Below are 144,179 nucleotides of genomic sequence, written 5' to 3' on the forward strand. Positions count from 1 at the left end.
GATTCAGTGGGATAGTTCGGTTCCATGGTTGTTCAAATGGATTCGATGGGGTGACTTGGTTCCATGGCTATTTTAGTGGATTCAGTGGGATAGTTTGGTTCCATGGTCGTTCGGATGAATTCGATGGGGTGACTTGGTTCCATGGTTATTTTAGTGGATTCAGTGGGATAGTGTGGTTCCATAGTTGTTCCAATGGATTCGATGAGGTGACTTGGTCCCATGGCTATTTTAGTGGATTCAGTGGGATAGTGCGGTTCCATGGTTGTTCCGATGAATTCGATGGGGTGACTTGGTTCCATGGCTATTTTAGTGGATTCAGTGGGATAGTGTGATCCCATGGTTGTTCCAATGGATTCGATGGGGTGACCTGGTACCATGACTATTTTAGTGAATTTAGTGGGATAGGTCGGTTTCATCGTTGTTCCATTAAATTCGAAAGGAAATGGTTCCATAGCTGCTCCACCGGATTTGTTGGGGCGACTAGGTTCCATGGTTGCTGTACTGAATTCATTAGGGTTGTTTGTTTACACAGTTGTTTCAATATATTCACTGGGATGGCTAGATTTCATGGTTGTTTCAATGGATTCACTAGGGCACTTTGGTTCATTAGTTCCATTGAATGCACTGAGGTGACTTGAATCTATAATTGTTCCAATAGATACACTTAGATTTCAAATATATTTGCTTGAGAATGGCTTTGCGCTTCTTCCGAAAATTCACTGAGCCTGCTTGGTTCCATGGTTCTTCCAATGGGTTCAATAGGATAACTTGGTTCCCTGGCTATTTTAGTGAATCCAGTGGGTTAGTGGGACTCCATCGTTGTTCCACTGAATTTGAAAGGAAATGGTTCCATGGTTGCTGCATTGAATTCGTTGGAGATGCTTGATTACACAGTTGTTTCAATAGATTTACTGGGCAGGTTTCGTGGTTGTTTCAATGGATTTGCTGGTACGGCTCGATTCCATGGTTGTTTTAGAGGATTCGCTAGAGCAATTTGGTTCATTGGTTCCATTGAATGCATTAAAACAGCTTGGATCTATAATTGTTCCAATGAATACACTTAGATTTCAACTATATTTGCTTGAGAATGGCTTTGGGTTTCTATCAGAAATTCGCTGGATACTTCGGTTCCATGGTTGTTCCAATGGATTCCATGGGATGGCTTGCTTATATGGCAGATCTCATGGATTCAGAGGGGTAGTTGGGTTCTATGGTGTCATGGTTCCATAATTGCTGTAAAGGATTTGCTGAGGTTGCTGAGTTCTGTGGTTGCTTCAATAGATTCGTCAGAGTGGCTTGATTACACAGTTGTTCCAATAGATTCATTGAGATGACCAGGTTCCATGGTTATTTCAATAGGTTCACTGAAGCGTCTTTGTATCATAGTTGCTTCAATTGATGCACCAGGCGACTTGGTTCAGTGATTGTTCTATTGGATTGAATGGGACGTCTTGGATCTATAGTTGTTCCAATGGATCAATTGGCTTGGTTCCACGACTGTTTCAGTGGATTTGGTCGAATTCTGATGTATCATTAACGTATGCGCAATATCAATGTTTAGAACTACTTGTTGTGCCCTTCCATCGCAATTATTGAATTTTTCGACAATTCAATAATTACTATGCGAAGTCTTGGCACCGCAAACTTTGATCCCATAGCTTTCCCTCTTTAAATCGAATCACTTTAGCCCCCGAAGATCTATCCAAAGACGGCTCGCGGTTTTACGATAGGTACGTGCCAGATCAGGCCAGATAGGCATATCAATTATCGCGGTAACTTGAGAATTGTCGGAGTTTGCGGCGTGCTCATTGCGTGACACTGCCCGGAGTAGATCGAGTATTAAATAGCTCGGTTAAGGCAGCTAATTCAGGTGGAACTTGCACGCAAGGATTTACCGACGGATTAAAGGTCATGACTTCGTTATCCGCGAAGCAGTTTGGATGTCGTGAACTAAACTGACCGGACGATTTACGGGTTTATCTAAAGGACAGGAACCCTGGTGTTGGTCTTTCGTCGCGACACGCAATGAAATTACTCTGTTATCATTGGGGTAGAAACTGTGGAATTGTTTGGGGTAGGCATGTCATAGACACGCATTACACCCTGACCATAGATGGGGAAGGGGTGCCTAAACGTTTGCTAGATTTAATTTGAACATACATAATGAACGTAGTTTGTACGTCATGCTGGATGCTCCATTTGTTAATTACTTTTTGTTTAAAGCGTCACTATATGTGATCATGTTTATGTACTAAATTGACTGCTTGTCAAAACATTCCAATACCTGAAAATCGAAGTCATGCCGATAGCAACTTGTATCTCTTAGAATAATGGAAGGAAACTATGACAGTAGCTCGGTAATTACAGGTATTCTTTTTACCGAATTTGAATCAATACTTCTTTATATCATCCTAAACCACATATGTTACATTTGGATTTGGGTGATCTTTATTTTCAGTTCTTGCGATTAAATAAGGGAATAAATAATAAAGAACGGGGACATTGAAAGTACCTTTCTTTATTTGGGTAATTAGTAAACCTAATGTTATTAAATAAGACACGTATTCTTTGATAACGTTGATGATGCTTTTTCTCATATATCATATCATGACTTTATGACACCGATTATCCTCATTCTCCTTAATCAATTTTTCTGAAATCAAAACGCAGGTAAAGTTTGTCCAGCCTGTCGATAGAATAGGGTGAAAAGGAGCGAAAAGGGGTGAAGAAGTCCAGTATGGGGTATGATCCTTTTTCCCTCTCCCCTTCTCCTCTTTTCTCTTCCTCCCATTTCTCTCGCCCTTCTCCCCTCGTCCACTCGCACACACAATCTCTCTCCATGCCCTCCTCCCTCTTCCTCCTTTTTTCTCTCACTCTTTGCGTATTCTATTCAGCGAAACTAGGCTAAAGTGCTGCGGTATTTTAAGGGCCCTTACTTTTAACGACTTCCTCCTGCCGACCGACAGGTGTATTAAATTTCTCGTTGCCACCATAAAAAAGGGTGGAAGAGAAAGAGAGGAAAGGCTGGGAAATAAATGAAGTAGGAGCGAGCAAGTGTAAGGGTGGCGGAAAGAGTGCGAGGGAAATGTCGATAAATTCAGGTTTCTCTCTCTCTCTCTCTTTTTCTGTCTTTCTCTCCCTCTCTAGGTGACAATGTGCGATTCGCATCGTCCACGCAATCCCGCTTACGTAGATCGTTCGGACGTGCTCGATGCACTTAGGGAAATGAACGAGCTCTTTTACCGGTGTCGGCTCCGCATTACCTCGCTCTTCTCCTCGTTTCTTCACGAGCGAAGTGAAGCGAGAAATGATCTCAAGTTAGGAAGCCGATGCTAATTCTCAGCCATCCTCTTACCCTCAAAATGACGCTTCGTTTGCCCGTTCCCGTGAAAGCGTCATTCGCTTCCTCACGATATATCGCTATATCAGTTGAAATTGCTTTGATAGGCTCCGCATTACCTTGCCCTTCTCCGCGTTTCTTCACGACCGAAGTAAAGCGAGAAATGATCTCAAGTTAGGAAGCTGATGCTAATTTTCTGCCATCCTCTTAACCTCAAAATGACGCTTCGTTTGCCTGTTTCCTTGAAAGCGTTATTCGCTGCCCCACGATATATCGCTATATTAGTTGAAATTGCCTAGATAATGTCCGCATTACTTCTTCACGACCGAAGTAAGGTGAAAAATGATCTCAAGTTAGGAAGCCGATGCTAATTCTCAGTCATACTCTTACCATCAAAATGACGCTTCGTTTGCCCGTTCCCGTGAAAGCGTTATTCGCTTCCCCACGATATATCGCTATATCAGTTGAAATTGCTTTGATAGGCTTCACATTACCCTCAAGGTGAAGACCTTGTTCCTTCACGGCCGAAGTAAAGTGAGAAATTATCTTAAGCTAGGAAACCGATGCTAATTCTCAGCCATCCTCTTACCCTCAAAATGACGCTTCGTTTGCCTGTTTCCATGAAAGTGTCATTCGCTTCCCCACGATATATCGTTATATCAGTTGACATTGCCTTGATAAGCTCCACATTACCCCCAAGGTGAAGACCTTTTGTTTCTTCACAGCCGAAGTAAAGCGAGAAATGATCTTAAATTAAGAAGCCGATGCTAATTCTCAGCCATCCTCTTACCTTCAAAATGACGCTTCGTTTGCTTCCCCACGATATATCGCTATGTCAGTTGAAATTGCCTTGATAGGGTGAGGCTTTAAGGTCTCTATAATAATATTCTGAAATGGAGAAAATAAAAATGAAAAAGATTATAATCCATTGTCCATTGACGAACATGAATGCTTTTCCACTATACTAGGGCAGCGCCATATCTGCAGGAGGGCATTCATATTCCATGGATAACAAGTTATTCAGAGCGATCAAACCTAAACAGCAGCGATCGAGTCATGGGGAGAAAGGTTCGAAGATATGCAAAATTATGCAAAATGAGAGTAGCACACGCTAGCCACGTATCTTTATTAACTTCCTGCGAAAGTAAGATCGCAACATGGCTGGACCTCGACTCGCTCTACCATAAAACATGAAAATTTCTCTAACGGACATAAAGTATTATCTGAGCAAATTTATTATCAGGAAAACGACCGATGAAATCCTTGATCTTGAACTATTGCATAGGACAATATATGTATAATTGAATGCAGGTCAGTGTTTACTACTTCAATTGATGTCAAAGGGGTTTCGTTTATGAAACTTTTGATCGAATTAAGTGTACCAAATCATTTCAAACTTTACAGTATGAATATGGAGGCTAGAAGGAAAGTATTGAGATCCATGAGATTTCAACTAAAAAAAAAAAACATTATAGGTATTTCAAAAATTGTTTGTAAGAAATGAAATTTCATGGGTGTCAGAACCTTGCTTATAGTCTTCATGATCACGTTGTAAAGTTTGATACGATTCGGTACGCCCAGTTCGGAAAAATGTTTCATAAACGATTGATTATTCAGATGCCACTTTTACATCCCGGAACGTCTTCTTTATTGAATAACCGATTATGTATTATTAGTGATAGAAAGTTGTTCAGATCAATAGGTGAAAACCAATGATCTATTAACAAATCAAATCGAGTCACAGAACGGTCCAGCCGAACCGTCGGACACCCTGGCGCCTGCCCGTCCGGTGAGGGTAAGAGGCGACCCTCGAACCCCCGGGGCAGGGCATTCTTTCCCAGCGGTCTGGGTGTTCCTCTCTTTCGACTCCGCTTCTGTTTTCTGTCAACTCCGCACATGTCTCGCGTTATACCGAGACTCTCGTCCTTTTCTTCTTGTCTCGTAAATTTACCTCTTGAACTCATTTGTGAAGTCTTAAACTCCAAAACATCGAATCGTACCATCGAGTACTTCTCTGTCACCGCGGTCCTTTAGCCCTTGAAATTGTTTCTTTCCAAAAACTCCTCGTCCTGTAGCCCACTTTGCCTTCCCCACCTACGACTCAAAAGTGCATAACTTTTCCCCTTCTCACTATCCTGCAGCCAATCCTCGCTCCCTGTAAATGCATCCAAAAATTTGTCTTGACCTATCCTCGACGAAGTTCCTAAAAATCTCCTCCCACGATTCCAGCATCCTGAAGCTCCTCTGTACCATTTTCCTCCGAGGAAGACCAGATTTTTCTCACGCTTCAAACTACGAACATTTCCGCGAGAACAAATACGTTTCTCACCGCTCCACCGCGCATTACAAACGTGGTCAATCCTTGTTAACGTACAAGGGATTATACCGTTTCGGTTTTAGTCTAGATTTGATTGTTATCCTCTGTTATACATTTCGGTTGTTAATAAATTATTGTCTGTGTAAAATCAGTTCGCACCCGGCACCTCGCTCTCCTTCGTTGGCTTTCGCGTTCGTACGAACATTGCCGACACCTCCTCTAAACGTTAACTTCAATTTACTGGGTCTCCTCCATGCCGTTTAATCTTCGGATACCTTGACTTAAAAGCAGGACTTCTAACGCGGTATGTAAAATCATGCAAAATGGAAGGTCGACGGAGTGACGAATGTCGGCACACTCGGGGGGACACGAAGAAGCGCAACGCGTGCTCCAGCTCCGGCTATTATCGTCGAGATTCGGTCTCCCGATCGGACTCGGTCGGGGGTGATTAAGGAATTCTCTCTGGAGACCGCGGCGGTAAGCCCGGTGATTGGAGAAGGCCGACATCCAGAGGCGCATCGACGTCGATCGGGTCCCGGGTAAAAGAAGCTGCCACGAACGATTCGTCCAAGGACGCGAACGTACGATTACCTCGAAAAGAAACCGCTCCTTACCTCGCTTTAACGCGCGTCCACCGGCGCAGGAGGAGAGACACGCGGAGGGCCCGCCAACGGGAGGTTGCAAGCCGCGAAAAAGCGCGACACGATTAAAGTCTCCTCGGAGGATCGCGTACGTGAAGTGCTCTTTGCCTAGATCCCCAATTTCACGGGCGCACCTTCGGCGTCCTCGAGCCCGAGCGTGACGTGTCGGATTTTCATGAGGGGTTTTCTTGCCGCTGCGGCGTCGGTGGCGGCAACTCGTAAAATTGGAACAAAATCGAGCGCAACAGAATGCGACGACAGGCGAACGACAAGACCTCGTCGCGGAGGACTCTGACGGAAAGCCCGTCGACGGAACCCCAGGGCTGTCGGCGGGCGCCAAACGAGACGCTCCTTCCCCGGGCATTTCTCTTCCCTTTTCAACGCCTCGTTGCGAATGACAGCGGACTCTGTCTAAGAAAATGCATTAAGGTTCAATCCGAGCCTCTCTGTCATACCCGAGTACGGAGATCGCTCGTCTTCTCGGTCTCGGTGACAGCGTACCGGATCACGACAAGATTGATTGGACTCCTTCAAAAAAATCCGCAGGGTTGAATCTTCGACCGACCCGGGAAATTTATGCGGAATATGTCGATGGAACGCTTTAACGTTTTTAAATGCCTGTTTATTTTATAGATCGGTTATAGAATTTGAGGAGATTTTTTGGGGAATCGGTTTGTGTAAGTGCTTTGAAAAGGATATTCGTTTTGAATGACCGATTAATAACGTTAAGAGATATGAATTGTCTCCGAAATTAATCACGTGGAAAATCGTGGTAAATTTGAGAGAGAATGCCTTCTTGTCAGGTGTCAACATTTTTCGAATTTTATTCTTGTACCGTGAGCGAACAGTTTTGCTCTTTCGGCTCGTGCATCTTTTATTGTTTTACCGTAGTTAGACAAGTAACAATCGTGTTTTCGTTACGCCGCCGAGCGCGGAGCAGTTTTCGTATACACTTTCGACAAAGACGTATTCTGCGTAAAAAGTCGAGGGACCTTGTATGACAAAATGGGAGTAATTACATGTAAAGATATGCCTTTGGGGCTGGATTTCCTAAATTTGGGATTCACTTAAAATACCGTCATCCAAGATAGACGCGAGTTCACCAACAATTTCCTAGCTTGTAAATTTCAGTTCACGGTTAATTAACCCTTTGCCCTCGAAGTCATTTCGACCAGATATACCTCCGGGTATTACCGTGCCTCGGGGGCACCACTTGAGGGCGAAAGGGTTAACAACCGAGGCAAACAAATGGATTTGAGGCACTTCACCAACTGGTTTAAATTAGGGGAAAAATACGTAACGAGACATGCACGTTAAAAAGGAGATTACGCAGAAAAACCCGAAGCGTGATCCGGCAACCGAAAATTAAATTCCGGAGAACGCTACGCGATCCGCAAACTGGAATTTTATCCATCGTGTGTGCGTATTAAAATTTGCCCGTTTAAATCCGTTTATTATGACCGACTCTCTGGGGTCAGCTCCTAACTCGACGGTTCCCCTGCTAAGCAGGCTCGACGCCGGGACTGACCGAAATCCGCGGTCCCTTCGGATCATAAAAGTTAGAAGAGCTGGAAAACGCAGCGTTTCAACTCTTGGGTTAGTTATACTCGGGCGAGGGCGAGGTCAGAACGAGGGCAGAGCATCGTACCGAGTAGTTTGCCAACTCGTTCAGAGAGGCTTGAACTGGATAGTAGCTCCGCCCGGCTTCGACCGTTCCCCGGCAGGCTCTCGTTCGTTCTCCCGCCGAACAAAATCGCGCTTGTTTTTGCACTTTTACATCAAACGACGACCCTGTTGGTTACGGAGGGCTGGCCGAGCCTCGGCTAGGCCGAGCTCGACGGCCTCGGAGCGAACCCGAACGAGTCGAAGAGGCATTCGATGCTGAACCGGGGCGTCGAACCCGGCAGTGTAACAGCAATCATGGGATTGTTACACATTCACCCACCATGGCTCCCCCGGTTTCGGACTCGCCGTCTGCGCCGTGGACTTCGGCTGCAGCTGGCTCGGCATTATCAGAACTACCCAGCCACTCTTGAACGTGCCACCTCTGTGAATATCTGCCGGGAAAACGGTACGTTTACCGCTAGCGAGCGCAGTTCCCGTCCAGCTGATCCCAATTCGGCTCCAGAGTTCCTTGGAATTGGGATTTAGACAGGAGGCAATTGACCAAAATCGCTTAGCTGGAGAACCTAACCGTGATTGACTCAACGAAGATCGAGGAAGAGTAAATTCCCATTTCCTGATGATTTGGCGTTATCCGTATCTTGTCCGTTTACAAGGTTGCTGGTCGTATTGGCGGAGTATGTCCTGGGGAGGTGCAGGAACGATTAAAGGTTAAGTCCTAGTACTTTAAGGACCTGTTCCATTTTACCCATCTGGAGGGTTTGTGTTGAAAATCTAAAAAATGAGCTTCGTCCCCCCAGCAGTTTGGATTGACCTCCCAGCTTCAAATATGTATACAAGCAAAATGTCGGTAGGTGTAGGATCAAACCACTGGATGTACTTCGCTGTCATCTTCATGTCTCACTTTTTTATATAAAGAATAGATCACTCATATTGGTGTAATATCAGTAGTTGATAAATTGTTGAATTGACGTTAGGGGAGCAGCTCCAGTTTCGTTTCATGTTTCATAGGGTTTGCTGACTCCTTCACGGTCTTCCCAGTTGATTTCGTGACCGCTATCTATTCATATCCTCGATGGCCGAAAAGTAACTGGCTTGGCAATACTTCCCTCCGAATTTCCGGTGTCTTTGGGTTACTCCGATGCCGAATGTCGACGGCGTCACTCTCGCGTGCCTAATATCGTCACTCGTACGGAGCACAATCGTAACGAGAGGATTCCTTTGTCACCGGACGAAGGATCGGAGTCAGCAGGGGCGGAAAGGTAGGATCAAACGAAGCGACGTCACCGTTTCCGTTCCCGATATTCCTGAGCATCGTCGCTGGCGCGACTTCCTCTCCCCAGCTTCATCGCTCCCCATCCAATGGGAAATCGAGTTTCTGTAAAATCGAGATCCAGTCTTATCGAGTCCACGAGTCACTTTGTCGGCGCTTATAAAGGGCTCGGGATTGAGTCGAGACGAAGTTCCATTCGATTTTGCGAATCCTGTTAGGCCTTCTTAGGCCTCCTGGTGTTCCAAGTTATCAGAAACGTCGTTGCTGCAAGGTGGCCCAACTTCTTTTATATACATGGCCACAAAGAACAGACTTTGCGTATGCACTTAATCGGTAGTTTTCCCATTACTCGTCATGATTGATGCCGATTTTGCCAACGATTGGTATAAAAAGGTTGGTATACTTCAAGTAATAGGTTGTTCAGGACTTTGGTGCGATTTTTGCTGTTTAAGATGTGACGCTTTGTTGTCAGATAAAGTTCTTCTCCCTTTGCGTCCGTGTTGCATACAATTTCAAAGCGTACATTATTCTCTACATTCTGATAACAATAATTGTTTCAAATATTAATTTTCTCTTTCATTGCGCCAATGGCCGTACATCGTTCAGAATGCTCTCAAACTTCAAGGCTCTTTTTTTCCATCATGGAATTTTTTACACCATCATTCCCCTGGGCGTTTGTCAGCGGTTTCTGAACTAAATGCATCATTGTTATTGCAAGCCTTCCGGCCCACTTCAAACTCGTACAAGGAAATCGCCCATATTTGCTTCCTGCTCCATCTTTAATTTAGTCTAAATAAACCCGAAATTAATATTTAAGACACAAACATTGTTATCGAAATCATAGTCTGCGAAGTGAAATGGCAAGAAACGCGGACGTCAAGGAAGAAGTACTCTATTTCAAAACGAAGCATCGGATCCCAAAGAGCAAGAACCGAGATTTCTAGACAACCTAATACCAAGGCTTTGCCTTAACCCGACGTCGTCGTTGTATCTCGTCCTCCATTATCGACAGCCCGGCTCCAAGTTCGGGTTCATTGGCTAGCGAGGCGACATCTCTCGACCATAGTTAGGCCGATCTTATGGGGTGACCTTCGAGTATCGGAAGGCCGAAGCTGATCCTCGGAGCGGATGCTGGCCGCGACGGTGGCGGTGCTTTATTAGGTATGCGCTGGAGGTGGATAGAACTCGCGATCCGTGCAGCGTTATTAACGTCCATCGCTAGAGGCGAGCTCGATCACATCGCGTTCCTGATAAATCGCTTCGATGGCTTCTCCTGCCTCCTGCCCTATCCACCATTACGTCTCGTACGTTTCATTAGAAATTTACTTTAGGGTCGTTACCCCGTCGCGGGGCATTCATCGTAGGCGATGTCGCTGGCAAAACTGAGCGCGCTCTCGGCGGAGGGTATCAATTCTTCTTTCTCATATACCCGGACCCGGGCCACGTAAGACCGCGTTTGCGGAATAAACCGCGAGCAGATGCTCCCGGCCTAGTAAACAATGAACGCTGTCGCGTCGAATCGCGAGGCGTACGCGCTCGCTTCGTCCCGTATTAACGTCCCCGGCGAGGCCACGTCCTTCCCTGCAAACAAGACCAAGAAGGTCGCCGAGGACGAGCCACTTCGGGTATCGGTCTCGTGTCTCCGCGAGCTCGGAGTCCATCGATATCGGCCAACAATTGGAAAGAGGGCCCGGTGTTTACGATATGTCTTGACAGGGCCGCCCCCCGCGATATTCACGTCGTGCATGGCTAATCAGCCACGAGGCCGCGTTGAATCCTCGTACTCTTCCACGTTGTCTCCGTTCCCCTCTGACTGCCTCCTTGCTCTCGGGCGTCCATCCGAGCGCGGCGACGAGTTACCGTCTTTCCTGGCACTAGTTTCTGGACCAGCAGCTCCGCTCCTCGCCGCGCGATACGCAATGGTCTAAGGTTGTCGAAGAGGGATAAACCTGGGGACGGCTGGAAAAATAACCCTCTCTTTGAGGAGTACCTGTAACGCCCGTAAACCAGGTAGATAAATCAATATTTTTCCTTGGGATTTCTTGTGCTGTGAGCAGTCGAATAACGTTTTTCTTTTTCATTCTTATTTTGGTTTGACACGTGGAGGCTCTGTAGGTTACGTAGGCTTCTTCGGCCCTGCACCCGGCACGTTGGTGTCCGGAGTTACTAAGTTCTTACCTAGACCCTTGTATTAATTTTACATTTACAACACGCCTAAATTCTCAGACAAGACATCGCGCCCTAAATTCCCTCGAGCCTCCGAGACTTCGGTTTCATTACACTAAAATCCGTCTCCAGCAATTTGCATTTCAAGAACTGTCCAAGTTCAACGAAGAGTTCCTGGTCCCCGTCCTGCCAAGGAGATCCATTCAAACTCTTAAGATGTTTATCCTTAAAAGTCCCGACTCGACTCAAGTTTCTCGCGCGCCCAATGGGTCAATTGGGACAAGGTCTCCAGCATTTACGAGCACCCTCGGAGGGACCCTCGGCGATATCCGCCTGCTGCATTGCTAAACACCGAGAGGCCCCTTCCATCGGACTCATACTTTTCACGGGGCCCGTGACTGTGCTCTGGCCAGCTCTTTAGCTAAGCTCGTCGAGCGTCCATCCGAGGCGCAAACGTCGACGAGCTCCCGTCTTTGCGTCGGGGCCTCGTGTTGCGAGCTATCGGGTACAGCGTCCGCTCGTTGCACGAGCGAGTAGATTCACCCGTTAGCCGCAAGCGCATACCCTTTGGGCTTGTCACGAGGCCTATCGGCCAGCTCCGATCGAGAGCTATCCAATGCCACCTTGTTCTCCGGTACATCCGATCGGACAGGCATGTGCACGCCGTTACACGCCGTTACGACGCCGCGAGACGATGCCCCAACGATCGGATGTTTTAGGCTACGTGGGTGGTGGTGGTTATCCGACGTTCGAGGAAGCCCTGAAAGCTGCGCCTGATGGGGCTCATCGACGACAAGTCCTGGACGAGGCATCTCAACCGTCCGCGGAACGTTAGGGCACGTCTCTTCCACCAAGAAATTCATGATTAATTAATCACGGAGTTTGATTGCGCCCTGCCGGATCCCTACGTGACCACTTTCTACGTAAATTTGTATGCTATAAACTGGGCAGGAGACTAGGCGATGAAATCAACGTTGAGGTGAAGTGAAACGAGTCTTAAATCAGTCAATTAGAATATGGTACTTTTTTGTCAGGGATACTACCCCGGATTGTCTGAAACTTTGGTACATGAATCGTGAACTCTTGAGGAACGTTTTGACACTTTTAACATTTGGATTTTCAACAATATGTTTTCATTTGGCGGAAACCAGAATCGAAATGACATGGTACTTATGTATTGCAATCGTTATACAATTCTTGGAGGCCCTGATGTGATGTAAGAGTGTTAGAGCTGGTTCATGACAGTTAAAAACACTTTAGTAATTGAGAAACACGCATTTGAACGCGATAAAGGAAAATACTGTGCCTTGGGAACTTCTGTGGTAGATTAAGGTAACGCGGGCAGTGCTCGAGCTCTGGAACACGAAATTTAGTTGGCAGTAAATGCAACGGATGGCCCTACAGTTGATTAGTTTTTCAAAATTCAGATGGCATATCAGTTAAAACAATTTTTTCCTTAAAGACAATGAATGCTTTTTGACGAGTTCACGTCATCTTAGTCCGTTGTTCCGTTGTTGTCCGAGTTTTGCGAATGCAATGTACCGACACACCAGAATTGGTGAAGTTTCCATTGTTTCTGTATTACTTAGTTCTTTTTAGAAAGAATTCGATATTTTATTGCGGATATTGACCATGTTTTCGGGATATTATTATAACAAATGGAACTTAACTCGAGTTTTCCGGGATTTAAACTTAATCATGACCGAAGGTCCAGCGCATCCAAGTGTCCTGGTGAAAATGTAGGAGTAACGTGTTCATCGGTGTCCGGAAATTTGGGAGTTCGATCGCGCACCGAGGTCTACCTCGCGGCGTTAAGCCGGATTACTGTTACCGAGCGTGAGAAATACCGCATAACGGCTTGCTTTCAGGTGTTCGCACTGTGCATCCTGTGTTTGGCTGCGTTTGGTGCTGACACCTGTACAATTTACCGACACCCGACTACCCGAATAAAAATTAACTCCGGGGAACACGAAAACTCAGCCACTTGCCACGGAATAGTCCTCTTCCACTCCGACTAACTCGAACGCCAGAATTTTAGACGTGCTTCCTCGGCATCATTTACATCCAAAACTCGTATCCTTTTCATATCTCCGTAATAGTACATAAACCGAAGTAAACAATCATCCTAAACAGATTTACCCGAGTGCTAAAAGTATTCTTCTCCACATTATCCCCATACTTCCCTGTACCGTTGCTGTCTGACCATTCGTTCACTCATTTGTTGTGTGTATGTAGTAAAATGATTGAGGCATTTACTGGATTTCCGATAGCGCTGACTTCGAATTTACAATCAGTTTAATCTGTCTTCTGATGCACCATCACCCTCTACCAACGAATTAATCTCACGCAACAGCATGCGCTCTTCTAGTGAGTACATCAATTTCAAGATACGCCTGAATCCTCTGAGACCACCCTTGAGACCGATGTCTCTTGCCTCAGTATTATTTCGCGGAGATGAGACATCTTCGAGATTCGATGGCCTCATCTGGCTCGCATTTAGCCAGGTTACCGTTTCCGCCAGCGGAAACTCGAAAGCACGGCTTGATGTGCTTTCGGGCACTCACTTTACATCCCGTGCTTACGGTCGTGTTCAACACCGCCTGGCACCTGTTCCGGTGCAACCTGGGCACGTACCTGGGATAGGTACCTATCTCGGAGCGCTCCTTTACGTGGCACGTTAGGTGGTGCGGAATGACAACGGGTAACGGTGTCGCCCGTCGAGAGTGTAAGCTCTCTGCCTCTCGACCGACATTGCGCTTGAATATTTGTTCGTCCGTGTGTTCCGTGCGGGCTAATTGCCGGGAGCGTCGTTACTCTCCCGTAGGATTATGCGAGCGGCCGCGGCGCCCCGTCAGTTTCCGAGCGGTTTTCGCAAAGCACTTCTGCATGTACCCGTGCACTTAAACGGGACTCATGTGAACACGTAGGGCCACGGTGGAGGTAACAGAGCCGTTTCTTAAGAAGAGGGCGTCGAATTTAGAACCGGGAGTCGAGGAAATTTTGGGCTCAACCCTTGCCGTGTCTTTATTAACAATTCGATTGCTGTATATGCTTATCAATCGATTGCTGAACGGGGTAAAAGGGTCCATGGTCCGTACTCATACCTCACTTTTAGCGTTAGTAGCTAAGTAGACGTCGTTTAGCCATTTAAAGACTGTATATGAAAGCATCTTACGACGCTAAAAGTCAGGCATAAGCACGGACAGCTGTAAGTGATACGTAATAGATGCCATTAACGTGTGGATGTGTACGGTGGCATGTTCCATGTAGTTGTTAAGAATTAAGCGGATACTAATTAAGGAAGATAATGCCATAAGCAAGTATGAAAAGAGTCTATTAAGAAAATGAAGAGGTATTAACGGGTTTTGAGTCCATACTTATGAGTTAACGTAGGTATCAACGCGACTGAAGTGAATTAAGAATCTATTTAATTCAGTGTATTGCTTAGCTATTATTATCGGAAATACTTGTGTTAGTTAGTGGTTCATTTAATGAATTTTGTTCCTATTAATGTGCAATTTTAATCTCCGCAATATTGGATAAAGTACGTGTATCGGTTGTTCGAGATTCACCGCTTCAATTAGTTTCATCGCTCCTTTGGCAGTTCTCTCGTCATGAGAAAGATGTATTGCTCAATAAACGTCACACATAAATCCTGCTTTATCGCGTCATCTCGGAAAAAGTTCGTCGCCCACTGTCTCCGACGACCCCTCAGCAGACGATACTTCATTAGAAACAGTTGGTTCGGCAGGGTAGAAACGTTTATTCTACCCGAGTTAGCTCAAACGTCTCCCATAATCCGGTCTGATACCCCGATAATCGATACTGCTGCACACTTTGAGCCGCAAATTGACCGTTTTCGCTTTCTCTTCTCCGCTGTCTTACCGCCCCAATAATCTATCACCTCCAACCGGCAAAATAATTCCTATATCGTATCCATGTAATTATCTTAACTAATGACATGCAAATTCAATCTTGGCCTTACTGACCAAAATCAATACTCGATTGAGCAAGATCAAGATTCGAGTATATTAGAGACCAACACCAAGACAGGAAGACCAGGATCGATTTTGCTTATCGCTATCCGAAGCATCAAAATCAAAAAAGCCGGTAGAGTTGCGTGCCAAATACGTACTTATATACGTACGCTTATACACATATAAGTGCGAAGCTTTATGAGCGCAGGATAGACGCGAAATACGTACCTAGTCCCGTCTAGAAAGTTTAGCCTGGCAAATTAGACGAGACAGAAAATTGATAGCGATCCGACAAAATCACCAGGAAAAGAATCTCCACTTATTTCCAAAATCACCCAGTTTTTTTTGTGGCCTGACCGCTGGAGTACCAATTAGTCACTTTTCAGGTTTACGCAGAGAAAGCAATGTCCAACTGTTTGCTCGCCAACGTATCCCTCTTTAATTTCAAGCAGATTCAGACGCTCGGAGATTTACGCAGAGATGACACGAAGATGAGTTCCTTGGAAAGGGCGAAGTTGTCGCGCACGCGTGCACGATTAAGGCTGAACCCGTGAGATAAATCGCAGAAATCAGTCACGTAGTTCCATCGACCTTCGAATCACCGTTAAGCCCTTGGTCGCAATTTAACCCCGGGGCGAGTAATACCGGATCGTAACGTCCAGACGATTACCTAACCGAGCGATCCGCAACAGGAAGCCTGGTTAACATATAACTATCGTGGCGAGGTGTGTGTGTGTGTGTGGACACGAATGATGTGTCGAAAATATCCACTTCATGTAAGTCTTCTGAACGCACGCGAGAATTTAGCGAACAATACCAGACTTCAACCCTTTTCTAACTTGTCTGTGTGGCAGTAAGCTTCATCTCATTGCGTACCCACTTTGCAGATCGACGTCGTTTTGTATCGAATACAGAATGAAAAAAATTAGTACAGACACTTGAATTTGGTGCAAAATACCGAGTGTCAATTAAAGGCGACGTTGCCCTAGTAGCATGGAATAATTTCTAAATATTTCTTTGTAATCTTTGCTAAGTATCTCGAGCGACAGATTTTTTAAGATTTCTTGTAAATTTCATTCGAAGATATTTGAAATATTGAAATATTGAAAATCTCAATGATANTTTGGCAAATATTTCAAATGTCTGCTAAATATTTACAAAATGTACGATATTTTTTAAATATATAGAAAATATAGGACAAATATTTTGTGCTACTACGGCATTGGCATTGCATTAAGATTGGAAGACGTTAATGAAATCGGTCTCATTCGAAGCGCAAATTTACATTTTCGTCCGCTTCCGTAGAGTTGATCGAAGCGTTAGATCGAAACTCGGTTAAACTTCGAAACCTCAATTTTTAAGTAGTCAATTAAGCCTTACTTCATCCCCGACCCTGGCAACAGAACTTTGTATAACTTATTTCCATAAAGTATCATACTGATTTTGATATGTTTGAGATTCTTCTGTCTGTCATTGAGACGGTGCAATCAACTCATGTTCCTAATGCATCTTCCAATTAGTTTTATTCTTTCTTCGACAACTACCAGTTTGAAGATTATTAGGTCTGTAAAATGGAACGACCGTTCTATTTTGAGGTTTCTCGTGTTTCATTTCAATCGAAACGTTCCGAGGACTTCGGAGTTCTAACGAGGAGAAGGGATTCCGAGTTTCTCGGCGAATTGGATTGAAATTTCCGTCGGCAAACTGACTGATCAAAAGAAGAGAGGATTTAGAGGTTCGACCGAGATCGATAATTTCGACTCGGGATGCGCTTGTCCAGCTCCCGCCTCGTCTTCGGCGTCCTGCGCTTATCCGGCGAGGCGATATCACCGGGGAGGGATTCCCTCTTGCGGTTTCTTAGTAATGGCCGTCCGAGGATGCCGGGCTCTCCTTCGATTTGCGAGATCTTCGCCGAAGACGCGCCGACGTTCGCCCAGAAGAGACCCTGAGGAACGCCGAGAGACGCCGAGATCCACGAGGGATAGTCCTCGAGAGACGGACGGAGAAGGAGCCAGCCAGGAGAAGAAACGGAGATAATGGCGGAGATTACGGAACCTAGATCAAGGGGAGAATGGCGACGCGGTGCGATGAAACGGCCAAAAATAACCACATCATTCCTGTACACACATGCACCAGGGCTAACCTCCAAAATCATTGACATCGAATCTTAACGTGGACTCAAATCATACTTTTCAAAAAAATGAACTATCGATAATACTATTTTAAGTTAATCTGAGGCCGGTTGCATCAACTATGAATAACATGAAATTCCTCAACTATGATCCATTGATCTCGGCTCCGAGAAATTCGCTTTATATTGACAAAAATTAGGCTAACTAAGGATTAAAACCGGAAATTGGTCGATTAACTCTAATTACACGATCCCTGATTAAGGGTTTTAACTCGAATGTTGGGGGAACCTTAAACTGCCTAGTCGGAACCGTGACAATGATCGAGGATTAATTTAGGGGATACAATAATATGAATTATGGGCTAATTGCTGGTAATTCCATCCCGCGAGTTAGGGACTTTTTCTGCTTCTTCTTAGTCGTGATATCAGAGAGCTACAGCGAGTTCTGCAAATTTGTGTACTTGAAGCTGGCAGGAAACGAAACGTGTAATCATTTCCTCCGTATCGAGATAAATTAGCGATCATATGATCGAACTATTTCTCGAGGTGAGCGTAATTAGAGGTTGTGAGTAACGTGGAAGTCAACCGGCGTCTTGGGTGACCGTTTTCCTGGATGCATTTCAACGCTCTGCCCCAAAGGTCGAAAAGCAGTTATGATCAACGCGGTTGTAGATAACCTCGGAAGGGTGCGGAAGGCCGAGGTCGTTTTGCATGACGAGCTTGCATTAACGCGAGTGCATTTAATTAGACAGGTTAGCGGCTTACGGCCGCCGCTTATGCAATGAATCGTCACACATCGGGTGGGAAGACATTACGTGGTTTAATACCTTGAATTGCACATGCATTACACACAGATTATCCGATCATAATCAGTCCTACACGAATCAAGAACATCGTCCCGAGTTCATGGGTCATTTATCAGGTCGAGTAACTAATAACGCGTCACTACTTTCGTATATTTTAATTTACCTCCTATCTTCTCAGATGCATAAAATTTTACTCCTGCTATTTGAAATTTACTAATCCTAATGGCACTTTACGTCCTCAGATTATATTTCGATAACTCGGTGTTCATTTTTATACATATATTAAAAGTCCTCGCGAAGTATAGTTCTTAATTGACTTTCAGAGGTGTCGCAAAATTATACACCAGGTGCGAGGTTTAAGGTGACATGAAAGAGGCACGTTTATGAAAAATTTCTCCGAACTGGGTGTATCGAATCATCTACAACGTTTCATCGTAAGTATGGATGCCCTGAAGAAGGCACTGACAGCCATACAACTCAATGTTTTCCTTGTTTTGATAAATAATGAATTAATTTTTATATAAAAAGTAAAATTTCGTGAGGGTCGGAATCTGTCTCGGGGCCTTGATATTCACGTGTTAAAATTTTAAACAATTCGGTACATCCAGTTTGGAGAAAAGCTTTATAAACTATTAATCCCCTCAAATGCCCATTTTATATCGCATTAATTTTCCGAAGATCGAGGCAAGTCCTTCGGTATTCTGAATTTCTGTTCGATGTGTCTCTACCGAGTTTCCGAATAGCGTCGAGCATTCGCTGGACGTTTGTTCGTCCCATCGAGTATTTCCTCATATCACCGCAAAAGTACTCCATGTCGGTGGTCCAGCCATCGCGCGACTTATTGCCTGGATTAAGCAACTTTGCCAAGTGATCAATGACTCCGAGTAGAGCCGTCGCAAAAATTATTTCCCGGACGCGGCTCATACGGTGTGCCCATTCCGTAGCCGCTTCTCCTATTTCCTCTCGGTGTACCGTTGAGCTTCCTCGGGAACTGGCACGGGGCTACCACGCGTAATAAGTTTAAAGGGTTCCGAGTACTTCGTCCGAGTCCACGTCGAGAGTGGTAGCCGTTTTGCATTCGGTCGCAGACCTCCCACGTTCCTGGGAAAGCTTCCGGAAGCGCCAAAGGACTTTCGAAGCTCGCACCGATAAGCTCGCTAATGTTAATCGGAGAGACATATGAAAATCAGACCTGTGTCACTTCTCCCGAGTTCGCCTGCGTTGTCTCATTTCTCTACGAAGGAAACTGCAATCATTAAAACTGGACGGCCACGTCTCTGGAAACGAATCATCAGGGGGAGAAGAGTCCCAAAGATTAACGAAATTTAGCTAGCAACGTGGTTCTCCATGTGTGAACCCGAGTCAAAGAAGTTGACTTCGGGTATGCCCCGTGAACCCACGTGACGGCTTTCAGTACAATACGAGAATTTAACATGTCAAGGGGCAGGGGAACTTCGGGCGATAATTGCTCGAACAGGCTAGCTATGCACCGTTGCGCGTTATGACTGCTGTTAATCGTGGCTCAAAACCTGGCACCTAGGGCTGCCCCGGATGGGGCTCGTTTGCGGCGACATCCGGCGGGCGCGATTTCAATCGTGCGAATCCCGCGGTCACGCGGCCTCACGCGGAAGTGGGAAACTAACGGAAGAGAGTCGAAGCCGAGCTCGAGACGAAGTCGGCTCGTCCCACGCGACTCGAGACGCCGAGGCCGATCACCTGAATAATTCATTTCGTAAGGAAAAACGAGTACCCGCACGCTCGGTACGACACGCCCTTACCGCGCGACATCGCCAAGCGTATACGGGAACACGGCTCGAAGGAAGATCTCAAAGACATTCGTCATCCCAGGGCGACGTGGCTGGATCGGGTCCACGCCTTGCGCGGCGGAAGTCACCTGCCCGAACGCCGACTTCCAGAGCGCCGAGGACGATCGGATCGCCGCCCTTAGAGCTAGCTTCCACTTTTTACCCCTTTTGGGCTCGACTGTTACGACACGTACCAGTTACCGTGTACGGGCTCCGACTGCCGGCATTATGTCCGTAAGGACGTCGTCAAGGCTGTAATGCGTTTCCACCGAGTCCGCACCGTTAGGGGCGCGATCCGATTGGTCGTTCACCGAACGAGAGCAGTCGGGCCGATTAAGTAAATTCGGGACACATCCGATGTCCTGTGGTGAGCAGCATCGGTCCTACTCTTCCAGTCTTGGCCTTGTGCTTTTTCCAAGACCTTATCGTAATTTCAAGACTACGTGCAAGACCAAGCCACCACTTAAGTGTTGGTCTCGTTTCTGTATTTCCTCGTTACTATTATCCATGGGGAAGTAACTTGCGATATTTTTAGCTAGAGTAGCTTTAATTTTGCGAGTACACTCCCGATAAATTTTCCCAATAAAACGTATAACCACCGACAAGAACTCTCTGAGAGCAGCTCTCCCAAGTTTTACTTGCTCGTGGATCCGAGCATTAATGATTGACTTATATCCCGCGTAGATATATTTTGTAGAAGTGGCCGAAAGCTGAGAAGATCGTCTAAACATAAATCGAGCTCTGAATATCCGATCCGATCCCGCAACGATCACAAACGTGACCGCTTTTGATAGCCTAGGTCTTCGGACTGGATCAGCCAATCTGATTCTGTCAAGTGCCGTTTGTTTATCACGAGAATTGTTAAGAGGTAATGAACCATTTTCTCAAGTCTATTCCTATTCCCATCAGTCAATGAACGTCTTAGAAGAATTTTATACATCGGGTCTCATATATTTGGTATCTCGTCAGGCATCTAGATTAGATGGACCTGATTGTGCCTTCCTAGTTCTTGTACTGTCCCAAGACTGCCTCAACATTTTCCCACCTAGGACCGTCTCGGCATCGGGTCGATTGATTTTCAGGGACAATTGATCTATTCTTTGACTTTTCAAGGAGGTGGGACGTAAAGAACGTTTATCAGAATTTAATGGGATTTGTCATTTCTTGGGTTATATCCCCCCGGAGCCTTTATACTGCTGCAGGGAGCAGAAGAAAAACATGTGACCGGCATATTCAACGAAGTCGTCCTAGAGTAATCATACTTGCCCTTCCCTCTAGCCCCTCTCTAACTCTCCCTCCTGCAGAATATACATAAGAGTTAGACCGTAATGCATGTCATCAGAAAAGTTATACATCCCTGTTCTGTATGCAGTTACAGAATTCCCCAAACGCGCTTCTTTCTTCCCTTACATTTTCCCATCACGTATTTCTTCCGGAGTAATGTATCAATCTCGTCTCGACAATTGCCTCGGGTGTGCTTTGCATCAAAACGATCGAATTTCGAAACGTAAACATGGTACAGTAGGTATTCATTTTATTTCCCGATAATTAATTCTCGTCGTACAAATGGTTATCTACCGCGTGGTTAGCTTAAGGCTAACATGGGAAGTTATTTGTCACATTTCGTAACTGCACGGACAAAAAAAGAATGGTCAGGAAATTACAATTGGGACAACCTTCCCAGGAGGTTGTGGCACCCAGGGTAAAGCCTAGTTCAGCCTGATCTAGGCTTATCTTATTAAGAGATCAAAGTATATAAAAGGGTTATGATAAGCACGGTAAAACAACTCGTTTTTTGCAGTTACCTCGATTAAATGATATTACGCTGGTTACTGCCACCCCTTACCCAGGTTGTCCCAAAGTCGTTAGGATTACCATAATTGTGGCTCTTCTGACCATTTCTTTTTTTTTTCCGTGTGGAAGGTAATCGATGATAACGTGGCTATTGCTTAACAGGAAATTGTAGGCACAATTTATGGCGTTCTCAATATTTGCTTCCAAGATTTCTGTCATGTACGGTTAGACATATCGTATGTCTTCGCCGAAACCGCATACATATGTGCGGTGGGGTCCAGACTCTCAAGTTCCTCTTGGACCTTCCAGGGAGGTAAGAGATTTTGGCGCCTGTGGCGCGCCTCCGAAGTAATTCCATGCTCTCGGAATCGCCGGAGTTGGCAGTTGTTCAAGCTCGAGGCGTCGCGACGCCGTCGGGCCGTCGAGGAGGGAAGCTTTAGGGATCGGGACAGCGAATTTCGCACTTATAATTGGATGTGCCGTTGCCCACGGTCACTCCGCCTAATGGTCTTAAGTACCGGAAAACTGACCTACCTTCTCCGCGTTGGCGCGAATTTTCACACATGGACGGGACATGGCCATGGACACATGGACGCATTAACCCTCCGATTCCCGTACAACTTTGCACATGGTGGAAGGGAATTGTACAGTCTAGTTAACTTGAAATAACGCTTATATTCATAAATAATAAACAAAGTAACGGTTAAGTTGCTGGGAAAGTAGTGGTCACAGGACCGATTTCCTACATAACCTTAAATGTAAAAAGTGAGATTTTCAAATCCAAAAGACGTGATTCACATTACGACAATGCGAACAATCCCTAAAACACGTATCTGCCATTATCAGAATTAATTTATATTGAAACATTTCAGCCGATAACAAACCCTGCTCGTAGATCTTCCGTCACTTGTACGATGAAAGACTCGGGTCTTAAACTGAAATTTCTCAGCAAATTAAACCTGAATGTCATCGAGAAAATACCTCATTTTTTAACCCTCTACAATTCGGCTATTCTTTCATACTCAGAGAAAATAAATGCCACGAGTAATTTGTAAAATTACCCCTTCTGATATTTACTGACGATTAATTACCAATGTGTAAACGAACACTTTGGTTATAAAACCGAGATACAGCATCAAGGTGCTGTATAAAGTTCTGCCGGAGAAATGAAATAAGATAAAAAAAAAAGAAATAGATGTACACGTGCCTGACGAAGTGACGTGGCTTTACGGAGGGTTAATAACCATCATTGTGGAGCACTCGTGGGGGACGAGAATCACTTTTTCCCGAACAAGTCCGCGCAATAGCAAGGACGTGGGCGCAATGGCGTGTGAACTCGAGTAGACTGCCACTTCCAGATAATGCTCGCGAAGTAGTCACCCCTGTGAATAGGAGTCAATTTGAGTTGACACGTCAAAGTTGCCAGTACGGAATGTCCCAATTATTCCCCTAACAAAACGTCGCCTCTCGCGCCCCTCGTCGGGGTCGGCAATGGGAGGTCTCGGCGCGATATCACCCGGAAAATGGCACGTGCTGTGCCCCTCCCTCCATGGATATCGGAGAAATATATCTCTTTTTTATACGCCAGTCGAGAGAGATTCGTCTCCCTCTTCAACGAGTTCTCGCGGATAAGCCGTGAGCGATTTCCCGTGCTCGACTGCGGCGACGTAGCGTGAGTTCTCGTTTCGGGACCACCCTTCGAGGGTCACGCGCAATTCGTCGCTTCTCCTTTTGCACTGCCGATACCACGCGTGCACGCGTGTAAATCTCCCTCCAAGCGAACCACCTCCAAAGCAGCGAAGAGGAATAAATTCGATCCGTCCTCGAAGGGATGATTGATTTTTCGCTGTTATTACAGTTTTACGGAGTCGGTGAATCGAGTCTCGGTGGAGATATTCAGGACATGAAATATAAGAACTCGTGTCGATAGTAGCCTACACCGATGAAGCGATATTTGGACTTGATACCCACGGACGGAAATTCGGTCCATTGAACAATATCATCCAATTGATTGCATTTGGTTAATTTAAAAAAAGTAAAACGTTTAGGTCGAGCGAACTGAATTTCAGTACCGTTGACCACCCCCGTTTGTTGCAATCAACTGAAGTGTTTTGGTTAAATCGTTTCGTTAATTTTAGATAACGTTTTGATTAACGAACCGAATATATTGGTTAAATGTACGAAAGTACTTTACCACGTGGGGTGATTTGTCACAATGTCTCGCGAATAAAAGTTTCTAACCATGGATCATCTTACCGCGTCAATCACATATTTGCTTGCCTGTATGTAATAACCGCATTTTATGGTGGAAGCAAAAATTGTAACCACTCGAACGGATACTTTTTAGCGCGTTGTTACGAATTTCCTGGTCCCATACACCTGTGTGGCTCTCGGGATTCTCGCACGCAGGTGTAGAACGCCCTTCCCTCGACTTATCAACCTCCTCATTAGAGGGATCTCATATTTTGCGTCTCTCCCGGGACCTCGGCGCGGTTATATTACGTTGTTGTAATTGATTGGCGCACATGCGATTCGGGGGCGACTCTGGCACAATAAACTCATTACGAGCCGACAAGAAACTATGCGCTGCCGACCGTAATGGCCGCGCAATAAGGACAGAGGGAACTCGAGCTCTCGGTCCCGGAGCCGAGCCGAAGACCGATTTCGCGATCGATCGATTCCGACCAAAACTCGGCGTAAGCTCGAGAGCCTTCGATGCATTACGTATTCGAGATAGTTTCCATTTAGTACTCGCAACGAATCGTCGTCGCTGCCGGGGACGACGGGCTGACTCCGGCCCTTTCAATTGCCGGCTCGCAGGTGAGTTATACCGAGGGCGGCGATACCCGACAGCCCGGAGAATAGCTCTTTATGTAATGCGTATTTCCGGATCGCGAACCTACGGTTCAATCCACTTTTTCAACTAACGACGCGAGACATCCTTCAGGTGTTTCCGCCCCCTAGAATTGTATGTTTCCTTGAGGTGATACGAAAGTGGCATCTGTGGGGTCAGTCGTTCATAAAAACTGTTTTCCGCCCTGAGTGTAGCGAATCGTTTGAAATTTTGTCACATTAATATGCGGCCCTAAGAAAAGTCATGGCACCTATGAATTTCTTTTTTAATTTCGAATGAAAAATGAAATTGGTGCGAAACTCTATCGAGTTTCCTGGTCAGGTGTTTCCGTCCCCTAGAATTGTATGTTTCCTTGGGATGATACGAAAGTGGCATCTGTGGGGTCAGTCGTTCATAAAAACTGTTTTCCGACTTGAGTGTTGCGAATAGTTTGAAATTTTGTCACATTAATGTGGAGCGCTAAGAAAAGTCCTGCCACCTATGAATTTCTTTTCTTTTTTAATTTCGAATGAAAAATGAAATTGGTGCGAAACTCTATCGAGTTTCCTGATCAGGTGTTTCCGCCCCCTAGAATTGCATGTTTCCTTGGGGTGATACGAAAGTAGCATCTGTGGGATCAGTCGTTTATAAAAACTGTTTTCCGACCTGAGTGTTGCGAATAGTTTGAAATTTTGTCTTTTTTTAGTTTCGAATGAAAAATGAAACTTCACGGAGGTGAAGACCTTCCTTAGTTCTGTTATATTCGCGTGATAAAACTTCGAACGGTTCGCTACACCCATTTGGGAGAACAATTTCATAAACGAGTGGCCTCTGAGATGTCACATTCGTGTCACTTTAATTACGGGTCGCGGACTTTAAGTATTCCTCTCTCTTCTATAAATCCCGAATGACTTATCTTAGGTTTCGACATATACCAATTTATAAGGTGTCTCAGTTCTATTTTTCCCTCACAATCTCGTGCTTTATTCATACGGCGAAGTGAAACCCGTTGGGAGGTTTAATCGTTATCGACAAAATCAAATTCGTCTAACAGATATACCATCTGAAACGGCGCGCCACGTTATCGGCGTTTTTATTTGTATCGACAGCCATATCGAACTAAATTGAAAATTTCACGGAATAGTGCTTCATGTGCCGTTTCGGTAGAATGGAAGAGGTCGAAGTAAAACTCAAGAAATCCCCTAGTTTTGAGATTTTTTATATTCTACTCGACTGCGGTGTCATCCGCTGCATTTAGTGGTAACTACATTTTGTCTTCGAGAGCTCGTGCACTACACGTGGCACGTTTATCGAGCACAAAAGTTCCCAAAGTACTGTATTTGTCTTTATAGGACAAACGTGCGATGTTCGATTACTAAATCCTTTTTAATTGCTCTGAAAGGGTCCTGACACTCTCCTACCTTCCACCACAGCCTTCAAGAATTGCCCAACGATCGAAATATAGGTGCCATTTTGATTCTAGTCCAGACTGAACGAAACAAATAATTTCTAAAAATCAAACTTTTGAAAGTGTCAGCATCTTCCTCAGACGCACCCTATTCAAGCGCTAAAGTTCTAGGACAGTTAAGTGCAATTCCCTTAAAAAACGCCTCTCATTCAACTGTACTATTTTGAGGTAGTTCACCTTAAGACTGCACTACTCAATGAAATTAACCAATTTTTTATTACCACGTGACCGATCCTCACATTAACCATTCATCCGCGAATTACCGGACAACCGCATTAACGTGAATTTCTTTGTCGCGCGCAGCCATAACGATGTTACCGCACGACCTGTCAAAATTAGCTGGACCGAATTAACGCAATATCCGTATCGGTACTTTCACGAGCAGCAACAATCCACCCAACAATTGGGCGCACCTAACAAAGGCACTTCTGCCTCAATTCCCAGAGCATTAGCGTCCACGCTGGAAATCGCCGATGGAATTGGCAAGTCCTGTGAAACATTAGCATACCCTGTCCACGCCGTAGCTGATCTGCTTCGCGGTCGCGGCGGAGAACGACGCGAAAGAACGCGTCGGCGGCACCTCGAGGAGTGCTCTTCGAGGTCGGATCGCACGGAAGAAATACCGTTCCCATAGAATGTTGATGGGATCTCGGAGGCTACCGTTGCCGGGTCCGACACCAGCTTCACGGTCGCGCGGCCGCACGCACGCATTGTTACGCAATGCGTACGCGAGTGCCTCGCCCGATTATCAGCGGGGCTGGATTTACGCGAGCTGGATGACGATTTCCTGAGCGTGCGTCGACGTGGGCGCGTTTCGGCTCCGTGAAGCTGGTGCCCCTGACAACTTGCGGACGCGGAACCGGCCCTTCCGCCCAACGTTCTCCTGTCTCACCCTTCAGCTACTAAGGGCCACTATGGTGGTTTACCTCTGAATGACGTGTTTTAACGGACCGACCCTACGGTAGCTTTCCTTTGAGTCGCGTGTTTCAACGAAACGCAATACGAAAAATATAGTACCCGTTACTAGATTACCTAGTTCAGGAAAACGGTTAATTTTAGTCTCATCCTTTAGTTACTAAGGGCCACTATGGTGGTTTCCCTCTGAATTACGTGTTTTAACAGAACGACCCTGCGGTAGCTTTTCTTTGAGTCGCGTGTTTCAACGAAACGCAATACGAAAAATATAGTACCCGTTACTAGATTACCTAGTTCAGGAAAACGGTTAATTTTAGTCTCATCCTTTAGTTACTAAGGGCCACTATGGTGGTTTCCCTCTGAATTACGTGTTTTAACAGAACGACCCTGCGGTAGCTTTTCTTTGAGTCGCGTGTTTCAACGAAATGTAATACGAAAAATATAATACCCGTTACTAAACTTCCGAGTTCAGGAAAACGGTTAATTTCGGTATAAAAAGTATCTAAGTTCTTTTTGAACTATAGAAGTTAGGTCAAATATAGTTACTTTAACTAAATGTTTCTGTCTGTGCACCCCCCATTCGAAGATGCAGGTGAATATGATCGATTCGCAATTCGCAGCTGAGCTTTCCTTACGGGCGACACCAGATTCTTTGATGTTAAGAATTTTTCCCAGAGTCGTTTCCTAAGGTTTCCGACGCGGTACCGAACCGCAGAAAAGCCTCCGAAAAGTCGAGCATTCGCCAGTTCCCAACCGAGTTCTTACGGGTCGTCCATAAATTACGGGAGGGACTTTTACGATGTTTGACGCCTCTTCTCTCGCGTGTAAGGGTTCATGAGACTTCAAGTTCCTGCCTTTCTTTCTCGCCCTGTAGTTTGCGTTTAATTTGTATATGTTGAAGGTAGATAACCGTATCTGCGTACGTGCCAGGCGTGCACGTTCCTCTTTTTATTACCTTTTGTATATTCCCGCAAATAATTCGGGAAGGTTAATTCCAACGCTTAAGAAGAGTTACAGTTAGCCATACGAGGAATAACAGTGCATTTTTTATTTCGCCTAATAATTGTTTTACGAGACCGGCTCGTGAAACAATTATAAGGCGATGTCTCATTCGAAATCTCAAGACCCACCCTGAATGAAGATGAAGTGAAATCTGTCTCAAACCATTCAATTCAAATAAGACACTTTTTTCTGAGGAGCATTGCATCGAACTCTCCAAAACACATGAAAACGCATTACCACCTGAATCGCAAACACCTAAGAAATGTCCTGACATTTACAAACTATGGATTTAAAAACAAACCACGTTTATTTCACCAACACCAATTAAGTTTCTCTCATTCATCTTAGGGTGATACGAAACAGGACGGGGTCCTCGAAGTCCCTCCACTAAAAATTTAGTGAAATGCCTTTCAGGGTGTTTCTCAGATATTTCAACGCTATACAGAGTCATATTGCGTTATTTGCTTAAGAATACAGCACAGACAATTTTAAGAACCCGATAAAAATTCATTTTCATTCAGGCTTCATTCCAACCTAATCTCTAAGTTTAGGTTTCTCAGCGAACCATTTCGTTCTCCATTTTATTATATCGCTTTAAGAAGAAGCTAATCGTTGAGTTCTGCTCCGTTTAAACAAACGTTGGTCTCCATTGGACCCCAAAATACCCCGCTTCGTGCATTAAGGGTGAAGTGCAATATCCCGGAGTCTAGACCGAAAGCCTCGCTCAGTGGCGGTTCAACCGTGGAAGCGCAATTGGCTGAGAGGGACTCGTCATATTTTGGCCGGCGAATGTCCCGCCCGGGACGTTTACGAGCTCTGCTCGGCTCTGTCCGGTCGAGCGAGTTTATTAATTGGGATTTTTACGCGGCTTTGGGACGCCGTAGAGACGCGGAAGTGCGTCGCAATGAGCAGGCAAATTACTGTAACGTCGGGCCCGAGCACGCGCATCTCGCGCGAGTTCAAGGATGGAGTCTCTCGCACTCGCATGTCGGCCGCACGAGCTGGATTTCGCGGATGCTCCCCCGATACCGGAGACAGCTTGAAGGATGCCGTAAAATCGGCCAATTAGTCTCTCGACTCGCGGCATAGTCGGAGTTAAATGCGCCTAAATGGGAGGCGGTATCGTTTGTCTTTATCGCTCCTGCTTGCTTAATGAAAGGATGCTGGATGCCGACCTACGCCGGCCAGTGACATCTAACTCCAGCCAGGGCGAGAGAACGCATAAATTGTCAACGTGCGACGCGAATTTATTATGAACAAGAGGGACTGCGATGATAACTGTAATTGCGTTGGGAAGCAAAAAGAGCCTGTATGCAGATAAGAATGTCTTAATGGACGGCACCTCGTTGTTGGTGCGGTACTATAACAAATCGAAATTTGCGATTAGGAGGGACTGACTGATGCATTATCCTATCAGAGGTGCACTATTTGCAACTGTGGAAAAAGAGAAATGAATGAAGTCATAGGTTGAAAGGACTCTAGTCTCCTTATGTTAGTTAATTAAATGGCCGGTAATAACGTGTTTAGAGTAAAGAGAAATACCGCTCAGTCGAAGGACATTAATTTGCTTTAAATATTGCCGAATTTCTTATTCTATTACTTCCTGCTTTACTTAAATCGAGCGATCCGTAGTGTTCGATATGTTGAATTTTCGATTTAGAACATTTAGATTTTTAACCTGGTTACGGCGGTCCAAAGTAAAGAACGTCCGTAATTTCGGTAATTATGTTTGGGACAAGTTTGCCCTCACAATTAACCTTTCTATTATTCAGGTCGTGATTAAGCGAGGTTGGACCAAGAATGCATTTACTTGAGTTTTTTTTTACTCAAAGTATGATTGGATGTTGAAGGAACGTAATTTTAACTACCATTGTGCCGTTTCGAAACTTTATCACAATTCGTTAACAAAGCCCGCTTGTTCAAGAGATTCCGGGTAACTTCTTTATTCTTTTGCGGGTACAGGAAGGATATTTAAACCACCTTTTTTTCATAAATAGTTAAACGAGTGCGCCATGGTTACATAACTCAATCGCACGTGCAGATCTTTTCCAGAGAGGGGATTACGCGGTTCAGTTAAGAAGAGCGCTATTTTGGTAATCCATGGAAACGGCAACTGAATTACCCGGGGGTCAGTGCATAATTAAAACGGGGCTAATGAAAGGACAACTATTACTAATAGGCCGCAGGGGCGCGTAAACAGTCGTTTATGAGAGGGACTGCATTATTCTTAATGAGGTCTGTAAATAACTGCGTTTATACGCATAAGTGCAACCCTGATTACGTGCGGTTACGAGGTCTGGCCAATAAAAGGACTGTCAAGCCGGCGGGCAAAGGGAGAGTCCAAAGAGTTCTGAAGATAATTGAAGAACTTGCTTCCCTAATGCGATAACTTCTCTGTATGCAGGAAGTTGCCCTCGTTACCGCTATGCAATGTGTCGTTTCCTAACGACCATTGCACGCCCTATATAAATACAACAGGAAACCGAATCGCAATGCAAATTGAGGAGAAAGAAACACGATACACGTTGGTGGATTTCAAAGGAACTTTTATGCCGATGGAGAACGGCGTAAGCGTTTCCACGAGGTGTGAGTAACATTTAGGTAAGGACTGTTTGTACACATGTGCGTTTTTGCTGCTCACGCCTCTCGACGGCAGCGAGGTCGGAAAATTCACACACTGTGGTGTAATGGTACCAATTGCTTATCGTTCAAAATAGGCGTCTACAAAAAGAAACATATTTTATGTATTTAATATGGAAAGTGTATATTTCCACGTCGATCACCAATTAAACCAAACAAACGAAACAAAATCAGAAGTCGCCAAAACGAACAAAACTAGCAATTAGACATATAATCATAAAAACCGTGATATTCGTCTTAGGATACGTGTCAAAACTCCGGAGAATTTATTATGTCATCAATGAAGAGTTCTATATTGAACATGTCTGAAAAATTTGACTCCGTCATAATTACTCTGTAATAAACGGCGAACGTTCCGTACGTGTCGGACCATATACAGAAATGTTCCGTTTCACCAGAGTTGTGGGTGCGTTGCCCTGCAGTACCGAGAGGAGTCTTGGCAGTGCGGGTTCGCAACAGCGCCTAAAATGTCTGATCCATAGTGTTTGAAACCGCAATTTCGGCGTCCCAGCAGCGTCGTGCGGCAAAAACACACACGTGTGCCCCAGGCCTGAGGTGATAATAGGAACGGACGATCGCCATTGCGGACGATAAGAAGATCGAGTCAATGGTAAGAGTCAATTGCGAGCAACGGCAAACCGGGGGCGACCGGGGCAAACACCGCGGGTATGACGCGGAACTGCACTATTTAAGTCGCTCCAGCTTAACCCGTAAAGAACGCGTTGATACGCATAATTGCGTTTGGTTACGCACGGTTACGCGGCTCGGACAATAAAAGGATCGGGCCCGGTCGAAGAGGCCCTCGGCGAGGCCCGGGGTCTCTCGGGACGCCACCAGGAGCCTTCGGGGGCCAGCATCCCGATCTCGATCTCGATCATCCGTATCCGAGCTCTGGACAGAATCAGGTGCCTCTTATCCCCGCCTCGTCCCTGAAGTCGTGGACGATGCCCCGCGTTAAGTACGGGTCGTTCCTTCAACAGCGAGACCGGGAGGTGGTCCCTTCCGGGCGGAGCGTAAACCGGAGTGCTCCGAATGGACTAACCCCTTACGAGCGATCTAACTTTCCGTGGAATCCAATAACTGGAAAGCGCGACGGAGCGTGGAACCGTCCTCTCGTCGACGACGTCGACGCACGACGGGAATGCGTCCCCACACCCCAGAGGCCCGGCATACATGGCCGTAACAAACGACAAGTGCGTCGTGTACACCTCGTAAGTTCACCTCGTAAATGGGTGCAGGAGTAAGTTATCTCTAGGGGCGATGAGCAAATGCAAGACCAAGACCATGGTAGTTTTGGTCCTGTGCTTGCTCTTGCATACTCGAGACTTGGTTTTGCCCGATCGTGTTGTGGTCTTGGTTTTGCAATTATGTTCAGGTTTTGGTGTTGCGAAAAGTGCAAGACCAAGTGTAAGTCCAAGAGTGACCAGCGCTAGAAAATCAAGACCAATTTTGCTCAACATCACTTAGTGATGAGCAAATGCAAGATTGAGACCAAGGGAATTGGCGGAAGGTTCTTTGCTTTCAAGGGTAATCGTACCCCACTAAATGAAACTAATTTCTGCCGGCAAACCGCATGACCAAACGAATACGGAATTCGGAGGTTCGACCAAGATCGATAATCTCTACTCGGGAAGTGTACAATGGACTTACCGGCAGAGGAAGTCCCTCTCGCCGAGGCAGAGCTCCAAACAATGCTGCCGCGACGACGTGGTGGTCGTTCTCCTGGCGTGGCCATGAAGATGGTGGTCCTGGACCCTGTCGATGCACCAAGCCCTCTCGCAGGGTTTCACTCCCAGACAGCTCTTCTGCGCGTAGATCGTGAACACCGGGAACTGGGATTGAGACAGTGCACCTGTAACATCGACGAATCCATAAAAGTCACCGCGCGACATCGACTGGGCTGAGGTCGGGGCTGCTCCTAACGCATCGAGTTCGCTCCAACTCCGGAATCCTTCCCTAATTCCCCGCTCCCTAGTTCCCCTTTCTTTCCGCGTCTACCGGAGATCTAGACTTGCTCTCCTCTTTTTACACAATCTCATGCAGTCGCGAATTCAGATGGATTTCCGCCAATGACGGCGCCAAGGGTTTGCGCTCTGTGCGAGAATTTCATTCCGTTTGCTTCTCCTTTTCCGACGTCTAAGAGATCGTAATTATTTTCGGACCTCCGGAAAGATGAAAACCCCATTCCCGGAGAAAGTTAATTGCACTGGAATGGGGGAACGTTTCAACGTACTGGGATAATCTCGAGTCGGTTTATTCCTGATTATTATCCTTTCGGTTCTTAGATGTAGTCATTAAGGAGATTAAACATTCCGCGGACTCGCTTAAGCGAATTACCCGTTTTTAGGAGAATGATTTTTAAACACTTTTTTTAATAGTCAAAGTATAATGTGGAAATATTGTGGATATTTTAATGCGATTTATTATCGACGATTGTCAATTTGGACAAAATCTCCTTTTTCCATGCTCATCAATTTCTTTATCCTGTGCAGTCTCAGCACGTCATTAACGTATCTTGATAATTATGAATTTCGTTTATTAGACCAAACGAATTTTTAGAAATAATGCGGAATAGTTGCGAACCCGATATTGTATAGCTGGAGTACAATAGCTGGTTCAATGGCTCTAGGTAATGAATTTGTAGACCACAGTGTTGATTGCAAATTCACGATTCTGAAGTGAAATCAGTGATGAGGGTTGAGGATAATATCACCATTAATGTCATTATAATATCCGAATTGATACGCTTGAAACATACATGTCCCGAGGTTTCGAGTAAATCGTTAACTTTTGACAAGTACATCTTCCGCATGAAATAAAAGGGACGCAGTTTTCCGGCAATTGCCATTTTAAGGCTGAACCAAAAAGAACATCATGTAACCAACACTTTAATTAATATGATGATCTCATTAAACGTAACCGTACGCGACGTTTACGGTATTAAACTCCCTTCGATTAAAAAGCATTTCACAACGTCTTGACCCTCTTAAGTTGACATGAAAGAGTCATTGCAAGGATATAAATCGTCAATATATTGATAAAACTTTTCTCTAAACTGGGTGCCCCGAATCGTTGGCAACTTTAACACGTGATTATGAAGGCCCTAAGAAAGAACGCAATGCTCATGAAATTTCATTTTTCAAACCAAAATATGTATCCTTGGTTCCAGTCTAGTATACATACAAAATTTTCGTTTGAATAATTAAACTTCACGAGCGTCGCATTCTTCCTTAGGGCCTCCATGCTGAAGTTTTAAATTATACGGTGCACCCTGTTTGGAGAAAAGTTTAATAAACATTTTGACGTTTTGGTACATATACATGACACTTTCATATCAACTTAAGACTGCAGTTAGCTATTAGTTCCAATTCTCCATGGCTGGTTTCCCGATGATGACGTTCCACCCTTTTGCTAAGACGAATACATAATAAATTCTCCTTAGCGCGCATTAACCGGAAACTGTAACCCGAAACGTCTAATCCAGCCGCAAGGATTTTCCAACAATCCCGGAACCAGGAAGCAGGAATATCCTCCGTGACATGCCGTGCCCGTCGAATTAAGTACCATTACACCCGGCGAAACGTCGCACTTTATTAATTTACTCGGGTTCCCGTCCTGCTCGAGTTTAATGTGAGATTTAATCTCCTGCAAAGGTGCGCCGCGTGGCGCCCCGCTCGAAAAGGAGGAACCTCGATTTCGCTCCGTTTCTTCTCCCCGACCTTCCGCCATAGTGCCGAAAGAACGGAAGGTATTCGGTTACGGGGAGGGACTCTCCGGTAACTCGTTACTCCTGGTCGCAAAGGGCCCGGGGCCGGAAGTCGAGCAAGAAAAGACGAAACGGCCGGAGTGAGCGGAGAGATGCATCGGGGGATGCGCCGAGGGATGCACCGAGGGATGCACCGAGGGGCGAGGTAATGGCCGGAGGCAGGGAGGAGGTCGAGGCGAGTCCGAGCGCGGAACATCCGTCGAACTCGAAATTGTAGGAAGACGCTACTCGTTAGGGCACGATGTAGTCGCATTACAGTGATCAGTGCTTACTTCCGGGGACTAACATGCAGAAGACAAGGTACTACTTACTGTTATAATGCTACCGTATTAGTGGTTATAATGGAGCATTACTCGGATCCTAAGCACTTTGCGGCTCTAAAGAGAATTTCATCGGCGGCGAGGCGGCGGCCAGGGGAGCTTGACGAGGAACTTCGAAACTTCGTATTAACAAACGGCCCCGAAGATGCCTTTTTTCCCGCTGGGATAGAGCGCCGAGCAGCCGGTGTTTTGCAACTACCGGCTGATAGTTCGCGAGTTGAAGATGGCCGCGGGAAGGGGCAGAGTGGGTTTAATTGTCGCAGAACGCGTCACCGAGACTGATGCCAAGGGACTGTAAATTTCTCAAGCGACCTCCTGGCTGTTAAGTTATTTTGCATAAACTTTGTTATAAATAAAGTACATCAAGGAACGTTTTGGTGAACCAATTGTAGAACCAATTGAGACGTAACATAACGTAAACGTGTTATTTGGTGACTTTCGAATACGTCGGGTATGTACATTACGTCTTTCCATTTTGTAAACCAACCAGTCGACGAAAATGTTTCCTGTTCGCGTGGTTACGCGGTATGCAAGTGAAAAGGCTTTTTGGTAACACGTGAACAAGGAATGAAGAGGAATACGAAGAGTCTGCATTTAAAGAATGGAAGTACCCGTTCAAAATGGATTTCCTCCTGCTAGGGATTCTCAGTTTCGTGGAAGGCAATTGCATCTTCACCGGATGAAGAGATTATACGGGACTGCGATAATACACCTTCAGGGAAAAGTGCACGAACGGACCTGGAGATCCTGGCGGTTCAAAGAAGTTCATTAAGAGGGGCTGAGAATGCCGATCGATGAACTGGGAAATTTCTTACCTCGAGGCCAGTTTGGTTTCAGCGTTTTTCAAGAAAGCCCAGCGAGACCGGTAGAAAATGCAAAGGGAAGCCCACGAATCCGAAAACCCGGGAATGGGCATCTCGAGTCTCTCCCATCCCCTGTGCACCCCCGGTTCCTTCCGGAATGATTAAATTTTCAGGATAAAAGAAAGAAAACCTGCTAATAGCTGCAAGGTGTTAAAGAGATAATGGAGCATTAAGCGAATGCGCGGCACTTCGGCGAGGAAAATATTACCTGGGACGAGGAGGCAGTCCGGAAAGCAGGGGAAGAAAGAGAGCCCCGAAACTTGTTACTCGGGAGCCAGGGGAGCTCGCCACCCCTGCGTGCCGACGAAGGTGGTCGGATATTTACGACAGCTGCCGGCCGACTCGGGCTCGTAAATCGGGCCGAATTATAAGGTAGCCCGGGTAATCGGCTATAATTGCGATTAAATTGAAACCTGATTAATGCCCGATGATTCGCGGGGCTTTTCGGCCCCGCGCCGGTCAATTAATAGTCGGAATTCCGCCCTTCGAAGCGGTGGGTGTCGGCCAGTAAAGTAAGGGCTAGGGCCCCCGCTAAAGACCCTTGGGTCTATGATCTGGTTGCCCCAATATTAACGTTAAAATTCTTATCACTTTCCGTGCCACTTGACCCACTTTGAAATTTTGGTACCTTGACTATAATATGAATCAAAATCATGAAATACTTCCAAACATCATCCGTTTGTACACGGGAACGTTATTTATTGCAATATCTATAAGTAAGGCCCAGATGATCTATGCGGCTAGAAAATTAGATCACATAAACCTGTCTTGGCACGGAACTTGTTAATAAAGAATTACTTAAACCGTGATTAGAGTTAATCGCTCGATTTTAGGCGGTTCCCGACTAGCGGATTTTAATCAACGGTTAACCTAATTTTTATCGATGCCCCGCGAGCTTTAGTAATCCGAGTTTACCTAGGAATAATTACGAAATTTCACGATCATTACGATTGGGATAACTGGCCCTAACCATGATGCCTGATTTGCGATACGTGACGCGTCGGACGCGAATAGTATCTATGAAGGATGCATTCACATTTGAGTGTCCCGAACTATGTGCAGCGAACCCCGTATGTGCAAGACACTCGGACGTTTGATCGCTAATTTGTTACAATTACTTATCAGGAACGATAACAAAAGTTGACATAAATATTTATAATATAACCGCTGCAACGAAATGAAAATCCCTGCAGAATGTACGCGTAATCCCCCGCCGTAGGGAAAGAGTTAACGCGTACCGAACCCTCGGACGAGCTTCTTCGTCGGCGATAAATCAATTATGCCTTGGTCCGATCACGAAGTCGCGCTTCCGCGACGAGGTGAAGCTATGGGGCTCTAAATGGATGGGCCGCATTATCGGCGCGCCGGAAGTCAGCGTTCCCGCGATGGCGGCGACAACGAGCTACACGAAAAAGCCCGGACCCGAGGCCGTTATCCATTACGAGGTGCCGTCTCGAGAGGCCCTACACGGCACTACTTTATGGAGAGCCATCGAGCGAGCCCCTCGAAGAAGAGGTTTACGACGATTTCGAGCCCACGCGGCCGATCGGGCCGGCAGCTTGCATAAGCAAACTCGTTCGACAAAGCAGGCGGCCGCAAAAAGAACCCCCTGCACCGAGCGCGGAAATTAACCTCCATCGCTTCGCCTTGTGCCGGAACTCCGATCGGCTCGCGCGCGGATTCTACCCCGACAGAATGCGATAAAGAAGAATGGCTGTTCGGTAGAAGAGACCGAGGTCAAATGTGGTGTGGCGGTCATAGCATATATATATTAAAAGTTCTTACTTCTCCACGGGCCTTGCGAAACACAACAAATGGGTACACACCTATACCCAAAGTGGTACGGGGCAATTGTAACGAACGTTAGGACACATTTACAAAATTATAAAATGGTATCGTAAGATTGAAAAACTCATCTCAGAAAATTATAAGTAATGTGTACTAAGTGACTTCCGAATATAAAATTTATAATTTTCCCAAACAATTTCACAAAAATATAACAATGTTATAAAATTGTAAATTTATTTAGAAGTTTGCAACAAATGTATACTAATTCACTTTTAAGACATCAAATTTATAATTTTATTACAACCTTATGAACTAAACGTGTATGAATTTTATACATTCTTTTAACAGTGTAGATTCTATTGTGTTGTTACATGTTTATCAAAATATAGTCTTTGATTTTAAATATTCATTCAACTCTTTAAACGAACGAGTAGCGTAACATCTTTCATATTACAATCCTTATCCTGCATCGATTGCAATTGTAACAAAGCCATCCGATAAAAAGAATAAAATTGCTAATATTTCATGAACTTTCAAAGCGTTGAAACGCGAACTATCTTTCGGAGGGAAATTCGGTTAATACATTTACCACGTTTCAGTCAAAAAAAGCCATTACGATCAATTGCAAGAACAAGAACGTCAAGAATTGTTACAATTGACCTCGGTCATCCATTACGATCAATTGCAGGAACAAAAACGTCAAGAATTGTTACAATTGACCTCGGTCTCTCCTACCAGGTTAGGTCGTTTAATGGTGAAGAGGTTCAATTTATGCGCGAAAACGCGGAGCATTGGATGGAATAACCGCGTAACTGAAGAACCACGTTCTTTAAAAGCTTCCTTTTTAAAGGGGGATTTTAACCAAGGGAAAGAACAAACGAGCTGTAACCGTGCTATTTGGAAAGCTCCGCGTTGCGCGGGCGCAAGCTCATCCAGGCTGACTCTTAAGAATTAATTTCTGCCGGAGAATATCGCTTCGCCCCGAAGTAAGCGGATCTTTGCTGACGTTATGTATCTCCGCGCTGTTGATACAATTTCGCTGAACCGGCGGCTTATTTTACCGCCTTCGGTTTATTACGGGATCGGAGAATTTAAATCACGGATTGACCCGCGGAGTTCAATTTCCCCGTGTTAAATGGTGTCATTTCCTGGGTTATTTCTTGAAATCCAACGTATTGTCATTATATTATATTCCTAACAAGGAAGGTACCTGAGGTGTCCCCCTCCGATTTTGTTCATTTTTAAATCTGTTATAGAGGACTAAAATCTAAGGGACCCGTGTTTTTTTTTATCGGCGGATAAACACTTTTAGGGGGTGAAATCAGGCTTCAAGGTTGGCCGTGCAAGGGGGTGAGTTGGCTGTTTCATATAGAAGCACTCGACCGATTTTCTTGAAACAACCGTCCAAATGTAGGGGATGAAGAATTATGAAACATACATTTGGAATTTTTAGACAAAATTCATTTTTAAGGGTGAGCCACCCCTTTGAATACTTCTTTGACCCCTTACGCGAGCAGTAATTGTTCTATCCAAATGAAACTTTTTTTGTATTGTTCTGGTCTATAAATTAACCAAGTTTCATTTGGATAGAGCAATTACTGCTCGCTTAAGGGGTAAAAGAAGTATTCAAAGGGGTGGCTCGCCCCTTAAAAATGAATTTTTTCGAAAAATTCCAAATGCATGTTTCATAATTCTTCATTCCCTACATTTTGACGGTTGTTTCATGAAAATCGGTCGAGTGCTTCTATATGAAACAGCCAACTAACTCACCCTCTTGCTCGGCCAACTTTGAAGTCTGATTTCACCCCCTAAAAGTGTTTATCCGCCGATAAAAAAAAACACGGGTCCCTTAGATTTTAGGCCTCTATAACATATTTAAAAATGAACAAAATCGGAGGGGGACACCTCAGGTACCTTTCTTGTAAGACATCTACTATTTTTTTATTTCACGTCTAACTAGCAACCCGTTCCGCGTGCTTCACATAGACGCCTTGAAAACGGTTTTCTTTTTCGACGACATGCTTCACTAAAATGGTCCCTGCTCCTTTATCATAGATTAAGGTTTCGTATACCTAAACCTTCCCTAAGCCAGTACACAGGATCTCGAGATGAGCCCGAACAAACACAGGAGACGCCGGGGACTTTTATTTTATACTACGTAGAGATTATAATGTACGCATCTTATATCCTGACGTGGTTTAGCTATGGGTGATGGAACGGAACTTAATTTACCATCAAGTCGGATTTCTAAAATGTTAATGTATTTCTTAAATAGTTATTAACCTCGGGCAAGGTTTACACGAGCCGTCGTCATGTAACTTGTCATGGAACGTATTATCCTAAACTTCTAATCCAAGAATGGCGAGTGAATATGTGCCCGCTCGAGGGATTAAACGCGTTATTTTTCCCCGGTGTTAATACTAGTCGGTTAAGGCTTTCCCAGTAAGTTGTGATCCCATGGCAAATCCCATGGCAAGAAGACCGAAAGCACACGCGAGCTAATAACGTGTCGAGGCCGTGCGTGAGAGCATCACGTCGTGGCGCGAGAAAGACCCAGGAAGAGGTTAGAGTTGGAGTTTATTATCTAAAGAACTGAGCTAATAACACGGCCACGAAGATTATAATAATTAGTATAAACGTAGTGCATAAGGAACTAACAATGCACTTGCAACACAATATTAGACGGGGGGGAAGAACGAGTAATCAGTCACAGAACTGACGATGGAAAGGGATGATCAAAAGGAAACTGTAAATTGCAAAATCCACGTAATATCATTAACAAAGCTATTGAAGTCGACTACTATCCACTGCTGGAGAAAGAATGGAATTTAATGTTATTTTTTAATTATTGAAGACTAATTTTGAAATTCCGATTAAACATATTAAATATAATTTAGACCCTCAAGTGAGTACGCAATCATCGCGATCACATTGTTGGAAATATAGTATTTGTTTTTGCAAATTGTTGTGGGTAATGCTAATCAATTTATCGTGGATGTTAATAAGCTATGGATGTCACTATTTGATGTTCTTAGTATATTTTTCGCGTAAAAATAGAATAGTAATGTATTTTGAGCAATTTCCCAGGAAAGGTAAAACGTGACCCTTTGTGATGTTTCGTAATGTAAAATTTATTCATTTATTTGTATTTTTTATCTTATTACTTTTCGCGTTAAGTTTTCAGTAAACTAAATTACCATGGAAAGTTTACGTGCCGGAAATGTGTTAATATCAATTTTTTATGATTATTGGGAGTGAAAGCTGAAAAAAAAACGGACAAAAAATGAGAATCGAACACACAATACAGCAAGTACACCGGGGAAGCTCTCCTCACGTCAATCGACGCTCGTTTGTGTCGGTTTACCCCAAAGGTATCCATATTCGATAAATGTACATATCTATACAACTTTAAACGTTAATAACTCGAAAAATAAGACCAATTCGAATGAATGCTCGAACACGTGTCTACTTATTTTGGTTCCAGATTAACCTGTACAGAGCTGATTAAAATTCCTGACCAGATGGATATGATATCTCCTTGTTACTCAATTAAATCAAACCGAAGTTCCTGCCGACAAATTGAGAGCCGGTGGCAGCAATATTCGAATAATAATCATTAATCGAGGATTACTTAACGCGAGATTCGAATTAATCGATCGATTTTTGGTGGCCACTTAACAGGGGATTTTAATCTTCTATTGGCCAAATGTTTGCCGATTTAATGGGAATATAACAATCCCAAGATTAAGAAATCGAAGTTAAGAAGTTTTACGATTGATATCGTATATGGATAATCGTCACGATTGATATCGTATATGGATAATCGTAACGATTGATATCGTATATGGATAATCGTCACGATTGATATCGTATACGGATAATCGTCACGATTGATATCGTATATGGACGAAAGAATAAAGTATTTAGAGGTTCAACCTGGATCGATAATTTCGACTCCGGATATATTTCCGCGTGCTCATGGGTGCATTGCGGGAGGGCCGCGTCGCGGTCGCGCGTAGCGGGTCGCGCATTGCGGAACCGTACCGTATGCGGCCGTTATGTCGAATGACGAATGTAAATCGAAGCTAAGTTCTCGGGCACGAAACGCCAGGCATTCTCATCTGATGTACGAGGGACACCGGCGCGCGCCTTGCGGAAAGCCCGCGCGGTCAATCCGGGCGCTCATCCCGCAATACCGATCGCGCCGGCGCAATAAAATCCGCGGCGATAACCGCCCGTTCCTGACCGCGTCCCGTTTACGCGGCGGTTCCGCGTGCTGACGCGGCCGCGGGTATCCGCCGTCGTGTAATTGCGGGTGGTCGTTACGCCGGACTTAACGCGCCGTGTAAAGTCGTACTTTTTCCGCGTCCGGAGCCGACACGTAACGCGACGCGCGTCCCCGTAATCGTTGCCGCTCACGACGCATCCTCATCGCCGGATTATGGCCGGACTCCGCGCGCGGAATGCCGCAAGCCGCGTGCGGCCGGCGGACGGCCTTCGATTAGCTAAATACGCTAAATTGAGCGTTTTACTATTGGACCACCGGAGCGGGCTAAGGTTTCTTTATCGGCCCTCCGGAGCCACTGGGAAGATATGGACGCGCGGGATAATACGCGTATATTGATGGGCTAAATCATCGGATAATGTGCCTGCAAATACTCCCTGAATGTCCGCTGTTTATCGAATTCCGCGTTACGCCGAGACGAAGTCGGTCCCTGAAGAAGCGGCTCCCGCCGTCTCGGCAGGTCCGTAAAGAGTCTTTTCAGACTTTGCACGGGGGTAGGTCGGAACCCATTAAAGCTATCACAGGGATTTAAATGGAACCCGACTCGACCACCGAGTAGCGTCCGACACGTAGAATTACATCTATACGCGGACGACTATTTACTTGAAACGATAGAATTTTTCCCGAGTCAACCAATTTATGTGTTTCTACTTTAGCTGGAAGAAATTCATACAATTCTATCAACGCGGTCTGGAGTTGCCGGTTCCTAATGGAAAACCGCGACGGGGGCAAGGTGTTAAATTCTCGTATTAGGCTCCAGTCCTCGCGTTCGTCCACGAGGCTCCTAGGGGATGAACGTCTTCGAGGGGGCTTGGGCCCTGGGGACGTTGTACCTGGTCACTCCAGCGGAGGTCCGCACCCGTGAACGGGATCTCTGGTAGGGCCTTTCCCCGATTCACCTTCTTCGCCCTCCGGAAAAAATCCAGGACTCCGATAGATGCCCCCGTGACCCGGCGCGAGGTTGCGGATGACAAAGTACCCTCGGAGGTCTCGAGAAGTAAATGCCGGAGCGGATTCCCAGCGGAGAGTGGGTCTCGAATACCCCGGGGTTTCGTGCCGAGCATTATGCCGGCAAAGCGGCCGCGTTACGGGCTCACTCGTGATTATCAGGGCGAACCGTGGCCAGTCGATCTTTCCTCCTTCGACTTTTCCGTTTCTCCTTCTGCGTCCCTCCCAGCCGGGCTCTCTTCGTCCTCCTTCTCGCGCGCCTCTCCGGCTCTGCCCTCACTCGAGGCTCGGCATCTCCGCCGCCCTCGTATCTGTCGGATATTACGTCCTAGTTGAATTTACCCGGGGGGCTGGTATTATAGATAGGCTGAATTTAGCATGTATACGAAGCCTGAATAAGAAGAGTCTTGAACCAACGCCAACGTTTTCAATCGCCCTTTGCCCTCGACGGGACTCTTTCTCCCCGCGCCTGGGCTAGACGGCGATGCAATTCGCGGAATTGCATGCATTCATACTTTTAACGTTTCCCGACTCGCCGGGCACTTCGCGTCTCCTCCCTTCGCCTCTTTCTTTCTCCCGTTTCTGGCGCGCGACGAATCGGCACGCCCTGCGCATTTAACTTTCAAAAATTCCCCCTTGTTGATCGCCCCGAGACATTCGTCTCTCCGCGGGCTGGCGTGTTACGGATTCCGCAACCCGGCCCGGTCCCTGTTCCTGGATCCTGGGGGATGGAATCCCCTCTTCCACGCTTTTTGCGACCCCTCTTCGTCACATCTGCGTGCCAGCCAAGAATTAACCCTCCGCGGATGCGAAATTTACACTTAGGGAGATCGCTCGCCCTCTCTCCGCATCCCCAAATCCCTGATTCGAAAGAGATTCCGCGGGAACGAAAGCTGTCCCGTTTCCGAAACTCGGATTTGGGAGATTATTTTCAATCGTTTTTCACGTTCCCTAACCTCCCGGGTTGTTTTGGACACGGGAGAAATTTTCAACTCAAATGTTCTTCTAATCGGTTACTTCAGGAGTTTTCGATCAAGCGAAGTATTCCTATCAAATTATCTATCATATCCGTATTTGACGTCGCGACCGTGTTTTGTGGTTTGTCATATATTATACGAATTAAGGATAACGATTACTCATCAGGGTCCGACAAGTGCAGAACGATAATTTATCTTCAGACATTATATGAAAAGTTCCCTATCACTTTTGAATGAAAATTCCCCAAGTTATGCCTAAAAACGTTATATGAATAGAATTTTCTACCCAAAAAGTTGTCTCTATTAATTTATAAAATTAATTCAGTTTGTTTTTTTAATTAAAGTTGTTCATTTGTTTGAACGAATGAGTTCCACCCTGTAGCTACGAGTATACATATTGTTTAGGTTTGATTTATTTCTAACATATAGTTCAGTCGAAATAATGTACATCATTAAATCTCCGTAGCCGCTGCCCCATGTTTCTCCAACGATGAAATGTAAACCCAGAATAATGACTACAGTGAACATTCGTTTTTCTTTTTATAATGTTTATAGTAGCAGGAATGATGGACCACAAGTGTATGCATTTCGCTTGTTTAATTTGTTTACAATTGAACCGAAAGAAACATTAAGTAAGAATTGCCCGCGTCAAATCTACGTGTACCTTCGTAATTCGACATCGGTCGTCGATCGGATGGTTTTCTGGCGAACCACGGATGATCCGCACATGGCATCCGGCATTGTGTGTAATTGTGGGACGTTAGGCATAGACATGTCGATTCGGCGAGCGCGACATGGTGCGTTACGCGCGGCAGTGACGCGATCGCTTTCGACAGCCCTTCCGCACGCGGGGACTATTTCGTAGCTCGTAGAGGTGCCGCGGAATTGAATATTCGACGGCCGCACAATGGCGGCACGTACACTGGACACGGCGCATTTCACGGGCAGGTCCCTTTAATCCGTAGCCGAAGACAATCCGCGGCCGAAACGTGCCGCCGCGTAACCCGCGGATAGGAATCCTTGATTAGTAATGAACAAAATCGTCCCTGGTCTTGCAGTCTTTTTGCAGTGCTTTTTGCAAGACCATGCCTGACTACAATTGCAAGACCAAGACCAAGACCATGCCAGACTACAATTGCAAGACCAAGACTCGACTGAGCAAGATCCTAACTTGAGTATGCAAGACGAAGACCATAATCGCGAGATCAAGACCAAAACTCGAGGGGGTATTCACTCAGGAAATCATGGATTTTAATGCTCGAAATCACGTGAAAATCGACTGAAATTGTTGGAAATCACCAAAACATTGTCACAATTTTAACCCTTTCATTCCGGCAGTCCGCTCCGCCAGACAACCACCACTGAACGCAACACCACGCCGAAAGGGTGCACATTGCGCTTTGGCAGTCTTCGGGGTTCGAACTTACGTCTTCCGCCTGAACAACGCCTCCTTGACTGCCTTTTGTATGTACACTTTTCTAAGTGTTAAATAACAATTGTTTTGTCGTATTATTCCGTTATTAAATTTCCAAATGAAAGTCTAACCTTAAACCTTTGAGAAATTAAAAGTTATCCCAATAGCTGGTTTTCTCGTCTCGTCCCGATGGCCAAACTCTGTTCCGTATGTTCAAAATATACTTTCAGGATGATTAATCCGATACGAGTCAATATAATCAAAAAATACTCTACAGATATGGTAGAATTTGTCCCCGACTAAAGTCGACGCTCGTACACAAAGGTCGTCATGCAGATGCCTACTATAATCGGCGCTAGTAATGGAAGGGTTAAGACCGAACGTCACTTGCTACCGAATGGCATTGTTGCTTACTGTATGAAATCAAAGGCAATCGATTCTCAAGGAAGGAAATGGTTTTAGCCAAACTCTGTTCCGTATGTTCAAAATATACTTTCAGGATGATTAATCCGATACGAGTCAATATAATCAAAAGATACTCTACAGATATGGTAGAATTTGTTCCCGACTAAAGTCGACGCTCGTACACGAAGGTCGTCATGCAGATGCCTACTATAGTCGGCGCTAGTAACGGAAGGGTTAAGACCGAACGTCACTTGCTACCGAATGGCATTGTTGCTTATCGTATGAAATCAAAGGCAATTGATTCCCAAAGAATGAAATCGTTTTCGCTGATTCCCACGTGAACAGCCCTTCGCCTAAACTCCACCAAGTGAGAGGAAAATATGCAACACCAAGACCGAGATCAAGACCATAGTACTTTTGGTCTTGGTCTTGCATTTGCTCGTCGCTATCCTCGAGCCTGGCCGGGACGAAACGGACCGGAATGTCCGCGTCGGCCGCAACGCCCAGCCCAGAGCGCGATGAGGGGCGCGACTCGCGGCACGATCAATTTCTTTGGAATCCGCGGACAATCGACGCACAATACGACCGTCATGACAGGCGGCCGCAGCTTCTCTCTTTGCGATCTTTCCGGCTCGATCGCCGGCCGCGATTGTGGCGCAGTTTCCGCGTCATTGCGCCACGCGGCCACCCCGGCTTTCACGCTGAAAGAGCCGAGAAAAGCGGAATCGCGATCCCGATAACGCGATCTCGCCTACCGAAATCGAGAATGGTCCCGAAGTGAGGGAGCCAGATATCAACTGTCGGCACATAATTATGATTTATATTTCAATTTCGGCACCGTGGGTCCGCTGACTTACGTGGTCTGTAGAACAAATTACGCGAAATGGCACGGAACGTGCGAAAACAAAATTGCAATAAGTTTGGGAGAACTGGATTCGTTGATGTATTGAATATACAGGTTCTACCCCCTCATAAGCATAAGCAAGAGATGTCTGATTAAACGTATCATACAATTGGAAATTTGTTAAGAATTTTACAAATATTCCAGTGATCATCGCATGAAATTTGTCATTTTAAAATAAGTTTGTTTATTAAAAACCAATGAAATCTATGTTTCTAGCGGGGTATTTTCTTAAGGAAGCATCGTCTGTGAGAGTACGGAAATGTAATTGAAAATTGAGAACTGGGAATCTCTTGAATTTCTAGATTCCTGTATTTAAATTCGTAGAAGCAGACCAGCTAAGCTAGTTTAAAATTGAAGTAATAGACAAGTCATAAGAAAGACTGACAAAAATGTTATAGAGGGATGTGCCTTTGATTTAAGGCCTGAACGCATCATTGAGTCTTGGGGAGAAAATGACATTTTTAAGTTTTCAGCGTAAAAAGCCTCTCGTTTTCCTTCCGTGCAAAATGTGACGAATTGCCCGAGATTCGAATTGTTTGTAATTTTCCGCACGCGAGGATGTTACAAATCCTGCTGATATTATACACAATATCAGATTTGCGTTCCCAGAAAAGTGCATCGAACATGACATGGTTGCATTCTTCGTGCAATCGTGCAGCCAACCGTTTGATTTTGCAGAAAGTCTAATGACTGGTATTCCGGTAGTGCAGTGATTGCCACCGATTTACATATCAAATTTGCGCATTGGCCGCTCTGTAATAACAGGTTTAGGCATTCGAGGGGCCACTGTAATAAGTAAAGCGTTCGAAGATATTGAATCGTGACCCGGGTTGATTGCCGAGTTTGTTATTGATTTTCCGTACATATAATTTCCATGACCAAAGAACCAGGAGGCAGGTTTGCATTCGTTTATGAATGAATGCATGTAATTGTTCGAAACAGTCGAGATGTTGCATATGCATTAAAGCACATTCATGTATAAAACTCCCGAATACCTGCGATTGAAGTAAACGGACGTGGTGGTTCCATCGTTCCAACAAACGTACTCAACAGTGACTTGGGTTAACGCAATTCTTCCTACATAGACAAATCTTAATTAATTTACATGCATTTATATAATAATTAAAATCTTAACAAAATCGAGCTGAATGTCCTGTCGTGGAAGTTCAAAAATGTTGGGAACTATTGCAGTCATCCCGACTTGGTTTCAGTCCACGCCAATCCGAGTAAAAATGTTAATCATACCGAGAACCTTTCAATTTTAGACCTTTTAAATGGATTTTGAGGTAACATAAAGAAGAGCAACTTCTATACAACCGAAGTCATACTTTAAGCCTTAACGTGAAGTGAAACCCCTCTCAAATCAGTCGACTCGAATAAGACACTTTTTTTTTAGGGTATTAGAACGAACTGTCTGAAATTGACAAATGACTCATCAGCACCTAGGAATTATCCTGACACTTTCAAAATGTAGATTTTTTAAGAAAATTTGTTCACTTAGCTCAGACCAGAGCCAAAATGACGTTGAGTTCTCATATTTCGATCGATATACAATTATTTAATGCTCTAATATGAGAAACGAAAGTTTTAGGACAATTGTACGAAAATTTAGAACACTCCCGGTAATCGAGAAATTCGCATTTGAACGAGATAAAGGGGAAAAAAAAGTGTCTTCCACATTGCTATGCTAAAACAATGGTAATACAAAGTCTCGGAGTGAAAATTTAGTAGACACAGAAATCACAGATGGCGCAGAGGTTCCCTCTGCATTCAATTGGGGCCTCAGAAACTACGAATCCAGATGATGCCTGGAGTTAAACTTCGATTTCTGTATAATGATTTCCCGAAAACGACAAATGGAGTATGCCATTAAGTGCAATGTCCAAAATAATTTGACACAGCTGCGAATATAAAAACGAACGTCGGCAACGTAGGTACTTGGAAAAATCTTTTTCGCCGACGTCGATCAACCCAACGTGTTTCATTTCACCTTATAGTGGCAGACATTTCCATTTCTTCTACTCTTATCCCTGTGGTGGGATTTAATTCCTGTTAAGTGGAACGTACAAGGTCAGCAGAGTTAGATTGAATTCGTGCTAAGAGAAAAGTACAAGGTGAAGAACTAGGACTTGAAGAGTGAAACGAGACCAAAAGCGGGGCTTTACTTAGGTCACGCGGTTCCAAAGTAGGGCCGGAATTTCAACTTGGGATGGCTTTCCCGTTTAAAGAGTAGCGCAAAGTCGCAAAGAGACGAGAAAGCCGGGGACACGACTCGCGTGCTCCGCCTGTCCGGTTCGATTCGGTAACGGGAAATAATTCCATGTCGCGAGCAACCTGTTCACGCGGATGCCACTTGTTCTCGGGCGCACGCGGTGGTTGGCCGCGGACTGCGGCCTCGACCGCGGCCGCGGCGATGACGATCGGCCGAGAAATTGGTCTCTGCTCGAGCAATGCTAGATCGAGCTCGCGATTGGCCGCGGATCTCGGAAGAGGAGAAAATCACGGGACGGAATGCTCCCGGTCGACCGTATGGCGCGAACCTCCCAAGACTTGGCGGCATTCCGCTCGTCTTCGCCAGGAATGCCGGATTCGACATACTGGGAACTATGATTGGGCTGGGCTTGGGTCTAACCAGCGGATTTTCATCCAAGGATTTCCTTTCGCCGCACGTACACGGGAAAGACGGAATGTTTTCACTTTTAACAATGGACACCGTTTCGTATCAATTTCGCCGTTACCGTGGTACCCACCAAACACCCTTTGTTACAGTAACGTGACCCTGGAATGACATGATATATAACGAATGTTATTCAAAAGATACATTAATATCGTATAACGTCGATCTATTGCCGTTCGGTAACATTGTTACAAACTTGGAAGCAATTCAGTTATATGATATTAACATAACATATATCATGTTACCGTTTTGTATACATTACATTATTCGTTTTATAACAGTGTTATATAACTTTTGGAAATAGTATTACAAATCTTACTCATATACTACATGTATGTTATAGTTATATTATGTAACCGTATTTGGTGGGTAACAATTGCGCCAATATCGGAAATGTTTGCAATAGTAACGGACGTGGATGTGACCATAGCAGAGGTTCCTTCGGAAAAATGCTTGCTAAATTGGGGAATAAATTTGTAATAATAGCCAAAGACGATGCCGTTGACATTCCTCGATCGAACGAGCAATATATCGTTTCTCGTTGGTAGAAAAAAATATTACAACCACAAATGGAATCCATGTTGCCCTAGGGAGGTAATCCTCTTTTTGTCGTTCATTCAAAGAAAACGTTCCCGGTACAATATTTTGCCGCTTCACTTTCAAGCGTTAACGCTTGCGGAAGCAAGTGAAATTTCTTGTTATGACCGAATTATCTTTCCGAAGAAAGAAGTTGTACCGGCGATCTGGCAGGACGTGGGTTCGGGAACGTAAACGGACGCGGAAAATGTGGAAGTTGTACGGGATAGTGCAACCGTGGACTGCAGATCTGTGGTCGGCCGGCGTAACTGCATAACTGTATTTTTCACGGGATCGATCAAACCACTTTTCGGTTCGAGCAACCGCTTACGTGCGGAATGGCCCAAGTTCGCCGGTGAACGTCTACCGGGTAGATCGGATACGTGCGTAACCGTACAGGTCTACTTTTAGAATAGCGGTAATGCCGCACACCTCCTCTGGAATTTATACGTTTATTAGGCTCAACGCTTTCGCACGGTATATCGGGTTGCCGCATGAATAATGCGCGGAAGATTTCAGGGTCGTGTCATTAATTTAGATGGCAGCGAGCTTTGCTCCGATCTTGCTCATTGACCCCGTTCGAGCATTCGAAACGGTACAACGTAGACAATGGGACACGTAGGGTCAGATTTACCTCTAATGAGTGGTTGCGATCGTTAGCAGCGCCTGAAAAAAGATCGGACACCTGCTCGTCTCCATCGGATAGGAAATCCTCGTTACCCGATGAACCAATTATACCATTAAGGCGACGTAAAAGTGGCGTCCGAGGGGTGAAATCGTTTATGAAACTTTTCTCCGACTACCGAATCGTTTGAAATTTCACCACGTGAACGTGAAGGTCCGAAGGAAGGTCTTGTCACCCGTGAAATACCAAAATTATTTATTAATATATTCATTTTAATTATCACGAACTAATGTCAACATGGCGCTGTCCGCACATGTTTCGGATATTTTACATCTTTTGAAGCCTTAGAATCGGAAATCAAGATTTTTATCATTTATAACAAATTAGAATGTTAGTCGACGATTATTACATAGATGGGAAAACGTGTAAGGAAGTTTCATAAGAAAGATTGCATAAGGATGCTGGTTTATTCGACGGGTATCGCGCGCTTCTAGAGTCAAATTTCGCGTCGTAGTTGATTAAAGTATCTAAAATTAGGAATTCGCGAGATATCTTGAGCTTTAGACCTCGACCTCTTTGTAATCATTCCATTGAAACGATATGTAAAGTAAGTCATTCCGTGCAATCCTCAATTCAGGGCGATACAGCGGTAGGTACAACCATAAACGTCTAGAACGTCGCTCATTGTTTCGGATAGAAACTAGAAAAACCGTCCCTACCGACATCGGCGAAGTTTCCTTTCTTTCTTTCTCCTACTTTCGCATCACCTTAAATCCGTTCGAGTTAAAGACCCATCACTTTAATACGGACCTCCACTGAAATCATTCCGAATTGTCGCGTCCTCTAAAGTCAACGAATTTGGACAACTCCTTCAGGTTCGGACCCCTAACGTCAGCCTCGGATCACGGATCCGACTTCTCCAACAAGATTGACCTCTCATCTGACGTTTACTCGGGCGCACGTGTCGCCCGCCGAGAGTATCCAGGTACATAGGAGTACTTGTACATGGAGGAAAGCTCCAGGCAGTCGCAGGGGTTTGGCCATGTCGCGTCGTGGCGCGCGAGACGAGACGGGAGCCGTCTCTGGAACTATTAGCCCGACTCGAGCGGGACCCCATAAATTATGGGCGGACATGACCGATCTCGGTATTCATGCATCGGCCGGGGACAGGTACGTTCCGGGAGTGAAGTTTAGCCGAGTCCAAAGCTCGGTCGCGGGCAAGCTCCTACGCAAGCTCGGCGCTTAGTATTCTTAAGTCGTCGGGGCCACGGTACTTCCCACGGCTATTTGGAATCCAGCGCATAGTGCCTTCGTATTCAATGCCGCGCACCGCCCGACACGCAACGCTCGTCCGCCGCGGAATACGCAAAAGAAGCGCGTACCCTCCCGGTCTCCCTTTCCGTCTTTCGGCCTTTCGGCCTTTCTCTCTTTGCCTGCTCCCTACGCGCCCCACGCACCGCCTCGACGTGGAAAATGTCGCCCCGGCGCGAACCGCATAAAGGCTACCGTTACGCCCTGAGTCGATGCGCCGCCATTCAAACGACCACGGGTGAAATTGACTCGTGAATTACGTGCAATTTGTCACGGCAGTCCTTCTCGCTGCCGAGGCTCTGCTCCTGGAACGTGACGTCGGAGGACGTGCTCCCTAAAATCTCTCGGCCGGCCTAGGGCACCGTCTCGCACGTGTCACCTCGCGCGGTACTTTCAGACGTCAAGGTGGCACGAACTCTCAAACCAGTTGAAATTGAATTGAACCAACTGAAATTTTAGTACATCTCTCGCAAACGCCCAGGCAATGTCCTGTCACTTTTAAGATTCCGACGAAGAAGAAAGAGTTTCCGATTTAGCCTGAATTTTCATTCATTTTCCCGAGTTGTTGCCCTAGGCGTATTCTTTGGTCCAGGTTATCGCAAACTCATTTTACAAACCCTGACTCCCCTTGACAATTTTTACTTCTAAAATGAACGATGGAACACATGTTCGCGAGAAAGGGAATAAATTCATTGACCAAAATGTTGCACCGTAATATGCTAAAGCTATACACATGCAATATTGTTGACGTATCGTAACAAGATATCACGTGCTCAGTCATATCTGTCCTATATTGTGCCAATATATTGCATTTAATATTTATAACGACGCGAAATATTATGTGACTCGATATTGGCTAATAATTGATACCGTTGTCCCAGGAGCTACGCCCTGTGCCAAGATTATCCCAAGCCATTAGGAATATTTGTCGTTAGAGATGTTTCTCAATTTCAGGGGGAATTCCACCTTTTTAACATTCTTCTGGCAGTAGACTGGTTAAGTAGTACTTCGCGTCAGAGTCTGGGAAGGGTTTCGACATTTATGCAAAGTCTTAGGGTGGCAATCCCGAGAGTCGAAGCGATCACAACCCATCACCGCGCATTCGAAGACGATTTGCATGGACCTACGGTGGCACGGCGTCGTTCGGACGACATATCATCGAAGGACCTTTGATCCGAGCCATTTCTAGGTGGAAATGCGACGTGCCCGTCGATCTCGTAAGGACTCGCAGGGGCGACAAGGCAGGACCTCTTCGCCGAAAGGGGGACCGGCGCTCGCGGCCTTTCGCGGTCCTGCCCCCGGAAAAGCGAATCCCTCGGGAATCGCTCATTAAGGGACATCGCGTATGGGCGCCTTTCTCGTTTTATATGGAAATCATTATTATGCGCAGGTGTGCGCCGTACGTGTGGCATTATGATACCCGGTGCGGCGCGCCGCGCAAGTATGCGGCCCGGCCCGTTATGCGCTGCTCGATGGTGAATAATCCATCGTAATGTGGCGGGTGGCCGCAATAAATGCGACGACACGTCGAATCGAAGAATGCCCCGGCGAGCTCTGCCTCCTTAAGGCGACCTTAAAACACGATTCCTGGACCTCGTAAGAGGCCCTTGCCCGCTAGCCGATTACGCGAGCGGACTCGCATTTCCTGTGCGGAAGTAGCGGGCTACCTTCCGTGAAAACCTATTATCTCGAGGAGCTACTTGAAAACCGCCGGGATGTGCCATTTCCTTCTCACTTTTCTGGATATCCGATTTCTTAATTAATTGCCAGTGGGTTAATGCTCCCTTCCTGATGAGCGGAGGAAGCCTCGCGTGAAGTTCTGGAACTCGGGGAAATGTTGCGCCTGTGGTTGAGCGATACTACTGATTTGCGAAATCTTTAACAAACTCTTGAGATTCTTTAAGTTTTTTCCGATCCACTTGATAGTTTCGCCTGTTTTACTGGGATACCGGTGAATTACTGTGATTGCGACAATTTCCTCACTCATGGCGACCTACTAACTTCCAATCGATGGAGATTCTCGGTTACGTTAACTTTTTCATTTTGTCAGTTCGAACTAGTTATCTTGCCGGCGCGGGCTCTCCTTCGGATTTACAGGAAATAGGTGGGCTTGGAAGAAGAAACAATAATCTAGAGCACCGGGATCTAATTGCCATCATCTAAATCTCGTCATAAAATGAAACTCGTTAAGCTGCGATCGAATTAATGGTGGAAAAATGATACACCGATGAAGGAAACGTCTCGTTGCGAAGTACCATGCACTTGTTCCGTGCGATTATGGTGGAGTACCCGGTGCTCATAGGAAACGATATCGTGGATAGACTGCGGAGACTCGTTAAGAAATAATCGATGCGGAATTAACACCGTTGCCTTGAAATAAATCAAATTCCCCCATAATAGCGGTATGATAATGCCGCACGGGTAGGTACTGCTTTATCGCGGAGTACTTTTTTTTTCCTCTCGCCGTGAATAGAAAGAAAATGATAATGGAAAGTACATCCTGAAAGCGGGACGAGGAACGTGTGTCTTGCATGCCGGATGAGGTCTCAGAATTCTGAGCCGATTTATATAAGCTTTTTCGTCAGCCAGGGAAAGAGACCTTATTTTAGACTGTCGGCCGAACTCGAATGGCTCGCTATATTTTATGGTTAAGTAGATGTGACGTTGCTAAATCCCGCGAAACGAAGAAATTGTTTCTACATGGCCTAACTGATTCAGCTTCCTGATACGGAATTACGTGCGCGCACGTCATCCTGCACTTCGGAGTTAAGTCGCTGTAGACAGTACTGCGATAATCGATAACCTGACGGATTAACGCTAATATTAAGCGAGCGTGGACGTGCATAAGGAAGCAAACCGCATTCGGTCAGTTGATCCACTTCTCGATAATTCCTGTGAGATAGTCAGCGGCTCTTGTTGGACTCGTGTCACAGTCGCATGAGCCAATCCGTATTGGATGTCACGCAAGAGATGCATGTATTAATGACAGAAAATACATTCGTCGATATTCATGGAGTTACGTGAATGCGTCGAAATGCCTTCTCTCAAGCGCTTTAAAAATCTCCAGCAAAATATCCTCTAGAGAAATGTCGCCAAATATATTTTTATCTAACTTGCGCGGATCACTTTCTCCTCGTAGGAAGTTCAAATCAACTATATCTGTCAAGCGTGATAAATAGTACATCATGCAAAAATGAAGAAGAAGTTAGTAACCGCTTTAAAAATCTCCAGAAAAATATCTTCTAGAGAAATGTCACTAAATATATTTTTATCTAACTTGCGCGGATCACTTTCTCCTCGTAGGAAGTTCAAATCAACTATATCTGTCAAGCGTGATAAATAGTACTTCATGCAAAAGTGAAGAAGAAATTAGTAACAAATCTCTTAAATGCATTTTATTTCAAATTCATCAGCTTGCAATGTTTCAAATTCTAGATATAATACGACACGGGCATTTGCATTCGAGGAAAAGGAATTGAGAATCTCGTTCACGGAGTGCTCGGAATTCTGGTCACGTACTCGGCATGAATGTAATCAATATTTGAATATCTAAATATAAGAGATCATTCAATACAATCGACGACTAAATATCGATGGACTAGAAAACCGAGGTGAGAATTTACTTTAAAAAAAATGAATATTAATGAAGCACTGTTATGTTAAAGAATTCATTTTTGTCTATATTAAAACTAATTCCTCGTCGAGTTTCAGTATTCAAACAAGAAAAACCTATTTCATCTTAAAGTACCTTGAAATTTAGCAATTCTTGATGGATCAAATTAAATCAAGCCCCTGTAATAAAATAATATCCCGTAATGTCCTCGAGGATGATCTAATAATCGTTAACGTCAACAAAGGAACAATGGCAAATTGCATACATTCAGCGATATACTTTTATCGGCATGTGAGAAAAATACTTACTAGGAAGTGCATTTGGTGGGAACCAGAAAGCAAGAAAGTATCCGTATCGCGAATCGAATAATTCCCCGAAATTTACGGAAATCCCCCTCCTAAAAGTCATTAAGATGATGTAAAATGCACCGAGAAATTTAATAGACATCGGTAGAACATTTTTCTAACCGACATCCCAGCTGAAACAGCGCACCACGTTATCAATATTTGTATTTATACCGACAGCTATGCAGTACTGCATCGGGTATTGTACGATTTTGTATATTCTAATTGACTAAAGCGTCACTTGTTGTATATCTTGACAACTAAATGTTAGGTATGAGAGCACCAACAGACTACGCGTAGCTCACCATATTCAAGACATTCGGGATATTCGAGAATTTCGCCGCACACATTTATGAAACGTTCCTAGATATCTCCCACACGTATCCGCAACGTTCGGTTGCTCCAGAGTTCTAAAGCATTACATCTAGGTCTCGAAAGTCTGCGATTACGATTACAAGCTTCCAAAGAGCGTGAAACATCAAAGACACGTGAACGTCATCTTGGTTGCAGTCCGAGAGAAAGGAATAATTTTGTATAAATGCCATTCCACGCGCGTCAGAACCTCCAGATTCACTTGGTAAAGTTTGAAACGATTCGGTGCCCCCAGTTAGGAGAAGAGTATTATAAACAATGCGCCGCCTCAGAGGCCAGTTTTGCGCCACCTTAATTCGTGGGTGGCACCAAAGGGGGGGTTTCGGGGGGGGGCGCGGAGACAATGAAGTGGTGAAAAATAGCGCGCTCGGCCGGCGGATCTGGCCCTCCGGTCGGCGGCGACCCGGAAGCTCGCTCCTTTGCATTCGTCACGGCTCGCGGGCCTATTGCTCCGTTTTCCCCGGCTTTTACCGCCCTCCCGACAGGTCGGCTGGGCATTACGACAATGGCTCGTCAGGGGAGAGATTTCTCTCGTTTCGACGACTCGACCCTCGGCCCTCGGAGCGATCCCGGCGTCCCCGAGGAAAGTTGGATAAGTGCCCGGCGGCCGTGGGTATAGGTATATACGCCGGAACCCGAGATGCGGGAGCCAGGTAGGTCGAGGCCGAACTTCCGGTCCCTCGGACCGGACCAACTTGGTATCGCCGGTATCAGCGGGCCGCTGAACGTCTTCCATCAAGGCGGCGCCCAGCCAACTTTTATTCGCTCAGGTGCCGCCCGCCCATCCGCGGCCTGCGGACTTTTCGCGATAGCGATGAAATTCTCCCCGGACTCCCGTGAATCATTCGTGATCCTGGCGACCCGGCCGGTCCCGCGGATGGCCCTATCGCGGCCCAGAACTTATCTCGGCTAAGCCCGAGTCGAAAATTCGGCTCTACTTTGAATCTGCGGAGTCCGAGCCCTCTTTTGCTTTAATTTTACTTTTCGAGTACTAATTTCGACCTTGTACCTCCTGCTTGATACGAGTTAAGGGGGTGCGAAAGTGGCATTCGAGTCGAAAATTCGGCTCTACTTTGAATCTGCGAAGTCCGAGCCCTCTTTTACATTAATTTTACTTTTCGAGTACTAATTTCGACCTTGTACCTCCTGCTTGATACGAGTTTAGGGGGTGCGAAAGTGGCATTCGAGGGACCAATCGTTCATGAAACTCCTCTCCGAAATGTGTGTACCGAATCGTTTCGAACTTTAGAACGCGAATATGGGAGCTGTAAAGAAAGTCTCGACACCCATGAAATTAAATTTTTTATAAACAATTTTGAAAATATGTGTAAACAAATTCTTAAAACATTGAAATTTCATAAGTGTCAGGACCTTTTTTATAGCCACTGTATTCACGTTGCGAGGGTTTAAACGATTCGGTTCACCCAGTTCGAGGGAAACTTTCATAAACGAGATCTTTTTGTTGCCACCTTCGCATCACCTTAAGTCCTATAAGTGGACGAATTGGAAATATCTGTCGCTTTCGAGATCTACAGTAGGACCATTATTGCGTAGAAGTTGCCCTATTTTGTATTATCTCAAAATACATTCAAGGTCCACAAGCTGCTAAGTACCCACAGAAAAATGTTTGGTCGAATTACCCAAATTTTGTTGTTAGTTCTACCATAAAATGTGGATATTATATGGACAGTCATATATTTGGTTGACTTGACAATATTCCTTGGTTATTAACTTTTGATTGATTATGTAAAATAATGTGGCCGATCGTTCCAAATATTAGGGTAATCTGGAACATCCATCTAAAATATTCGGTCCATTGAGTGAAATATTTACTAAAGTTAAAACGATTCAACTGAAACACACTTTAACAGATTGAAGTAAATGTAGACCCTTGAAAATGGGCCAGCAAAATTGTTGTGCAGAAACGTATCTCCGGAATAGACAATAAAAAGACCATTACTTTACAGGGGCGACAAAAACATTATTCGAGGTCGCAATATTGTTTATTAGCGACAGCAAACTGGATACCGCTCGTTTGGTCCAGCAGTAACAACATTATGTTGGCCCGGGCTACAATTGCATTTCCTATTTCAGCGAGTATACTTTCTGCAGGAAGCTTTCCATTGATTACATCTACGTTTAATGTCATTATAAACATTTTTTTTCTGCCGGTGCAATGACAACTGTAGGAAAGGAAATACTTTATCATCAACCCTGTCTTTCGTTTCGTTTAGGTAATATAAAAGAATCAGCCTATATATATCTGAGAAGTCAAATCGTTGAGGAAAGTATTCTCCGAATTGAGTGTAGCGATTCGTTTCAAATTTTACCACGTGAATATGGAGACCCTAAAGTAGGTCCTGAAACTTATGAAATTCCGTTTTTCATAAAAAAAGTTATTGATTTATCATGGACTAGAACCAACATGGCGGGGTCCGGGCACGTTGTCGCTGTTTTATGCTTCTTGGAGGGTTAGAATTGAAAATGAAGAGTTTCAGGACCTAGCTCAAACAATTTAGACTACTTTCGTTTCGTTAAGGTAATATGAAAGAGTCAGTTTATATATATCTGAGAAGTCAAATCCTTGGGGAAGGTATTCTCCGAATTGGGTGTACTGATTCGTTTAAAATTTTACCACGTGAATACGGAGGCCCTAAAGTAAGTCCTGAAACTCCTGAAATTTCATTTTTCACAAAAAAGTTATTGATTTATTATGGACTAGAACCGACATGGCGGGGTCCGAGCACGTTTTCGCTGTTTTATGCTTCTTGGAGGCTTAGAATTGAAAATGAAGAGTTTCAGGACCTAGTTCAAACAATTTAGAATACCGTAGAAATTGAATACTACAAAGTCAAATGAGAAAATATGGAAAATACTTTCACCAACAATTGCAAGAGAATGCTGGCATGTCTCGTAGCTAACACGTGTCTTTAGAGCAAAAATTTAGTTACAGCTAAGCGTCACAGAGGGCGTCATTGGTCCGTTAAAATTAAAAAGTCATGAATTCACGGGATTTCGGCAGTTTTACGTCGATCTCTTACGATTTAAATTCCAATAGCATGTGCCACAAACAACAAAAATGTCGGTCATACATCGGGCCATTTCACGGTTTGGCTGAACGTTCAAAGTCTCACGCGTCTCTCATACGGTTTGTATACATTTGACCCGTGTGACATACCACGTCTCTCACACGTTTTGTTCACGTTTGGCCCGATTGACATACCACGTCTCTCACACGATATTGTAAGTGAAGGAGCTAAACCGGGGAGATCACCCCATTCGGTTGGCTAAAGGTTAAGAGCGCAAACTTCTTCCTTTCCGTGCAGATCCAAAATTTCAACCGAGGGGTTCTGGAGGAGGTCGCAAGTCGCCGATGGCACGAGAGAGGTCATCGGAAGGAGCGATCGATCCCATCGAATAACGGTCTCGGTTTCGCGATCGTGACGCGATGCCGGACGACGCGTCGATCACGATCGCCGTCACGCTCCGACCGCGGAATTCGCTCGGCCGGCGACCGTTCCGCAGACCTCGGGTTTTTGGCCCGACAATGGTCATTCCAGCACCCAGCTCGGGAAACCTCGGCCAAGAGAGCCGGATCGCGAGAGGGACCGTCAAACCGTGACCGAAGATTTCCCCCTCGTCGGTCGAGCCGACTTGGACCGACCCGTTTCTCCTTTTCTTCTCCCAACCCCGTGAAATTCCGCGGCGAAGCCGACACGGCCCCTTCCCGAGGCCGCGGTGGCCGCCTTAATTGCCGTAATTAACCTTCAAATTGTCCACCGACGATTCTTTACCCCCCGCCCCTGCCCCGCGCCCTTTCGACGCCTTGTCCGGAATGCGAAGCGGGTCAAATGCGAGAACACTCCGCGGTATTTATTAACCGCCCGTTTTTCTCTCTTTTCTATTTTATTCCGCCGCGGCCATTCTTCTACAAAATGGAGTAACGGCCTCGCGAGGTTTATTCAATTACGAAAGAGGCGCGTCAAACGGATCAGCGTTAATATATGCTGTTTCTCCGTGGCGGGGTTAACGTTAAAAATGCCTACGCCCACGAGCGCCGGTTTGCATATTCTATTTGTTCTCGGGTCTGGAAAATTTGTGCCTCCATTTATAATACCGTGTTCCAACGTGAGTTAGTTCGATTGCAGTTACATGTCATTTTTAATTACATATAAGGCTCAAATCAATGAAGAGATCCTTTTGAATTAACTTACACAACTTTTCCTGTTTCTACAATTCTTGTTAGCTGAAAGTTATTCCAAGAAGAGTTGACTTTATTCGGAAAAGGAAGAAAGCCCTTTCGCTCCGCATGGTCCGGCGAGACTGATGACGGGGACGGAGAGTCGGCTTTTTTAGAGGCCGAAGGAAGCAGGTTGACTTTGAAGCTAGAGCTCCGATTAAGGTAAGAGCAGATAGGTGTTATCGACGTACCTCTTACAAACAAGAACGTTCCCAACATCGTTAATACAAAGTAGCTCGGCTACGTTATCAAATTTCTTTTACCGCCCTTCTTGCTCAAATTCCCTTCTCGTTGTAGCGACTTAATATGAAGAATGAAACAAGACCTCTTCGAGAGCGGTACCAACGGTACACTTATATTATGAAATACTCACGGTGACGATAAATTGAAAAACTTCTATAAATGACTGGTGAAACTTGGACTTCGACTCGAGTCATCGTAGTACCCTTAATACCCACGGTTCTTTCCTGTCTTCTTGAACTTCCATATTTCACGCCCAATTCGCCAACGCGTGGCGTCGGAGAATCGGAAACCGGACAAGCTGGTATTACGGAACTGTCTTAAATGGACACGCGGGTCTCGGGTTTTGGCAACTCTTGGTAGATCCGCTTTTTCTCCGGTAATCCCGCCAGCATATCCCTGCCTCGTTTGGAGCTCTCGAGCATCTCGTCACGGACTCGAATGGTAGAACGATTGACCTCCGGTCCTTGTTTTGGACGTCTTCTTCCAATGACACCTGTCAATGGTCATCGCGTTTACGCGGCTGCACTCCGTCGCGGTCCAGGACGCAAGGAGATCCGCAGCATCCGTGAAACCGGAGGCCGGAAGATTCCTCTCGTTCCTCGGAATTCGTTCCGTCTCCGATGTCGAAAGAGATCGCCTCTCCTTGCCGTCGACTGTGACAAATGGCGCGATCCCCCCGGATTATTCGAACGTTTTTGTCGGCGAGCGATGGACACCGTCTTCAAGACGAGGGCAGCTGCCCTAATCGCGCGAGCTGAATCGCACGAGTTCAATATCGACGGATCGGTCCCGATGTCCGGCAAGAAGCGTCATATGGTTTAATTAAATTGTCCAAGTCCGAGGTTTAATTGAAAACGGTCTAAAAGCTATTTTTCTAACTTTTATGTATTATATCACCGATATAAAAGAATTGCCGCGCGCTTTGTATGTGAAACTTCCACGTTATAAAAAATGATAAGGTATTATTAATAATGTTTTATTAACCTCTCCCAACATACCCTTTCGGGTTCGGTACTGGTTGTTTTGCACAGGGTTATGTCGATCTTTTCCTTGGATTTTATTGATTTTACTTTAAATGTCAATAATTATCTGAGAAGAACTCACCAGCTCTAACAAAAACGTGTACACAAAGGGTGTTAGTTCTAAAACACGAGGGATGAATGTAAGTGGCAATTAAATGTAAAAAAAAGTGTCTTCCCAAATTGGACCCCTTTTATAGTTTGCAAACTTACACCTACTATCGTGCCATAAGAGGTTCCACTTAACAAGTAATGCGATTTAAAATTTAAAATTTGTTGTGTTCATTAACAGATCACTTTTATAACGTGGAAGCAAATGACGTAGATAAACGTTAAAACTTCGTCGAGAAAAGGTGTAAGTAAATCATGGTTTTGCATTAAAAAAATGTTTCCAAGCGAACAATAACTCACGTTGATGCCGAATTTCTCGAAATCTCGAGAAAATAAAGACAATACTCGGAGCTCTTCTTTCCGCCCGTGCCCGCACTAAGAAGTGTACGGCAAGAGTTAAAATCAAGTTTACTGCGGCAAAAAATGTTAAATCGTGTTAATGCGTGATATAAATATCCGCAACGTGACAGAAATGACTGGCCTTAAAAAGAACGACACCGTTAATAACGTCGCCTTTATAAGAGAGGCGCGCACTATCTTCCGCGGTGCGCCATAAAAGCGATTGCGGCCGCGACATAATTTCTCCTTGCGCGTGTAAGGACTTTTTTCAGATGCCGACGATTTACGATTATTATAATAAAATCGCCCCGGTGTGATATCACTGCCGGAGGAGCGCGTGGGAACGTTCAGGGCGATCCTAGCTTCAAGGAGACAAGCATTTCCTGTGTTCACGTCAAGGAGCCCTGCCTGTCAAAGGTTGTAAAGGATCGCTGTAAAAAATCTTGCCCTCAAAACCACTTGACATTTTTCCGACACATCCAATGGATCACTCTTGCTAGGGCTAAAAGTTGTTCAATTCATGCAAAATTTGAAATTTCCAACTCAAAGAATGAACCGTTCCCTGGTACAAAATGAAACATGGTCTCTTCAAGATGTCGCCGTCTTCATATTCTCCAATTTGTTCAGATATTAGTGTATACGTTTACCATCGAGAAACCCTTTTTTTAAGACACTCAGGCAAATTAGGTATAACTCTGGAATGATTCAATGATTTTTACTTAAAAAAAACTGTATGCTCTTAGGACATGGTCAAATGTACTCAGAAAGTTACACTTTTAAGAAGACGCCGTTTCTCTTTTTAAATTCCCATTTTTTAGTTGTTAGCACTTGAGAGACCTCTTAGCCACTAGAAGGCGATGGTCACGACAGCCATAATGGTCGCCATAGCTGTCTATCGTGGCGTCGTGACCACCTGTCAAGTGTCAGGTCACGAAGCTGGTGTCACTGCCAATCGACGACCTCGAAAAATCCGCACGGCTTCGCTCGGCTCCGCACCTTCGCGTCTCCGCTGCCTAATTAATGCCCGCGTCCTGCCCCGCTATATACGTATAGTTTATATTAATTACACCCCGGAAGATTCAATTAGTGCGTCTCTCATTACACTTACTTATACCGGTATCCATTATTCATGATGAAGCGGCGTGGTAGCGCGCCCTGACAATGCACGTGATAAGTATAACTCATAGTTAGGCGGCGCGAATGGGCCCCAAAGAATCGACCAAGAATCGATGAACCTCCTAGATTTCGCGAGATTCTAGGGGATACTCTCGCGCCTCCGACAAACTCACGTAACAAAAGCAATTGCCTGATAATTCGCGTGGGACTGAGCTCCAAGACCCAGGACAAACCCCGCATTAATAAATTAATAAAGACCCTACTTGCGAAACTCATTATGCCGCTTCTAATTTTCTTCGATAAATCGATGCGCCCCGTCAAAGTGCTGGCTTCGATCGGATTTTACCATAATACTGCTAACAATACGCGTATTAAGTATAAGAGAGCTTAGCTAGTATATAATAATATATATATTCGCTAGTATAAGACAACTTAACCCTTTCGATGCTAAGTACTATCGACTGCATTCATGAACGCCATATATGTTCGAGGCAAATGCTGGAAACGTATTATGCGCTAATTGTACCGAAAGGATTACCCGAGTTGTAATTTTGATCCTACTTAGAACCTCTCATTGCATGCTCTGTATGTATTTTGAGTTAATACAGAGAAGGTGAACTTCTATTGAATCGAGGTTCTATTTTAGACCTTAAAAGTGGTAGATACTTCCATTTTTTTTCTGCTCCGAGACTTAAAGTAGGATTTCATTAGTATTTACTAGCACGCAGGAGTTCGAGAGAGGGACTAGAAGACTGAAATAGGACCAAAAGAGGGCTCGCTTAGGTTATGTGTGAGTTCAAAATAGACCTGAAATTTCGACTTGGGTAGGGCAACCCCTAAAAATGGACCACTCGAGAAAATCTTTTAATTAATGAGCCTGGCAAGATTTGCAAGATTCTGGGAGATAGTCACGCCTGCTTCTACAAAGTCACGTAACAAAAGTAATTGCCCCGGCAACTCGCGTGAGGCCAAGCAATGAGACCCAGGACAAGCCCCGCGTTAATACGTTAATAAAGACGTTACTCTCAAAACTCGTTATACCGTCACCATTGGTGTTTGCTAAATCAATGCGCGCCATTAAAGTGTAGCTTTCCATTTGCTAGACTTTACCGATACAGCTCGAACTATGGTATGATTAATGAAATTCATTCGTAGATAAGGCGAATAGGTCGTCCAAAAACATTGCCCGATCGACAAATCTTGCGAATTTAGTGAAATGTCGCAAGATGTTGTCACTCCTTTCGGAAAAGTTACGCAACAAAGGAAATAATCAGTTCTTAAGATATTACCCTCGAGACTGGCTGTATGGCCTCTACTGGAATTAAATGATCACCCTACTCGGTGACATTACGAATTCATCTCATCGGAATTAATTGTTAAGCGGCGCTTAGGAATCACCATTAAAAATCAACTAAAATCGGTGATCCTCTGAAGCTTCGCGGGGTCCCGGGAGATGTTCACGCCCCTCCTGACAAAGTCACGTAACAAAAGCAATTGCCCGGCAACTCGCGTGAGACCGAGCACTGAGACCCGGGACCAGCCCTGCATTAATAAGTTAATAAAGACATTACTCGCAAAACTCGTTACACCGCCTCCACTTCCGTTTGTTAAATCAGCGCTCTCCGTTAAACCGCTGAACTCGCCTTGCCGTTATAACGGGCCCAAAAAACTGGTTTCTTATGCTAAATTCCCCAAGGATTTTGCCTTTTCTCATGCAAATCCTTTTACGAGGCTCCTTTATGAGCGACCGTCGTTGTCGCGCGTTCTCTAAATGTTTAGTCGGCTCGCCTTGTCAGGATTTCAGAAGTGTCACTATGAAATATTCGATCGGCCTCGCGCTCGATTGTGCATGTAAATATGCTGTCAACATATTTTATCTTTTATCCGTCACGCTACCTAAAGTTTATGGTATGCATAATGCCAGATGACATTGAGAAAGGTCAACCGCAAAACTAACTTTTTATTCTTCGACGAAACAAATGAACGCGGTTCAATCGACGCCATTTTTAAACAATTCAATTTATTTCGAAAAATGTATCAAATAGTAGACCTGCCCATATTGCTTCCTTGCTAGAGTGTTGGCTTTATATGTAACGCCTGATATATCTAAAACCTACAAAACGAAATAATAGAACTATTGTAGAAATATAAAACAAGTTAATGTCAAAAGTGATTGCGCCCAAACGAGAAGGCGATAAACTCCGGTCAATGTCAAGAGTCTTGGCATTGTTCATACGGCGTTACACAAGCCTTAGTTACATCCTCCACTTTCCCAGGAAAGCAAGCATCAGGAAGGCGAAGTCAATTCGGTCAATGCCAAGAGTCGATGTACCCCGACAATTACGCAAGCCACGCACCCGGCGCCCATGGTGGCCGCGCGAGGAGAAAGTGCGCGTTATTGAACTTGAAAGTCCATCAAAGAGCGGCGCCGACGGCCGCAAGGTGCGCGCGATGAGGAAATGAAAATGACGGAAATTGCAGAAAGGCGGCACAGGGTCAAAGAAGTCGGGGATAATCCTCGCGGCGTTACGCAAGAGGCGATGTAGCGGGTCCGAGCCCCGGAGCGTCAACATCGAGGATGATATAGCCGCGGCAAGGTACTTTTGATTTCGTTCGAGGAGAAGTGGTACACATCGGGAAGGCGTGAAAGTATTATGTAAGGCTTGACTTTCATCCGGAGAACAATGCGCCCCTCTCTGGGGCTTATTACGTCGCGCAGCATCTTGGTCGGGCGATCTCTTTTGCTCCGACGAGTAAAGCGTCGCTCTCGAAGGCTGAAGACCGACGAGCGATATCTTTTTAAGGTGATGCGAAAGGAGCCGCGAAAACCGTCGTCGGTGGAAACAATTTCTTCTAGCCGATATACCATTCGAAACAGCCCGCGACGTTAGCGACGTTTGTATTTACATCGACAACTGTATCGCCCTACGTTGAGAATTGCACGGAATGGCTATTCCAAAGCTCCGCGTGCAGCGGTTCGTATCTCCAACGAGCAAGCATTTGTTTTCATTTTTGTAATAGCGGTAATGCCATACCGAAAGTAAGGATATCTTGCTCGTTTAGCTTATCCGTAAGTCGACCGAAGTGAAGCACAAAAATGTAACCGCGTAAAACCTGTGTGTTCCCTTAACGGTATAGCATGGACTGGGTGAATTTTTTCCCAATGCAGAGAGAGAGAGAGCGAGGAGACGTCGGAGCCGATGGACTGCTGGGAGACGTTCCAGGGGTAATCTTAAATTAATGGGAAAGCATTATCGAGCCCCTCGCCTCGACCTGGTCTGGTGCGCCGCTAACCAAACCCGCGGTGCTCTGTACCGCGTTCCTCCGAGTGCGAGAATCGAATTACGCCCTCTGTGTACCCACCTCCTGTACCCCACCCTGAAGAGGGACTCCTTAACCCCGCCCGGCGTCCTTGCATTTGTCTGGCCCGTCTCTCACCCAAAACCCGATGAACCGAACCACCCCGGGATGTTAAGTTCACGGCTCCGAGTATTTCCAGACGCAACAACCCCCCTTCCGTTTTCCAGCTAAGGCCGACCCACCCCGAGATCAGCACTCGGAACCTCGCTCGACTTCCTGGGTTCTCGAAAGTTTCAGGGGCTCCTGGAGGTCGGGCACCATCGGCTGCGGTTTAGACTCGGACGGCTGACTGGAAAAGTCCCCAGGGTTTACGCGGTTTTCTTCGACATCGTCCAAGGATATCCGAGGGCACGCGGAAGGACGGGGACTTAATCCGAATCTTTTCAGGGGTTCCTCCGAAACCACCCAGAAAATGAAACTGAAATTTCATCCACAATTGTGGTCACCATGGAATGTAGAAGACGGAGAGGGTTGGATTTTTCTGGAAGTCATTCATCGCGACGTAGACCAAGATTGGTATCGAAATTTCAAGAAACAACGGAATACGGTTTTTTCAAGCCGGGATCAGTGGAGCTAACTCCAGTTGAAATTCTGATCTTACTGATGTCAGGACCTTTGGATGTAGGCCTCTTTTAAATGGGGTTTGAGATAATATAAGAAATGATAACTTCTATTCAATCGAGGTCCCATCCTAAACCTTAAAAGTTTAAGATATTTTCATATCTTAAACTTGTAGGCCTAACGTAGAACCTTGTCAGGACCACATTTGGTCATTTAAAACCTGGCCTCGGTGCACCAATGTGCATATATCGACAATGAATGTATACATTGGATTGCCCGAATTAAGATAAAAAAAAACTGGAAGAAAAATCTTCTGCTCATTACTTCCCTGATTATATTTGGCTTTCACTGTTTAATCTGAAGCCATCTTTTATGCTTGCAGTTATCAATTTAAAAAACTCGAAATATTCTAAGGATTTACCTCTATACTTTAATTCATTAAAGCAGGATTGACCAAGACTAAAGTCTTCAAAATTGCGCAACTTAACGCAGCGGATTATAGCAAGTTAAAATAGGATTCAATTGGAAATGAGGAGAACGTAACAGGACCGGGCTCTAAAGACGATTAATTTTGACGTGAAAATCCCGAAGATCTAAAGTAGGTCTCATATTTGATTGAAGATTATTGAGATGGCAGATCATTGAGCAGAATGTTAACAGTAGAACTTAAATACCGAGGTAGGACCAATAGCGCGCTCGCTGAGACTGAAATTTCATTTTGGGAAGATTTTCCAGACTCGCCGGAAATTACCAAACGTAGGAGCCCTCTCATCCCGGGCAAAGTGAGGGGTTGCGAAACCGTTCTACACGGGGAGTACGCTGCTCCTAAGCAAATCGACACCCCTTACACTCGCCCCACTTCCTGCGCGCCCTACCGCGACCTACCGCAAAGTAAATGCACGTCCTACCGCGACCTACCCCAAAATGGATCGACCCTGCCAGGGATCGTTCCCTCGTCGACGGGGCTCCACTCCGAGCTGCGGAAGTGGGTATCTTTCACGAAAAAAAAAAAAGAAAAAAATCAACTTCCGTAGCCAGGAGGTGCATCGTAGAAATTTAAATGGGCCCTCCGGCGCGACCCCGAGGGATGTATCGACGAGGATACGCCAGCAACCCCGGGGTTGTGCACTCGGCTACCCCGGAGATCCGTCAAAAATCACGCCCTCGAGAGAGAAAGAGAGAGAAAGAGAGAGAGAGCTCTAGAGAGACTTCACAGGCGCGTTGATTTCGCCGAAGGGAAAATAGAGCCTACGCATTGAGAGTCGTCGAAAAAGCCTCATTGCGCGCGGCGAAGCTGCTCAAAGGGGGAATTTGCGAAATTCCAAAAAAATTCCCTTCCGACCTCCATTTTTCTCTTTGCCCTCCAACCCCTTCAGCCCGGTGTTATCGGAAACGCACCGAACTTCATCAAACGGACTGTAAAAAGTTGCTTCAAGACAATATTGAATGTTCATAGTACGTGCTCGTATCGTCTGCTTTCAATTTCGAACATTTAAATATTGGGAGGATATCTCCTATGTTCCGCGGTACTCTCTGTAGACTAATTTGGACGTTTCGAAAATCCATTTTACTCGCTCTTTACCGATGACGGCTATCTCGACATTGTGCAAATGATTACAGCAGAGATGCTTTCTTCTGAGAAGGAAATTGTAATATGGAAAATTTAACAAGATTCTTCAAATTTTTCTGTTTAATTTAGTTCCTTTTTTTATCATTAACTAAGTATTGCGCTGAAACAAATAATGATTTACTACTAGAAACAATGATTTAAGATGTCTTGAAGAATTAATTGTAGCTTTGTAAGTTTAATGAAGCTGAATTAGTGTTATTCGATTCAAATGCGCGTCTTGATGGCCGAGGATAAATATCTGCGGCTTTCGTTTCGTCGAAATAAGAACTTTATGCAAATTAATAATGCTATTTACATAAATGAACGGTTTATTCGCGACTGACTGCGTGTTTAATTTGCACGTTAACAAGCTTTGTGCTCGATACAAGTCATTTTTATTTAACCGAGACAAATGTTTTTCTCCGAAGTATTTGTTTTTATTACAATTTCGATTTTGAAGATACAATTTCACTGCTTCTTCTAATTAAACCAATTACAAATATTTGGTTTACATACCGATTGATTAACTGTACCTAATCGCAGGTATATTTTTACTACTGTCTATGAAAATTGTCCTGTAATTTGTCAATTACGAGAATTATCGAACGTTGATTACATTTTTGTTCAATATTATAGTTTGTCTGAAGAATGGCTAACCGCTAGGAAAATTAGAGAATAATAATCTCCGGTGCGTTTAATACTTGCAAGCGTAAGCGGTGTTGATTATAACGATGACCATATTCATGTAATAACAAGAAAATTATGTAATTATAGTCATTATTGAGATAGCTCATTAAAGGCAGGGGTTTAATTCATCTTCAAGGGGAGATCGTTTTTCATCGCTCTGAAGCTCTCTTCGTATTCGGAAATGTTTCTGCAGAAATAGATTACACGACTTTCGTGTATTACAGAATTTAACAAATTTCTGAATTTTGCTCGTTTTACATGAAAGAGGATGTAATAAATAAAAATTGAAATTTATAACGTAGAGACAGAGGTAACTCGAAAATTAACGTTTATTCCAGTAAAATATTCTAATGCTTATTTAAGTCAATGAAACTACGATTACGCGTACTCCTACACCCGTGTACTCTCACTTCGATGAAACAAAAAAAGAAATTCTTAATTATGAAAATTCGTTTTGGAACTTCAGCATTTATACCGGGATTAAAAGAGCAGCAGTAAAAGACTCCCCTCGACCCCAACTTATAACGGAAGTAACACTTTTCTACCCAAACGAGGACAAAAGTCACAACCCCAAAACCTCTGAGAACTTTCTTTTCTCTCATTTCAACAGCCCTCGGTGTTCAATTCAACTTCCCATGTTCATCGAAGAACTATTTATAATCGGTGGCCAAATTATTAATTACGCATGTTAAATTTGAATGATTGCAAAATAATTTTTCAATTGGAAAGTGAATGCATACATTATTTACGTTTGTTAAACAAAATAGGTATTTCAACGTAATTATAAAAAGTCACATATTGTTCATGAAACGTCAGACTTCAAGCAATTCCATAAAATGTTTCCAGAACCCTATTTGGGAACGATCAAAGCCTAAATTCTTTCCGGAAAGCACCAGGTGCACTTTTGCATAATCTTTCATATCTTGATCACCATACCCAACATTTATTAATTCTTCGCTTAATTTCCTCCTATCCATAGTATTTTCTTAAGACATCCCCAAGAATTCTCGATGAGATCAACCGTTGGTATCTCCATCGGAGAAAAACAAAGACGGAATTGCTAACATTGACCTTCCTATAAATTGGCCACCGACATCAGGTTCCAACGAAGGCTATTATTACACCCACGAATCGTGAGGAAAGCATCCGACACTCCTCCTAACCCTGCTCACGACACCAATTTCAGCTTTCCCGTAGACCGTCTCTTAATCCCTGAAAATTCAACGCGCCTAATAACCGGCAATTACCGCTCGCACCCGAATGCACGTGCAGGGGATTCTCTTCCGGTGTGGGTTCGGCGGCTGGGGTAAAATTTGTAGCCTTGCCGTGGAAGTAGAAACGGGCGCAGTAATCGATCACGGTCTTACCTGGATTATTGTCGGCGTTGGAGCTGAAGAGCACGCAGAGGCCGGTCTCGTAGTTGACCGCCTGGCAGGAGTCGTTGGCCTGACAGGTTTCCAGACAGTCGGTGAGCATGAGGGTGCCCGGGATGGATTCGAGCATGTTCGTGGGCGCGGTGTAAACGTATCCGGTGATGAGCTCGAAGCCCACCATTTCTGGATCGCACTCGTCCGAGCCGGCCGACGGGCCCGTGTAATCCGGGCCGGAAACGCCGGACGGCTCGGAGGCCGGGGACAACGCGGACGGCTCGGCCCCGTGGACGGCGAGCGTCGACGCGAGGAGCAGGAGTAGCGTCCTCGTCAGGATCCGACACTGGGGATTAATCATCCTAAGGCCGCTTCGTTACCTCCTTTATCTGCGAACAAGAAAGTCGGGTTCTCGCATGAGTACACGCGGAATGCAGCAATCGGACGCTCGCGAGCGGAGACTAATCGTTTGGGAGCCGGGAGCTGGTGGAAGCGTGTTCCGTCTAATGAAGAGCGCTTCGAGGCTCAACGTGTCTGGAGGGAATCGCATAATTCGGTGTCTTGGATGGAGCTCTCGAGGACTAAATCTTTCGGGCCGGAAAGGATTTTTTTCTGACACTTTAAGAGGTGGCACGGTAGGACAATTGTAACTATTTTTAGGAGGGAATTCCCTCTCGACCCTGCCCAGAGATATTTCAACAAAGGAAATATCGCGCTTTGGTTGCAACTTTGGGAACATGATTTAGTCATTTAAGTGCGGCTGTCTTCGGTACAGGTTATGGAAGGAAATTATTTTAGTCGAGGATGACCCTGGTTACGGCTGTACTCGCAACGGATCGCTTAATTTTATGTCATTTAAGTAGCAAAACGCGCGATCGATGCTTCACTTTTTGTGTCTATCAGTTCTCTTTTTGTTTTCTGGGGGGCCATCGATTTGCTAATAGACGGCTCGTATCGTTCTGACAGACGTAATAGAATTATCCGTCTCATCCTTCTGGGTCGGAAATATGTTTTTTTTTTTCGACGGCATTCGTATCGAACGCGTATACGGATTATTAGTTTATGTTTTTCTCTCATTTTCTTGTCATCCTCTCGAGTAACCGTTCCTTCGTGTTTTATCCTTCGCGCTCTGCTGAGTTTCAAAAAAGGAATAGTTGCTGAAGTGACGATTCGAGAGATTTACACGATTAAAATGTTTTCCTCCTATACAACGGCTTCATCGGAATCGTTCGGCATCGGTTTGGTACTTTTGTCTCGCATTCACTTTAGTACCTTTCAACCTATTCCAACGATATTTAAAATATCGGATATAAAAGAATTCAAATACGAAACTTCTGTCTCGCGTGTACCCTAATCGGGTGAATCTCGATCGTATCATCCGAAAAAATAATGACGTATCGTTAATTTCAAATCGAGTTACTTTTCATTTTAAAATCACCATCGAGTTTAGTACTCTCCCCGCCGCGCAAAACTACGAAAAAGGAACGAAATCTTTCTTCGCGGATATTGCATATTTTAAAGAACCTCGGTTTCCGATTCGCGACCTCACCTGTCACGCTCCGCACGACCGCACCTGCCGACAAATTCTTCCAACACGGGCGAAGTGAATATTAATAAATGTATGACTCACGGAAAGGAAGATGAAGGAGTCGAAGAATTCGCGAAGACCGGTGGCAGCGCGACCGACGCTAAGTTTCGGAAAAAGAACATTTAGTTCGGTGACATTCCAAGAGATTAGCACGATCAGTACATTTGTTTCTATTTACCGACCACCAGAACCGTTCGCACGAACCAAATTCACGTTAGTACCCTCTCGATATATTCCAACAATGTCTAAAAGCAATTGAAATTTTAAATCTCCGTCTCCCTTGTTAACCAATCGGGTGAATCAAGAAACTCATAACGTCGAAGTAAATTTCTAAAATGCGCTCGCATTCTCCACAATTTCTCTACGCATTCTAACTTAAGCCGCACATTGAAATAATCGTTAATTTATAAAACAATTGAACGCGATATGTTCGGTTTCGCGCGGAAATACCGTAAGCTCGAGAAAAATCTCTCTTCGGGAATTTCGTATTCCCGAGGAGTCCGGATTTCCGGCTCGCGACCTCACCTGTCGCGCCACCCGACCGCACCTGTCGACAAATCCCTCCACCCCTGGCGAAATAAATATTAGTAATAATGTATAACTCACGGAACGAACTACGAGGGAGTCGAAGAACTCGCGAAGGCTGCGGGACGAGCACGCGCGTTCGTTCCACCCGCTTGGAAATCACTGTGCCGAGCGCGCAATGGTGACTCCGCCGGTAACGGTGATCGGCCACCATACACCTGGCCGTGACTATTCCACGAGCAGCGGAGCTCGTCGTCTAAGCCGAAGAGAAGGCGGAGGCTTAAGGAGGACAGAAACGGTACGTGCGGCTCGCGGAAGGCCACCTTTGAAAACGGCCTTTTTCGACTCCCTCTCTTCCACTTCCACCGCGAAAGGAGCTCTTCCTTCTCCCCCTCCTCTCGAGCGCTCCGAGTCGCTTCTTTTCCCTTTTCTGCCCTACCGAAAAATCCGCTTTCGTTCCAGTCAAGATCGAGAGCGGCCCTGCTCCGCTAATCGCATAATTCGCCTCGAAATGGATCGGCACGCGACCCGTTAAACGGATTCGGCCACCTGATAGGTGGGGCTCGCTCTAAGGGCACTCGGATGCACCTCTTCGGCGTCCTTTGACTCTTTGAGGCACGGTGGTATTAATAGTGTCCCACCTTTTTAATTCGTGAATATGCAATATGTGGGACTATTTGAGTTCCACCCTATAACAACAAACTTAATTGGATTATTATTATGATTTTTTCTGTTTTTATATTAGTTATTCCTTTATTAATAAAAATAAACCAACTTTGTTCAATTTAAAAAGAAGATAAAGTTTCAGTGCAACAAGGGTCTTTTTATTATCTAAAATTCCGTGCCGCAAAGGGTTAAGGGAACTCGCCGTGAAATTATGGATCTCGGCTGAACCTCGAAATTTTCTATTCTTTTGATCGTTCGTTAACCACCGAACACGGATTCGCGACAACGATGTAACCGTTACAAATTTCTTTGTAACATTTAATGCAACATATATGTTATGTATATTTAAACGTTACGTTAATATTTTGTATGCATTTATATTGTTATAAAACGAATAATGGATCATACGCGTGACATTTCTTCAACGTCTTTTATGCCTCCAAATTCTCTATTCTTTTGATCATTCGTTAACCACCGAACACGGATTCGCGACAACGATGTAACCGTTACAAATTCCTTTGTAACATTTAATGCAACATATATGTTACGTGTACTTAAACATTACGTTAATATTTTTTACGCATTTATATTGTTATAAAACGAATAATGTATCATACGCGTAACATTTCATGTAACACATTATGTGTTATGTTAATAATATATGACTGCAATACTGTCAGATTTGTAACATTACGGAATGATAACAGTTCGGTAATATATAATGTAAGTGTATCTTTTAAGTAACTTTCGTTACATATTAAGTTATTTCAGGGTGAAAATGATGAATTATGAAAAAAAAAAAAAGGAAATAGGTCTTTAACGGGCCCTGGAATAGCTGATTAGCAGGAAGTTTTTTAAATTATATTTGATGTAGAAGAAAAGTATACATACATTTTTTAATGTATTTTTTTTTTTGGAACAGCATTTTCTCAATGGTAACTGTAACATGCCCGAAACTAATCGTCGGACCCAATTGCAATTATTCAGTTAAATTTACTGAACGTTTAACTTCCTGGAGCTAGAATCTTTATAAATCATGCAAAATTCGAAATTTTCGAATAAAAAAATAACTATGGAGCGGTTCAATATTTTTATTCCAAAGAAGAAAACCCGTGTGATCTTCAAACAAGGTTAAATACACCCAGAAAGTTTGAGGTTAATAAGACGTATAGTTTCCCTTTTTCTATTAATCCCAAAAGGCACTATATTTCTCCCGTCAAAATTCAGGACACTCTTTTACGTAATCGTTTTTGAAGATTTTTCGCCATTCGGAAAGGAATTCTGCCAGCAAATGACGGAACTTTTGGAACGACCCGAAGCCGTCCGTGTCAGGACCTGCGACTCGGCAAGAATGAGCTCGGTGGAATGAGAGAAGTGGCACTTGATCGCACAATCCCTGATCCAGGAATGCCTTTATCTATATCAGTTAGCAGTGATTTAGGTGGCGCTCGGCTGCCGGCGAACGGCGAGGAGCGTCGGGGCCGGGGACGCACGTGTGAACACGGCGACCCAGGCGTCGCGCCGGTGCCGGGCGGCCCCAGGTAACGGTCCCCTGAATATGTCCCTCCATCAGGGGCGAATCGCAGTCGCGATCTGGCGTCCATCGAACGGAATTTCCCGGGATTTTCGCGGGATTTTCGCGAAGGGGCGTCGCGCGGCCGTCGATTTACGAGGGCGATCCGCGTTGCGTCGCGTCGTTCGCCCGCTAATTGGGTGGTATCCGCTTTGTTGCGCGTATACACGCTAATAAAGACGCCGATCGGCGGATAGGCTTAAACACGGGTCCTCTTTCGGTCGAACAATGGTGCACGCCCATCCGCGAGGCGACGCCGTTAAGCCGCACGCGCGGCCCGTTATACGCGCCGGCGAAACCCACCGGCGCCGATGCATCTTCGGCGTTTCCTCGCTATCGTCCAATTTTACGGCACGCGCCGTAACCTCGTTACCGACTCGGGGTATCTTAGCTACACGCCGGGAATAAGACACGGAGGAGGAACGACGAGATAGGGCGGGAAATGGCCGCTCCTCGGGGCGAAAGGCCGAGCAATGACGCCGTTAACAAAATGTTTACCCTAGGTGGGCAATTTATTGCTCACGCCGGAGCTTCTCTCGTTATTTGAGATTCGACTCTCATTATTGCCCCCGCGAATTTGTCTTCTTCCTCCGCAAATATTTTCGTTTTAACGCTGGCAATCCTGTCGTTGCGTTTCTCTTCGACGGCAATGCCTGTAGTCGATTCCACCGAGCGGGCGTGGGAACCCCTCGAAACAGGAATCTCCGAGGGAAATACTACAAACGACCCAAGATTGACTGCGATATTGATTAAAGTTAGGCATCGTGGCCAAGAATTCAAAGATGATGATAAGGAATCATTCCTAAGCTTGCCGAAACTGTTCGGGCTGTGATGGATGACAAGGGGCGTTCTACTAAATACTGAGAGCATAGTTCTAGTCTAGGCTAAACGAATCAATGTTTTTCTTTAAATTTTAATTTTGAAAATGTCATGACATTCCTTAGATCTTCACGATTCCCCTGCCGAAGATTTAAGGTACGCCTCGTCTTACGAATTAGTGCTTTCATTTGACGAGGACCTGATAATGTGAGAGCGTCCTTGAGATAGTTGTACTTTGTTGCAAATTTCTTGTTGATGAGCATCGTCATTTGGGCGGAAGTGCTCGTAATAAAATTATCGGGGTGGACAAGAATAACGAGGTACTTGTTATAAACAAAGTGTAAATTCTCGAGGTAACAGGGAATAGTGCGCGATCGAAGTTGGACTACAGCGGTTGCCCTAATACCTGCTCTACTTATTGTCAGTTTCGATACTTCGGCGTATACCCCAAAGTATGAACAATACTCCGGGTCTCGATATCGAAGTGCCTCCGACATCGTAGCGTTAGATGCAGCTGGGTCGCGGAACTTATAAACCGATATAACCCGGTCAACCGGTGGCATAGTTTCTACTTTCTCCGTCGCGGCCCTATTTGACTTACCGCAATTGTTCCCGCTCCCGTTTATGAAGTATAAAATCACCAACTTCATAGTGTAACTTACAGATGTCATTTTCAATCCTGAATTTGTCGGTCTGCACCGCGGCGGCGTTGCGCTCTGGGAAGCGAGGACGAAACCTCGAAGAGAAGCCAACGAGGTAGAGCGAAAGTCGCAAGGGCAAAGGGCAAGGAAGGAAATACCATGCGCCGATATTTATAGGTCCGCCACATAAGTAGCGGACCAACGAATAGCAGGTTGACCACGAAATCGAGCACGCGCTCGCCTTGAACTCGTTTCGTGGCGCGCGACATTCCGGGACGGCGGCTTTATCGGCGTAACGGGGCATTAGGCATTCCTGATACTTGCTTCGGGTCAAGAGGACGCGCAAACTTACGCAGAAGCCGGTCACGCGTTCGAGTCTCTCGCGGAACTCGGGTACACCGACCACTCTGAGCTCGGTGAGCATGGCCGTTTTCCCTCCGGCCGAGGCCCTCTACCCCGGGCCGGACGGTACCGTACACGACTCGAACTTTCGGATATACTTTGCAGCGGAGTAGATCGCGTTACTTCATGCATCGAATTACTCTTTGGGTACCTAGCTGTGAGCTCTTCCATTACTTTAAAAGTGTAGTTAGTTCGATTCAAAGGGTGCAAAATTGACCATAACAAGTCTTCCCTTCGGTCGCGGCCCTCTACCCCGAGCCGGACGGTACCGTACACGACTCGAACTTTCGGATATACTTTGCAGCGGAGTAGATCGCGTTACTTCATGCATCGAATTACTCTTTGGGTACCTAGCTGTGAGCTCTTCCATCACTTTAAAAGTGTAGTTAGTTCGAGTCGAAGGGTGCAAAGTTGACCATAACAAGTCTTCCCTTCGGTCGCGGCCCTCTACCCCGGGTCGGGCAGTACCGGACGCGACTCGGTTTTGGATCTACTTTGTAGCATAACGGATCACGGTTTCTTCTGCATTAAATAACCACTTTAGGTCGGCAATTAAAAGCACTCCAATAAACTTAGAACTGGTATGTTTGATTTGTTGAGCCTAAAGTTGATCATAACGTGTTCTCCCTCCATAGCCGCGGCCCTCAAGAGTCGACCAGACCGACTAGTACCGCATTCAAATCAAAGTTTCGAATTTACAGCATAACGGGTCGTGGGTTCTTGTCGAATGATGCTTCCCTAGGTCGGTAATTAAAAGCACTCTGATTGGGTCGAATGTACATCTTGATAGCTTAATGTCGACTATAAGGTGAAGGTTTAAGGTCCGTGGCTACATTTCGCGCCGAGCGGTTCTTTCGAAACCTGGCCAATAAATATGGTCTCCGTATTGCTCACTATCGGTCGAATTTATGCTCCTCCTTTTGGCAATTTAGACTCCCAAGTTCTAAAAGTCTTGATGCTTTCTATTGACTATACTGACGAGTAGATTTATTGATAAGCGGCGCGTATAAATGGACGTAATTACACGCTTAGCCATTTAACACCAGACGTTTAGTGCGTCATATCGTCATTGAGTGCAGATGAGAGATAGTCGGTATTCCCACTCATATAGGTTAACGGTAAGATATTTCCATATTTTATTACAGTGATATGAAGTAGGAAACCACTATTTCTTTGGTCCGATGGCTGCGAGCTAGAAATAAGAGTCAGGAACGTGTCGTTATTGTTACAGATGTACAGTTACATCGATAAGTGGTACTTCTGATGCATTCACGGCGCTATATCGTATACCACTCTCGAGCATTTCTTCTGGTTACTCTTTTCTCCTGCTATGGACGATTTATATATCGTGCTGCTAAAATCTCGAAAGGCTGGGGGTACCTCGCTGTGTTCCTTGAAGCTACGTAAATCAAAGGTGAAGTTCCTACCTAAATGGTCGACCGATGCAACGAATGGAACGATCAGGAAGGTCCGTTTAGAACCTGGTTCCTCCCAGTCGCAATTATTCCACGTTCGACGACGACAACGTCGGTCACGGCGATACTTTAACTGATCGCATGAGCTACCGTCATCGATCACCAGCCCAGGAATTATAAAACCGTCCGCTAATGGCTCGCTGGACACTCTTCGCGCGCGGCCTCGAAGACGCGACCAGCAGGAAAATGCGAGTCCGATAACCAGGAAACTGGTTTATGCGATGCTCCTAGGTCTGCGACTCTAATGGCGACCGTCTACTGCCCAGTGACCAAGGAATACGGAAACTGCTGCGGAGCAAGGACTCGCATAGAGCGATCTATGCGGTGCCCGATGCCGCAGGACTCGCCAATATGAAAAATCCCCCTTTAAAGGAACTGGGGACTTCCGAGGTGGTCGTACCTTCGGCAATACGTGGGCACTTCGATGGAAGTGATCGATTAGCTACAGCAGTGAATCCGTTGGCTAAGTAGCTAAATAACAGCGAGTGGTCCGTACCCTCTGGATAGCCTACTTGGGTTCCACTGGTTTTGATAAATCACCGTTGATCGTCGCTGAAAAGGAGTTTCAACTCGATAAGAAACCGCTCGGAACGTTCACCGTAAATCTGAGCGAACAGGTATGGCTACGTGAGTTCCCATTATTACGAGCCAGGTGGATACCTTCATGGAAAGTCGTTGTTTCTTCCTCTTATGACTCTAAATTCACGTATCTAGGAGGAGCACCGTTAGAACCCTGAGACTCCGACCGACGTAATGAAACAACGTTTCCGTTTTCTAACTTGGAAAGGACTACGAAGTACCTACGTGGAATTGTTTGATATCATCATCCAATCTCATCACCATTGTTTATGTCGTAATTGACAGAAAGGAAGATGGTTTCAATGGGAAGCATAAAGCCGAGTTTTACTAAAGATGTTCTTAGGCGATACGGGATCCAGGCTGAGGATCGATATCGGCATAGGTCCAAACCTAGCACCAGTACATTACGTCTGTGGCAGTTAATTCCTGCACCAGACCTCAAAACATTCAGCAACCACCCGCTCTGTGTAATTTAATGAAACCACGTTGCGATTCGCTTCAACCCTTACCCTGAATCTTCACTTGGACTTTTATTCAAAGGTAATCGCTAAAACTGGCCTGAAATCGCCTCATTAGTGATAAATCACCTACCCCGGGCACTCCGTTTGCGACTTGGTTTTAACTTCAACGAACCTCGGATCTATCGTGGCGGTTTTACCATTTTCTAGCAATTACCCATATCGTCGAACCTGTGCTGTCTATCCAGACCATCGGGCTACGTTCGCCACACCTTCTGGAAACAAACCGTAACCATGTACCGAGCTCGTTCCACCTAATGAATACCTTCTACCCTGCGGCCCAGGGCGCCGCTCCTGGCATCGCACTCGGGTTTCGCGTTTCCGTGCACCTCGCAAAAGTAACGCAGCGTCGAGGGCGTAATGGCTCGCCTTTGGCTGCCCGATCGGCGAGCTGTCGCGCGCCCGTGATGGATCCGTGGACACGGGGGGCGCCTAAAGTAATGTGGTAATTAAACTTTAGTCGCATTATGCAGACCCTCTCGCGGCGAGTGTCGTACGGGAGATTGATGGTGGCCCTCCGCCGCTCCCTGGCAGCGTTGGCTCTTCTCGCCCTTTCGCTTTCTCCTTCTCACTCCCTCGGCAACGTGCCTTGCTCCGTCTCTGTTTCTCTCCCTCTTCGACGCGTTCTCCATTGAGCGGTGTCACGCGCCGTGAGAGCAGCCTTTATCGCGACCGATACAAAAGCTGGCGTGCGGAGATCGAGCCGTCCGATGGCGATTAAAGATCTCGTCACGCAGCGGCGTTACGTGCCGTTCGTTCCTCCGTTCCAGTTCGCGGGATTTGCATGGAGCTTTTCCGAGCTGGCTGTTTCTCCTAACAGCCTTCCTGGGTTTCGGGGCGATGATTGTAGGTGCCTCTAAGGGCATCATCTTGATCGGTCACCGATAATGACGGCGGGGAATGTCGCTACTGGAGAAGCCCTCCATGACGCATGATTTTAGAGTTAACTCCTGGACTAGAGATCTTGACGAACGTTCAGAGAAAACGACATCTTATGGCTCTCGCACGAGTTGATAAAGAACGGCTCAGGAAGTCTTTTCGTTAAATGTCTCTTAAGAGTTCAGTTTGTAACACATAAATCGCTCTCCCCAAATTGTTTAAATCAAATAACATTCGGAATACACGGAGTTTAAAGTTACGTGAAAGGCGTCAAGAAACTTAATTGTCATCGGTAAAAACAAATTCTTTTAACCAATGTATCATAGCGCGTCGTTGCCAACGTTTCTATTTATATTGACAGTTGTGTCGTACTACATTGAGAATTTTATGGAATGGCATACTGCATATGTCGTTTCGGGAGAATTATTACAAAGAGATAAAAATAAACTCGAGAAGTCTCCTGGATTTATGATTTTTCTTTTGCATGGACGTATAATTTTTCGATTACCGTCGTGTTTTAAATTATTAAGAATGTTTCCTGACGCTCTCAGACATTCACTATGTAGCTTTCAGTAAGTAAATAATGCTGTATGTGACCAGAACATGTCGGTTCTGGTGTAAGCTGAATAAACAAAAATTTTCTTGGAAAATGCAATGTTTTCAGTGCCATAAACGATTTTGACACCTCTACAATTACGTGGTGAAATTTCACACAAATTGGTTCACGCATGTTTAGAAAAAGTGCAACCACAGAATTTGGTCGCCACCGATCGGTAAATCGGTCACCTTTCATTTCAGACCATAAAGAAAAAAAATGCCCAATGCATCGGCATTTACATACCCATCCCGTGTTCAGCGCATGTACACAGGAACTCCACTTTCACAACCCGTGCTAACCACCAAACGAAATCGATCCCAACACCATTTCCCCATCGCTTCGCGTTCTAGGTCGGGAACCGGTGCTAGGCGTTCTTTTACCGATGCAAAACCTCGTGCTTCCCGCACCGGTCGTTCCATCTTCATCGGAAAAAAGACCACTCGAAGAAATAATCAGATTAGATAGCACCTCCCGTGATACGGTGCGGCCTGTCTCCCGGTGCGGTTCGTTTTTTGTGTGTACTTCCCGGTGGGTAAAGTACCGGAGAAGCCACGGACTTGCGATACGACCTGGGGGACGGATGAATCCTCCCTGAGTTGAATCTTCCTCGAAACGAGGGAGAACCTCCCTCCCTGGACCTGGTAAATCGCGCCCGAGAGAAATCGCGTTATCGAATCTCCCCTTACGCTGTGTGCGTGCACATACGTAAAGAAATCGGGCATTATACCTATGTACATTTAAACCCAGCCCTTAAACAATCAGAATCTCGGTGCAAATTCCTCTGAGAGAGGAAACGTGAATTCGACATAATGCTACATAGTAATCATCGACATTTAGTTTGGAATAATTTACTTAGTGATGTACTTTACGACTTGTATGGTTAATATAATTTGGTATACCTTGTTATATACGTAACCGAGAAGGAAGTATGTGGTGCCGGTATTTAATAAAACAGTAAATTAGAAACTGCATCAGCTTCGTAATTATTTGATTTACATCAACGGCTTGTGTTGTTTATCTGTAATTTTCTGAAGAAGCAACAATTCTCCGAAATAGCTACTGTTTTATGCGTCCAAGTGATGTAAATCCATTAAGTTGGTGTCGTGTTATCGGCTCGTTCACAAGTTTAATTGCGGATCACGGGGTCTTGGATTTACGCCCCGAGGGAGCATCAATCGTTCACGGCGACGACGCGATGAAACACCCTGGAAAAGATACCGTGATCCCGCGAAGGTGCGATTTAGCATGTGAAAAGTGGCGGTCGGTGCACCAGTGCAGGTGCCCGTATGCGATGAGTGCACCGGGTCTCCGGTCGGCGCAATTTTCACGGAAGCGGCTGCACTCTGGCTGCCGCTGCCAAGGTCGAGGAACACCTGTAAAGGCTACCGGTGGCAAGCCGGCAGTTACCTTCGGCAATGGTACACCGCACTCTGATTGTCATTACCGTTGCTTCTCCATTCGCCACTTAAGCATACTCTTTCCTGGGTTTACTGCTCCCGGGAGCTCGTAGTTTCTACTCCACCGGGCTGCCGTTCGACGCCGGCATAATGGACCGAGCTCGTAACGTCGATTGCCACCGAGATGAAATATTGGGACCCGACTCGGCGTAAATCTCGCCGTCTTATATCGAGTGGACGAGCGCTTTGTACGCTCGATTTGTCCGAACCCTACCGAACTGGAGACGGGCTCCAGATCGGTCTCGGAGGTTCGAGAGCTCGGCTAAAGTACCGAGAACAATTGCAAGACAAGGGGTCTCCGAGAATGCGACCCGCGTTCGTTGGGATTGACTACTTATTACACCGAAGAAGATCAATTCCGGTCTAAGTAAGTTAGGGATTCGCGCCTCTGCAAAACTGGCTTGCCCATCGATTCCGATCACCTTTTTCGTGGTAAGTAAATGATAAACTAAATCAAGGACCACCACGACCATGGTCCTGCACGGTCGAGTCTTGGGCCAGGTCTTGTAAATACGGTCAGATTGATAAGACCAAGACCAAGATCTCAAAGCCTAGACCGATGTTGCTCGTCGCTAACTTTAAATCTGCTTTCCAAAACGATCCGCCCTTCATTCCGTAACCGCAAAACCCTGCTACGATAAAGACATTCCCAGAGACACCTCGCTAGCCAAGGGCTCGGTTCCGTGATGGGTGAGCCGAAAGGGGCGATCCGGAGGGCGGCGTAAAACTTGCGGACAATCCGCGGAAACGGGAGGCACGGGAAGGAGCGAGATAGAGAGTAACAGTTGCGGTGGCAGTGAAACGTTATCGCTGGGCGATCGTTATGGCCGAGGTAACAGCTTAAAGAGATACCGGTCGTTAGATTTATTAGTAATCACGTCGGCGTCACTTTTCCGACGTTTACAGGCTCGTAGGCAGCGACCGGGCGACATCGGCGTCGCCGTAACGGCGAGTAACCGTGAAAATTGTGGCCTCGTCAGGATTTCATTCTTTCCGCGGAGCATACGGCCGGGGGCGGAATCGATGGGAGGGTCGCCGTTTTATCGGGATATTCGGGAGCCGCGGAACGGCCGCGGCGCCTCCGCCTCGTCCGGCACTTCCGCGGAGAACGGACGAGAGCGCCTAGCTCGTAACGAATTAGCGACGCGGCCAGTAATGGCTGAATAATATCGCGCCGTTGATACAAGGTGTATTAGCATGGTTAATGCACGTGGCTGTACATCGGACCGCCGGCCAATTTCATGGAAAATTGTAAGGCTCGTCCTGGTGGCCGAATCGGCCTTCGTCCTGGCATCGAAGTTATCTTAGCCAAACTAGTTTAGCAAAGAAAAATCATAGCAATCAAACGAAGCGCTCTTGGTCAAACCTCCGAATCCTCTATTGTTTTGATCAATCGGTTTGCCGACAGAAATTTCGGTCTCACACGGTTCACTAAGAACCTCGAGTTCATTTTTCTCGTTAGAACCTGTACATCCTCGGAACGTTCCAATTCAATTGATGCTTGGAAAATCTCGGAATGGAATGGTTACTTCATATTACTTATACGGATTAGACCTGAACATCTTCAAACTGCCAGTCACTAGAGGGAGACGCAGTAAATCTAATTAGGGAATGTAGGGGATAATGGGTTAATTACATGGTTGCATTTGCAAAAAGTAGAACCTTAAATATAATTATATAATGTTTAATTTAATGTTTCAGTTTATGATATTAATTTATATGGATCTTTGCTCGTAGGGTCAAGGATGATTGCAGGGATCTCATAGACGAAACGAGGCTCGACTGAGCGTTTAAACTTCAGGTTTTCGAGAATTAACCGAGTTTCGATCTAATGCTCGTTAAAACTTCGATTTTACAAAGACGAAAGTGAACTGCATTCGAAGTTCAAATGAGACAGATTTTGTTAACGCCTTCCTATCATCAATTCTCGTATTATACTCGAAATCCTCACGTGCGTCTCTAGGCCTATACGAGGAAAATGTTTCAAACTTGGGCGGGCACTCATCTAATCCATTTGGTCGGATGACTTATTAATTTTTTCTCGATTTTCCCCGATAAGCGCGGGGGCGTTTCACCCTGACGTTCCTTATAAACAAGCAGTCAAAGTTTCCCGGCGTTCGCCCGTCCCGACGCCGCGTCGCCCAGGACGCCGTCCGAGCCGGGCGTCGCGATTTAAATATCTCCGCGCAAACTTCCGCGGGTACATATTTTGATGAAACAGCTTGGAGGGAATAAAACGATCCCGAACTCGCCGAACTCATGCATAAAGATTGCCGGCGTCCCCTGGGCGTCCCGGCGTCGATGTAGGTACACCGGGCGTCCGGTTTTCAGACCGTCTTCCACCTCTTCCCGAGGTAATTAACGCGGACGTGCCTCCTTGCCGTCTTGCTCCTCTCTTGCATCTCCCTTGATCCTCCCTTGCTCCTCCCTGTTTCCCTTACTCCCCCCATTTCCTGGGAGTTGGTAACTAGGCGGTCAATACGCCGCCTAAAACTAGCCCTCGGGACCGAATATCGCGTGTCCTTTGCAAACTCCTAACACGCGTTCTCTGCCCCAAGTCTTGCGAACCTTCCGACCTGCACGACATACGCACGCGCAAGGGTGCGTACACCCTGTGCGTGGGGCGTGATTCGTGATGTGAAGCAATGCCAAGCACCGATGTGGACCGAATTTGGGCGCATCTTTCATACACCCTAGTTTTGTGCAAGGCGCGCCGCACATCACGAATACGCCCCATACATCACGCTTCACACCCCACATGTTACGAATTGCGCTCCACATATCACGCTTCATGCACGATACGTCACGAAGCGCGCTCCACATATCACGCTTCTCGTACCACACGTCCCGAATCGCGCTCCACACGTCACGAATCACGCACCACGCATAGCGCATAGACATCTTCCACACAGTCGATCGCGGCCCTCCAGTCGGCGTCTTTGATGTTTCGCGGTGGCAATCTAAATATGACTCGTGGAAATTTGCGACGGGGTAAAACCGATGACTGCACCCTGCCAAGCTAAATGCCTCCCTCGAGGATTTGCATAGCAGCGTGTGTATAGATGTCTCGATGGAGCACACGCGGCAAAGTGGCACGGTGATTGCTTGTCTCCTTTATATTCGTATTTGCGCATCCGCGTGAATTAGTAGACGCCGGGGAGAGAGTGGTCGCAAAAATCGACGTAACGGCCTTTCCCTGGATATTTCTAGTTATCGCGTTACGACGTGCCGTTACATTGTTCAGGAACGACTTCGTCGTTGGACAAGTCAAGCGATGCTGTCGCGTAGGTATTGTCTGTAGAATTTATAGGGTCCTTTATCCTCCTCGTGTCCGGGCCCATTATTTTGGCGAAATGTGAAGGTTGTAAGATATTTATATTAATATATGCCAAATTGACCCACATTTAAATCTATTAATTTACCCTGCATCTTTGGGCCACACTTACCACAGCACCCCAACTGCACCGCCAACTGACTCGTACATGTTTAATATCCCCGACCGTTTGTAACAACCCTTCTCGGTGAATTTATGAGATTATTATCATGCAGTAATTTCCATCCCACTCCCTTTTTAAAACGATTAATAGGACCCGATACTAGTTGGACGAATGCGTCAACGACGCACGCGTTCGCGCGATTGTCCGGTCAAAGCTTTGCGGGCATTTCCGATACGCCGCGTTGAGCAGGCATGCCTCGGGGGACTCTTCGGTGACAAAACGGCACCTTTGATACGCGGCGACGACGGAACCGTGAGAAGAAAACGTCGAGTGGCCAAGCGGCGCCATTCGCGGGAGGGTGGCAGGCGGAACGCACTTGGCCAAGGCGCGCTCGTCATCACTCATAATAATTATTTTCCCATATGTGCGCCTGGCCGGTAACGAACCAGCCAGGAGCTAGCGGCCACTATCTCCCGTGATTTATAACAATTTCAGGTCCGACTGCTATTCAGGAGAGGGTTCGCTCCCCTCTCGTCGCGGTCTCCTGGGCCAGCTCCGACCCTACGGCTCCCAGCACCGCTATGTCGGCATTCGACACAGAAGAACAACGGGTAAACCCGAAGAGGCAGATATTGTCGTCGAACCTCGCTTCGAAAAGTTCCGTTTCCAAGTCTCCATAAGGAACATTTCATAGCTCGAAGTTCGTAGTAGAGGAAGCCGAGGTCAAACATAACACGGGGCAATTGTAGCGAACGTTAGACATTTCTTTCCGTGAAACTTGAAAAACCGTGCCGAGACAGTGGAAGCTTCCCGTTGACCCCATGCCCGTCTCGCAGAGGTTTCGCGTTTCTTAGACCAGACGTTTCGTTCTTATCGGCATTTCTCGCGAATTGTCGAAGATGAGTAACACTTTCGTGCGTTCGCTATTTTCGGTTTTTACTAAACTCGGGGGTATTATATTTACCGAGTCGTAGGGAGACATTGCAATTAATCATAGAAACAAAACCGTGAAAATCGTCAAAATGGGTCTCGGTCCTTCTTACCAAGTATTGAAGAGGTATTATTAAGAACGAGGAGTTAAAGAAGTAATCTCCATTAATCCAGAAGTAAAGCCATCAGTCGACTGACTTCCTCGCGTCCTTTGGTAAACACCAAGAGACGAACATTAAACGTTTTGGGGAACGGCGCACCCGGGGGTACGGTACACCGTTTAAAGAAAAATAAATGCCCGGCAGACCTATATTTAAAGTAAAGAAACGCGGCACTCGGTCGAGGCCCGTGAACTTGTCCGAGACGCTACCCGGTCTCTTGGTTCCGGCACCTTGCTTTCTTTTCTTTTAAATTCCAGCCGATACCATCGCACCGACGGGACGATGAAAAAAGGTGTTCAAAATGGAGTGACGGATCATCGATCAACCTAGCCTCTGACTACCAAATCCAATCGGATAGATCCAAAATCCCACATATACAGGGAGGGAAAAAAACTTCCCGTACAAATTTCGACCTTAAAACGCTTCAAGGCTCCCGTGCAGTCAAAAGGCATACATTTTGAACATTTGTCGTGTAAAGAAACCCGGTAGAGTATCGCGCCAAGTATACAGACGGGAATTATTATCCGCGACGTTTAGCTTGGCGCGTCAAACTGGACAGGGAAAGTCACTTTCTGAACCGCTTGAACAAGTAACGTCAACTTTAACCAGGTAATCGAGATTGGACTGTATTTTAAGTTGGGCAGAATCCTCAGGACTCCGTTGCTTCCTTCGAGCGAAGTCGAATCTCGTGCACGGGAACTTTTTCTCCACTCTGTATCCGGGTCCGTGAGAGCAACTCGCAGCGGCACGGGCCAAGACGCCCCGCGGAGTCCTCCGGGGTCTTCGGGAGCGCGGCGGAGACGTCTTAATGGAGGTTGAAAGATTAAAAAGACGGGGGGTTTTCACCTGGGGCCGGCGGCGGGCGCGCAGGTGTTCCGGGACGGGTCGTCGCGGATAAAATTTCCCGGGAGGGGCCGACACCCCGGCGACGTCGTCCATGTCGTCGCGCGGACCAGCGCGATCCAGGCTAGGTCGATCGTCGATCATCGTCGGGACACCTCGGCGTCGTCGTTATCGGAGGCGGGATGCGGACGCACAATTTGTTAGCGATCTCCCGTAAGGGGTTAAGCTCTCTCCCCTGGAGAACGGCGAGGCTCGTTCCGCCGTTACGAGGACTCGCGGCCTCGCGCTGTCGTTACGCGCGTAACAAACGGGCAATGAATCGCCGCCGGGGGAGGAAAGAGGAAGCGTACTCGATCGCGCATAACGCAACGACCGTCCCGGCGCACCGAGAAGCGTACACTTACGGCTTCGTTAAGGAGTCCGGCGAGCGCTCGAGCTAATTGCGCGAAGGCTAATACGATATGCGCCCGAGCGGGGCTAAACGCGCGAATGAGCGAGCCGGCTCGAGCGCTCATTAACGACTGCGTTTCCATACCTCGAATCGCGGAAAAACGACGACCGAGCGCCGCTTTTTCGAGGCCCCTCGGCTCAACGCGAGTCTGGCCTCCACCCATTCGAGATTCCCGGGGATACGCGGTATCGAGGCCAGACGACTTCCGATTGTTTTCGGGAAGCGCCAGCCTAACAAGGAACGTTTCCAACCGTCCGCCTTCGATCTCGTTCATTCCAATACACGGTGAAGAGTATAATAGTATAATCGATACGTATTTTTATCCATCGACGATCGTCTATGCGAAGGGGTGGAAGATTTTGCGAAAATTCCACTTAAATACTGATTCTCGTAGATTCTATCGAGGGATTTCCACGGAACTCGGCATGAACGTGTTCCAGGCCAGGAGGGGGCAAATTCGTCTAAGAATGCGACGCCTCCTCGAGGGAAAATTCGCTACCCTTGAAACCTGATTTTTTTTATCCCATCTCGTAAATAACTGTATTCGTATCGTTACGTTGAAGTCCCTTGAGATCATTCACGAGAAACGATATTTCAGTAGAATTTTCAGAGAAAATTTCGGGGTTGTTTCTCCGTTAAAGACCCTTTAAAGGAAACTTCCGGGTCTTAGATTTCTATTCCATTCGACGTAAATTAAAACGAACAAGGTGGGCACTGGAGACGTTTCCTTCTTAGGTCACGAGGATTCGAAGAAGGCTAGAATCGTGCGGCGCGGCAGGGTGGGCGGAATGTGATTTGATTTCCAGGTTCATTATGTACGAGCTAACAAGGTTATAACCCTAAAAGTGCTAATACGCGCCCCCGGCCGCGAGGGGCGCTGGCGGGCTCGTAAAGTCGCGCTCGTAGCCGCGATCGAGCGGTTCTTCGCGGTTACGTCGGGATTAACTCCTCTCGGGGGTGAAACTTTAAGTTTCCCTCCACTCCGGGCACGACTCGCGCGACACGTAGAAACGATAAAAATGTTTGACGCTCTTGGGTGCCGTTCCCTCTACCCCCTTGCCCGCGTTTCCAGCCGGATCCTCGCTCCACCGGGGCTCGGCGTCCAAGTGCGCTTTATAGAGTTACGATGTTATTAGATCGGCGGGAAGGGCGACGTGAAAATATAATTTCCGGTCGTGGAACTAGCTGCCGGGATCCGTCGCCCATTGCTCTCGCGAGAGAACGAGTGCTGGTGCCCCGGTGTGTATGACCATTTGAATTGCTATCACGGCGCGGCTCGCAGGGGCGAGGGAGTAAACGACCGGCCATCCCAATCTTATCGCGATGCGGAAATTATTAATTTAATGCTCACAAATCGGCTTCCTTGGTTGGAGCCATGGTGCCCCAGTGAGTAAAACCTTTCCGTTGTTGCGCTATCAGGGTGGAGGTTACGAATTGAGAGATTATCCAGAAGGAGCGAGAAGCTCTACGCAATTAGTTTTTCTTTTCTTTAATGAAACTTCTTATGGAACGGTAGTAGGTGTAACTTTGCATGCTATGAAACGAACCCGTTTCGGAGGATGGAAAGCTTTTTTTATTTAGAATAAATTACTATTTAAATTCACCTTTGTATTTTAGTATCAATTGAATTCCCGTAAACGTTTTGAAATCAATCGGTAGCTGTGTTTCGGGCTTAAGCAAGTGGATATTAAAATCGCTGTTCATTGTTATTGGTTTTATGCCCTGAACGGACACTATCATGCGCATCTGGACATTTAGGGAAAAAGAAATTAAGAATAATTAATAATATGTCGTGGAAGTTTCACTTTCAACTTGCGTGGCGGTCACATGACGATTTTATTTAGATCGACTGTTGTGTAAACATTACGTTAAAATATGTGCTCAATGAATTGTCAAATATAATTCGCAATTGCCTTTGTCATTAATAGTGGTTTTGAAGTATTAATCAGATTTATTCATTCTTTTCGGCGAAGAGGGTTGTCAAAATTGTGCGGAAGTAAAGTATTAATTATTTTTCATTAATGGAGGGGATAAATATATTTATAGGCCTGTAACTTTGAATACAAAGGATATCTGATGATATTTTTTAAGATTTAAATGGCAAAGACTCTATCGAACAGATGTAATACGCAAATATGCGGAAAAGATTAACTCCGTATCGTTCCTCGCGTAAACAGGGTTGCCCAGAAATATGTTTCCCTCCATTTATCTGCTCGGTGTTAATGTCCATTATACATCCGATGTGTGTTTCTTCCGTACGGATAATTAACCTCTTTACCCACGCGGTGTCACACTGGAACAACAGATTAAACTTTTTCTCGTCGTGCTTAAAACCTTCCGTTACCTCTTCCTCATACTTTTTCTTCCCGTGTTCTACATCGCGTTTCTCTCTTTTTACGGGATTAAACGACTGAGTTGAAAAATGAATGAAATCATAACAACTATATGTTACGATTGAGTCAGTAAAAGTAGATACGACATAATTTAAAGATCCGAGTTACAGACATATATAATCTGTTATAAATTCAATGGATACGTTTGTCGACGTTATCAATTTCTTTCGTGTATCCACGTATACATGGCACATCTATATTTATGGGATTCGAACGTACGCCTTCACTTTGGAGGTACTTTTACATGGAGGAAATTAGCCCACCGCCTCTGTCCTGATAGGCGAATCCACTCGCCCCCGGGCGAAGCTCCTTCCGGCTTTCGTTTCGCCGCGAGTTACTCTCGAAATTTTCCTTGCATTTAAATTGAAACGAAAGCCCGTCTGAGACCTCGCGACTTCGCCGACTCGGTTTTATCTCCGGGGAAGATCCCTGCGAATTTCGCACTTTCGCCTCCTTCAGCGTCTCGGGTGAGCAACTCAAAGGCTGCAAACCAGGGCGGCGGGGGTAATAGATTTTCCCGAGGTAGTTATACAAACAAAAATTACTTCATTAAAACACACAAGGGTTGCCTATTCCGAGAGAGCAATTACTACGTTTTACCCCGGGGAATTAAAATTTTAGCAAGAATCACTTTAATACCCTCAGCATCCATATTACATATTACATCTTCGTACGCGTATGCGCTTGTCTTTATGTTATGTATTACACACGCATTTATGAGTTCACTTTGAAGACCGACAAGCCACCCCTGAGATTAATATTAAAGCTTCTAGGTTTAATTACCTCACGTTATCGACGTTTACATTTATATTGACAGTTGTGTCGTACTACATTGAAAATTGTACGAAATCGCATGCATCATATACCATTTCAGGAAAATGACTACAAAGCGATGGAAGTAAAGCTCAAGAAATTCCCTGGCTTAATGACTTCCGATTCTCAAATTGATTACAGAGCCATTTGTTGCATTTAGTGCCAACATAATATGCGTTAACTTCGTCTTGGCACAAAAGTTCCGAAGACACTTTCTTTCCAATAACCGAATGTCCCAAATTGTTACGTGGCGGTTCCGACACTTATGCGTCTCACATCAGTCTTCAAAAATGACATAATAATCGAAATATAGGAGCATTTTGATTCTTGTCCAGATAATGCAACCGTGAATTTGATTAGAGTTCAAACTTTAAAATACTCAGGATATTCCTTAGATCTTCAGGATTAATATATCAGAGGACGATAACGTTAGTCGTGGCCTATTTGCAAGACCGTAACCAATTTTGCCCATCACTAGTTTCACTTGGAGCGGGTTTAATTAAAAACTATCTAATTACAATTCCCTTTCGAAATTTCACGAGGATTCCCTTTGTCTAGTCAAAGCCGAAGGCGATTTTTTAATTGGCGAAGAATTCGAAGTAGTCCCCGCAGAGCGTCTCCCGTTGGCCGCGCGTGCTTGGCCGCAGCAGGGCCGGTCCTTTCTTTCGAGTGAGAACGTAACCTGCGGATTTATGGCGCGCCGAGGGTCGGCTTCCTCGGTTTTTATTAGGGACGTGATTTACCGCGTGACGGTATTAACACCGTCGGGAAGCAACCTCGTAGACCCGGCCCGACCAAACTCGCTTATCCAAGCCCGGAAAACAACCGTGTCGGCTGATGCCGATAAACTCAAAGGCTGCGGGATTAACCTCGTTAGCGGTTGGGGTCGTTACAATCATTATTACGGGAGCGTAAATGCGACTCGGGCATGGCAGGGTAACTGCTCGACGAAACCCCGATGGAGAGGCGAGTCGGCCCGTCGACGAGACGACGTCGTCGCGCACCCTCCTCGCCATCGACGGCGGTTCGCGTCGCCTCGCACCACCTCCGGAAACCGTACAGCGATGGTATCGGGAATTAAAGCATCCCAGTTATCCACAGAAATTTCCAAATTGCGAGCGTATCGCCAGCGCCCGCGAGCGACGGTGTCGCGACATTTTCTGCAGCGTCGCTTCCGGTACCTGTTAACGAGTTTCCGGAACACCGCCATATTACCAGCCGACCTTAATGTGTTCGGACTTCAGATTTCAACGCTGCGCGTCGTTCCCTAACTTTCTCTCCCTGAATAATTGGAGCCGCGGGAAATGTAGGCAAGTGCCGAAATGGTGTCTATTGTTGAGCTTCGTTGTTCGGTGTAGTTTCTTTGGCATCGCGTTATTTGTCACGTTGCATACTGCTCGGGCGCTGTTGCGTTTCCGTGAATTTAAGGGGATGCGGTAGAGCCATCCGAGAGGGCTTGTTTATGGAACTTTTCGTCGAAGGGGATGTACCGAATCGTTTAAAAGCTTACCTCCTGAATGTAGAGGAATTTTAATCGGCATATTCACGTTATAAGGTATTCGGTTTCCCGAAAAGAATCAGATCATTCTGACATGACTTTAGATACTAGGTTGAAGACCGAGGACCATTTCATGAAATCCACAAGAAATTCAAAATGTATTGGGCAAGTTGAAAATAAAGACGCGTTTTCGAACCGGATAACAATGGCTTTATAATTTTTTTTCAAAACGGCCCTAGCGCGATAATTTCGGCATATTCCGTTCCTCCAAAAATCGTGCCTGATGTATCTCTCAAAGTTTATCATGATTATGGTCAAAATGATGCCAGAATGATATCATCTTTCAAGGGAAAATATTTATGACGTTAACATACAATGAATTTTTCATTAAAATTTGTTCAAAAATGAAAGAAAAAAAAATGTTGAGTTGATAAAACGTAATCTTACAAAGATCGCCCTGTATATTTTAATCGGGCCAGAGGTAACAACGCGTCTTTGAATTTTTGTATTCCAAATCGCCACAAACATAACGTTGCAAATATCCAATGGGCTTTGATAAATATGTGGAATGCGTCACTTGGACATCGGATAACAATGGCTTTATAATTTTCTTCAAAATGACTCTAGCGCGATAATTTCGGCACATTCCGTTCCTCCAAAAATCATGCCTGATGTATCTCTCAAAGTTTATCATGATTATGGTCAAAATGATGCCAGAATGATAACATCTTTCCAGAGAAAATATTTATGACGTTAACATACAATGAATTTTTCATTAAGATTCGTTCAAAAATGAAAGAAAACAAAATGTTATTTGAATTGACAAAACGTAATCTTACAGAGATCGTCCTGTATATTTTAGTCAGGCCAGAGGTAACAACGCGTCTTTGAAATTTTATATTCTAAATCGCCACGAACTTAACACGTTGCAAATATCTAATGGGTTTTCATAGATATGCCGAATGCGTCACTTGCAATATATTCCTGATCTTGTATCTTTCAGTTGCACTTAAATGCGATTACGCGAGATTAGAGGACGTATTGGCGCATTCAATTAACGCTGGCCGGACGCTCGATACGAGGACTGTATTTCATTGGACTTCTCTTGAACCTGCCAAGCCATGTCGCAACCGGGGCAATTTAATGCAATAATGAGAGTTTTAGGATTTATTCGCGATCGCCTCTCGAGGCGCGTTCTCGCATCGATCCTCGATTTTGGAAACCATTGAACGGCTTTGCTCGGTCGCTCTAGATCGCGAATTCCGCACTCTCGCCGTCGGCGAAATCTGGGCCAAGTAGGATTTCCGTTTTCCTTCATCCCCGACTAAGGGAGGGCGAAAGCGGGACACTTTCGATAAAATGTGCCGAATTTCTATTCATCCATGAATTCGTTGAGACCGCTCTTTCGACGAGGTTACCGAGCATTCTTCAGGGGAGAAATATCGCGACGGTAATGATTATAAAATGCACGTACGCACACTTAAAGAAATAATCTTCCACAGGAGGAGCACAAATAAGGATGCGCAACATGAAATGATAAAAGAGCATTAAGCATCCGTTTCGAAGAACGCACGGCGATAAATAATTCTAAGATAGTTATTTTTTCATTGAATATCGTTCCGTGAATTAACCTAACTGTCTCTTTGCATTCCTTAATGAGACTTGTTACATGTACATGGAAAACACCCTGATGGCAGACAGTATGATTCCTACTTAGGAGAATAGACGGCAGATATCCGTACTGACCCTTATCGTACACGAATAAAACCTCTATCTCAGGACACGAAATTTACATTTCTCGCAGGAAAATGTTTAATTATTTACCGTATATCTCTCGCAGTACGTCTATTAAATTCCACGACGTCGTTTGGTCATCCGGTGCGACCGCGATGATAGCCAGGGTGTGATCGCGATAACGCTGATCGCGGGCGTTTATCCCCCGTGTTGTACCGCATTACTTTAAGTTGATCCGTTTCTCATTGCGGTCAGCGGATAGTGCGTTAAATAAGTATCTCGTTAATTAACGAGGGCAACATTTCATCCGATTAGCTCGCCGATGCTCGTACAGGAAATCGTACTTTGTAAGCTGCGAGAGAAACTGCCCCGTGCTTAACCTTTAAAAGGAGTGCCCCGTTTCGACTTTTCATGTAAAACGCGGAATAACGGTCCTCGATCTTCTCAAAAATGATATGCACGTAGTAGCTCATCCGTGGAACCGATTGTAATGGAACGTACGTTAAGGAGATTCAACCCCTACAATCCCTCGAGTCGCATCAAGTAACCCAACTCAATGGTTGAACGGGTCAACGTGGAGTAGAATTTCTTCCAAAATTGAATGCCCATACCCCACCACAAATTAACATATCCAGTCGGTACGAAAATACGAAAATAGGAAAACTTTCATCCCCAACAATTCTCCGAGTCGCATCGGCCAACCCAATTCGTCATTCGCTGGAAACATCAGCGCCAAGTACAAGTTTCCATCGAGGCGATAGCAGGATCGGTAGCAGGTCGGTAGCCGCCTTTGTAAGCAGATGGGTTAATCGAATCGGCCATAATTCCGCGAGTCGGTTTTCCTTTTACGCGGCTCGGCTCGGAATGGCTTGTCGGCGGATCGGCGAAAACGCGGCCGCGTTCCTATAACCCGCTACGAAAATTATGGTGTCGAGCGAAGAAACGAAGGAGACCCCGGAGGAGTGATCGCTTCCACATGCTGTCACGTCACGCGCCAAGAATACAAATCGAGAGCGCACCTCGGCTCCAGCCGAGCCGAGCCGAGCCGAGCCGAGCGGCGAGTCCGGCCATTTCTCGTGAGTTAAATTTCTGCGACTTCGCCGCGACGTTGACTGATGCGCGGAGAATGAAATCGTGCTTTGGCCTACGAGGTCCGCCGGTGGTATCCGCATGAAAAACCGCCCTTGTTCCCCCGCTAAATCCCGTGTCCGGCAGGGCGCTCTTCCATCCTCTGCGTCCCTCCACTCTCCCGAGGGTGGCCGCCCCTTCGGCAAAGGGACAAGGGATCTTAAAACATGAAAGTCGCGGCGATATCCCACCGGTTTCCCCGTAAATCTCCCGACTCCCCCTTTTCCTTCTCCTTCTCCCCCCTTTTTTCCTTCCGTCCTCCCCGGCCCCTCGAAGTGGGATGAAATTGATGCAATCTGTAAGCGGTCCGCAAATAAGAGACGCGAAGAATCGTATAAATTGCATCGGCGATCAAACGAGATGTATTTACGTGGAGGACTCGTTACTCCGCGCGGAGGGAAAAGGGGATCGCGAGGGATCTCGAGGGATCGACGTCCCGCGGGAATCGGCCTCGATCGCCCGAGGGAGACTCCTTCCCCGATTTGCCCACGGGGCGACCCGTTCCTTCGGTCCGCGATTCTTCAGGAAATGCTCCGAAATGCCGGCGCGATACTTCTGGGCAAGGTCAGGGAACTGCGGAGAGCTCGTAAATCCTCCGCTCGTATCGGGGATCGTTATTCCTCCGTTGTTCCAACGTCTAACTGGAACGCGGCTGGACTGGATGGCCTCTGGGTCTTCGACCGATCTCGCGGCCCCCTCGAACTTCCACCGAAGACCGACAACTGTGCTTTTTCCTTTACTTATCGATGGAGTATGCTTTTCGCGATATTTTCCCGAAGAGGACTACCGCTGCCCGGAGCGAGAAAATGTACAAACGACTAAATTGATGGAAGCACTTGTTTGCATGGATTTTTCTCTCAAAGGTGAAGGCGATTCTTCGAGTTAACTTTCACGCCGCGATATACGAGGATGTATCGACATGTAACGGCAGATTAAATATATTAATCTTGGTTTTATGCGTAATCACCATCCTTTTGCAATGCACCCTTATGCCGTTACACCGACATCTTTATTCCATTAGAAAAAAATGTTTTTCGTCATGCCTTCAACCAGAAATGCGTCGCTTCTTTGACCTCGTCCCTCTTGCTTATTTGCACCACTTGGCATCGCGACTCTGCACATAGTCCGGGGATTGAAATTTAAGATCTTTTAGCATCCTCCCTACAGCCCTGACTTTCCTCTCCTTGATTATCTTATGTTTGGACCTCCCAAGGACGTTTTGAGAAGAAGAGGATTCGAGAGCGGTGGCCATATCAAACAAGCGGTAAATTCCTAGCTAAAGGTGCAACCGAAAACATTTTTTTTTATCACGAAATAAAGAGGTTGGTGCAGCGGTGTATGAAATGTGTAGAAAAAGGACGGGTGATTACATAGAATAGTGACGTATCATTAGTATCTCTAATTGAATTCCACATTTCGCAAAATTTAATTGGCTGTTCCTTTTCGAAACATCCTCGTACACAAGACAGCAATACTTGTACTTTTTGGAGCAATGTTCATATTTCCCGTTTCACAATTTCACCGTCTAGCTTCGGTTCGTCTATGTCGAAGTAGATGAATCATTTGACGCGTCTTGGTCGACGATCAATTATTGGCAGTGTTCGAAAGTCCAGAGAGACATGTCAAAAAGACGCATCGTAGTCGTAACTATCGTCTTCCCTTGACAACCTTCGGCAACAATAGACATCGCCCGCCCTTAACTTAGAGAAAATATTGCTGCTCCCGGTTCACCTACATCAGCTCCCAATCGTTATCCCCATCCTCTGTCGAGCGCGTCGTTAAAATTGGGAGAACCGAACCCTGTATATTCATCGTCCTCTTTTCAGCCGAGGGCAACATTTCTGCGGGGAATTGATCGAACCGACGAGGAGGCTTTTCGGAGCGATCTCGAGATCCGTAAACTAAGTCGAGGAACTTTGCTCTTACGCCAGCGATACATTTCGGGGGCCCATTAACCTTTTAGGTACGGCTGAATTCTGCGCGAGGCTATTTCCCTGGACGGCAGAGCTGACGCGAACTATGTATAACCGATACAGCACTGCAATGTGTGACGGACAATGCCGTTAAGACAATATCGGAATAAAGGAAAAAAATCGATGTGAAGACAAAAGAAGGGTGAAACAATGCTTATGAAGACGATTATTTAATTCAAACGGTGAGCGAGTGAGCCATTATAGTGGCGCGTCGTTCAGAGAGGTAACATCCGCGAAGGCCACTATAGTGGCGTGTCGTTCTGAAAGATGACATCCGCGAAAGCCACTATAGTGGCGCGTTGTGCGTAAGAGGTTAAGATGGCGTGAAAGGCGCCAAGAAACTTACTCGTTACCGACATAAACAAATTCTTTTAACTGACATATCATTCGAACCACCGACGTTTACATTTATATTGGCAGCTGTGTCGTACTACATTGAGAATCGTACGGAGCGACATCCCTGAAGTCGTTTCGGTATAATAATTAATAAAGAGATCATAGAGCGATTCGATGAATCCCCAGGATTTATGACTGTTCATAATTTAATCACTGCAGGGCCATTTGTTGCATGCAGTGCCAATTAAAGTTTGTCTTCAAGACCCTGTACACTCCCCGCGTTACCTTTATCTTAACACGGATGCTCGCAAGACTCTTTTCTGCTTTTATCCCGTTCAAATGCGCGATTCTCGATTTCTAATGTTCTAGATCGTTTTTCGCTAATGTATAATTTTTCCATTTTCCGTTTCTCTATGTAAACCTTTATTTACGAGGTACCTAAATTGTGTATGCAAATTTTCATGGATTTTTATCAATGCCCTGTATGATCTACCTCGCACTTGGAAACGCGCTACGCGAAGGGGCCCTTAATCGCGGACGCTCCGTGACCCGATGTAAATTTACATACACAATCAATGGTAAGATCGATGCCACAATAAATTACAGTAAAATGATATTGTCTCAGTAATATCGCATTCGGCATCTAGGTTAAGATCAAAGAAAATGATAACGTAACATTACATCCAATTTAAGTAAAACCGCCCCAATGTTACAGGTATATATACACTTTCTAATGTATAATTTTTCCATTTTCCGTTTCTCTATGTAAACCTTTATTTACGAGGTACCTTAATTGTATATGCAAATTTCCATGGATTTTTATCAATGCCCTGTATGATCTACCTCGCACTTGAAAACGCGCTACGCGAAGGGGCCCTTAATCGCGGACTCTCCGTGACCCAATGTAAATTTATATTACGAAAATGATAACGTAACATTACATCCAATTTAAGTAAAACCGCCCCAATGTTACAGGTATTTATACACTTTCTAATGTATAATGTTTCCATTTTCCGTTTCTCTATGTAAACCTTCATTTACGAGGTACCTTAATTGTGTATGCAAATTTCCATGGATTTTTATCAGTGCCCTGTATGATCTACCTCGCACTTGAAAACGCGCTACGCGAAAGGGTCCTTAATCGCGGACGCTCCGTGACCCGAGTCCAATCCGCCGTCCCTAGTCCCAGCCTCCGTGATCCAGGTCCAGGTGCGAGTCCAGGACTCGGTGGAGATTCGATCGTTATGAATTCCGCGTTCCTCTCGATTCGAGGTACGGATCGCGATTCCCGGAGCGGCCGTAAACCGGGGTGCCGGCTTACGTGCGCGGCTCGGCGCGATCGGCTCGGAGCTGGTCGCGCGGTTCGCGCGGTTCGCGTGCGAGCCCGGGGCCGGGGCCGGGGCCGGAGCCGGACTCGCTCGCTTTCCGCCGGTGCCGATGAGCTCGCCGGCGCGAGCGGTATCGCCGGAATAACGGTTGTTAATCTCGCGGATACGCGCCGCGCCGTCCTCGAGCGGATTTAACCGGGCGGCCAACTTTTTCGCAGTGCGCGGCTAAACTGCTGGCTCTGACAGGGCGGAAGCCCCGTCGACGGAAATTAATGGATTAAATATACGCGACCCACGCCCACGCGGCCGCTATTATGTATTTCGGAAAGTAGGTACCGGCCGGGCTGCAAATTTCGGGCCCGTCGGCGAGGGGCCGCCCCACGGGGCGTCGCGGGACGAGGGCCATTCCGCGATCATTGTGGCTCTGTTCTCCAACGCGGGACAAACCGAAACACGCTGTCGCGTCAATGTTGCTTTTTCTCGTCCTCCCTCGCCGGCGCCCCTGTCTGCTAGTTACACGGCGCCTGTTGAAACGCACCGGCCGGTATTTCGAACCTAATAACGGCCGGGCGGACGACCACCCTCGTAATTGCCCGAGTCGAAAACCCCTTCCCTCCGTGCCGATGGACGCGGCCCCGCTCGCTTTTCGACGGGACTCGTGCCACTCGGGACCCTTGCTTTCCCGACCCTCGGGCACGGAGGATGCGCTCGGTGTCGGGAAGGAGGCAAAACTCGTCGTCGATGACTTCTCGGGGAAAATCATCCGAAACGGTTCGAATTATTGGGAGGGGTAAAAATTAATAACGAAGCTAGGGATCAACCGTCCGGGGTGGAATATCCTGCACTTGGAAGTAAAAGCGTGGCTTCTCTAAGATGACGATTCGGGCATGGAGGATGCGCTCGGTGTTGGGCTTCTCTAAGGTGACGGCTCGAACACGGAGGATGCGCTCGGTGTCGAGAAGAAGGCAACTCGTCGTCGATGACTTCTCGGGGAAAATCATCCAAAACGGTCCGAATGATTGGGAGGGGTAAAAATTGATAACGAAGCTAGGGATCAACCGTCCAGGGTGGAATATCCTACACCTTGAAGTTAAAGCGCGGCTTCTCTAGAGTGATGATTCGTTTGGATAGATGATGGGTACACATAAATGCGACATTTTTACGTTTGTAATGAAGCCATTTAAGAAAACCGTATGCGTTGCCAATGGGTTTACGCATTTCCTCCCGGAATGCACATTCAATTTGTTCGTTATAGCAACATTTCCGTGTGACACGCGGAGAAGATGACCCTAACGGCTATTTTCATTTGCGATGGACTGGCAGAACTCCGGCAGGCGTTTCTTCCGGTCGTTCGTATTCTTTTGCCTCCGCCTTCGTCCTTTTCTTGGAAGAGCTTCGTTTCATTCAATACCTCTCTTTCCTTTTCAACCATTCTCCTCGTCTCCATTGTCCGGTAACAACTCCGACACGTACTTAACGCGGCGAATCGAACGGCCCGATATCGCAACGATGGAACGCAGTAATTAATAATTAAAGGTCTGGAAGTAATTCCTCTGTGAAGATTGCTCAAGGAGCTCGAGAGAAACCGCGAAATGTCGGATGCTGCCGCTATCGGTCTGCCTTGCGTTCTTCTGCAACGATTCGGAGATGCTTTCGATCGAAAATAGAGAGATGAAAGGATTTGAATGATATCCGATTCCTTTCCGATGAATGCTTCGGGATATTGAATTAAACCTTTCCTGTTTAAAAACTATATAAGACCAAGCGTTTGAACTTTAGTGACGATTTGATGCATAAAGCTAGAAGGACGCAATCGATAACGTGACAGGGCGTTGCGTAGGATTAATGTTTGAACGAATTCGTGGATTATCAGAGTTTTAAGAGACAGATTAAACCGATTGTAAATTCAAGATCAGCGTTGTCCGGAGCTCCCATGTTCCAATGTACGGGCCATTATAATAAAATTCTGGAGTTGGATTCCTTGCAATGATAAATTGACAAATAAATTTCTAGCAACGGCCAGGAAACCGTCTATGTTACCATTCGATCAAACGTGCGATATATGGTTTGTTGTCCTTAGTCAAGAATATTGCAACGATAAATATCATGTGCAGAAGTAATAGAAGAAAAACCATTTCCGCAAGAAACATTTCCTGTTCCACTTTCAAGCTTCACGTTTCACATTGGCTGAAACTGGTAGAGGTTCTTTTTTTTTTATTGCGACCGTGAATTACTTTCCCATGCGCGACTGCCACGTCGAGATGTCCGAGTTTTGATACATCGCGGCTCTCCTGTGTCCGAGGAACACACAGATCCTCCGCGAACTGAACGAAAGGCATTTACAGCACTTAAAGCCATTTAACACAAGCGGCCGCTTATGTGCAAAGACAAGCTCATTATACGAAGCAACCACTTAGCGCAGGGTCCATGTATTTTAATCTCGAGGCTATTAGACGCGGTCCGTTCAATCGCTGAAGAGGTCCTCGGTCGCGCCGCGGCGCGTCTTCGCGATCCGCGACTCCTCGGGCCGAAGGACTTCGGCGAGGTTTGGGCAAAGCGGGGGAAAACCGCAAGACACTCGAGGGGAACGAAGCCGGGGTTCCTTTCGAGTTGGCCGAGCAAACACTCGGGCCCTCTCTATTAATTCAAAAAGCCCGACCGGGCCGGACACCGCCATGCCGGGACGGGCTGTGCGGCAAACCGAGCAGCGCTAATAGCGCGAGCGTGCGCCAGGAAACTTGTGAAAAATGAACGAGCTCGACCTCCCTTAGCCGCCAACAAACAAGTCTTGCACTCGCGTGTACCCACACTGGCCCAACTTCGCGTTCCGTAGGAGTACGTGTGCGATCCCATGCACCCCGCGCTTTCGCGACGGCACGTACCTACTAAGGCCGGCCAGCGCTATTCCCCTCACGACGAGACGCCAGGAATCCCTGTGATCCTGCGAGATCTACTCGCGTCCTGCGTTATTCCGTATCTGGAACGCGACGGACGCGACACCGTTGTTCCCATGGTAAACGGAGTTTGGATGCCACACCATCGCCGCGGCCGATCAGGGCAGGCATGCGTGAGGTGCTCGTCATCGGGACTTCGAGCCCGTGTCGAAATTTTCATCCCGCTTTGAACCTCTGATCGTGGATCTTAAATGGGCTTTGGGATAACATCCGAAAGGGTAACATCTATATACTTGTCGTCCTACTTTACACCCCAATATCGTCACACATCCCTTCTTCTTCAGGGCCTAAAGTAGGATTAGATTCGCATTAAGTAAGACGTACAAGGTCGAAAGAAGGAATCGAAGAGTGACATAGAACCATCGGGGGTCCTATCTAGGTTGCCCAGGTTCGAAGCAGGACCGAAGATTTACCTCAGGGTCCACGTCGGTTCCGATGCGAGTCTCTTAGCGTAATTGCGTGGATTTAAAATTAATCCAGTTGCCAGAACTATACGCGTTGGCATCTGGAGCCTCAAAGTGATCATCCCCGACGGATCACCGAGAACAGAGAGTTCGATTGGAACGAGTCCCATGATCCGAAGATCCGTTCAAGAGTTTTCGATGTTTCTCAGCTGGAAAGTGCTAACGCGTCCCAGAGATCCAACGGCATCGAGGAACCGGGTCAGCTCGGCTCGAAGATGCACTCCGGGGAGTGCGTGCTCGGTTTTACCGATGCAACTGCACGGTGACTGCCCTCGGAGCCCTCGATGGTACATCGGTATTGCGGCTGCAGCTCCGCATCAAACTCGCGTCTGCCTCGGTCTCGCCCACGTAAGCGTTTACGCTTCGCTACTTTACGCACAGTGCCTTCGCGTTCCTGACGTATCTCCGCGAGGTCTGTTGGAGTGCGCTCTATCAAAGAACGGTACACTGGTAGGAAGTCTCGGCGGACGCCGGGGACATAAAAGGCTGAATTCCACCCACGGTCCCGACACCCTGTGTCTACGTCTCCATGATTTCGCATTACCGCTCTACCTCTTATTCCCTCCTTCTGCGGCGCCCTCGCTCTCTCTTGTTTACCACGATACGGTTCCTCCTCGCCCCTGCCCCTCTCCTTCGTTTACCGTCGTACGGTAATGCGCATCTCCTCTTTGCGGCCTCTCTCCGTCTATCCCGTTTACGATGCGCGTCTCTTCGTCCGTTTCTCCTATTCCCTCTCTCTCTTCAAATTTCTCCGGGACTTCTCTCTCTCGGATTACTCGCGCGACGCGTGGGTGGGCACCTCTACCGTCGTTTACACGTGTTTCTGGAACTCCCTTCACGGGGCACAATGCACGACAGCTTCATCAGCACGGTTCACTTCGTAACGCGCATCCGCCGTGGCTGTTTTCAAACTAATCAAGCGCCGTCAAAAGCGTTATCTTCCCGTCCGTGGGAAGCGAGCCGCTCTTGCGCCGCGGAGCCGAGCAGGACCCGGCAAAATATCCCGGAAATTCACGCAATTTTCGACGAGCGATCTCCGCTTTCCCCGCCGGCCCGAAGGCCAATTCGTATTATGACGGCGACCCGACGAGCTGCTGTAAAATTCTACTCGATTCATCCCGGAACAGCGCGCGCGGTTTTCACGTCACGTCGTAATGGCCGTCCCTACCGCGCATTCGAGAGCGCGGTTCGTGTTACCGGCGATGTCCTTTTTCCTGGAATTACGTGGAAATTCTGAACATTCGAATCGTAACATATTTCACGTCCCGGTAATGTTGCAACTTGGCAGGACTTGTGGGCTTTGGGACGAGTTTGTCTGGAAGCCTGTCCGTTTCTGGGTATGAAAGAGCCGCATGATGTTTGGACAAATTTTGTTTCACCCATGGATGTGGACTCGAAGTCGATAAGGTCAAGAAGATGATAGTGCTCAGGTGTTTTCTTGCGGTATAACTAATGGTGTTACTAATTTTTTTTCTTTTTTTTTAATTGGACATGTGTAAAACCCTCGCATTATAGGAAACGCATGGGAGCAATTCTACAATGATGCTCCCCATAGGGACCCGATCAGACGTCTACCATTTTTGAAAAATGATCAATTAGACCGCTATCTTGAAAGCGAGAAAGTCACCATTGTAAATTCAAGATTAGTAGTTAGTCCATACCATAACGTACGTATGACATTCTGAAATATAAGTGATGGCCGAGTATTACAAAATGGAGGAATTATATTTAAATAATGAGCCCGGCAATACGTCCATTCTATCAAGCAAGGGTCAAGGGATTAATTGTTTTTAACAGTCGTTGTTAGGAGGCTAATAACATGATACGCGAGGAAGAAGCGTGTACCCTGGTGGACATAAATGCCTTCTTTATGGATAGGGTACTGCTACTGTATGATGGAAAGGCATTCATGTACACAGGTATAAACCTAATATATTACAATATTAAAGTGGAATCACTCCGATACGTATCGATTCAGACACGTGACGGTGCCGATCCGAAACAGCATTGTAACATGCGTTTCAATGACTGTATTCACCCTGTCCGATCTGCGTGTAGGGTGAACGGTGCCATTGAAACGTATGTTACAATGTTCTGTCGAATCGGCACCTGACCATGTCAGAACCGATACGTGTCGAATAATGAGGATCCAGCTGTAAGTAGGTTGCATTTATTTATGACTAGTACTCGGACAATGGTTGAATACAAAAATTACATAGTGACTGCACTCCTTTGACGCGGTGCTTTACCTGTTTTACAATTTATCCTACGTGACTTTCACATATATAAGGCTTTCCAATAAGAGCGATAGAGCTTTGAATTGAAATAAAGTGAAAGCTACAAAAGATTATCCGGTGCCCATTGTTTTACTTTGAAGTAAATTCGACGTCGTCATATATGAAACACTATTATTTAATTAACCGTACAGAAGTCTGAGGAATACCTAATTCTTGTGAACGTCGTGCAATCGATAAATCTGGATTCTCTCCAGCAGTTTCCCTTAGAGTGTAGACGGATGGCGGATTGGATGTTGTCAGGATTCAAAGACCAAAACAAAACACATCGGGAGCTCCGCCTCGCGCGCGGGTCGAATCTGGACTGTCTTACTCAAAACAAAATTCCTTCGCTAGGACATAAAGCATCCCTCTTCGCCCCTCTCGACCACCCAAAAAGCTCATTGCCGGGACCACTCCGTTCCCGAGTGCGGTCAGCAACGGTCCACAACGGTCCGCAGTAATATTTTCTTCATTTTTTGCTCTACATTAACGCGTTGGGATGTGTTGATCAAAAACTGAACCAGTGGGTTCAAATTTTTCCACTAAATGACGAATCGTTAGTTCCGTTGGTCGACTATGTTGATCATAAATCCAACGAAGTGCCCTCAATTGTTCGAACTCAATAATTGATATACTAAGTTTTAACAACGCGCACAGTAGCTGTGTACCCATCAACGACGCAAAGCATTATAGAATAGAAATATCACATGAACCGGACGATTCAATAACAAACGTGGCGGCTGTTCAAAGTTCCGTCGGTCTTATTGGGAAACCATGTCCATAAAGCTGACATTGCCACTTTAGCACAATTCAATAAAATTTGTTGCAGAATTTATTGCTTTTTTATTGCGCAAAATAAATGTAGTGTTCTTATATTTTTGCGAAAAACTGTGGCGATGCCAGCTTTATGTTAAGCTATCATTGCCACATTATAAAAACAATAATACAGCAAATATTGATAATCGACGTATACGCCAGAATTAATTGCAAATTAATTGCTCCCAAAAAACCAAACTTCGATTCTTTTACTCACCCCTAAAGGGGTATGTCACCACCCCAAGTGCCGCTAGCAGTAAGGCAACGTGAAAACGATGAGAAAAGACTGATTTCTTCAAAGGAGATTTCATTGCTAATTAATTCCTCCTAGAAGAACCCAATTTGGAATTTTTGGCACAACCCCTAAGGTGATATTCCAACCCTCAAGACACCACCATAACATGGCCATATAAAATTGTAAGGTAATGTGAAACCCTCTATGTGGACGAAGATCGGCGCTTGCAAAACGGTCTTTAGAAATAACGCGAGAGGAAAGAGTGTATTTTCGATCCCTATCCGTTCTCACTGGTGCAACTGCGCCGGGTTTGTTCTAAAGATACACGAGAGCCGTTTTGTCCGACAACAAGCCGAGGCACTCCATAAAGCGAATCGGCTTGAAAACGGCAGCGCTTTTGCGCTATCACCGAGCTATGGGTATCGCCGGGTTTCGACAGAACCGTGGATTTGCTTCCGGCCGGCGGAACATCGACGAAAAGCGGCGATTGTCTGTTGGAAATTTAATATGCACGCCATGCCCGACGGGCCGACTCTTTGTCGGGACACGCCCGGGCGCGGCGCCCGTTTGCGCGACCGATGAGAACTAATAGCGAGAATCCACGTGGCGATGATCGCGCGGCAGTCCGGGCTGATTTTTATTAACCGATATTGACCGATCAATCGGCGGCGCGACGCGGTGGTTTTACATCCTACACCGACGGCAATCCGGAGTTAAAATCAACACCGGCAGCGCCAACCATCCTGCGAACCATTTCGCATTAATTTTTTCATCCGCTTCGTGTAAATTCCGCACCTAGCATTGTTATCGCTAAAATGCACCGCATGGTTGCAGATCGAACGGATATTCGGATCACTCGGACGGTGGGAACTGGGATTGGTCATGGGATTTTGCAGAGTAGCCACTTCTACTCGACAGTACTCAATAGTCCAACCTGAATTTCATATCGTGTTAATGTGGCCCCAAATAAGTAACGCCTTAAACTCTTGAACGGACGCACATCGTTAAAAACGATCGTAAATTCCATTTAATACATACAAAATTGTGTTAATATTACATATTTCATACGGTGATTTAATTCAATACGCTGTTCTCAATGCTTGAACGAGCTCCGGATTTAGTTACATTTTATCGGAAAGTTTTGTAAATCAACTTGTTAAATTAAAAGGTATGGATATTAAATACGTCTATGAACATATTAAAAATTGAGTGAACCGTATATAAATAAAACTGCCAAAACATGTTTTATGGATTTATCGTAATTCTTTTTTAGCAGCGTCGTCCTGCGACCTGAAATCCCGATTGATCTTGCAGCCACGCATTGTTTACGCAATTTGATATAAATTGAACTAAGATTTCACGAATTTTCCCACTTTTTAGAACGTTATCCCGCATGGAAAAATTACGAGAAAATGGTATTGGGGTTCTAGCAAGGACTTCCACGTCAGGAGTTTCCATCCATAGCCGAAGTAGCCCTCTAGGCCTTGCCTAATACAATTTTTCTTAATTACCTCCAAGCTAACACCTAGTTAGGATTTAACTTGGTATCCAACACAATTTTTTTCAATGCATTCTTAACGCTTAGTCAGGGCGTAAACGTTTAATTATGCAACAACATCATTTTATTAGGCCAACTACGTATACCTTTGTTAAAGTCATTGGTCAAAAACTAACGCCTGAGAAATTCAGTCATTGCTAGAAGCTACATAGAGTGACGTTTCAATGTAGGCCCATTGGTAGGTTGGCACCCTGTCTAGGTCCTAGCTAGCGCCCTTCCAGATTTTCTACACGAGACGAAAGGTGAAAGCAACCGCCGGCTTTAATCACGAATTCTAGGTACACGTAATTGAATCTCGAAGGAGATGCCGGTCGATAATGGCTCGTCGGCGCTAGGAAAGGTACATGGACTGTGACCGAACCCATCCAGTTCAGTCGGCGTGCCGCGGAATCCATCCTGCAGGAAGATCTCGGCATTCGTTCGAACAGTTTACAGACAATTATCCTTCCCCCTTATCGCTTCAACGTTGTTAATCGTTCGAGTTCCCTATATGGGATTATAGTTAAGTCAGTTCCTAACCGGCGCGTCAGCCGGTCACTGGTTGTAGCGGTTTTTACTGCCGGATGATGACGCCTTAAAAGTGCATGGATAATAATACGCGAATGCTTCGTACGTTCGTTCTACCGGCTCGCATATCGCTTTCGACAGTTTTTCTTGCCTCCGACTTGTCGCCGCTCGGAAGAGTGCCAAAAAGAAGACGAAATGTCGTCGGCGGGAGGAAGCGAGAGAGAGAGAGAGATAGAAAGAGGGAATTGATGTTTCCAACGACTTATTCGTAATCGTACGTCAGCGGATCGAAATTAATTAAGATACGCATTTATGGGCCACGACGACACGTCGTCACCTCGACAGGGATTCGCTTTAAGGGCGCAGATGAGCGTCGCGGTTATCCAATGAGGCGATTACGTCAATAAGCTCCCTGATCACCCGATGTTAATTCTTTTACTCGGTGTCGGATTAACCCTGTAACGATACTGATGATGGCTTAATTTCAGATTGACCCTTTTTTACTCTGCAGATCGTCAAGACGACCTTCTTAACTCTTTGAGGCACGGTGGTATTAAGTGTCCCACGTTTTTAATGCGTGAATATACACGATGGGGCTATTTGAGTCCCACCCTATAACAACAAACTTAATAGAATTATTATTATTATCTTTTTATGTTTTTATATTATGTTATTCCTTTATTAATAAAATTAAACCGACTTTGTTCAATTTAAAAAGAAATAACATTTCTGTGCATCATGGGCCTTCTTATTTTCTCAAATTCCGTGCCTCAAAGGGTTAAAGGAAACTGCATACTCGTGAGTCACACGTGGTTGTCACTGCGCGAATTCAAGGTTGCCATTACTTATGCATTCTGCGCTCACGGTACTTTTTGTGAACAAAAAACCACAAGATGAACGTGTTTTGCGTTGATCATTTTTCATTTCCGTATGTATTAATGATAAGTCTATTTCGTTTAAAGTAGAGCGTGTTTGCGGATTCGTTGTTTATGTTTCCGATAACGTCGCGTACCGGGCACGGAATAATTGATAAGGGCAATTTCACGGTGCAACGTGGCACTGCCTTGATGGGATATAATGAAGCCACTGCTTCGTTTCAAGTGAACCCTTTTTTATGTAGTAAATTTAATTTAATTTAGATAAGCACCGAGTGTCGCGTAAAGAGGATTTACTCTCATTTGCTACCGATAGCTCTACAAAAAAATTGTAAATTATCATTTGGTGCGATGTCGAGACTGCGATAAAGTTGGGATACACTTGAAACCAGACAAAGCAAGCATATGCTCGAATTGCTTGCATTTGCGGATAGTTTGAGTGGATTACACATTCTAAGTCCGCCAACACACCCCCAAATATGCTGTTAACTATTTCGAGTGCATTTACTCATCATGAAACGTCTAACCATCAGGTTGAAAGGTAGCGCAATGAATACCGATGCATCTATTTGTACCCAAGGTATCGACACGGAGTTCCATCTTATTTTCTTCTCACCCTCGTAAATGTTCAAATATTAAATTAATAGATGATGGAGGGGAGAAATGTTGCGACAATTCCGTCGGGCAGAATTGCCACGTTTATCCTCGAACAATTCCCTGCTTAGTGGGAGGGGATTCGCGTCAAATTGGGCGAGATCTCGCGTCCGAGGAAATTATGTTAATAATGCCATTAAAACTCGCGTAACGCTCGGTAAAAGTATGATATTTTTTCTTCCGGCCGGCGGTGCTAGCCGACGACTCTCGTCTCTCGAAATTGCGCTCACAATTCTTCGCGAGACAGATATTACGGCCTCGGTGAAACGCTTTGCAGTGCCCCTTCAATTACCCGGAATGCATTTAAGCCCGATGCACCTGCTCACGGACTGTAAAGGCCCAATCATCCGACGTCTCCGATGAATCATCGAGATCTGTTAATATAGTACTCGGATCACCAAACATTGTACCCGCAGTTCAAGATCAAGCATGTATATAAAACTGGAATTGCCACTTTAGCACAATTCAATAAAATTTGTTGCAAAATTTATTGCTAATTTATTGCTAATTTATTGCTATTTTGTTGCACAAGAGAAACATTTTTTGCTCTTATACTTTTCCAGAAAAATGATGGCGATGTCAGCTTTATATAAAGCTAGCACTGCCACAATAAAAAAACAATTATTAAGTAAATGTTCATCGATGAATTATACACCAGAATTTATTGCTAATTAATTGCTCGCAGAAAAACCAAATTTCATTTTTTTGCTCACCCCTAAAGGAGTGAATCGCCACCCCCTAGTGCTGATCGCTGAAAATTTGTTTCTTGTGCAACAAAATAGCAATGAATTAGCAATAAATTTTGCAACAGATTTTATTGAATTGTGCTAAAGTGGCAATTCCGGCTTTACATACATACATAAGCTCGGTTGCGGTTTTATATTCGCGTTAAAGAAATCTAGATGGAACGGATACTAAATTGAGGGGGGGTTATACTTATGAACTCGATATGACGCCAATCCGTCGTTAAGCTATATGAAATAAATGTGTACTTCTAGAACTTATATGTACTAACTTTCATCTTGAATATTTTTCCTTTCGTACCGACGAAAACCGTGATTTTTATTCGCGTTAATGAAATCCAGATGGAACGGATACTAAATTGAGGGGGGTTATACTTATGAACTCGATATGACGCCAATCCGTCGTTAAGCTATATGAAATAAATGTGTACTTCCAGAACTTATATGTACTAACTTTTATCTTAAATATTTTTCCTTTCGTACTGACGAAAACTGTGATTTATATTCGCGTTAATGAAATCCAGGTGGAACGGATACTAAATTGAGGAGGGCTATGCTTATGGACCCGATATGACGCCAATCCGTCGTTAAGCTATTTGAAATAAATGTGTACTTCCAGAACTTACATGTCCTAGCTTTTATCTTCAATGTTTTTCCTTTCGTACCGACGAAAACCTTGATTTATATGCGCATTAAAGAAATCCAGGTGGAACGGATACTAAATTGAGGGAGGGCTATGCTCATGAACTCGATGTGACGCCAATCCGTCGTTAAGCTATATGAAATAAATGTGTACTTCTAGAACTTATATGTACTAACTTTTATCTTGAATATTTTTCCTTTCGTACCAACGAAGACCGTGATTTTTATTCGCGTTAACGAAATGCAGGTGGAACGGATACTAAATTGAGGGGAGGGCTATGCTCATGAACTCGATGTGACGCCAATCCGTCGTTCCGGGCGACCATCGGTGAAGGTAGCCCGAGGAGGCCGTCCGGATCTCGGGGCGCCTCGAGTTCGCGCCATAACTCTCTCCGCGATTGTGGAAACTAGCGTGTAGGCTCGGCCGAGTTAATGGCGGCCCTCGTACCCGGCGATTCGCGACCGGTTCCCAAGTGTAACGCACCACGCAGTCGGAATATCGGATGGATATATCGAGTGCCGCGAGTAGCGGTACACTTCGGCGATCCGGGGAAAGAGGCACCGGAGGCGAGGGCGAGGTCGGGCCAATATCGCGAGAGGAAATAATGCGGGGCTACAAGGCAACCGCATTATCCTGTCCCGCGCGGAGGGCCGCGACATGGAAATACAATGAATACTAATTCGAGGAGCGAGCCACGTCGGTGGGAGACCGCGCGGCGCGGGGATGAAATTAATAAATAAAATATGAAATAGCCTCGCCGGGGGTGATCCGCGACGACTCAGATGCGAGACACTCGGGTGTCACACACGGCGCGGTTCGTCAACCCGGAGGAAACCACGCACGAAGTTAAGCGAGACTCTGATTAGTTTTCAAAGTGGAACTCGTTATGGGACGGTAGTAGATGTAAATTCATCCGATACGAAGGGGATCCAATTCGGAAAGTGAATCGTTTTTCTTTCTTGCCTTTTTTCTTTTTACGAAAAATCACGTCTGTTTTCGTTGCCTGTGGGGATACCGACTCGGTGCTCGAGTGTAAGGAAAATCGGGCGAGCGAGACAAAAACACTGCGCAATTTTATGTAATTTTTGCATTGCGGTTCTGTCCAAAGTGTCGAGCCCTCGGATTTAGTACGAAAGAATAAAGGATTTGCATTATACTACTCGTATGTTGCCATAAATATAAAATATATTACACATGTGAAATGAAGCGAATGATGGCTTTTCACACTAGATTCTAAGGATTTGAACATTTTCAAAGTAAATTATAATGCTAGTTAAATAAATCTTTGTAATTGCTGCAATCATAATGCTCGATCCATTTATCTATGGTACTATTTCCTTTCCTATACATACATTGGCATCGGTTTTACTTCTAACGCGCGTGACAGCGATGTAATGATTTTTTTCATCCTTGATGCGTTGACGCGTTGCGATCTGTGTGACACCCGACGCGCTCGATGGGACTCCGTCCTAACGGGACGGCGTCGCGACGCGGATCTCCATCGGTAGTCGATCGGGGCGGCGCGGCTCGACGTGCTCGCGCGTTATCACCCCGTTATCGCGCGCTTTTACGAGAAATATAGCGGTGAGGTATCGCAGAAACGGCCGCCGGGGGACCAGACGACGCGGTATCGATACGCCGGATACCCGGACGGGCGCTATCACGATGGCGTCGCCGTCGCGCTTCTTCTCTTGGGGAAGGACGCCCCGAAAGGAGACTCGCGGTTATGGAGAAGGAAAAGAAAAGCGCGGATTTTAAGGTGACAACGGAAGGCGTCGAGAAATTTAATCGACGTAGGTGAAAAAATCGGTGCATCAGGTTTAGAAAAATATACAAATAATTTAACGTCTCACTGACCACGTCCATATCACCTTAGAAGTCTCGGATGAGTAATTTCCGATGTCAAGACCTTACGTACATCCGTCTCGTAACATCCCCGAGAAAATAGTACCCACGTTCAATGTAGATTATCGTAAAATGTAGTTTTCATTAATGTTAGTGCACCTCCCGAGGAGCGTTAGCGATGAAAAAAAAGAATATATATAGCAACTAATTTAACCCGATTTCTCCCAGAGCATCTCGTAAATAACAGGGTGAAAGCTGCCGCGTATCGTTCCGTGATAACGGCCGGAATCCGATGAGCTCTCGTGGAGGTCTCATCGTGACGGATGGAAGACACATGGGCGAGTGAAAAAATGGACCCAGAGAGCGGGAAACCGACGGGCGACACGCGCGCGGAACGCTCCTCGGCGCGATCGTAAATCCTTTGTCGCGTTTGAATGATAATGAACGGTCGGGATTTAATTGCCGGGGGGTTAACGAGGCCCGCGACGTCCACGCGTCTCCGCCGAGGCTCGCTACACCCGGGAATTATTGCCGCAATATCAATACGCGATAAAGGCGCGGGAGTAAATTTAGTCGTTACGGGATGCGCGGATGCTGCGGACCGCCACAAGGGGAGGCCGACACCGCGCGGTCGGCCACCGCACAAGATGAATCATTGGAAATGCACCGCGCCGCGAGATCGCGATGCTCGCGGTAGATGACTATCGGAAGCGAGTGCACGCCAAGGAGCGACACGAGTATCGACACCGAATCGCGCTCCCTATCTGCCCAGGGTATCTAACGAGCCCGATTGTTCGCCGGAAAACAATTTCCAGATGCCCGCGCGGTACCGGTGCGGTACCGCTGCGGAACTCCACGCGGAAATCAGAGGGCTCGCGGAGGCGGCGCTGGACGACCTCATCCACGGTCGTCGAGGCCTTCCTGGTTCTTCCAACGATTCTACACACAGAGATCGGTTTCCTCCTACGCTAGGAGCAAAGACCGCTGTCCCGGGAAAAAAAGGAACTGCACAAATACCCGCGTCGCATTGTGATCTGTGGGAATTTTTTCTTCCAGTGATTCTAGAGGAGGACATTTCATAAATTGCCGCCTCCAGTTGTGGGTGTTCGCCGAGTGGTGGCTAAAGGAACTCCTGGGGATGACTTATCGGCCGCCACTGCGGGTTCCCGTTTGGCCTTTGTCTAAGGGAAAACGTCTGACGAAGTTTCCTCTGTCCGAGGAAAAAGGGCTCCAATGGTCTAGGAATTAACACATTTGCGACCGGCAAATTTTTTCCGTTTCAAATACTGAGTACCGGCGAAAATAATGAAATTCTGAAACTGGGTGCCGCAAACTTGTATCGTGTATGGTTATGGACGTGATTCACGTCAGCGGCAATCAGGAATAGAATTTAAAATGACGTGAATTCGCGCCAATGTGTCAATACAACTTCCATGGTCTAAGGAGTGAATTGCGTAAAGACGTTTTCTTTGTTTATGGAGAAAAAAAATTGCCAGAGGAATTTCCTTTATCAAAGAACAATGTTTACTCCGGCAGACCTGGAGGGATATGGACACGTTTTGATTTCTTGACGTTCGCGCATCGGAACGGAACCGATATTTCTGGTTTTGCCGAATCGCAAGTACATTTCGAGCGGAGCGGTACCTATTCCGGAGTTCCGTGTCAATTGCGTAACGTAACGACATCGTACTCTCGCTTTATGATTTTAATGCCCCTTACGTAGCAGGAAAGGTATGCACTTGGAATCGTTTAAGGCAAGACAGCGTGCCGACGTCATCATTCCCCGGGAGGGTGACGGAACTTTTGTGAATATATTGCAAGCATTGTCATCTTAATGACTGTGGTATTATCATCGCGTGACAGTATTATTGCCAATATATTACAATTATTTCCATCGCGGTGCCCGCAACATTATTATCATACGACAGCATCATTGCCCATATGTTACAATCATTGTCTTCCGTAATGAAAGTGTCTCATCCGACATTCCGCGATCCGCACGCGGAAGGGTACCGCGAGAGATTTTCCTCGAGCGAATCTCTGCAGATTTACATTTCCTGTCGGTTACTCTCAGCCATCACCCAGCGGATGAAATATATTTATACCGTTTATCACGAACGGATAAAAAGTTTCGACTTTTACGTCCACAAGATGCACCGTGCATTTCGAAACAGGAAGCGTTGGCCCCGTTTACTCGGCAAACAATTGTCTCTAATGACAAAGATAACGCACCTTGATCAAAAAACGCGAACTTCCATATTACGTAAATTAAATACATTTTGAAGCGAAACATCTTATAGCCCGATATAACTTGAAAGAGGCTCGATTCAAAAAGGGAGTGATTACAATCCACGTTCATCTATGTGCTTTTATATTCGCACAATTAGCGTCAATTTTCTCTCATACTTCGTTACCGATTATACTCGTCCTTGCGCATGATCAGGGTAGGTATAATACGTCATGTAATTGTTACGTAATTTTCTACGTATATATTACAACGTATAATACGTTCCTAGTTTTCTACGCGTGCACGATGTTTATTACGTCCTTTTATTTTTACATAGTAAATAATAAATCCAGGTCAAAATTTCATACTAAACAGGGTTAAGTCAAAAGAATGTTGGACACAAGCGGTAAATTATTCTTTTAAAATAAGGTGTTGCATGTTTACGTGTTTACATACGTGCTAAAAGACGTTTACAGCCCAGCAGATGCCATACATCGCACATGCGCGGCATTCTTCACGTTGGAAACGTAATTTACTTCTATGATTTTACACGGTAAACTGCTTGATTCACGTAATATATAAATGATAAAATGATAGAAACCTCGGAAAACATGAAATGACCCAACCCTGCGGACGAGTTTCGCGACAATTGGTATAAGCGTTTCCGCCAGTGGCAGAAAGCGCGTTGCGTCGGCTTGTTTCGTTAGTAGGTGACTCCTTTTCGGAAAAGCACGTGTTTTTGAGAAAAGGAGGCCCATCTTTCCGGAATCGCCCAACTCGATGGGATCTGGGAGCGACGTCGCACCGAGGCCCGAAGGAGCGGAGGAGCCTCGACGTCGTAAGACGCGAGTGGCCTGGAAAAGGGACCGGGGCTCTCGAGGACGACGGGCGGGGCGGCTTGCGGAGGGGATTTAGATGCGAACGATCCGAAGACATTGTTCGATATAAGACACGACTTCATTAAGCATTCAAGTAATGTTCAAACATTGCACATTGAATCGCAGCGGGCCGCTCGGGCGGCGGCGGCGGCGCGGCATACAATGAGAATATCGTCCCGGAGAACTCGTGATGTTGCAATATCGAATAATGTATAACTATATCACGGGGATGAGCGGAGAGGCCGCCGCGGGCAGGGCGGGCGGAGGCGGCGGGGCTTTTCGCGATGTAGCGAGCCGCGGTGTCGGACGAGATAACCCGATATATCTAGATGACTGTGCGCTCGGAATACATCACCATATAAGTAAAACCGTGGCCCCGGGATCACCGGCGCCTTGATTCATGGCGGCTGCCGCCGCGGTGATACCCCACTATTTTATGTCTTTAGCGATATCAACGCCGGATTACCCCGTACAAATCATTTCGTTTCCCCTCGCGGGGCACCCTCGTTAACCCTTTCGCGTGGCCGAGCGGCCCTCCCTCTTCGCGGCGCCCCCGGCCACCCTCGGCGGGATAAGGAGGCGCGCGATCTCCGACCCGGGACCGGCCCAGGATCGTTCGCCAGGATCGCCGGGAACCAAGTCCGGGTCCGCAGCACCCTCCGGGGGCCGCTCCACCCCGCGCGATCGCTTTCTACCTCGAGATCGCTCCTCCCCGGCGCGAGTACGCTCACGTGCGGAACTGAAAGTGATGGCGACCTCGATATGTACTTTCCTCACGAAAGGGAGATCCTTCCCGCTCCTCGGGTTTCCCCTGTTTCTTTGCTTTCCTGATGAATATTCATTGATCGGGTATTGTGATGGGCGGAATTGGTCTTGGACCTGCGGTCTCGATTTTGGTCTTGCATTGTTTGCCAAGACCAAGATCGGAACCGAACCCTGACTATAAATGCGAGACTAAGACTCGACCGAGCTGAACCAGATTTATTGTTCTGTAAGATGTTGATAATGTTACGCCGCCCGCTAAAAGTCTCGACACCTTTCGGTAAGCAGAGGTTAACGTTGATTTTCTAGAATAACGCGAAGGAATTGTCACTCAGTTTCGGTTTAAACAATGCTTGTAATTGTCATAGTTTTCGTACGTTATACTAAAAAGTATGCGTCGTTATCGGGAATGAATAACATTGAATGTTTGGTGTTACGGGCTTGGGCGTGCAGTGACACATGCGTTCAGGTGTATAAAGTGTTGTTGCTGTCCTGATCGTTTTGTAATGAGTGTTTTCTTTTTGTTTCAGGTAAGCTTCTGCCATTGTACATGGATAGGTCATGAGAACCGGAGAAACGATTGGAGGAATGATTAATGGGCGTTTCTTCGATATTAGAAGGGTTAGTGAATTAGTGATATCATCCATCATCATATCATCCGATTACGTGGTGATTGGGTACATGGACGTACCCGTAATTTATTCATATTATTTACTTATTAGCTAATGAGGTGATCGCATTCCGCAGATAGTATTACGGACCGAGTACAGACTTCGCTGATTAGGGTTAGCAGGACTTTGAATATCAAAGTACTCCCGAAAACTAGTAGCAAGTGTCATCGTTGAGTTTGGTCAGACATTTTGGTTCCGCTTTAAGCAGGGCTAATCTCCCTTCAAGAGCTAGAACCTGACCCTTTCATTAAATGAACGAGCACCGTATTATCCTAGCGAATCACCCGACCGAGCTTTACGAAAGTAATTCCCCAACTAGTACCGACTGAACCTTATTTGACCATTTCACGTGTTCCGCTCACCCTTTAATGAAACAAAAACTATTAATTACATTCATGACTTTCCTTAAAAATCTATGAATGTCGCAAAATCTGCATCAGACTTTTCTTCATTTTATCGTAAATATAACAGATCATAATTCGAACATTATCCAATAAAAAACACTCTTCCAGTGAACATCGGCTCGGTATGACCAGGTCTGATAAGATCGACAAAAATCAAACTGCTGCAGATATATCACCATAAAAGACGCTGTTATCTAGGTGCACGACCAAGTTGCACGTTTCGTGTCTCACTTCCTGTCGCCTCGCCTTAGTTCGACCATTGACCGATTTCTTTTACCAGGACGAAAACTGTTAACACTATCAAGTCCCCCAGGATCAACGTAAGGATCAGAACGTCCAGATACGGTTTTCCCGCGCGTCAGTTTTGCTCGGGTTTGATAAAAGCTAGTGGTACTGGAAAGCCTGGAGCCCGACTCCTCCATTAAAGGGATGATCATCCTGTTATCCAAGCGGATCACGAGATCAGGCTCACGTTTCGTCCCACGATCTGCCGGGAAAGGATGTCTTCCGAGTCCTGCGGAATCCCGTGTGAAAAAATCTTGGGAAATTGGTCGGGCGCTGATATGATCGTCTAAACTAAAATCGGGATTTTAATGGATGATCCGATCAGACACTAATTAGAAATGTAACTATTCCAATGACTTATGACGTGAAAGTGGTCTCTAAGACGTCAAGCTATTTATAAAATTAAAACTGCATCGTGTGAATATGGAAGCCCTAAGGAAGGTCCTCATGAAGTTTCGATTTTGAAAGAAAATCTTGGGAAAAAATGTATGAATATGCAGTTTTGAAAAAAAAGGCTCGTCACTTTTTAACTTTAATGTTGCATTCAACACAGCATCTTAATACTTGATATAAAGTAATTATTCGCAGGAAAATTATTAGCAATGAGTTTACAGTTAAGTGAGAAAATTCAAAGAGAAAACCTCGACTCTTACCATTCATTAGGTTCATTTAAGAAAACCTTTTGGTTGAGTGATCCGAATTTTAGTTCACGCGATCAAACTTTTTTGCTTGGATAGTCTAAAGTGTATCGTTCAAATTGTTTTGTTGAATTTAAAAAAATATGTTAGTAAGCCGCATATTTTAATTAAATGTACTGAATTACATTGTATAAACGCAAGTTATCACCCAAAAAAGTGTCAACCAAATATTTGGTTGTTCATATAATAACCATATTCTATGGTTGAACCAACCAGCATTTGTCCGATTCATCCAAGAATTTTTCTAAACCTCTTTTTTTCTCTATAGAAAGTGATTTCTCATTCAGTGCACAGACTTAAGACGAAATTGATCTGCATTGCCACCCAATTTGACTGGACTGTCATGCGACGTCTTTTCTGGATTTCCCAGGGATTTCACGCAGACGAACTCTTCAGTCGTCGTCGCTTCCGTATTCACTCGCTCGTCGTTCGCGCCGAAAGGTTTTAGCACCGTAAAGCTGCGGCCAGACACCCGTTGGCCGTAGATTAATGGAACACGGCCGAGCGTATTCGCGATTGTTCCGCGCGGAGAGAACCAATCGGCTCGAGCGCACCCGAGGCCCAGGAAACCCGTAAAAGCTCGCCGTCGCCGCAGAAGGATAAAAGAGCACGGCCGCGTGGAACGCGGCGGCCAAGAAGCACGCGGAAACGGTGACGCTTCGTGCCGCAACGCGGATGGCTATTTTGCGGGTGGCCCCTTTCGGTCCCCCGCGCGGAATCCGTGCGAGATCCGCGCGAGATCTACGCGAGATCCGAGCTCCGATCGCGGTCGATCCCGTGGATAAGCCGGCGCGGAAGAGCCGCGCGGAACGCGCCCATGGTGCATCTGCGATTCTTACCCCGATGCACGGAGAAAAAGACATTTGCACGTTTCACAAAGGATGTTTTTAAGAAAGGAACAATACGTTAGCAAAGGACGGCATCGCTGATCAAGCTTTTCTCTCATTGTAGTAACAATTGCGCCACTGCAAAAATGTTTACCATAGTATCGAACGTAGATGTAACCATAGGGAAGCTTCGTTTAGAAGACATATTGGCTGAATTAGTAAATGCATTTGTAGTAACAGTTAGAAATTGTTGCTATAGACTCATTTGCTAATTTAGCCAAATTTTTCTCAACGACGATATTATTGTTGTCTTTTCTGGATCGAATTTTAACGATATAAGTACAGTTTGCCGCTAGTAAAGAATATTGCAACCATGAATGGAATCCCCGTCGTCATAATCGGTTTTTTGTATGTCCGTATATTAAAAATTGTTCTAGAAGGAAGTTTTGCTAGCCCATATTCAAGTGTTATCTATGTAAAAGTTCATTACATCTGTGTAAAAGTTCTAACTTTGTGCGTAACAACTATCCCCTATTGGTCCTTGGGCTATTCTCCTTTTTTTACGAGAAAATGCATACCATTCAAATTGTTTTCTTTCAATTTGATGTTTAGTTTGATATTTTTTAATTTAATAATGGCAGGCAAAATTCGTTTTTATATAGCAAATTAATATAAAGATGTCATTGATGTTATAACCGTTTTAATACTTCCATAATATGGGAATCAAAATTTCGCATAAAATAAAACTCAAAAAAGTGAGGGAGTGACATTCAACACAGCGAAGACCAAGTTGTCATTAATGGTCATTGTTTCCTCGTGGTATCTTTCATTAAAGATCAGAGAAATCTCAAAAATTAATATTGAATTAACTTGGATGTATATTATCTCCAGTATCGATACGCACATGCGTGATCGGTCTCGTATATATATATATATATATATATCTCGTACATAGTGTAATGGTGCAATTTAAGATATAATTTATTTTCAAAGGATGACGGTACTAACACGAAAATTAACTACTAGAAATTGTAGACGTTGCCTTTATTTTTATCATCAATAATTTTAGCCCATGTTTGAATCAAGTTTCTTAAATAACACAATTTTCTCATTTTATGCAGATTATAAAGATTTTTACATACTCTCAATACACGCGAAGAGCAATTACTGGAATCTTATTAAATCTCCATACTCCCGGTTTTGTATGTAGCACGCAAATGAAAAAGGAGGCATCCACCTCGTTTAAATTTTGTTTCAAAATTAACCTTTTTGAAAAGAGCTAAACCTGTTAACGTCCACATTCCAGTTGTTCGGGTTCTTACTTTGTAGAAATAATTCATCATGACTAGGTAGGTAAGGATGACCGGTTACTTTCGATTTCGTTGGATCATTTTTGCACGTCGTCGCGGTACGTTTCACGCAATAGAGCTCTTTCTTTCTTATTAATTTGTGCGAAGGATGTTCCTTCGCGGCGACTCATTTCTCGGTTAAAATTCTCTCTCATAAGTCAGGGATAAATCGGAGCGAGAGAGCCGTTCGAAACTTTTGCCTTCCGAATTTACCCGAAGCAAGTGAATTTCGCATTCATAAAAAGGGGATCTCTCCTCTTTCTGGGTCGAAGTTCTGTAACGGCACAGGAAGAAGAAAATATTTCTTCGGCTCGGCCGGTTCGAGGAGGGTTATCGTTTTCTCTACTGGGAAGTTATATCGATTCGGAAGGAATAGAAATCTTTATCTCCGCACTTTGGGAAGATGGCCGCGTTCTTAGCATTGAACGATTTCCGCGGAAGGAGCCGAGATGTGGAAAGTTTCTGTTTCGACCTCGGCACGTTTCTACCGCTTACGAAGAACGAATCGTGTACACTGATACGTGATCGGATTGGATTTCGATTTACCTCCGATTAATACGTCGACTGTTTTTGATTGAGTAGCGATGACGAAAGTGGTTTCTCGCTTGCGTAAGCACGTTGGTCTTCCTAACGGTGCCGGCTAATCGGCGCTGTCATCGCATCTGGTGACAACAGGATGGCTGCGTTAGGATCGGACAGAGTGATTGACAAACTCATCGCCAGAACTTACTTATTGTACTCCGCGAGATATTGATGATCTCTATCTACCCATTCTACATTATTTATTATTAAATTCTTAGTAAAAGCAACAACGTAAAAATCAGAACCGCATTCCCGACTACTCCGGGAAGCGTCCCCACTGTTCAGCTACTCGAACGATTGAACCATTACTTGGGCGAATCATTTTAACATTTTAATGCAAATGGAATTATTTCAATACATGGATACTTGTCTTCTGTGATTTTTCTATTAAATTCAAACGTGCAAATCGTGGTTCAAAAATGTTTATTGAATTTCACAGTGTGGATTCAACAAACGGTTGATGTTTAACGGAATTTATTTATAATAATCGTTTCAGTCGAGACGATGTATATCGTTAAAGCTCCACGTAAAGAGCTCTACTTTGCCAGGGACCCAACTTAAATGGAAAATAATGACTGTATTGAACTTTTATCTTCAATTTTACAATCTTTATAATAGTAGTAACATAAGAAATATAAATATGGTGCTGGTTTAGTTTATTTACAATTCAAGCCGAAAAGCACTAGGATTTAACCCTTTGCCTTCGAGATCTTTTTCATTCCAGTTGCCAGGAATGATCGAGGTACCTCGAGTGCAAAGTGTTAACCGCGCCAAATCTATCTACCCCCTTAAATAATCCCTCATTTACTGTCCGAAAGTTTGTTTCTTGTCTGCTACCTCTAGGGTTAAAAGTTCATTCCGAGATCGCCCACATTACCGCAAGTTGGGCACATGACACGTGGCGCACCTTGATCGCGCCTAGGTGGGTTTCAGAAAGATCCGACGAAGGCAACCGCGGCTTTTCTCGAAGGCGACTTCCGGGATCTTAACGTCGGCACGATGTCGGCTTTATTAGAGGCGCGTGATCCGGGAAAAAAGATTCCCACCGAGAATGCCCCACCGACTGGTTACCCACGTACCGAGCTCCTGCTACCATGCTTGCGCGTTGCAGGCATCTCGCCTAACCGATGCACCTATAACCCACCCCACCGCCGACATATGCACCCACCCTCTACCTGTTACCGACGTTCCACGGAGACCGGAAACTAACTTTCCACCCGAAGTTCCCGCCGCGAATCGGCTCTCGTTTTCAAGCCGCTCGTACGTGGCTCGACTTCCGGCTCGCAGAAAGGAGAGACGGGCTCTCGGGGGAAAATATTCCACTTTCCAGGGTCCTGAATTTTTATGGTCCAGATACCGTCGGTTCCTTGTCAGCGATGATTTGATCCAGTGTCCTTAAAAATTGCTATCACGTATAACGATCGGGTGTTAGTTCCGGCTCACTCTCTCGACAGGAGCCAACGAAGATCCATTCGACTTAGGAACTTCATTCGTTCCAGAAAGTGATGTCTTCCCCTCGGTGTACCCAACTTGGCAATGAATGATTACCAACACACAAACGTCATTTCCAAGTTTCGTCTACCTAGTTCATTTTCAGTGACCAGCAAATGCAAGACCGAGACCATGGTAGTCTTGGTCTTGGTCTCGTCCTTTTTGCTCCCTTAGTGATGGAAAAACGCAAGATCGTGGTAATCCCGGTCTTGATCTCGCAATTGTGACCGGGTCTCGGGCTTGGTCTTGCGTTATTTCCAAGACCAGGACCACTCTGACTCGTCGCCGGTCATTTTCGCAAGGGGGCGGCGGAGAAATCTGGTCGGATTATATTCTCACCTCTGCGGCTACCTCGGCGCATCGGGCCCGGTCCGGACTCACGGCAGGTACGGTAGGTACACGTACCAGCACGTGCAGCGCAAGTCCTACCGCGTGCGCTTCCCGATAAATCAGATTCCTGCGCGCAGAGGAGGTGGAAGCCACGGCGGAGAGGAATCGCCGAGAGGAGCAGGTACCCCAGGATCTCGGGAGAGATAGCGCGGCTTTTTGCGAGCCGCCTCGCCGACCGGACGAAGAATCGAGATCGCGCAACGGTACCCGGGAGGCGCGCAGGAAGGCCGGAAGTCGGGCGGGTGGCCGCGGAGCTTTCGACGCCCTTGGTGGGCCAAATACATTCGAGAGACGGCAATTTCGTCGGATGCCATTCCATCGACGGCCCGAAGATGGACGCGAGAGCATCTCGACCGGTCGCGGCAGAAATTGCAGCCGGCTTCGGGGAAGATCGAGCGCGCCTCCACCTCCGCTACTTCTCTTCCTGGCCGCTCTTAGATGCCCCGGACCGATCTCGTGACCGAAAGTCCGGCCGGAGGTACAGTAAGGAGCGAAACCTTCGGGGGATCGGCATCGTGCTTTCGACGGAAAATTTATCGGGCTATCGTGCTGGAACTGCTCTCCCGAGAATTGTTTAATATTGGCTTGGCCCATATATTCAACATTTTATCAGGTAATCTTTTCCAAACGAGGGATTGAAGTAATTGCCTGGACGTTGGAGAGAAATAAGTAACGAAGGACAATATGTTATTCGGTGATGCTGTTAAATTTTACCTCTTGAAATGTATTCTTTCTTTAATGTAGAAGAAACGCCGCGATCTTACGAGGTAACCCGATAAAAACGAGTCTTTTTTATCCTAGAGGTCGAACGATCCGGCCCGATCGGTGGTCGGCTCGAGTACGAGTTTCTTTTTCGTGACGAGAATTTTAGCTATCGCGTTCGGTTTCTCGAAATTGCTGGTTTACGAGGAAAAAAGGAATTCCATCCTGTAATATACGGCCCAGTTATTGGGCGCATAGGAGCGCACTTTTTCGGCATGGCCCGTGCGGTAAGGGATGGTTAATCGATTATGGGCTTTAACTTGCACTATGTTTTATACGCGCCTATCTATTCTTTATAGGCTCGCAAAAATTAACGATCAAATCGGTTTATGCAAATGCCTCTCGCGCGCTCGTTACGGACTTTTAGCAATACGGGCTTTACGATACTGACACGAGAGGTATAATTTTCGCGCAATTTCGCAAATCGGGTATTCGAGGATGCCGGTGGGAATGTTTGGCCTCGCGATGAAAATTTTGTTGCTCGTGAAAATCAGCAACCGTGGGGTGTGCAATGGAGATGGGAGAAAAATCGTCGGAGGCGTGCTCGCCGTAATTATACACGAAGTACTGTTTCTTAGGGAGAGTAGCTATTAGTTGATATTGCGGCAATTATTCAAGGTCGAATTAGCAATTAACGCAACAACTGTTAATGGCGTGTTGCAGAGATTTCATTACTTGGTGTACCCCATCCATCATTCGGAAGGTAGTAGGGTTCAATATGGACATCATAGTCTATACAGCACGTATCGTAACATTTGTCATACGCTAGTGATACCTGTTAAGCTTCTCGTAGCAACTGCTAGTAATCGTACAGTCCATAAATTTACGACGCCAGTTGGGTTTTCGAGTCTGTACGACACGTACAGCAGTCACTGAGATCGCCATCTATTACGTTCATTGTTACGTTGTATGTCGTCTCGGTGCGCCACCCATTTGTACCGTGGAACATCACTTCATTGTTTTACCGATCAAACTTGCTCATCTCATTAACCAATTGACTTAACGACCCTATAAGACTCTAGTTTATACTTTATTATAAATTAAATTCTCTTTACGTAGCTCTCGCAGCAATTATCCCGTACTAATATTCCCAATATTTTGTCAATTAATTAGCATGATAAATAGTTCAAATTTTACGAATACGATGTTAGTACCAGTTTTAATTATAAATCGAAAGAGTTTACTTTCCAATGATTATAATTTTCATCGACTCGACCCTGTGCACTTTTGGATTGTATTATCTTTTTTATATAAATTCTCTAAGGTATCCATTGTATATAACGGTTTTATCGTGAAATTTATTGTTGTAGGTTCTATTTGAAAAGTCAGCTGTATCCCTATCAGTCGACATTGGGTGAAAAATGTGACGCAGGACCCGTAACGTTTTTTCAAATTTTGACTTCAACCATCCGATTCGGATTTTCCCTGCGCGATATATCAAGCGGCCGAAACAATCGTTCATTTGAAACTTTGACAAAGGTCCTTCGATAACATACTTGGAATACAATTTTCATAGACATTTTACTCATTACATCGTAATTTTGAAAATTGACGAGGATGTGGTCGCACATCCAAAAAATGAATTCTTAGTCTAAGTCTGTGATTACTTCTATTGATTGAAATTAAAAAATGCTTCTTTCATTCTGCTGAATCTGAACGTGTGCCGTTTAGAGTCATTATTTACAGTGTGATACGAAAGTGACGTCTGAGGGGTCTCGTTTATGAAACTTTTCTCCAAACGGATACACCGAATCGTTTGAAATTTGTCTCCTTGAATTACGGGAGCCTTAATCTCTTGTCGTCCATAAAACGCATTGCTTTTTATCCCGCTTGTAAGAATGCATTTAATCTTTTATAAAAATAAAATTTCGTGGGTGTCAGGATCTTGCCTAAGGCTCACGCAATCACGTAGTAAAATTTCAAACGATACGATGTATCCAGTTCGGAGAAAATGTTCATAAAGGACCCTCAGATTCCACTTCCATGTCACCTTAAAGCTTCGCCTTTACATTCTAGACATTGGGACATCGATTAGAATTTAAAATGAAGAATACTGTTAATCGTCTGCGACATTATCTTAAAAGCTAATGCCACTGGATAATCGTATCCAAGAGGGATACACGCGAACCCCATGGACCGGCCCCTTATCTCTTTTTTTTTTACACCCATGAATAACCAAACGTTTAGGTAACTTGAATTTAATTATAGGATTTCCTGCACCGGATCAATTAAACGAAAAAATGGGCCTTTGATATTCCGTCCCCTAAGCACTTATCTCTCGCTTCAATTAACGACCGTTTCCGAAACACCTAAGGGAACACATGGGAACCTAATCGTACAGGTAGCTTCCGATCGGATGAGAGCTGGAGATCTCGGGCCGGGCTCTCCGGGAAAATAGTTGAGATTAGGGAATGTACGTTCTGAATTTCCATTAACTGGAACAGGAAATGGAGGGCCGTCGTACCCTAATGCGATCCTATCTCTTGGGGCGGCCGCCCGCTACGAGCGGCGCAACTACGCCAACTAATATCGTGTCCGCGCGGCAAAACCGGAATACGCCGGGATTACAACTTGTATTAATTACGGGCGACATTGCGCCGCGAGGCAGATTAGAAATCGAAAAAGGACTACCTTCTGAGAACCGTGAGAAGACGCAGCTTCCCGTGAGAGGAGCCCGACCTCCCGGAAAGAGTCGCGCCGTTCGGACGGATGCGAGAAGCAGGTTAAGGTGTTGCGAAAGACTACGAGAAGTTTCACTGTCGTCGGTAAAAAAGGACTTTTTTTTACCTGATAACCATCTGAATTAATCCGCCATGTTACCGATATTTAAATTTATATCGACAGCTGCGTGGAACTACATTGAGCATCGATATGTCATATCAGTTTAATAATTGTTAATAGATCGAAGTAAAACTCGAGAGCTCCCCTGAATTCGCGATTTTTGAAGGCCTAATTGACCACAGTGCCACCTTCTGCATCTAGCGAATAAAGTTTGGCATAAGAACACTCACAGAGCACCCGCTGCTCGCGGGATATTGGAGAGTTTGACTGCACATATTCATAAAACTTTTATCGATATTTCCTACATGGATCTGTAATGTTCGATTCCTATGGTATTGGTACGCCTAGGTCTTGAAAGTGATCCTTTTCTATTCTAGGCTGTCAGACGGCGTCAAGTGTCAAAGTCATGTATTGGCGACGCCATCTTGGTTTTAGTCTGGGATGAGTAAAGAAAACGTTTTTTCAGATATGTAATTTTATAAATGTCAAGACCTTCCTGAGAGTTTATATGTTCACGAGGTAATGTTTCAAACGTTTTGGTGCATTTAGTTTGTATAAAAGTTTATAAATAATTCGACGCCTTGGTGGCCACTTTCACGTCGCCTTAACGATCCTCGATTTGTCCTCGCTCCTCGTTACCTCGAGGGTCCGACCAATCTTTTGAATGAGCACAGCCGATCGATTCGCGCTACCACGATGCTCATTAATCCACTTGCACTAATTGCTCGATACAGATTGGACCGGCGATCCTACGCATCGTGCTCCCAGCATCTCTGGACTGCGACCTAGAATCTCGATGTGGAGACGAGGTATCTCCCGATCGAAGGTTCAGCGGTTTCGTTTTCAGCTTAACACGCATTCAAGTACACGTCCGATACAGATATCTATTAAGAGAACTTACGAAGGCCTCAACGATTTTGAAATGCCTACTCTGTTAACCCTTTCGTTACCTTGGACGAGATATCTCGCGACCCAATACTGACCGATCAACGCTTTTGACGAGATATCTCGCGATCCGGTAGTAGCTGTACTTATTTCTTCCTTTTAGCTATACGAATAGAATTAGTTATAAAATATATTTATCTAGAATGTCAAAATATTGGTGCTAGAAAGCTAGATTATCGTCAAAAGCGTTAATGCGCTACTACCGGATCGCGAGATATCTCGTCCAAGGTAACGAAAGGGTTAAAAAGACATAAAATTCATCCACTCCACACGCCCTAATAGCACAAAATATTTGTCCTATATATTCTATATATTTGACGAATATCGTATATTTTCTAAATATTTAGCAGATATTTGAAATATTTGCCAAACGTTTACTTTAGAATATTATCTCTATAATATTTATATAATATTAGCTCCATGTGTTTTCATAATATTTTTCTACCAGATATACAAAACATTTCGTTTCATTTTAATACAAGTATTTTTTAAATATTATCTGCCGAATACATTATAAACGTTTTAAAAATATTTAAAATCAAAATCACACGTTTTGCTCCCATAATGAAATAGCGGAACGAAAATATTAGAAAAATTTCTCGTGTTTTTTGATACCAAATGAAGTGTCCGATAATAGTCGTGAAGTAAAAAATGTATTTTTATTATGTTAATAAGTTAAAAAATATAATTTCTCTATATGTTTATAAATTATTGAAACTAAATATGTCATTGAGATTTTCAACAAATATTTCAAATATCTTCGAATGAAATCTACAAGAAATCTTAAAAAATCTGTCGCTTGAGATATTTAGCAAAGATTACAAAGAAATATTTAGAAATCATTCTATGCTACTAGGGACGAGGGTGTAATAAAATTATAAACCTGACGGCTTAATAGTGAATTTGTAAACACTTATTAGAAACTCCTAAATAACAACAGTTTTGTAATATCAAAATACAATTTCCTGTATTTGGATAGGAAAATTGTCACGTGTGTAATAATGGAAAAAAGTTATAAAATTACAATATTGTGTGGGTGAACTCTCTAAAAATTGTACAGATTATACGAAAATGTTTGGGGTTGCCAATCTTTTGAACGTCGACGTATCCGTAAGAGGTTTTTCACGTGGAAATTGGATGGTGTGACCGACTTTAAACGTTTTCGCGATGACCATGTCGTAGGAAGAAAAGGGACGCGGGTTTTCTCTCCAGCTCTGGGAATTGGATCGTCATGACGGTGCACTGTCTTTCGTCGTCTGAAATCGATAGTCTATTATCATCAGCTACGGACCCCGATCGATACGAGTATGGGAATATGGCCTTCTTCCATGGAGGTCTGAACTCTACTCCCGGAGGACAATGAAACATTGAATTGAATTATGTTCCTCGGGACATTTACCGGGACTGTTTCAAGTAAAAAGTCTGATTGCATTGTACCTGTAAACATTTCATTCGGCTCGGATGGTACCCCTGGACATATTACTGAATTTTAATTGTATATTCCCGACTCGAACAATTCATTGTTGTCGCATTAAAGAACATTGAATCGTAAAGTTGAATCTATTGGCATTTAATTATAATGGATTGTTGCAAAATCGTTAAGGGAAAATATTTGGTGATCGAGATCGAGCTGCTTCGATTAATCGGAGTGGATAATAGAACTGAATTTAATGACAATGTTAATAGAAATAATTCCGGTAAATGAACTGCCACGATTGAAAAATAACGCTTGTACACAAATTATACCTCGATCAAATGAAAACGTTGTTTAAAAATATTAATTTCACTTTATTTGATGTATTTAATCATTAAATTAGGATGAAGAATTTACGCCGAGCGTCCAGTCACATGGCTTCGATGAGAAAATTGAGTACCGAGGAAAGTCTTCCACCGCTATACGTTTGTTGTCAGTTTTATGCAAACGGAAAGGCATTCGTCGAGAAATAGTTGAACATGCAAACGTTTCTAAGAGTTGGCGATTTCAATTTTGATCGATTCGACTCGCCAAACACGGCGGGTCGCAAGTTTTAGCGCCTTTCGCTTCCTCGATGTTTATCCTTTCCAGTCCACCGGTTCGTTTAACTCGGAGAGGCTACTATTTGCCGCATTACTTGTAAAGCGTTTCGTTTGCGTTTCCCGGCAGTTTTATCGGGCGAGCGGTTCTCAGCGTTTCGGGAAATACGTTTACGAAGCACCTTCCCACTTTTGTTACACCTTTGCGCCGCCTCCGAGTCGGGCCATTTATAATTTCCCGAGGAGGTGCGATGGTGGCGGAGATGGCGTTAAAGGGGCGTTTGTCATCCGGGAAACTCTTAGCCGAGCATAATCTTCACTTCTCCGTTACTGGAGGAACCCGGAAAACCCGAGGAACTCTAACAAGGAAAGTATCTCATGTGTACCTAACCGATGTTGTTGCTCCTAACATATGTTGCACAACATCGAGATATAAGAGACACGTATTTTTTATACGTACTAATTGACGGATTTAGAGTGAAAACCACCCCCACGGTTGACCAAGAAACAAGTTTTGTTTTTAACACTTTTTCGTAAACCGAATGGTATTTCTCGACCGAACAACAATTAGTCCACGTGCAACAGCTATTCCAACAATACATCATATTCAATTCCGTTTACAAGAAAGGGTCAAAATCTGTTCATAAGAGTCAACTCTGAGGGTGGTTTTCGCCCCTTTAACTGTGGAATGAACGCGTACAAAAAAATGCGTGTCTCCCAACGTTCTGAATTCGCCTTCAATTTCTCTCCTTTTAGAAATGCCACGAATCCACTGTACTTCCTTCGTTTACATAAAACGCTTTCCTTTTCGTCCATAATTAGTGAAATCACTGCGAATTACTGGATACAAAAATTCAGTCTTCCGAATGTCTCTAGGTCCGGCGATCACGGCACTGAACGAAGGTTGCGGTAGGACGCGAATACTCTGTACGGATGTGTACGGATGTGCACGGATACGGCACCGAAACGGTATGGAGATGTCTGAATCAGCCATAAGTAATGTACATCGACATCCGCGGGTCTATAATTCCTGAGAAACTTCCCCGGGGAGTTGCTCTTCGAGGTCCCGAGCCGGAAGTGTCATCGACTCGGCCGAGCACCTCGAAGAAAAAAGTAACCAAAGAGATGCCGGGTCTCCGGCCGCGACATTTTCCCTACTCCTCTCGTCCAGGTTGAATACTAATGGCCCCATATTCCCGCCTCCCGTGAGAAGTCATTCTCCTTGGCCGGCACCCCCGCATTCCGGAAATACCTCTTCTCTCCGTACTTATGCGTACAAGACGGTGCGCCCGTCGCCAGGAAAATCACGACGATCGAGAACCAGGGGGAAATTTAAGGCTCGCCCCAACGACCCCCCAGCAGAGATGCAAACCGGCCTGCACGGTGCATTCTGCATACATGACTAGTTCCAACATCCTCGGCGCACAAATTTGCATGCGGCAATTTACTCGGTTTTTCCCTCGCCATCGTTCGCGGTCGCATCGGGATAACGAAAAAATTCGATTCGGTCTTTTTACCAGTATTTGCTCTAAGGAGGATGGAACCCTGATTTCGAAGCCGCGATTTTAGCCACGGTATGTCGATGCGATGTTTCAAATTTTTCTCGAAATTGGCTACTTCAACGCCGAAATTGCGCGCTCTTTCCCGCTATATATGTGGAAAAAGAAATCCTCCCCTAATAACTCCCATTTGTATAGGGGACACATTTTAGCGCTAAAGTATGGCCCGGAAGAAAAATTAAATCCTCTACCAGCTGTAATGCGATTCAAGCGCGACAATAAATAACGTTGGTAGAAGAGTACCGCGGGGAGGAAGGGTTACGTATCGCGGAAACAGGGGTGCACGCCCAACTCTGGACATTTTAACTGACCTCGGTTGCGGTGCGGTGGAACGTTTCGTTCTGGATCCCCGACCCTATCGTCACTTCCAAAAGGACTTTTCCTGGTGCGCCTGCTTCGGTTCCTCGACTGCTCCTCTGTACAAATGTCTTCCCTCTATTTAGTCGCTGTGATTTTCATATTCACCATCTGGATCGCCGGGATTCAAAATTACGGACCGGTTTTCACCCAAAGGTTCACTCATCCACCAAAAGTTGAAGACTGGCATTTTCCTGATTGAGATTAGGGATTTAAGCCAGACATGGCGATCAAAGAGAAAAGGACAGGTGCTCTCGGACCAATCCGGAACCGAGGGGCACGGACCAGGTAGATATCGGGTTTTGTTGTGGGTTCCATCCTTCTTGCTACGGTATCACACCCCTGTCCCCTCGTCTAAGTCCTTCTGGGGTGAGTGGAGAGACCACGGAAGGATTAAGCATCGCTGGGGTCTTCGGGGTCGAGGAAGAGTCTGGGAGGGGGATCTCCCTTGTTCCTGGTGCACCTCTTCAGTGCCTCTCTCGCAGGATCCTTTTCTTCCCTGATTTTGAGATCTGACTCGATGTCTTCTAAAGGTGGACAGTTACCCAGTGAGACCGATTCCAAGGGCGAGAAATTCCTTTGCAAAATTTCGGAGTCCCTAATCTTTTCCTTCCTTCAAGTTGGGATCATGAGATAGAGGTCCCGGGAAGAAGCTCCATAGTCATCAAATTCGATATCTGTTCAGGGCATCCAAATAGTCTACCTCAAGCTCTCTTTTTCAACTCGAGTATCTTGAATGATATGTCATATCGCCGTCATTTCCGCGTTGTACCGCACCGGAAACGGTTAATATTTTCCTGCGCAAGGGCAGAAGTTTTTCGCACTTCGGGAAAAGACGGCGCCACCTAGACGAGAGAGGAAACGGAAGACTGACGTCCTCGGAGAATTTCCATCTCCGTTGAGAACGCAACGCGCCTCGGGGCGCTTGCATGCCATAGAAATCAAGTTTACAAAGCTCGAATTACGTGGGTCTCGCGGCGTCGCTTCCTACGAGACGTTCCGGGGCACTGCGACGCGCTTCAACTTCCCTCGAAGCGATCTCGGATTCGCTGTTTTTCGCTCGAGCGGTCGGCAAAGGGCAACGGCTGTCTCGAGAACGAGTGGAGGATCCGAGAGATCCGCCGACGAGAAGAGGACGTCGAGGAGGACGTCGCACCCCTCGCGGTGATCGCCCACGAACGCCGCGACGATGAGCGTCGAGGGTTGTTTCGAAATCCCAAAGTCCCCCAAGCCCCTGAATAAAAACGAATGAGTAACTGAAAGTTTCTTTATTACCGGTTTTCCAGAATTCTGCTCGATGAAGCATCAATTTAAGTTTGAGGAGCAACATTTGTTCGATACCTGTGTACCTGCAGTAAATATTAAATCCATTAACGATCAATAATTGACCGTTAGCTGATTGATCATATATTTGTTTTCTGTAAAACGCAACGATCCATTCGTTAAACCTTTAAATTTGTTATTTATTCATTCGATGAAACAAACTAAACCTTCTCCAAAATTTGAGAAGTACTTTATCCATCAATTTAGGTCGTATCTGCGATAACGAATCCTATCAAAGCATCATTGTTTCATCGATCGCTACCGATCTGGCAAATAGGAATAGCTCTTTGATGATCGCAACGATTATCTAACAGGTTTTAGAAATAAATGTCGACGCGAGAATTGTTCAGGTTACTTTTATTAAGCGAGATGCACGGAAATCGAGCCCTTGATGTGAACCATCGTACGGATTTAAAGTTTTAAAGTGAGGTGCTGAAGGGCGACGGTCGTCTCGAGAACAAGTGAAGAAGTCCAGGGACTTGTCGAGAAGAAGAAGACGCGACGGAGGGAATCTCCCTCCCTTGAAGACGTCTAACACGAGCGTCGCGACGCCTCCACCGCGACGTTAGCGCCTCGTGAGACGCTTATGAACTCTGACTAGTTCAGCGAATTTCGGCAGGAGTAATAACCCGGAAGCAGCTGCTTTCGGTAATAAGTCCCTACTCATGTAATTAGTTAAAATGGATCTTTGAAGACAATGCGACGCAGCATGGGGCCTCTTCTATCCATTTCCCTCAATCAGGTTTTCCGTTCCCTGAATGCAAGGTTCATTGAAACGTACCTACCCTGTATGTTCGTCTGGTGGGATCCTTGCCTAGCAGTCTTCAGGATTGAGAATGGTACAAGAAACAAGCAAGAAAACTCGATATTGAAGAATAATGAGCAAGGTGTGTGAGTAACTGTACAGGTCTATCAAGATGATAAGTTTTCAACTCTGATATAAGCGCATTGAATATCGAGGCGTTTCAGAATTTGTTCATAGAAGAAATTGTTAGGAAAGTTGATGTCAGTAACCCACCGCATAATCTTTCCCAAAAGCGGAAATGACCTATGGTGAAAATCTCGGGATGAAGGAGTCTTTCAGAGAACTCCCTCGATTACCGTCGACTTCCTTCGGATTCTCTCATTCTCGGAGATGGAATTCAATCGAATACATGGGCTGTATATCCAACTAGTGAGCTCTTAAGATCGACTAGTATGAGGAAATGAGAAAAAGGAAGATCGGTATCAAAGGGCAGTGGTCATCAGAAGGTCTTGCGAGGAATTCTATCCGGCAAGAAACTCCGGATGGGGTATACACCTCTGATATGATGCACGAGTTGAACATCAAACGTACACTGTCTATGTACACGTTATAAAGACTTATATATAAAAACAGGAGTGTTATAGGAGAATTTAAGATAGGAAGATGGAAATGCAATCTGCTTAGTTTAAACTTATTAAAACATACACCTAGGTCCGTTTTTGCAGGGTCAACATCCAAACGAGCATTAGATCCATACTCGGTTAAACATCGGAAACGTCAATTTTCAAGCACCCAGTTGACCATCCCTTCTTCCTTAAGATCCTCTCTTTATCTCAAGCATAGAATTTTACATAAATTATTGACAGATTTGAACACTAATAAATTCATATTCTCAATTTGTTCTCCAACTAATTGTCCTCAATCTTTTTCCAATTACTAGTAGTTTGAAACTATGCAGATCTAATGTGCATAGAATGGAATAACCATTCTATTTTGAGATTCTTTAAGCTCGGATTCAACTGAAAGGTTTTTAGTGACCTAAATGAAACTGAAATTCCCGTCGGCAAATTAAATGGTCAAAAGAATATAGGATTTAGAGGTCTAATCGAGATCGATCATTTCTACTTGGGGAAACGACTCGAGGAAGATACCGTCCAATACTCGATTGAGATCAGATAAAAGGATTTCACGCATTCGAGCCCATTAGCCGGCCATGTTCGTGCCTGAGACGTTGCGTCGAGCAAGGGTCCATCAGTAAAAAGATGACTCCTTGGAGCCGGAACATCGAAGGTCATCCTGGGATGGCGAAAAAGCCGAATTCCCTGGATGGCAAAGCCTGGCGGAAGAGCGGCGATCCGGGTCGTTGGCCGGTGATCTTTCGGAAAGTTGGAACGACCTCTGGAGAAGATGCGGAGGTGGAGACACCCCTTCGGCGAGGTTGGCTCGAGTCGAAATTTTTATCCTACTTAGAACCTCTAATTGTATCCCTTAAATGGGTTTTGGAATAACATAAAGAAGTGTAACGTCTACAGAGTGGAGGCACTACTTTAGACTTGCACCGATATTTCCAGTTCTTCCACTCGTAGGCTTAAAGTGGAACTTCATTTGTGTTAAGTAGAACATGCAAGGTCGAAAGTAGTGCTTGAAGAGTGAAACTTGACTTGAAAATCCGCCAGGGATGTTCTGTGGATTTAAAATCCAACGCCTGGAACTAACCGGCTATCTGGAGCTATGACAAATTGCGACATAATATTAAGAATACTAGAATCGAAATTTTGATTCTATTTGGGACCTTTATAGTAGGTCTTAAATAGGTTTTGAGGTACTATAAAAAAAAGTAACTTCTATACAGTGGAGGTCCTCTACTCGTAGGCCCACGGTAGAACTTAAGGGAGAAAGACCCCGTAAAATTAAAAAGAAATCTGTTCTTTAATTAATTAACATTTGAAAAAGATACATATTCAAAGAATGTTCGTCCCACATTTTTTAAGCGGTCCTAAGCACCAGGCCACACATTCGATGAAGGTGTCCTTCGTAGTCCCTAACTTTGCTTGCCGGTATTTTTGTTGCAAAAACGTAATGTGGACTATCTGGGCCGTATTTCTGTATACAAAACAATTGGGAAGCCGTTGCGTACGTATCGAAACTTTAAACGCGCTTTTCTCAAAATAACATTTTCTGCATGGTTAACAGCTTTTAAAGAAAACTGTACATTCAATTTATTTGATTTAATTTTCGAATTTTCTAAATCCCATACGTAGCGACCTAGTCATTCCCACATACTTTCTAAATCTTTTTACTTCTTGATTTCACCTAAACCGTTCGGTCGGAAAGCTGTCAACGTTATTGTCATCTGCTTTCTGAAGTACCGACATCCATGCTTTGGACAATACATGACGAGGGTACCAAACGAATTTAAACATTTTTTCTACCGTATGATATTACCAATAACATATTCCACAAGTTTCAAATAGATACGCTTCACAGTTTCTTTTTAATAAATAATAGAAAATACCCATATGTTAACAGTTGTTACCCCTTAATTCGTATTGAGTAGTTCGAGCAAGGTCGAAAGCAGGACTCAGAGCGAGGTAGACTACTGGACTCGAAATATGGATTTTTTCTGCCGTATGATATTACCAATAAAATATTCCACAAGTTTCAAATAGATACGGTCCACAGTTTCTTTTTAATAAATAATAGAAAATACCCATATGTTAACAGTTGTTACCCCTTAATTCGTATTAAGTAGTTCGAGCAAGGTCGAAAGCAGGACTCAGAGCGAGGTAGACTACTGGACTCGAAATATGGTTTTTTTCTACCGTATGATATTACCAATAAAGTATTCTACAAGTTTCAAATAGATACGCCCCACAGTTTCTTTTTAATAAATAATAGAAAATACCCATATGTTAACAGTTGTTACCCCTTAATTCGTATTAAGTAGTTCGAGCAAGGTCGAAACAGGACTCAGAGCGAGGTAGACCACTGGACTCGAAATATGGATTCGGGGTCGTCTCCGGAATCGAATCGGGCTCGCGACGGGCCGGCCAGCCTGCGGATCCGATCGCGCGGAAGCGAGAAGGAGAAACCGCCAGCCGGATAGATGGAGGGTCACCTCGAAGGAGGTAAAGCGAGACGCCGGGAAGCGCAGGGGCAGGTCACGACCCGGACCGCCCGGTCACAGGACGGATGCTCGCCACCGAGCGTCTCTCCCACATACATTAGGAAGTTCCTCCTAACTTTTAGCCACGAGGCCGGGGGTTGGAATCGGATAGCCGGGCAGCCGTCGAGGTCCTTCCTCGTAGGGTCCCGCTCGATCCGTCAGGGATCTCTTCTCGCCGTCTCGGTCGGCCGAGCGCCGCCCTGCTCCCTCCCGTTCGATCCTCCCCCGCAGGTAACGAAAGTGCAGACATATACGGGGGCCGCGGAAAGAGCAACGCAGACCTGGAGAGGTCGCGGAGCACCGCGGAAGAGCGCGAGGGAGAGGTCCAGGAACGACCGGGAAGGGTCGGGGCGAGCGGAGCTGGTAATCGCCCAGGTATTACTACACGGCCGGACCGAGAGGAGCAGAGTCAAGAACCTCGACGAGAGTGCCCGCGGCCGCTGCCACAATATTTTGCTCGATTACCATCGCAGGAAAAGCGAGAGCCCAGGCTACGTTCCCCTCGTTAGCATGCTAATTTATCGATGCATTAAATTTTGAGCCGGCCGGTATAGGTCGGAATTTATGTTCTATATTTCAGACTCAAAGTGGATTACGCGCCCCGCTGCCCTACCCCAACCCCTCGCGGACACCTTCGCGAGATCGGCACCGAGGCGTGCCGTAACGTTATTTTCGCGTGCCGTGGAAGAGGAATCGTTTTTTTCGCCCTACTTCTTTCACCTACGATACCCGGATGGCGGCATGGCCTACGGTACTTGCGGTCCCCGGACGAGAGCCTGCGAATGTGAGATCTCGAAGCTCTCTGCTATGTACCCTGTGAAAAGTATCTCTTCGATGTCTCCATACGTAAAGTTCTAATTAACTCCCTGACTTTGAGATAATCAACGCCCGGCACAAATCGGTGGATCTAAAACGCTGAAATTTTGGGAATGGCGTCCCCTTAAGAATATCGAAACATTTTGAATATGGGCCGAAATTAGACACGGTCTATTTACTTCACGTTGTTAAAATGATAGAGTTGAGTCCCTTTATATATTTTTATTGTACCATCCAGGGGAGATCGATTACGAATATCGAACACGGAGAATGATCCTTGGAATGAATATTAATCGAGCGAAAAATAACTCAGGATTGAGATCGATTAAGAAAAATATACATCGGGCTGCAGGTGCGTAAATGGATAAAAGTCTTTGTTACAAAAAGTGCCTTGTCAGAGGTCTAGCTTGACAAAAGTAGCTTGTTCCTGTTTCGGGAATCGGAATGGCACGCCGTTGCTGCCGATTTATTAAAACTCCTGGCACAGGAGATTCTCACAGTCATTAATGCAGTAAAAGGAAATCAATTTATCTTTCGATATAGCGGAGTCTTATCGGTCTCGCATGCCATTCGTTAACGGTATGTTTAAACGATGGAACTTAACCTGTTTCCCAAGAAAACGAAAAATATCTCCCTGCGAGGGATAAAATCTGGGAAACGCGAAATCAAGTCGAGAATGGAAGGGTGCACCGGTACTCTAATAACCCACACCATTGAACCAGTTTCGCATTTAATGGATCCTAAGTATACGAACGTACGAGTGGCTAATAATGCCAAACACCGGGGAAAGCTCTTAGATATTCCGAATAAACATTTTAGGTCTGCAGAAAATCCGCGGCCCGTAGAGACTTCGCGATCTCGGTCATGTGTGTCCATTGAGTTCGTCAGGAAGTTCCTAGTTTTCACAAAATTTCGTATCGAATCGATACCCGAGCTAGGAATCTCGTTGGTCCGACTCGCAATTTTATTTTGACTGCAGGCGATTACGCGTACTCGGTGAACTGGTTGAAAGCCCGACGGAAACTCATTGCAAACTCGACATGGTTGGACGGTCTTCACCTAAGACTCATTAAACGTATATGGTTCTCCTGGCGAACAAAAGCGCGATAACGCGTTCCATCAAATTCGATCCCGGAATCGGAATGGATTCCGGAATCTAATTGCACCTCACGGGTACACGTTCGGATAATGTGTCACGGAATTACGGATGTACCGGCACCGCGTTCGGATCGGAAGTTCCGCGATTCGTTTCCGATGGATGAGGCGATTAGACTCGCGAGCACTTTGCCCGTTTTGCGTGAAACAGCAGATTATTTCACTTGCTATTCAACGACGTTTAACATTCACCACCGCCGCACTAATCTGAATACCGATTACACGTGTGTCGTAACGAGCCCCTTTCCTGGGCGGATGTTAGCATAAGCTCCTCGACCAGCAACTCTTTCCTGGGTAAAACAGTTAGACCGGCTCACCGCGTAACCGAAGCGAATCGTGTTTCGCTAGTCGCGTTTTCCACACGAGAGGAATACTTTTAGTCCCTATCGGACATTTACATATCTACTCTGGACAGAAGAAAAACATTTACGATCTGTAAGAACTAACGTTATCAAGACCCACACACACATATATTAACAACACTAAAATACGCCTCGAATGACCAAAGTAGTTGTGGTGACATTAATTACACAAAAAACAAATTGAAGCCCGAATACCGAATGTTAGCCAGGCACTTAGGCAATGTGTCCCATTTTTTATATAAAATTTCTGAATACACCTTAGTTAGAAATACGGTGCAGCCGAAACGCATTTTAGACAGGTGTGTGTGGGTGTGGGAGAGATGTATAAATTGCGGTATTATTGTAGGAATGTAAAATGAATTTGTTAGAGGATGAGTGGACCGTCGTTGCAGGTGTTGGTGGTCGTGGCTCGAGACACATACACACACATGTATTAACAACACTGAAATACGTCTCCAATGACCAAAGTAATTGTGGCGATATTAAATACACAAAAAAGAAATTGAAGCCCGAATATCGAATGTTAGCCAGGCACTTAGGTAATGTGTCCCATTTTTTATGTAAAATTTCTGAATACACCTTAGTTAGAAATACGGTGCAGCCGAAACGCATTTTATACAGGTGTGTGTGGGTGTGGGAGAGATGTATAAATTGCGGTATTATTGTAGGAATGTAAAATGAATTTGTTAGAGGATGAGTGGACCGTCGTTGCAGGTGTTGGTGGTCGTGGCTCGAGACCGGAGCCCTCATTTGCACGCGCGAAGGCCGCGTTCTTCTCATTTACGCTGCTCCGAAACTCAATCCTAGCCATTATTAATCTCGACGTACGTTGAACCCTCCCCTGGGTTCACCGTGCGCCCTCGTGCCGCCTTCCTCTTAATATACGTACGCTTAATAATCAATTTTCCACTTGGAGCTCTCGAGCACTCGGTGCGCGCCCCGGCCTCGGCCTGGGAGCGCACCCACACCGTTCCTGGTGGCCCTAAGCCCTTTGATTTTAAGCTGACGTCTTCTCAGCCTCGTCAGTCGTCCGACCGACTCATTTCGCAAGTATCTTAACAGGCTTCAACTTCTAATTGTTCCTCGCAGCCTTTCCCTGCCCATTAGCGCCGACCACCGCCGGCCGAAACTTTTCGGCGATTTCACGTGACCTGGTTGCACCTCGGTAACGAGATAAAAGGTAATCGACGCTAAAATGCGAATACTACGGTGGCGAGGAATGGAAATCTTCCAGAAAATGTAGACGCACGGATGCGGAAAAAATTTTATTGCGTTATGGTTTGTCGATAGAGGGATTTCGATACGTCGAATATATATTAAGTTGAGGAATAAGTTCCTGCCGTTTTGATTACTTTACGTTAAAAACTTATTCCTCAACTTAAGTTGATATGAAACTGTCATGTGTATATACCAAAACGTAAAAATGTTTATAAAACTTTTCTCCAAACAGGGTGCTCCGAATAATTTGAAACTTCAGCACGTGATTATGGAGGCCCTAAGGGAGAACGTGAAGTTTCATTTTTCAAACAAACATTTTTCATGTATCCCAGACTAGAACCAAGGACACATATGTTTGTTTGAAAAATCAAATTTCATGAACATCGCGTTCTTCCTTAGGGCCTCCGTAATCACGTGTTAAAGTTTCCAACGACTCGGTGCACCCAGTTTGAAGAAAAGTTTTATAAATATTTTGACGCATTATATATGTATAAATATATATATATATAGAACTGCCCTTTCATATCACCTTAATAGTTTGATATGTCAATTACGCAATGTGCCTTTAGGAAGTGGTCGACATTGCTCTATGGCGAATATCACTTACTCGGACAGAGTTTCTCGTAAACTTATATGCAATTTGTGAAGCGCACCCGAAACGCATTTAGCTGTAGGTAAATATAAGTAGAAATATAAACGACGAAGTTATGAAAAGGCTAGGCTATATAAAATAAATCAATTTACAATAGATAAATAAATACAACAACTGAAGCAGGCGTTACAGTTAGATAATTGCAGAAGGATATTAATTCTAATATTGACAAAATTCGACAATTGAAATTATTAAGACTTTTACATTGTACATAGGTACCTAAATTTGTCCTCGTATGTCGTTAGATAACAAGACGAATACGAAAGAAATGGAAAATCTCGAATTCCGTTCGCTAATGAACAGGTACACTGTTTCATATTTTTTAAATAATTTGTTTTTTATTTTTCTTGAACATTTCCTCCACTTAGTGACCGTTGTTATGAGATTTAACTCCGTGCTTATGCGTTCCCAGCCTCGTCAGGTTCATTCGACTCGACCTGCAAGTGTCTTAACGGGCTCAAACTTCTTATTGTTCTATACCACCCTTTCATTACAAGCCCATTAGCACGGATAATTCATTTCCTGCGTAAAGTTTGAGTGATTCCCTCGCGACGTGTTTTCAACTACCTTAGAGTGGTGTTCAAATGTACCGAATGAGGTGCTCCTAATTGGTTAGAAAATTGGTCATACGTGCATCGACCGTTATTATTTTCGACCCCGCGTAGAGTTACGACTTCTTCTAAGACCCATACCTTCCAGCAATATATCAAGCATTTAAGTTTTCATCCTCTTACCGGGAATCTCGCGAATCGCGTGACTCAGTTTTTCTCGAGCTACCCTTATCTTTCGCCTACTTAACTATCGCGGAACTTTGCGAGATGAGTCGAGGAAGTTGGATGAAAACATAGAGAGAAGTCGGAAGCAGCTCGCCGACCTAACTACCCGTCCAAGTGACACTCGGGAAAGTATTTTTACCAACAGTTCCAACAGGATTAAAAGAGTTGTTAATTAATTCTGAATTTTTCTCCCTACCACAAAACCACCAGTCGCCAAGGCAAATATATAATTTAGAAGGATCGATTGCCCTGGATTGCGTCCGGGAAGCGCTCATCGATGAAATTAACCACACTACTCGGTGTTTACACTCCATCAGCGCACGTACACGCACAAATAAATACGCGATTGAGAGATTGTCACCGACATACGGCATGTCCCGAATTTCCGGGTGACAACTTGAGGCACCAGTTATCGAGAATAAATTAATCAATTTCCGGCCGCCACCGACTACCGTGTTTTATTAATATAATGGCAAACAATGTGGGGGTGCGGTCAGAAAAATGGAGGTTCTTGGGCTGATATGGGTAGTGATTTACACCTAATAAGGGCAGACAGGTATGTGAAGCTCGGCATGCAAAAACTCCAGGAAGCAGGCGTTAAAGTCAGAGGCATGGATCGAAGCCGCTAAGCACTTAGGATGTTTCATGGCTGCGCTGATTTATAGACGAAGATACTTTTCAGCTTCGGGTATGTATTTCGGATTCTTGCCTACAGCGCGAATCGTTAGGGTTATTTGAGGTAGCAGGTATCGCGCGAGAATAGGAGAGACCGTGGCTAGTTGTTACATTTAGAGCTCAGTCATTTTCTACAAGTCTCCTACCAAACCCGGAAACGTCAGCTTTTTATCGTCGGTCCAGTAAACCCTTGAGTACATTTTGCCATTTTTTAATCGTCAATCCGTTAACATTATTAAAGAGCTTTGTCTCGAAGTGAGACATGCGGAAGACAGTAATGCGTTATGAATAAGGGGTAGGTTTGCATTAGTACATTTACGAAAAAAAAGAGTTTACCTTCATTCACTGTATGCGTTAAGATATACATGGTTGAAGAATGAATTCAACATTCGGTAGGCTCATTATTCCAGATATCGAACGTGAGAAAAATGACTTCTATATGTTCAGACGTTTATGCAAGTACAATAGTAAGCACGTATGGCGTCTTTTCCTTCGGTATTTTTTTTTCAACCAATATAAATGTGATATTTTGCACCTACCCAAGTTCAACGTAACACCTAGCCCCCGAGTGTCCTTATTTTATTTAAATAAACCCTCTTCTAAACATAACGTAATTTGATAAGTCGATGTGGAATAAAATTGTACCTAAATTTGAGGAAAACGCAATTCGCAACGGCAAATTGGTTAAAATACGTATTTGATCCTTTTAATCAATATTATTGTTACAACCCCATGACAATTTTACTTTGACCATGTCTAAATAGAATAAGTGACGTAGTATAAATCCTATCATTGCTGTTTTTATCAAACTACGTGTGATGGGTATTTGTCAAATGGCTCACGTGAGGGATCGAGGTGGAGGTGCCACACCTAGCGGAGGCTTTCAATAACTCATTACAACACCTTGTCCTTCGTAACAACTTGTAGCTCCGGTATCCCCTACCTGTCGTTGAGAAATCGTTACTCATAATTGTGGACGTTAATTGGAGCGAGACCGAAGAGGTGGACTGAAATGTCTGAAGCGGTCATTGTGCGGAAGATTCGAGCTAAATAAATGTTGCAGGTAGGAAGGAAATGCGGAGGCTAAGATGAGACCAGTAATGACGAGGTCGAGAGATTGCCGGGTCTCGCAACACTACGTCGAATGCCACCGAATGCCAAGGTGCAAAGAGTTCTCGGGAAAATCTGCGAATTATGACGGCCTTTGATTCGCGTAGAAACAGCACCGAGCCCTGTTCCAACGAGAACAAAGCCCCTAATGAGACCATAGTCCCCGGGAATATCTTCAGCGGCGGCAACAAGAAGACAATTGAATCCGCGAAGTGTTAGGAGGAGAATCGTCCCAACGAGATTTACAAGGAGAATGCGATAACAAAAGGATCAACTGTGAAACAGGAACAGCATCCAGCGTATCAATTCGCAAA

General features: G+C 45.3%; 1 protein-coding gene across 1 annotated transcript; it reads right to left on the reverse strand.

Annotated features, from left to right (window-relative positions):
- Window positions 1-32: 32 nt before the first annotated feature.
- Window positions 33-72,824, reverse strand: LOC105698989. Its single transcript, XM_023434958.1, has 4 exons — window positions 72,766-72,824; window positions 70,572-70,960; window positions 32,382-32,583; window positions 33-501 (listed from the first exon to the last, which is right to left on the reverse strand). The coding sequence occupies exons 2-4, from the start codon at window positions 70,930-70,932 to the stop codon at window positions 33-35; spliced, it is 1,032 nt and encodes a 343-aa protein (XP_023290726.1). The 5' UTR covers window positions 70,933-70,960; window positions 72,766-72,824.
- Window positions 72,825-144,179: the final 71,355 nt, after the last annotated feature.

The sequence above is a fragment of the Orussus abietinus genome, unplaced genomic scaffold, assembly GCF_000612105.2.
Source record: "Orussus abietinus isolate OABI.00-Male unplaced genomic scaffold, Oabi_2.0 scaffold96, whole genome shotgun sequence".
Taxonomy (NCBI): domain Eukaryota; kingdom Metazoa; phylum Arthropoda; class Insecta; order Hymenoptera; family Orussidae; genus Orussus; species Orussus abietinus.

What these genes read in the sequence shown, in the direction of transcription:
- LOC105698989 (XM_023434958.1), bottom strand. Translation starts at nt 70,932, where the DNA reads ATGATTAATCCCCAGTGTCGGATCCTGACGAGGACGCTACTCCTGCTC. An exon ending in CAACGCCGACAATAATCCAG is followed by an intron (nt 32,584 to 70,571) that starts GTAAGACCGTGA and finishes TCGATGTTACAG; the next exon opens with GTGCACTGTCTCAATCCCAG. An exon ending in GAGAGGGACTTCCTCTGCCG is followed by an intron (nt 502 to 32,381) that starts GTAAGTCCATTG and finishes TAATGAATTCAG; the next exon opens with TACAGCAACCATGGAACCTA.